Source organism: Microcaecilia unicolor, chromosome 12, assembly GCF_901765095.1.
Source record: "Microcaecilia unicolor chromosome 12, aMicUni1.1, whole genome shotgun sequence".
In the NCBI taxonomy this organism is placed as follows: domain Eukaryota; kingdom Metazoa; phylum Chordata; class Amphibia; order Gymnophiona; family Siphonopidae; genus Microcaecilia; species Microcaecilia unicolor.
This window is the reverse complement of record NC_044042.1, coordinates 77,643,643-77,787,821: the sequence shown is the minus strand read 5'-3', so window position 1 is coordinate 77,787,821 and position 144,179 is coordinate 77,643,643. Positions and strand designations below refer to the sequence as shown.

Here is a 144,179-nt window from a genome sequence, read left to right as displayed (position 1 = left end):
GTGGAGTAAGAACGCTCCCCTTTCTCGGTGGACCCTCTGGATCTCTCCGGAGGGTGGGGAGTCAGGGGTGTCGCAGTCTTGCCGGTCCTGATCGCGGGGTAGGGGGAGAGGAGCCCGAATCTCTGAAATCGGAGGCGTTTGGTGCACGGGAGCTCGGCTCTCTCCCCATCCTTCCATTCTTTCCGGGGAGAGGTGGAGGATCGGAACTAAGAGAGGGAGTTGCTGCGTGTTTGACAGTGGCTGCATCCTGACCCCTCACTTGCCGTCTAATTGCTTTTGTCTGCAGCCCGCAGGCACACGGTGTGGGGGGTAGGGGGGGGGGGTGGAGAATGATGAATCTCCCTCCACATGGCTGTGAGTCCCGAGGAAAACCCGACAGTGCACCAATAAAGTTAGTGCATCCACATTTCTGCCACCCACCACCCTACCTTCGGCTGGTGTAAAATCAAGAAAACTGTATGATAAGCCTAGATGGCAACTCTGTAGGATGCTGAGCCCCTCCACCTCAGGGTGAGCAAGCTCCTTTTTTAATGCTTTTATTGTCGAGAGCTTATCCGCAGGGGCGTAACTAGACCTCAGCGGGAGGGGGGGTCCAGAGCCCAAGGTGAGGGGGCACATTTGGCCTCCCCCCCCCACCAACCCCCGCCTCTCCCCCACCACTTTTGACCCCCCTCACCTCCGCCACTGCCGACCCTCCCCCGCCGCCAGGTACCTTTGCTGGTGGGGGTCCCCAACCCCCGCCAGCTGAAGTCCTCTTCAGTGTCGGTCTCTGGCGCATTCACTGATCTGTTTCTGTGAGTCTTGACTCCTGACATCCTGGCGCTGAAGAAGACTTCGGCTGGCGGGGGTTGGGGACCCCCACCAGCAAAGATATCTGGCGGCGGTGGCGGGAGAGGGTCAAAAGTGGCGGGAGAGGGTCGGCGGCGGGGAGGGGTCGAAAGTAAAGGGGGCCAGGACTAAATCTGTGGGGGCCCATGCCCCCGTGGCCCCACCTAGCTATGTCCCTGTTATAGAGTACTGCAAATGCGAGAAGTAGGCAAACGACCAAACATCTGTGGATACAACACTCAGTCGAAATCAACAGATACTATTAAAGAAATGAACAAACAAACCCGCAGAGGTTCAAGACACCCCCACCCCAATATAGTACACCATACGATATACCACGTACAAGGAAGCCTTCAGAATGAGCGCTCACTAAATTTCGAGTTTTCTCTCCTCTCTATCCCTCCCCCCACAGGAGCAAACCTGGAATTTGGCCAGTTCGGCTACAAATTTGAACTACTAAAAACTGAATAAATATATCAACGCAGAACCGGGACACTTTGTCAGGTGTCAGGATGTCTTATGTTTCAGTTCTGATGTTATGTTATCATCCATTGGCAGTTCTTACACCACTGCCTTCCACATACCTAGGATGGGAATGCCTGTTCCTTTGCAATTATACACAGTAGTCATTTTGGCTACTAAATATAATGTGTAGCTTAAGACCAATTGTACCTCCTGCTTTGTCTCCCAAACCTTGTCTCAAGAAGGGTCCCTTCTTCGTCCATCCCAGTCCACTGTGCAATTTGAACCATACCTGCCTCCACCATAGATGCTCATATGAGCCTCTGCAATAACAGCCCCCCCTTCCCCCCATATGGCAGTCCAATATAAACAATTAACCAAAGCATATTGCATCTAAATTGGCGATCTCTGGCCACGTACGGATATGGAGATATATCAATTCCCACTCTTTGGTATTTTTTGCCTTGCTTAATCACGCCTCGTGCTGTTTTCTGTGCTCCCCTTCTTAATTGCACCCCCTCTTCAAAAGTATAGGATACATCCAAGATAGTTTTTTTGTGCCCTGTTTAAACAAGATAGTCTCAATAGGCAAAGCATCCTTAAGATGATCATGTCAATTCTCCTTCTTCATTAGAAAGTCACATAACTGAAGGTACCGATAGTTGGACATTTTCCTATTTATTAGCTCATGTAACTGAGTGTGAGTAATATATTGCCCTAGAGAAAGCTTAAGGGACCCTTTTACAGCTCGCTCTTCCGGGACTACGGCCGGCCCAATGCAGCCGCTGGCGGTTGTCCCACACCGAACGCGCGCCATTTCTGAGGGGAAAAAGAGATGTGGCAGCCGTGTTAGTCCACTTTTAAAGGTAATCAATAGAAATAGAATAAAATAAAACAAAAAAAAGAAAATAAGGTGATACCTTATTTTATTGGACTAACTTAATACATTTTTTGATTAGCTTTCGAAGTTCTTCGTCAGATCAGAAATCTGGGGGGAAAAGAAAAATCCCAGAAATGGCTTGCGTGGCAATAACCTGTTGGTATTCAGGCATCGCCACGTGCTGCCAGTTACCACCGGATTAGCGCAGGAGCCCCCTTCGCCACCTCAACGGGTGATAAGGGCTCTGTGTGGCCATTTTTTGGGAGGGGCTTTTACCGGCTGCAGAAAAAGAGCACTGGTGCGCAGTAAAAACAGCCCCTGCCTGTAGCGCAGGCACCTTTTTCCTGCAGCTTAGTAAAAGGACCTCTAAATCTCCCAATGGAGGAGTAGCCTAGTGGTTAGTGCAGCAGACTTTGAGCCTGGGGAACTGGGTTCAATGCCCACTGCAGCTCCTTGTGACTCTGGGCAAGTCACCTAACCCTCCATTGCCCCTGGTACAAAATAAGTACCTGTATATAATATGTAAACCGCTTTGAATGTAGTTGCAAAAACCTCAGAAAGGCAGTATATCAAGTCCCATTTCCCTATTTGAGATTCTACATGGAATGTTGCTACTATTGGAGATTCTACATGGAATGTTGCTATTCCACTAGCAACATTCCATGTAGAAGCCTGCCCTTGCAGATCAGCAACGCAGCTGCGCAGGCTTCTGTTTCTGTGAGTCTGACATCCTGCACATACGTGCAGGACGTCAGACTCACAGAAACAGAAGCCTGCGCGGCTGATCTGCAAGGGCAGGCTTCTACATGGAATGTTGCTAGTGGAGGAGTAGCCTAGTGGTTAGTGCAGTGGACTTTTATCCTGGGGAACTGGATTCAATTCCCACTGCAGCTCCTTCGGACTCTGGGTGAGTCACTTAACCCTCCATTGTCCCAGGTACAAATAAGTACCTGTATATAATACGTAAACTGCTTTGAATGTAGTTGGAAAAAGGCGGTATATTAAGTCCCATTCCCTGATTGCTTAGGGGTCATTTTACTAAGCTGCAGTAAAAAGTGACCTTTGCAAACCCTTACATAGGTTTTTCCTGCATCTAACCACAGCCAGGAAATGGTCGATTTCCTAATTTTCTCTACTAATGGCCATGCACTACTGTGGCGAGAGCCATTTACAAGCAGCAAGAGTGTGCTATTAAGAATCCCAGATGGCGTTATCCTGAAGCAGCATAGCGAAATGCTGGCCATCGTTGGTTATAGTTATTGGACCTGATGTGACAAAGTGAAAGATGAAGGTGGCTCTAAACAGGATAACTACAGGAGTAGAACTTTAAAAGATAAGTGTGATTTAAAGTGGGCTTTGAAAAATTGAATTGATTTGGACTGATTGATGAACATTAAAGATGACTGCTAAGAAAGACTTTTATGCCTATGATGAAAGTTTCAGTTCCAAAGGGATTGTATGACCAAGGGATGGACTGAGAGTACTCTGGGCCCCAGGCACTGAGACTACTCTGCCCCCCCCCCCCCCCCCGCCATGCTGCTGCTGCCCCGCCGCTATGGAAGAAAGTGGGATGTTTGACCACAGAAATACAAGACCTGGAGAGATGGATCTTAAAAATATTTGTTTATTGATCAATAAAAGACTCGACACAACCATTGTGTTTCAGCTGTTAGGCCTGCATCAGGAGTCTCACTCAATGGTGTTCCGTATAGTGGGTCTCAGACGTCGGAAATCAGCTGATGCGTGCGTTGGGAGACACTTGATGTGATAATCTATGAAGTGGGTCTTTAAAAAGACCTTTATGAAAGAACTTGCGCGTAAACAAATGAAATGTCCACCTGTGCCATGCTGCCTCCCTCCCACCGTGTTGCCGCTGTCCCCCCTACCTTGAAGGGCCCTGGTGGTCTAGTGGCTGTGGCTTCTTCAGGGGCAGGAAATAAATCCCCTCTTTCCTGCCCACCCGCTGCCCCTACTCTGCCCGGCATGGTGCTGTGTTTACAAAATGGCTGCCGAGACTTCCCACTGTAGTCTCACCTCACGAGACTACCGCGGGAGTCTCAGCAGCCATTTTGGAAACACAGTGGTGCAACCAGGAAGAATAGCGGCAGTAGCCACTAGACCACCAGGGTCCTGCAGGGGCTGTAGTGTGTGGCGGCGGGCAACAGGGCAGAGCCTCTGGGCCCTCTAGAGCCTCTGAGCCCTCAGGCACTGCCTGGTTGCCCAAATGGTCAGTCCGCCCTTGGTATGACCTGGAGCTCATCTGAGGCTTTTTCCTTCCATTTTTATCCATCTGTATATGGTGTTGAATTGTTAATTCTTGTGAATTTCGAGGGAACAATATGCTGTGAGTTTGTTTGATATTTATCCATTCCCTTCACTCCTTATATTGGTGTCATGCACTATTGTTGCCATTAGCACATGGCCATTAAAACGAATTACCACGGAAGTACTTACAGACACATATTTTGTAGGCAGTAAGGGCTAATGCGGTAATCCTGCACCAACTGATCAGCACAGGAACACCTCCTCACCGAACCCAGACACACCCCCTCCAACAAAAATTGTAAAATATCTTTTAGCACATAGCGTAGCACATGCAGATTTGGAACGTACCACAGGACACCTGAGCATATGCCACGGTAAAGCCATCTTAAGCTGCAGTGAGCACACTAATTACTGCAACTTAGTAAAAAGATCGCTAAGCAGAAGCATAGGGGTGCAGAGAGCAGATTGCGTAGGCGCACATGTGCACTACATAGGCATGACGGACTGATGAAAAATAGGAGCTGGTGCCATCAGAAGTCCATTTGAGGGAGCTGTCACCCCACCTAGCTATGCCTCTTCCCCTAAGTGCTCTACAATAAGGAGAAGACATGGGTTGAAAGTTTGGCAGCTGTATGGAGATAATCCCGAAGTCCTCCCCACCGATTCCAGAACCATCTTCCAACACAAGTCTTAACAGAACATGATTCTCCAATTTGCCAGAGTCCTACTTGGTCACCCATTCCCCACTGAGTAGGGAGCCAATTAGCATGATCCAAAGAAGTCCAATGCCTGGTAGTGCGCTTTAACAGTTCATTGGGTCACTACTTCATACTAAAGTTTAAGATTTTGTAGTCTCAACCCAGCTTTTTGCCTTACTTCTAGTCAGCCTTGCCACACCCATTCTACTGTTTCATCCCTTCCAGATGAAGTTGTGAAATAATCAATCCTAATATGTAAAACCTTTCTTGGGAATTGCTATAGGGAGATTAATGAAGAAAAACAGCAAATTAGATAATCCCATCATCAATTAAGGCCACTTGACCAATGGCGTAGCCACAAGTGGGCCTGGATAGGCCGGGACCCACCCAACAGTAGCACACGTTTAGTGGTAGCTGGTGGGATCCCAAGCTCGGCCAGCTGAAGACTTCCTCCTGATAGTAACGAAAATGCTTCTCTCCATGATACCGGCACCTGCGTATGTTCAGTTTTCAGCGCATGCCTGCTGCAGACTGCCAAGGTGGAAAGAAGCGTTTTCCCACCAGCTGAGATATTTTTTGGGTGGTAGTTGGGGGGAGAGAATAATTGGTGCCCACCCAGTTCTTCCTTAGGCCCACCCAAAATCTGTTGTCTGGGTACATCCCTGCACTTGACCCCACCAGATCACTACTACCAGATCCAAGCTCTTTCATCCAAGTGCGAAAAAGCATTTGTGATTAGCTGTAGAATTTTTTGAAGAGGTTTTCATTCCTTTTCTGAATTGGAGATTTGTGATGCTTCTTATGGTTTTTGATATTGAGTTCCACCATTTGGAACCCTAGTAGCTAAATCCTGCTGTGTAGATAGTTTTGTAGATGTTGTTTTTGCAGTTGGGTAGATTTAGGAGTAGGTAGTTTCTGTTTACTGGACTGGCATTTCTTGAGGAAAATTCAAGTCACAGTACAGAGAGGGTCCAAAGTACAGAACAGAGTCCAAAATACAGCAAAAAGCACCAAGAACCTTCAGAAACAGCACACAGTTCTTTATTGATAAAAATCAATTTTCCAATGTGGACCCGACACGGGCTGTGTTACGGTGCAAAGCGCCTGCCTCAGGGGTCGAATACGTTCAAAGACCAAAATTCTTCCCTATGAGATAAGGAGATGATCCGTTTGATTGAGAAATAGTTAATCAATGCTTAGAGATCATAAGGTCCCATTTCTGAAGGCTCTCGGTGCTTTTTGCTATATTGAGGATAGTTCAATCATGTTAATCATATATTCGGGTGCCATTCCAAATAGTATCTTGAAGATTAGGGTGCTCACTTTGAAAAATATTCTTGCTTTGACAGGTAGCCAATGTAGTATTTCAAGCAGTGGGGTGACTCTTTTGTATTTCGATTTCTTGAAAATCAGTCTTGCTGCCATGTTCTGCAGTAATTGTAGAGTGATTTGCAGTGATTGCAGAGGGTTTTCTTTTCACCCTATGTTGCAGTAGTCTAGTTGCAATAGTATAATTGATTGGACCAGTATCCAGAAAGATTGTCTAGTGGAATAGTTTCTTATTCTTCTCAGTTTCCATAGTGTTCTGAAGCATTTTGATGTTACTACTGATATTTGATTGTCCAGTGTTAGATGTTTGTTGAGAATGATTCCTAGTATTTTAAGTTGTGTTTCGATGTGGTATGTTTGTTGGTTGATTGTGAATTTTTGGTAGGATGTGCGGTTGTGTGGGCTAGATAGTACTAGGAATTTGGTTTTGTCTTTGATCAGTTTGAGTTTGAAAGTTGTTGCCCATTCTTCCATGAGGTCCAATCCTTTTTTTTATTTTGTCTTGTACGTTTGTGATATTGTTTTGGAAAGGTATGAAGATGGTGACATCATCTGCAAATATATATATATATATATATATATATATATATATATATATATATATATATATATATATATATATATATTTCCAAAACTCAAAGTCTAAATGTAGATCATTAAAATCTGTAACTTACAATCTACAGGATCTGTAACTTACAATCTACAGGAATATGCAAATTTCAAAATATCAGTATTTCATAATCAATTTATATTTTATAAAACATTTTTTAAAAAATTATTCCTAGGTTTTAAGATTTAATTATTTCCTGATGTATCAAGAGATACCCAGCGTAGACGTAAGCAGTTTCTTTTGCTGAAACCTGGGGTCTTACAAATTGGTGGAACTTTTTTTCTGAGATACTCATGTAAATTTATCATTAGATATAAAGATGTAAAATATGTTTTCTTTGAACCATCTCACTTCTCAGCATTTTTGGCAACTAAGAGAACAACAGGAGCACAAATAGGCTCTTCATGAAGTAAATATCTAGCTCATGTCCCCCCTTCAATCTGTTCAGAACTCTGCTGCCCGTCTTATCTTCCACCTAGACCGATATGCTCATATCCCCCCTCTCCTCAAGTCACTTCACTGGCTTCCAATCAGGTGCCGCATACAGTTCAAGCTTCTCCTACTAACCTACAAATGCACTCGATCTGCAGCCCCTCATTACCTCTCTACTCTCATCTCCCCTTACGCTCCTACCTGTAACCTCTGCTCACAGGACAAATCCCTCCTCTCAATACCCTTCTCCACCACCGCCAACTCCTGGCTCTGCCCTTTCTGCCTCACCTCACCATGTGCTTGGAATAAACTCCCTGAGCCCATACGCCAAGCCCTCTTCCTGCCCATCTTCAAGTCCTTGCTCAAAGCCCACCTCTTCAATGTCGCCTTCAGCACCTAACCATTGTACCTCTATCCAGGAAATCTAGACTACCCCCAATTTGATTGATTGCACTTTTTTGTCCTTTAGATTGTAAGCTCCTTTGAGCAGGGACTGTCCTTCTTTGTTAGATTGTACAGCGCTGCATAACCCTGGTAGCACTTTAGAAATGTTAAATAGTAGTAGTAGTAGTAGGTAAAATATGCCTTTAATTTTTGCCTATTTTCCCCTCTTTACTAAGTCTTGGATCTAATATTGTGGATTTGAGTGTAATTATATGTTTATTTTCTCTTTTTTTTTTTTTTAGAATCTCTTTGTAAAAAATTATGTTACCTTTAGATACACTTTTCTGTAGAAGTGAAATTGCTTGGATTTAATATGTTAAAATTTCATAAATAAAAAAACTTTTGTTAAAAAACATTAAAAAATATCTTTTTATGTGCTCAGAATCAAATGTGGTAGGCACATCAGACTGGATTCTATATGTATGTTGCCTGAAAAACTGGCGCCCAAAACATTTCTACCTAGGCGTATTCTATAACCTGCCTTGCCTACTTCAGGCATGATTTATAGAATACGCCTAGAGCCCTTGTAACACCTATGATCCACTCATTCCACACCCCTGGCCATGCCCCCTTTTTGGCTGTGCACCTGAGAATTTATGCACACCATTTTATAGAATATGCCTAGCAAGTTGTGCGCATAAATTCTCATTAAAGCCAATTAGTGTCAATAATTGCCTGTTAAGTGGCAATTATTTGCGCTGATTGTATTAAACTAAATTGTGCACACAAATACAGAATATGCTGGATTCACGCATGCAATTTCAGTTGCCAGGGGATTGGGCACATTTGATTCTGAGCACATACAAATATTTTTAAAAATTTTCTAAAATACAAAACGATTATGGAATACTGATAATTTGAAATTTGCATATTTGAAAGAATAACATTGGATCAAAAAAGCTGAAAAAGCTAGAAGAATGGTCTAAGGTTTGGCAATTAAAATTCAATGCGAAGAAATGCAAAGTGATGCACTTAGGGAGTAGAAATCCAAGAGAGGCGTATGTGTTAGGCGGTGAGAGTCTGCTAGGTACGGATGGGGAGAGGGATCTTGGGGTGATAGTATCTGAGGATCTGAAGGCGATGAAACAGTGTGACAAGGCGGTGGCCGTAGCTAGAGGGTTACTAGGCTGTATAGAGAGAGGTGTGATCAGCAGAAGAAAAGAGGTGTTGATGCCCCTGTATAAGTCGTTGGTGAGGCCCCACCTGGAGTATTGTGTTCAGTTTTGGAGGCCGTATCTTGCTAAGGATGTAAAAAGAATTGAAGTGGTGCAAAGAAAAGCTACAAGGATGGTATGGGATTTGCGTTACAAGAAGTATGAGGAGAGACTTGCGGACCTGAACATGTATACCCTGGAGGAAAGGAGGAACAGGGGTGATATGATACAGACGTTCAAATATTTGAAAGGTATTAATCCGCAAACGAACCTTTTCCGGAGATGGGAAGGCGGTAGAACGAGAGGGCATGAAATGAGATTGAAGGGGGGCAGACTCAAGAAGAATGTCAAGAAGTATTTTTTCACGGAGAGGGTGGTGGATGCTTGGAATGCCCTCCCGCGGGAGGTGGTGGAGATGAAAACGGTAACGGAATTCAAACATGCGTGGGATAAACATAAAGGAATCCTGTGCAGAAGGAAGGGATCCTCAGGAGCTTAGCCTAGAATGGGTGGCAGAGCTGGTGGTTGGGAGGCGGGGCTAGTGCTGGGCAGACATACGGTCTGTGCCGGGGCTGGTGGTTGGGAGGCGGGACTAGTGCTGGGCAGACTTATACGGTCTGTGCCAGAGCCGGTGGTGGGAGGCAGGGATAGTGCTGGGCAGACTTATACGGTCTGTGCCAGAGCTGGTGGTTGGGAGGCGGGGATAGGGCTGGACAGACTTATACAGTCTGTGCCCTGAAGAGGACAGTACAAAAAAAAAGTAGCACATATGAATTTATCTTCTTGGGCAGACTGGATGGACCGTGCAGGTCTTTTTCTGCCGTCATCTACTATGTTACTATGTTAAGATAGAAAAGTAGGGTAATTCTAAATCTTAATGTAGATTAAAAAGCCTTGCCAACAAATGTGCTATTTCAGAGGCAAGAAGTTTATACTTACAATATCTTACAATATCTGCTTGTTATACTACTATCATGTTTTCTCATTATCATGTAACATAGTAACATAGTAGATGACGGCAGAAAAAGACCTGCACGGTCCATCCAGTCTGCCCAACAAGATAAACTCATATGTGCTACTTTTTGTGTATACCTTACCTTGATTTGTACCTGTCTTTTTCAGGGCACAGACTGTATAAGTCTGCCCAGCACTATCCCCACCTCCCAACCACCAGCCCCGCCTCCCACCACTGGTTCTGGCACAGAGTGTATAAGTCTGCCCAGCACCATCCCCGCCTCCCACCACCGGCTCTGCCACCCAATCTCGGCTAAGCTCCTTAGGATCCATTCCTTCTGATCCATTGGGAGCCAGTGTAGCATCCGACGAAGAGATATAACGCTATCATATCTCGTTTTATTGAATATCAATCTGGCAGCAGTTAAACCAATTAACCTACATGTGTAGTTCTAGAACGTGCCCAGATTTATGTGCAGAATTGTGTGGACCTCCAGGCATGCGATATAGAATCTGGGGGTATGTGCAGGTATTTTATCTGTCCCTAGAGGGCTCACAATCTAACTTTTTGTAGCTGGGACAGTGGAGGGCTAAGGGGCCCTTTTATAAAGGCCTACCAAAAACTGGCCTGTGGCAGTGTGGGCATGTGTTTTTGGCGCATGCCGGACCCTTATTGTACCACGTCTGGAAAAAAGGTATTTTTTTAAACTCAGCTGGAAAATGGACATGCACCTTACTGCCACCTAGTGACTTAGCGGTAAGGTCTCATGCGCTACCTGGGCGGTAAACATGCAGCACATGCCAACTGCCGTTTACCGCTGAGTAGGCGCCCTGCGGTAGAAAATACAAAATATTTGCTACTGCGTGTTTTTGGTGGGTGCCAAATTTGTAATTACTGCCTGAGGCATGAGGTAGCTGGACAGTAATGGCGATTTGGCATGCACTGGACATGCGTAGACTCTCCCGCGCGTTTGTAAAAGGACTCCTAAGTGACTTGCTCAAGGTCATAAACCGCAGTGGAAATTGAACCCAGGTGGCCAGAATCAAAGCCCACTGCACCATCCATTAGGCTACTCCTCTACTCCATTAAAGGGCCCTTTTTCTAAAGTATGGTAAGTTTTGCACTTACCGTGTTTTAGTATCAACCCAAGATTCTTTTGTAACACCAAATGTCTATTTTCTAATATAATTCCACCATTCATGATGGTAAACCACATTGAGCCTGCAAAGAGGTGGGAAAATGTGGCATACTAATGCAATAAATAAATAAATATACTAATCCCCTAGCAGGCCATCGTCACCAGCAGCTTTGTTGTTGAGGAGTTTTTGGATCACATTTCAGACCTCCAACTTGATGATTGGCTCTCTCGTTCTCTAAGCCATGTCCACTGGCGATGGAGCTGTCTGCGTTTCTTATATAGTCTTCAGAACACTTAATTTCAGAGCTATAGAGCTCTGTGTAAAAATTACAGAATTCCCCTGCAATATCTGCATTAGATGTCACATTTTGGCACCCTTTCCCCTCTATCCTCTCCACCCATCTAGCACTCGTTTGCACCTCCCTAATTTCTAGGAATTAATAATCCATTCCTGGGTATCAGGCACCTCCCTAAGGCCAGGGATTAACATCCATCTCAGAGTCTCTAGTACTTAATCCCAGGGATTAATAATCCATCCCATGTCTCAAGCACCTCCCTAATTCCAGACATTAATAGTCCATCTCAGGTACTTCCTTAACCCCAGGGAATATTAATAAACTATCCCAGGGTCTCAGGTACTTTCTTAACTCCAGGAATTAATCATCTATTCTGGTCTCAGAAGAAGCCAAAGGACAGGTGTACACCCTTACACCCTGGCACATAATCACACTCTGGGGAGTAGTCATTATACTCCAGTAAAATACAACCTGGAACTCGCTCCCACTAGAATCATTTTCTGCCAACTTTGTATCACATCCTGCCATCAATGAAAATTAATAAGCAGGAATTCAAACCCAGGGTCCTTGGGGAGACTTCGCCAGAAGCAGGAAGGAAAGAGCCTTGGCCACTGAAGCATGGGGAAGGTGCCGGTAACCTAGCAACAAGCTAGCAGCAGAGAAGCACCTTAGAGACAGGCCGGGCTGAGGAGCAAGAGAAAGCCAACAATTAACATTTAAAGCAAGTCTCTCCTGAGAGGGGTTTAATAGATTTTATTATTCCTACTAAAGCTGTCAAGCACCTTCAAATCCATGCCCATGCTCTGTGGCTGCAGATAAAGGCACCATTCCAGCCACTGGGGCAATGCTCTTAGGATGCCTAAACTCCAAATGGGGTTTGGAGAGGCCATCCTCAAGGGAAAACGAATACACATGCCATCACTATCCCTTCTCCCAGTGAAGGATTGAGGGGTCCTTTTACTAAGGTGCGCCGAAAATGGCCTGCGCTGATGTAGACGCGTGTATTATATGTACACAGGTCCAATCTTCAGCGCACCTACAAAAAAAGCTCTCTTTTTTTGGCCGAAAATGGACGTTTAGCAAAATTAAAATTGGCGCGCATCCATTTTGGGCCTGAGACCTTACCGCCACCCATTGACCTAGTGGTAAGGTCTCATGTGTTAACTGGGCAGTAATGGTCTATGCGTGTACAATGCCGATTACCGCCCGGTTAGCGCCGCATGCCAGAAAATTTCCAGTATGCTTAGTGGACACGCGTAAAAAATGAAATTACCGCCTGGGCCATGTGGTAGCCGGGTGGTAGTTTAAAACTGATGTGCGTAGGACACAAGTAAGTGCTTATGCGGCTTAGTAAAAAAGCCCCTGAATAAATTGTTTGGGTTTTTTGTATGTTTGTTTTGCAGAATAGAGTAAAAACAGTAAGGAACTGTCTCTCCAAAAGCAGGACAGATGGATAGTTTTTTGTTGTTTTTGTACAATGCTGGTAGGTGCTAGAACAAATCATTTCAACAACATATCTTACATACTGAATTATTTGGACAGGGCCAGTATAAAAATGAAGCCCAAGGTCTCAATTTAAACCATTGTCTTACAGTGGCAAATCTTGGTTCATCCCTTCATTTTCCCTCCTAAAGATCTTTTCTACTAATGTCTGTTATCTCTTCTCTGGCTCTAATGCAGCAAACTGATCCTGGTATACTTTCCTTTTATGCCTTGAGGTTTGTTGCCATTCTAGAACCCTTATTTTATCATCCTCATTTTAATATTCCCTTATATCTTGTTTGTCCTGTTTGTCTGTCCTAATTAGATTGTCAAGTTCTGTTGAGCAGGGACTGTCTCTTCATGTTCAAGTGTACAGCACTGCGTACGTCTAGTAGCACTACAGAAATGATAAGTAGTAGTAGGCTTTGGGATTCCGGAATCTTGCTACTCTTTGGGATTCCGGAATCTTGTTACTCTTTGGGATTCTGCACAGAATCTTGATATTGGGATTCCGGAATTTTGCTACTCTTTAGGATTCCACACAGAATCTTCCTACTCTTATTCCTTATTTGTCCTGTTTGTCTGTCCTAATTAGATTGTAAGCTCTGTCGAGCAGGGACTGTCTCTTCATGTTCAAGTGTACAGCGCTGCGTACATCTAGTAGCGCTATAGAAATGATAAGTAGTAGTAGTATAATAAATCAGTCCAGGGACAGCCTAGTTCCTGATCATTTCCTATCCTGTGTGATATTAAGACCATTATTAAACATCCAGTCTAAAAAAGTGGAGCCAGAAGGTTAATTTCCATAATTCAGTTGTCAGGTAACAATAGGAATCGTTAAATAATTTTCCTTTTGTGGTTCTCATTTCTATTTCCATCCTATGAATTAAGGTGTTAAGTCAAAGCAAAAATCAAAGCAATACATCCAAGAAAACTACAAACTGATATTTAAGGATATTCTAATATAGTCTTTCAACTTTTGAGAAGATGGCAGCAGAGGCCCCTGGATAGCTCTTCTGGGGGGGGGGGGGGGGGGGGGGGGGTCAGCAGTTCACTTCTGAATCTCTTGGACTTTTGCTTCTTTGGGAAGAGACAGCAGTCCCTAAAGGAATTTCCAGCCATTGCTCAATGGTGACACCTGGTGGTCATAATCCAGGCTCAAGATGTACAGGGAAAAGCTAGAGAGCATTATTATTATTATTATTATTTTAGGGCTGCATTTTGATTTACATTTGTAATTGCAATTAATCACATGATTAAAGGTATGTCATTTTTCCCCATTGTAGCTCCTTGTGTCTCTGGGCAAGTCACTTAGGGGTCCTTTTACTAAGCTGTGGGGAAAAGGGCCCTGTGGTAGCTGTGGGGGACGTTTTTCCTATGCACCAGGGACCTTTTTACCGCAGCAGCTAAAAAGCCCCCCAAAAATGGCCTTGCCGTAAGATAACTCTTGCTGCATGGCCATGAGGCGGGGAGCACTTACCGCCATCCATTGAGGTGGCAGTAAGGGCTCCCGTGGTAACCTGGCAGCTCACGGTGATGCCCGATTACTGCCAGGTTAGCACCATGCTAGACAAAATAAAATTCCGTGGAGGGCCGGAAAAGGCGCGTTCTCAACGTGGAACTACCACCGGCTTTGCCATGGCAGTAGTACAGTTATATCATGCAGTAAGCATGTGTTGGGCTTACCACTGCTTTGTAAAAGGGCCCCTATACCCTCTAATGGGAAAAATAATAAATAACATCCCTTTAACCGCGCGATTAATCATGATTACAAACTTTCAGCAAAATGCAGTCCTAAAAAAATTTAAGAATAAAGAGAAATGAAAAGATAAGAAATACAAATTACAAAATTACAAATGAAAGAAACTAAAACAGCATGCAGAAGAGCTATAAACAGCCTTACAGTTTTCACAGCCTACTTCAGAAAAGTAAACCTTATTATTATAATTATTATTTTAGGGTCTGATATTCAAAGGATTTATGCTCCTTACTTTGAGATTTGTGCTCATAAATTGACCTCTTTGAAAATTTACTAGGGCTGAGAACATTCATTTTTACCAAAATGTCACTAAACGTTTAACTTTATTAGCATAAAAAGTGGGTGACAGCAGGGGCGGACTTAGGGCAGGAAAAAGAAATTAGGAGCTTAGCACTGATTTTCAGCACAAACTGGGGGATTCTATATTAAGGGGTCCTTTTACTAACATGCAGGAAAAAGGGCCCTGCGGTGGCGGCAGGGTCCATTTCTCCCGCATGCCAGGGCCTTTTTCTGCAGCCGATAAAAGCCCCAAAAAATGGCCACGTGGTAAGATAACTCTTACCACATGGCCACAGGGCCGGCCCTAGGGTTTCTAGCGCCCTCATGCAGTCTATTAGTCGGCGCCCCTACCCATCCAGAGGCGGGATCACTATGGCTCCGCCCCCACCATAGACACACCCTTTTTACCAGCCATGGCATCACTGAAAATATTACACCAGTATAGAAGAAAAATAACTTAGCACACAGACCAGGAATTAGGAGAACAGACAGTCTTGCCAACTCTGAAAAACAACGTGTTATCAAAATTTCAGAATCTAACAAACAGATCCCTATGGGCGTAGCTACGGGTGGGCCTGGGTGGGCCCAGGCCCGCCCACCCAAGCGCACGGACGTCGCACACTGCAGCAGCAGCCTAGCGTACAGCAGAGACGGCAATCGCTCACGGTCTGGCTCAGCTGATCTCTCGAGGAGGTTCCTTCCTGCGTCCAGCCCGATTGGTCCGCCCACCATGCCACCCAAGCAAGCATACTCTCTGACTGCAGCAGCCTGGCCCTGCCCTCCATAAAGCGTACTACTACTACCACGTCGCAGCTGGGCAGGCTCAGCTGATCTCTCCACAGGCGCATTGCGACGCTGTTTTCTATCCATCCTATGCGGACGTGGCTGTGCGCAGCAGGGGGCGTGCTCAGCCTCACACATCGGCTCCATCATCGGTTTGCTCGGGCATAGCTGCACGTGCACGCACGGCACGCAGGGGGTTGACTATTAGTGCGAGCCTCAGCCTGGCCCTGCCCTGAAACGTGGGAATTTGGGAAAGGGAAAGAAGAAGGTTCTACTTCTAGTTGGAATCGAGATAATTCCAATTCCAGAATCAAGTTAGCAGAGCCCAGCAGCAGGTAATAAATTGTAAATGCTTTTTTTTTTTTTACATCATATAATTAACATCATCTTGTAATTTTTTTTTAATTAGGCTAGCTGGGGCCTGGGCACTATTAAAATGTACTGTTGTGGAATTTCTGGGTGGGGTAAGGCGGAAAGCACTTCACTGCCTAGGGCAAAAAATGTATATATTTAATTATTAAAATATACCTTTTTTTTGCCCTGCAGTGAAGAGCCCACCCCCACCCAGAAGCCCACCACCATGACCTGCCAGCATTTTGATTACTCTTTTGTAATCAAAATGATGGCTGTGGTCTGGTGGGCTTCTGGATTGGGGGGGGGGGGGTAGACGTTTCACTGCCAGTGCCGCCCTAGGGCAATGAGGAGCCCATCCCCACCTAAAAATTCCCCAACAATACATTAATAGTGCCAAGCTAGCTTAATTTAAAAAAAAGTTGTCTTTCTCTCATTTTGGTGGGTTTTTGGGTGGGGTAAGGCGGTAAGCACTATATATATATAGTGCCCACCCATATTAGCTCTGGGCCCACCCAAAATGTCAGGTCTGGCTACGCCACTGATTCAGACACTTGGCCTTGCAGTCACACATGTAGAACAGAGATAGCCCCTCTTCAAATTCTTCAAAAATTAACCTGAAATCCTAAGAAGTTAGACTCTGCATGCAGCACAATAGCCTTCCCATCGAGCACAGCTTAGGATCTAGCTAGGACAGACTTAATCAGCATAAACTAACATATTCTACAATCTGAGTTGGACAGACTAACAGGAGTTATTGAAGTGGAAATGAGAGATAGGTGATGGTTAGGAATTGAAAGCAGGCATCTAGCCCTCCTGTCCTGTGAGTTGCTGTGTTGGGGGTGGGGTGGAAAAGAGTGGGTCAGGTGCAGCACTAAACAGCAGTCTCTGACAAAACAAGGGTCCAGGCTCTGCTGTGCTGTCTCTGTCTGAGCCCTCTCTGGGCAGAGGACAGAGGTTAGCTGAGCTCCCACAAGTTATTTCAGAGCCAGATTCAGTTGGAGCAGTGACGTCCTCTGACAAACACAAGGAGAATATTTCTCTGCTTGGGAGGGGGGATGGGACAGGACAGAGAGCTGACAGCTTTGGAGCCAGACTGAGATGAGCAGAAGAGATTAGATACTCAGCAGAGCTTGATTGCTTGCAAAGTGACGCCCTTGAAGGCAGGCACCCTCCTGCAGTGCTTACCCTGCTTACCGGGTTTGACCGGCCCTGCATGGCTATGCGGCACCACCCACTGAGATGGCGGTAAGGGCTCCCGCAGTAACCCAAGGTAACCGGGCAGCGTGTGGTGATGCCTGATTACCATCAGGTTACCACTGCGCTAACCATTTGCACATGTTCAACTTGGAACTACCACTGGCAGCTGCATTGGGCCGGCGGTAGTCCCAGAAGAGTGAGCAGTAAGCCTGCGTTGAGCTTTCCGCCGCTATGTATAAAGGCCCCTAAGGAGGAGATTCTATATATGGTGCCTAAAAAATTGGTGCTGAAATCAGTGCCGAGTCCAGGGGCATAGATAGGTGGGGCCACGGGGGCATGGGCCCCCGCAGATTTTTTCCTGGCCCCCTCCACTTTTGATCCTCCCCCCCCCCCCCCCGCCGACCCTCCCCATCACTTTCAACCCCCCACCGCCGCCACCAGGTACCTTTGCTAGCGGGAGTCCCCAACCCTGCCAGCCTTAGTCTTCTTCAGCGCGTTCACTCACTTCGCTGATCTGTGCTGTGAGTCCTGATGTCCAGCATGCCCTGCACGTTCCTTTAAGTGAAACTGAGCGTGCTCAGTTTCACTTAAAGGAACGTGCAGAATGTCAGGACTCACAGCACAGATCAGTGAAGTGAGCGAATGCACTTGAGACCGGCGCTGAAGAAGACTAAGACTGGCGGGGGTTGGGGACTCACGCCAGCAAAGGTGTCTGGCGGCGGTGGGGGTCGAAAGTGTCAGGGGAGGGTCGTCGGCGGTGGGGGAGTTGAAAGTGACGGGGGAGGTTCGGTGGCTGGGGGAGGTGGGCTAAAATGTGCCCTCTCACCTTGGGCTCTGGACCCCCCTCCCACCGAGGTCTGGCTACGCCCCTGGTACCGACTAGGCGTATTCTATAATCGGCACCTAGATATCTGCACACTTCCATTTACGCCAATGAAAACCTGGTGTAAATCTTAGCACATAGATTTAGGTACACTGGGTCATATTCTATAACTAGGCATCTAAATTTTGGAACACCCATGAAATGCCCATTTCCCCGGCCATAACCACACCCCCTTTTGCCTCCGCACGTTAGAAGTTTGGCGCACATCATAGCAGAATAAGCTTAGCGAGTTGTGTGCCTAAATTCTAATGAGTGCCAATTACGGCACATTATTACTTGTTAAGTGCTGTTATCGGCTCTCATTAGCTTGTTAAGCCAATTAAGTCATGCGCAGTGTTATAGAATCCATGCCGATTTTGGTGCCTAAATCTAAGCACACTATATAGAATCTGGGGGTAAGTGACTGAAATTGTACATGCAAATCAGTGTGCATTGCCAATTTGCATGCATAACTTAATTAATAAGCCAATTAGCACCAACAATCAGCTGCTAACAACCAATTACTGGCAGTAATTGGCCTTAATTGGGATTTACGCGAGGATCGTATTCTATAACACTCTGCATGTAAATCTTATAGCATACAAATTCAAGGGGGCGTGGCCAGGGTCATTTTGGGGATGTTGTGGGACGTTCCCAGAATTTATTTATTTAACACATTTATATCCCACATTTTCCCACTAGTTGCAGGCTCAATGTGGCTTACAGAATACAGTAAAGGTAGGCTCCGGTTCAGTAATACAAAAAACATAGTATAAGCAACGAAGAAATAGAGAGGGGAGGGTAATAAAAGGCTAGTACGGTCCATATTTATCTGTGTCGCAGGAAGTAAAAAGTTAACTTGGATCAGGGGGGTAGGCCTTCTTAAACAAGTTGGTTTTCAGTAGTTTCCTGAAGTTAAGATGGTTACGGATAGATCTCACGGTTTTGGGCAAAGCGTTCCACAGTTGTGTGCTTATGTAAGAAAAACTGGATGCATAAGTACATTTGTATCTGAGTCCATTGCAGTCTGGATAATGCAGATTTAAATAAGTTCAGGATAGGCAGGCACTGTTTCTGGGTGGTAATTTTATGAGATCCAACATGTATCCAGAAACTTCACTGTAAATAATCCTATGGCCAAGAGTACAAACCTTGAAGGCAATACGTATTGTTACAGAATAGATTCAATTGGCACCTGATTTAGGTGTCCGCATTTACATCTGCTTTCAGCAGGCATAATTGCCAGCACCTTATGGGGTCCTTTTACTAAGGTGTGCTGAAAAATGGCCTACGGTAGTGTAGGTGCATGTTTTGGGCGCGCACAGATTCAATTTTCAGCGAGCCTACAAAAAAACGCCTCTTTTTAAAATTTTTGCCGAAAATGGACGTACGGCAAAATAAAAATTGGTGTGCATCCATTTTGGGTCTAAGACCTTACCGTCAGCCATTGACTTAGCAGTAAAGTCTCATGCGTTAACCGGGTGGTAATGACCTACGCATGTCAAATGCCACTTGGCACGCATATTGGACGCACGCCAGAAAAATTTCCTTGTGGTTTAAAGAATACGCCGAGTGCCCGTCCGAGCAACTAAATTTAGTCACGGGCAGTTACGTCAAGTAAAATTTGGAGGAAATGCCGATGCCTAAATTACACGCAGACCAGGTGTATTCTATAACCACGCGCATAGATTTTATAAATGCCCACAACTCGCCTTTTCCATGCCCATGGTCACACCCTATACGACTTAGAATTTACGAGCATCATGTTCTGCACGTAAATTCTAATTAATGCCAATTAGTGCCAATAACTGCTTATTAAGAGGCAATTATCGGTGCTGACTGGCTTGTTAACTAATTAAGTTGCACGCACAAATCCAGAATGTGACTGGATTTGCCTGCACAACTTAAGTCACGCTATATGGAATCTCAGGGTTAGCGCTATTCTATAAAGGCACAGATCCTTTATAGAACAGCACTCAGGAGGATATGGCGCCTAAAACATTAGCGCTGAAATCAATGCGGGCTAAGCACATTTAGGCGCCAATTACAGAATGCGCCAATTTAGGCGCTGATTATAGAATGCACTTAGTTGATATCTCAGCAACTATGTGCATCCATTTACACCAGCGAAAATGTGGTATAAATCCCGGCACATAGATTTACGCGCACTGGGCCATATTCTATAACAACGTGCGTAAATTTAAGAACACCCATGAAATGCCTGTTTTCCTGCCTATAACCACACCCTTTTTTGTATGCGTGTGTTAGACATTCAGCACACTTTCAAGAGAATTTTTGAAAGACAAGGCCGCCCATCTTCTGACACAAATCGGGAGATGGGCGTCCTTCTCTCAGGGTCGCCCAAATCGGCATAATCAAAAGCCGATTTTGGGCGCCCTCAACTGCTTTCCGTCGCGGGGATGACCAAAGTTCACAGGGACGTGTCGGCACCATACCGAAGGCGGGACTGTGGCGTGATTAAGAGATGGGTGTCCTGAGCCGATAATGGAAAAAAGAAAGGCGTCCCTGACGAGCATAAGTACATAAGTATTGCCATACTGGGAAAGACCAAAGGTCCATTGAGCATTTGGCCGACTTTACTTGGTCCATTTTTTTTCACGACCAAGCTTCGAAAAGGTGCCTGAACTGACCAGATGACCACCGGAGGGAATCGAGGATGACCTCCCCTTACTCCCCAAGTGGTCACCAACCCCCTCCCACCCAAAAAAATTTTTTTTAATATTTTTTGCCAGCCTCTATGCCAGCCTCAAATGTCATACCCAGCTCCATCACAGCAGTATGCAGGTCCCTGGAGCAGTTTTTAGTGGGTGCAGTGCACTTCAGGCAGGCGGACCCAGACCCATCCCCCCCACCTGTTACACTTGTGGTGGTAAATGTGAGCCCTTCAAAACCCACCAGAAACCCACTGTACCCACATGTAGGTGCCTCCCTTCATCCCTAAGGGCTATGGTAGTGGTGTACAGTTGTGGGGAGTGGGTTTTGGGGGGCTTAGCACACATGGTAAGGGAGCTATGTACCTGGGAGCAATTTCTGAAGTCTACTGCTGTGCCCTCTAGGGTGCCCGGTTGGTGTCCTGGCATGTCAGGGGGACCAGTGCACTACGAATGCTGGCTCTCCCATGACCAAATTACTTGGATTTGGTTGTTTTTGAGATGGGCGTCCTCAGTTCCCATTATCACCAAAAACTGGGGACGACCATCTCTAAAGTCGACGATCTCAACATTTAGGTCGACCATCTCTAAGGTCGACCTAAATGTTGAGAACTGGGCGTCCCCAACCGTATTATCAAAACGAAAGATGGACGCCCATCTTGCTTCGATAATACGGGTTTTCCTGCCCCTTTGCGGTGCCGTCATCCTTACAGATGGGTGCCCTTAGAGGTGGTCATCCCCGTTCGAAAATGCCCCTCCACAGTACACAATACGCTTAGTGAGTTGTGCATGTAAATTCTAATCAGTGCCAATTAATGCTCATTATTGCTTGTTAAGAGCTGTTATCAATGCCAATTAGCTTGTTAAGCCAATTAAGCTATTCATGTTGTTATAGAATCCACGCCAATATTTGCACAGATCTCTAGGCATGCTATATAGAATCCGGGGGGTGGGGGGGTCAATATTTAAATTTTTCAGTGCCACTTAAAGAATCTAGTCCTAAGCTCACAAATTAGGCTCATAAAATCCAGGCAAACAAATGACCAGCCTTAATTTTTGAGCATAACTTTTAAGCACCTAAATTAAGATTAATTTTCAGCTGACAAATTAGGATAATTTAGGAGCATAAATTCAGGAGTTTGGCATTTTCTCAATATTGAGTCCATAGGGACTCCAGCATTGATTGTCCTGGCTGACCATGGAATGTCACACCTTCCTTACTGGCAAGTTCATAGCACAGTTGCTTCATGGAACAGAAGAAAAAGAAGGAAGCAGTCCAGCACGTCATATCAAAAGTGGAAAACATATTTATTATAACCTAATAAAGAACTTTAATTATAATAGACAGTGATATGTTTTTTCACTGTCAAAATAAAGTGCCCCAATGTGCCCATCCATTCTTAATGCCAGTGCCTTTATTATGTTATTAATAAATAGAGATTCATTTTTTAACCAGAGGGTCTGGCTGTTTTCTTCTCTTACTGTGCAAGCTGAATCCCAGCTGCATTCAGACCAAGAAAATAAGAATACATAAAATTGCTTGAACCTTCAATAAAGTGAGAAACAAGTCTTCCGGGGGCAGCAGTGCCTTTTAAAAACTGTTCCAAAACCAGAGGCAAGGAAGCTTAGGAAATGAACAGGGTGGAGGGGGAGGGGGCACATTTTAGCTGGATCTGCGTTAATAAAAATTACATTTGATGACACTTTAAGAAACTTCAACATAAAATTAATTTTTTCAGGTCAGAGAGAACTGGGAGGCAGAGCCAGGACCACTCGGCTTGCTCTTTGACGTCTCAGATGCAAACCCATCACGTTTGAGGTAACTTTAAGGGGTTTTTCCCCCCTCCTTTGACCCCTTTAGCCTCCTACTTGCTGGAAAATTTCATTTTTGTAGGGTGTGTGTCTGCTTTAAAGGCTGAAGTCTAAGTACATATCAGAAGTGTTGGGCACTGCACCACATCTGGAACAGTGTTCAACATATCTGGAATTAAAACTCCTCAGGATTACTGTTTCAAGCTACTTTTTAAAAAGCTGCAAATCAGCCAGTCCAACATTTATGCCCACTCAGTTGCTGCTGAATGGCAATGGATTTCCAGATTCAGGCTGTATTCTCCATATAAAGAGGAAAGTGGGAATGAGAACCAGGATTTCCAAAGACAGGACCACAGAAGTAGTGAAGTGAAGCAAGGTTTATTGAAAAACAAAATGACTCATGGGCTGATAGTTCTGATGAGTGGCATAAGTACTCTGGACCAAGTGACTCTGAGATGCCCTGTGTGACAGAGACCAGTGAATTACAAGGATGAAAAGCTTGAGTGCTATTGTCGCTAGTCCACCCCCCCCCCCCCCCCCAAATGGGTATTTCCAGAAGATGTAACTTCCCAGAACAGCGATTCTTGTAGTCGCAGCAGCTATTCCGGAGTACACCTACTGGAATAGGGAACAAGTTCAGAATACTAACCTGCTCTCCAAGAGCAGAAGAGGAATTTAAACTAAAATTCAGGATTTTACTGGTTTAAGAAGAACAAACTCAGTTTTCTATTTTTATAACAGTTTTAATATTGTAGCATAAGCATTTAAAATAAACATAAACTTAGTTCACTCTCATAGATAACCAAACTTTGGTTAGTACTCTTTAACCAAAGCTTAGTACCTTCTTATCAATGTAAATTTTTATCTCTTTACAGGAAAAAAAACATCAACTTTTACCAGGTGCACTATCAGATAAGTGTCTCTTTTTCAAACTTTCTTTTAGAAGTTGAAGTGCTACTGTGCATCTAAACAGTGTAAATGTTTTCACCAAGAATTTGATTCTTTGTTTTCTCTTTTCACAGATTCCCGGCAAATCTTCCTTCACCATGAATTTTGGGTAAGTGTATTTTTTTCTCTCTCATGTACCGCTATGTATGTTTCTTTCCTAATATTTTCTTTTAGAGTCACCAGTTACTTAGCTGTGGTAGATCTTCTCTTTTTGCAGAGATGTAGGTTTGCTTGCGTTGGAGCTCATACGTTTATCTGGTTTTGTTCGCTCTTTTCCACAATCTTCCTTCTACACCTCACACTTAATCAAAATAACCGGAGGCAAAACCCTAACCTTCCTATTTTTTCCTTAAGGGGTCTAAGCTAATGGGTACTCTTAACAGTTAAACGTGGCCTCTATCTTAAATAAAATAAAATTAAATAGAAATCCCTTTTTCGTGCCTATACTATGTTTTTCTCTTCCCTAAGCTGAGTCAGAGTGATTTGTCTCATTCAGAATTACAGCACAGCTCCCAACGTTCTACTGACAGGCTCAGCTCCCAACATTCTACGTCACTGCATTCACTATACACACACAACCTTTAAGAATTCTTTTCCCCTTTACAGTATATAATTCCCAAAGAAATTTTTTTAATCCTACTCACCACCATTACATAACCTCCCTCTTACATTAATTAACTTTTAATTTCTCTCTTACTCATGCGTTTCACTCTCAAACTCAAAAATATTAGAAGAAGCACTTTTCTCTGAGTTATCACTTCCTCTAAGGTGTTCCTTTACCACCCTCAGTTATCAAAACTTCCCTTAAACTATTTTTTCTTCCTTTTTCTCCCAAAACCACACCTCTTTCACTCCCAGGCAGCGCAACACTTCCTCTCACACTGGGAATCAAACTCACTCTGCCAAACTGTCAGCATCACCATTTCCTAGGAAACCGGATTTTGGCTTGCGATTCCGTGCCCCACCAGCCAATCACCAGTCCCTTTTAAAATTCTAAATTTCTTTGCTGACCAATGGAATGTTGACCAGCGCTGCTCCATCTCCATTTTAAATACCCTTTTACCCATAGAAATCAATGGGGAAAATAAATAAATTCAAATAAAACCCTAAACACTATACCCAAATTACCCCAAATTTTTCCCAAACATTAAACCCTTCCCTATTTACTGTATCATATTTTTAAATTTCAAAAATAATCAATTTTAAAGGCCGCCCTATCATTTCCTTACCTAAAACCCATTTTAAATTCCCAAATTTAATCAAAATACCCATCAAACATTAAATTAACTCCTTAACCTACCCCATCGAATTAATAATTGTAACCCCTTCCGAACCCCTTTAAATTAGTCCCCCTCAAAATCACCCCCTAAAAATATTTAAATTTAAAAACTAACCCCCCCCCCCCAGAAAAATCCTCAAAAATACCCCGACCCCAAATCTGAAAACAGAATTTAAAAAACTTAAACCCCTGAATTTTTAAAAATAAAAAACGCAATTTTCACAATTTTAAAATAAATTAATAAGAATTTTGGGCCAAACGACCCCTTACCTTAATCCTGATTTTCTTCACACGTGATCCCAACCAACAGATCCGGTCCCGCATGTCTTCAACGGAAAACGGAGCTAAAAACAAAAAACGCCCCGAAAACCGCCATTTTGCTGAAGCTCCGATTAAAAATCAAGGCCCAGGCTTCTAGGCCTCACCGGAGCTCCAACAAAACAGGTTGGTGCGCGCTCCCGATTAGTGCGTGAGGCGCGCGTCTGGCGGGAGTGCGCACCCTCTCGACGTCTTCGCTCCTCTTCCTCTCTTCCTCCCGGCAGGTCACTCACCGGTTCCTCCTGCCCCTCGACGGCGTCTCTTCTTCTTCTGTCCCCGCTTGATCGCGGTGGACGCACCAACCAGCGCTTCCCCTCCAAAACGCCCGAAACCCCGAGAGTCCACCATTCAATCCCCCCCTCCCCCGGCCCAAAAATGAGACCGGAATGGCCCGAGGACTCACCCCGAAGTCCCCGGGCCTCAAGAACTTCTTCACTGCCCTCGCAGCACAACCAGGGCCCCGGACTCGGCTGCCAGCTGATCGGGCCTCGATCCTCCTCGCCGCACCCTGGGGACATGCCAAAACATCCCCGGGTTCCAGAAATCACGACGCTGTCCACCACCGCCCGCATCCTCAGCGGCCCCGAAAATAACAGCGCAGCCATCAGCTGCTTCGTTCCGGTTTCGGCACCCCACACAATCGGCCCCAAACGGCCCAAAACCTCCCCTTGTTGCTAACAACAGCAGCGCTGCTGCTTTCGGCGCTTTCGCCAGTGCCGCTCCTGCAGCACATCTCTCCTCCAAGGTTCCTCAGATCGCTGACCCCAACCAGAATCGGCCCCCCCCCAAGACCCCGGAAGCCTCCTGACCCTACCGGAGCCCCAAAACAACTCCAAAATGGCCCCAAAACCCCAAAACGGACCCCAGGTAAGTATTTATTATCTTTTTCCTTTCTTTACCCTTAACTCTACGTTACATTATCAGCTGGGAGCACATTTACAGCCTGAGCTTCAGAGGTCATTTTCCCTCTTCAGTAGCAATACAAAAGAGTACAGCAAGAGGCAAGCAGAAGATGAACTGAGAGAAGATCAGTAAGAGAAGACCAAGAGCTCCCTTATGATCTGTAGTTGGATGCAGAATTTGGGGGGGAGGGGGGTAAGGGGAGGACAAAACAGTCTCTCATTAAGTCTTAGGAGGAGATGTCTGGGGACAGGAGGAACACCTATAACCTCAGCCTATGCTATCTCACTGACAGATGGGAGAGTGATGCATTGCTGAGTGATACAGGCTCGCAGTGAGGTGTTAACAGTTCTATGAAACTATTTCTGGTCTTTTGTATCGTGTCAGCAGTTCCATCTGTTATTGCAGGTGGATTTCTATTCCTTCTGTTCCAGAGAAACTGAGCCCTGTCTTTCCATACACCAATCATCTTAAGACCAGCTTGTTAAACATTAGTGGGGGGAGGGGGTCCACTTTAAAGCATAAATAAGCATTTGGATACAGATGTAGTTGATGTGGCGGCTCATTTTCAATATGACATCTAAATCCAACTTTGGACGGTTTGCGAAAAACATACAAAAATCCAGTAGCGAACGTGGTCATTTTCAAACCTGAAAAACATTTTTCGAAAATGGCCATTTGCTAGACGTTATTGTTCTCAGTGCGTCTATTTGGATCATTTTTGGGGAAAAAAAAAGTCCAAGTGAAAAACAAACAAAATGAAGTCATTGGGATGTAGGAGGAGCCAGCATTTTTAGTAGACTGGCCACACAGACATCCCAGCAGAGCAGTGGAGCACCCTAGGGGGCACTGCAGTAGACTTCACATAAAAGGTCCCAGGTTTACATCTCACCATTACCCCTTATATTATTATTATTTATTACATTTATACCCCCCGCTTTCCCACTCAAAGCAGGTTCAATGCAGCTTACATAGTAATTGGGATTACAAAGGTGGAGAGAAATAAGTTGAGTATTATCGGAGTAATAAAAGAAATAGGAATGTAGAAATGCAGGGATGAGGGGAGTAGGAGAAGTATGAGCAAGGGTAAGTGAGCAATTGGAGGGTAGATGAGGCGGAAGGGAATGGGCAAGAGTGAAGGGAATAGGAGAGGTGTGAGTAAGGGAAGGTGAGCATTGGGGGAGGGGTTGATGAGGCGAAATGGGATAGAACAGGGGATAAGCAGGGGAAAAAGAGGCAGGAGATGTGGTCTAGGTCGTTGTCATTGTCTCCTGGATCTGTGATGAATAGATGGGTTTGTGGGAATTAATCTGGATCGTTTGGGTAGGCTTGCCTGAACAGATGGGGGTTTAGTGATTTCCAAAAGGGCAGATGGTCACTGAGTGATCGGATTGGTCTGGGGAGGGCATTACAGAGTTGGCTGCCTAAGAAGGAGAAGTTGGATCCATAATAGGTTTTGTACTTGAGTCCTTTGCAATTGGGGTAGTGTAGTTGAGGTAAGTTCATGAGGTTGTAGACATGTTCCTGGTGAGGAGGTTGATCAGGTCGATCATATAGCCTGGAGATTCACCGTTGTATGGTGAGAGCCCTCCAAGACCCATCCAAAACCTAGTGTATCCACATATAGGTGACACTTGCAGGCATAAGGGCTATTGTAGTGGTGTACAGTTGGGTACAATAAGTTTTGGGTGGGTTTTGGAGAGCTCACCATACAATATTATTATTATTATTTGTTACATTTGTATCCCACATTTTCTCCACCTATTTTCAGGCTCAATGTGGCTTACATAGTACCGGAGAGGCGTTCGCAGACTCCAGTGTGAACAAATACAAAGTGATGTTGTGGTAATATAACTTCCGCAAACTACTGAAGACCCATCTCTTTAACAAGGCATACCAAAAAGACCAACAAATATGAACTCCTCTACATACATCCAAACTTTATCACTATCATGTTTACCCAAGATCCTTCTGTAATCCTAAATGCTTATTTCTTATAACCTCCACCATTCATGATGTATTGTAAGCCACACTGAGCCTGCAAAGAGGTGGGAAAATGTGGGATACAAATGCAATAAATAAATAAATAAAGATCATGTGGAACAGTCAGCGCAAGCAGTGGCGTAGGAAGGGGGGGCGGTGGGGCGGTCCGCCCCGGGTGCACACCGCTGGGGGGTGTCGGCGCCTCACTGGTTCCTTGCTCTCTGCCCCGGAACAGGTTACTTCCTGTTCCGGGGCAGAGAGAGCAAGGAACCAGCGAGGCGCCGACACCCCCCCAGCGGCATGCACTCGGCGGATTGGCCCTCCTGCCCGCCCCTCACCGCCTTCCAGGTATATTCTCGCGGGCGGGGGTGTGTTGCGCTACGGAGGGGGGAGGGTGCGTCGCGTTGCACCCAGGGGGGGGGGTGCGCAGCGGCAACCCGCCCCAGGTGTCAGCTGCCCTTGTGACGCCACTGAGCGCAAGAGTTGTGTTATAACCATTACGTGCTTTACTTTTGTTGTGTTGCAGAGATCAGGCATTTAGGTTGGATCGGTGTATATAAGGGGGTAATGGTGAGATGTGTACCTGGGACCTTTCCACCACAAGTGTAACAGTTAGTGGGTTATTATGGGACTGAGTCCCCTTCTCTGCAGTGCACTGTACTGACCACTAGGTGAATCCAGGGATCTGCTTGCTGTTCTAATAGGACTGACCATAACATTTGAAGTTGTCATAGAGCCTAGTATGTACTGTTTCTTTTACATCTTTGGGGTATGGGAGGGGGTCAGTGACCACTGGGGGAGTAAAGGGGTCATGCCTTAATCCCTACAGTAGTCATGTGGTCATTTGGGGTGCCTTTTTGTGACTTTAGTCATTATTAAAACAGTTCTAGGTCAAAACATCTAGGTTTTAGCAGAAAAACATCCAAGCATTAGGAATGACCAAACCACGCCTCCAACAGCCCCCCCCCCCAACACACCCCCTTATGATTTGGACACCGAGCAGATGAACTACATAGAAAAACACTGAAATCTTCTGCTCAGGGTGGTGGACAAAAAAAATGAAAACAAAATTTATTTATTTGTTACATTTGTATCCCACATTTTCCCACCTATTTGTAGGCTCAATGTGGCTTACATAGTACCGGAGAGGCCTTTGCAGGCTCCGGTGTGAACAAATATAGGGTGATGTTGTGATAAGATCAAGTTCATGTGGCACAGCCACATTAGGGAATTGGAGAACGGAAGAGTTGTGTTATGTCCATTACGTGCTTTAGTTTGGTTGTGTTGCAGAGATTAGGCATTTAAGTTGGATCGGTAGGGTATGCCTTTTTAAACAGGTTGGTTTTTAGTGATTAATTGTTAGGAAAGGTATAAGGATTAAATGAAAGAATATCATAATGTCTCTGTATCACTCTATCATGAAATTGTGCCTTGAGTACTGTACACAATTCTGGATGCTGAATCTAAGAGAAGATATAGCAGAATTAGAAAAGGTACAAAGAAGGGCAACCAAAATGATTAAGGGTATGGAACAACTCTCATATGGAGGAAAGGTTAGGGAGAGGTTAAGGCTTTTCAGTTTGGAGAAGAGATGGCTGAGGGGAGCTGGGGCATAGCTACCATTGATTGAGCCTGGCAAAATGCCCAGGGCTACCCAATGGTAGGGGCCATCTGAAATTGCATCCCTCTCCTCTCTTTCCTTCCCTCCTGCACCTGGGTCTGGTGTCTCTCTACCCCCTCCCCCCATGTGCCCGCACGGTCTGGCATCTCTCTACACCCCTCCTGCCAGTCCTCCAAATGCTGTAGTGATTCACAGTAAGGGCAGAGTTGAAAGGTGCTTTCTGTCCGGTGGGGCCTCTGCCATGTCCCGCCCACAGGAAGTTATATCAGAGAAGCAGGATGTGTGCGCAAATTCAAATTGGTGCCAATCGCCACTGTTCCCTCTAAGCTGAGTGGAGTCCTCCAACTGCATTGCTGCCAGTGGGGGGCGGTGTTTTAATATTGTGTTTTCAACCTCTAGGGACAGTCAGGTTCACTGGAGTCCTGCAAAGTTTGCCTGTTCCTCACTATTGTAAATGTGATAGTGAAACAGCACCTCCCTCTGGCAGGACTGTAGCTGGAGGGACTCCCGCTCAGCTTAGAGGGAAGAGTGTTAACGACTAGTGTACATTTCCACAACTACATGTTGCAGTTCTGCGTGCAACTAACAAGATTCTAGAAAATTAGCGGCCCATTTACTAAGCTGTGCTAAAAAGTGCTATGTTTAGCGCATGGGATTTCCACATGCTGAGGCCACTTTATGCACAGTTGTAAAATGGGCACAATTTCTTTTTTTCCATTAATGACCAGGCGCTAATTTCCCAATTAGCATGGGAGCCCTTACCGCCACCTATTTTGTAGGCAGTAGGGGCTCAAGCGCTAATCCTATGCTAATTGGTGAGCATGCGTCAATGCCCCTGTGCCAAACGATTAGCGAAGGGCATGCCTACTCTCCGCCTCCAAACACATTCCCCCTCCCATGCTAAAAAATAAAATCTACTTTTATAAAATATTATTTTTAAAAATTGTTTTATAGCGCTGGAAATGGCATGCGCTGGGGGTGGGAACAACCACCGGGCTGCTGCGGTATCTCAGCGATACTTCCAGTTTAGCCAGCGGTAACCCCACATTGGGCTTGCCACCGCCTAGTTAAAGACCTCCTTTAAGAGCTGTGGGGGGGAGGGGGAACGTCGAATTGGAGCCTGCTTGAATCAGGGGCGTAGCCAGACTTCGGCGGGAGGGGGGTCCAGAGCCCGAGGTGAGGGGGTACATTTTAGCCGCCAACCCCCCCACCATTGCTGACCCCACCCCCGCCATTTCCGACCCTGCCGCCGCCACCACCAACTTTGCCCCCCCCCTGCCGACGACCCCCCTCCCGCCGCCGTCGCCTGCCTTTGCTGGCGGGGGACCCCAACCCCCACCAGCCAAGGTCCTCTTCTTCTCGCAAAAGACTTCCTTCTGTTTCTGACGTCCTGCCAAGGTAGGTGACGGCGGGTTGGCGGCGGGAGGGGAGGTCAAGAGGGTTGTCGGCAGGGGGGTCTAGGGCCCAATCTACGGGGGCCCAGGCCCCCCTGGCCCCACGTAGCTACGCCACTGGCTTGAATACACTGAGAGGCTCTGTTTACTAAGGTCCGCTAGCGTTTTTAGCGCATGCACAAAATTAGCACGCACTGTGTAGGTGAACATAGGAATATTGTGGGCGCCTACACAGTTAGCGTGCGCTAAAAGCACTAACACGCCTCTAGTGCAGCTTAGTAAACAGGGCCCTGAATTTAGAAACTTTGTAGTACTGAAAAGGCCACATAAGGTGGCAGCATTGGACCAGGACAGGAGTTTTCTAAATGTAAGAAGGAGGACTGGAAAGGGAACAGTAAGGGCTCAAGAGAAACAAGAATCCATAAGACTTTACCCTTTCAATTTTTAATCTTATTCTAAGGAACAAGAGCAGTCAGTCCCTCAGAAACATTCTCTTTCAAATTTAAATGCTTGAATTATGTGTTTTGAGGATTATCCCCCTAATTCTATATACGGTGCTCAAAATTGTGCGTGCAAATTTGGGCGCACGCAATTTAATAGAACAAAATTAGCACCAATAATTGGAGTGAGGAGTAGCCTAATGGTTAGTGAGAACCAGGGGAACTGGAGTAATTCCTACGTTGAGGAGGGGAGAAGAAAGTCTACGCAAAACAGAGGAATTCAATAAGTGACTTGTGTCTTGGTGTAAAGAAGAAGGTTTTAGGTACATAGGAGAATGGGGTAATATGTGGAAAAATAACTGGCTGTACTGTAATGATGGGCTACATCTTTCTGTGATGGGAAAAAGGATCCTTGGGGAGAAATTCAGACAGTATGTTTCTAGACATTTAAACTAGAGGGTGGGGGGTGACAAAAGGAAACAGGGGATTTCGGAAAGTCACCCCCAGAATAAACATGATGGCAGAGGGAAAGGTCATGTAAATATTAAAAAACCACCCAAACTCGCTAAGCACATGGAAAGCTATGCGCACAAATGCTTGTAGTCTAAGTAAAAAGGTTCACGACTTGCAATCCCTGATGTTTGAAGAAAACTTGGATATTGTTGCTATTACGGAGACGCGGTTCAACGATTCTCATGAATGGGATGTGACCGTACCGGGATATAATCTTTTTAGGAAGGATAGAGAGGGCCAAAGAGGTGGAGGAGTGGCTCTCTATGTGAGAGAGAATATCAGAGCGGCTGAAATACAGGGAACCTGGGGAAAAGAAGAAGCTTTATGGATCGTCCTAGAAAGAGAAGACAGAACCTATATGCACACGGGGGTTATCTACAGACCTCCTGCACAAATGGAGGAGTTAGAACAGGATCTGATAGAAGATATTTAAAAGATTGATATGAAAGGGGAGGTGCTACTGTTGGGAGACTTCAATTTGTTTGACGTGGATTGGAACATCCCGTCTGCGGAATCGGAAAGAAGTAGGGAGATTGTGGATGCCTGTCAAAGTGCCTTGCTCAGACAAATGGTGACAGAACCCACGAGGGAAGGGTCGATGCTGGATCTAGTGCTCATGAATGGAGGTAGTGTTTCCGATATCCAGGTATGTGCTCACCTATGTAATAGTGATCATCACACGATATGGTTTGATATAAGGGCGGAGTGCGGACACACAAAACTCAAAGTACTGGATTTCAGACGTACTGATTTTATTAAATTGGGGGATTACCTGAAGAAGGAGCTTTTGGCTTGGGAAGGTGTAGGAGAAGTGGAAAAACAGTGGTCCAAGCTAAAGGCTGCTATAAATATGGCAACTGATCTTTTTGTGAGGAAAGTAAACAAAAACAAGAGAAGCAGGAAGCCTATATGGTTCTCCAAGCAAGTAGCTGAAAAAATAAGAGCAAAAGAGGCTTTGTTCAAGAAATACAAAAGAACGCAACGAGAGGATCAAGGAAAAGATTATCGGATTAAACTCAAAGAAGAGAAGAGGGAAATACGGCTAGCGAAAGCGCGAACGGAAGAAAAAATGGCTAAAGATGTAAAGAGAGGTGACAAGGCTTTTTTCAGATATATTGGAGAAAGGAGAAGAGATAGGAATGGAATTGCGAGACTGAAAGGTAATAAGAATGGCTATGTGGAGAGTGATGAAGATAAAGCGAACATGCTAAACAATTATTTCTCTTCGGTGTTCACGGAGGAAAATCCTGGAGAAGGACCGCGGGTAACTGCCGAGGGAATGTCTGGGAATGGAGTGGATACTGCACCATTTACGGAAGAAAGAGTTTATAAACAGCTGGAGAATCTGAAGGTGGACAAAGCTATGGGGCCGGATGGGATACATCCCAGGATACTGAAGGAGCTCAGAGAGGTCCTGGTGGGACCTCTTAAAGATTTATTTAATAGATCTTTAGAGACGGGAGAGGTTCCATGAGATTGGAGATGAGCGGATGTGGTCCCTCTTCACAAAAGTGGAGACAGGGAAGAAGTGGGAAACTACAGACCAGTAAGTCTCACGTCGGTGGTAGGAAAAATAATGGAGTCGCTGCTGAAAGAAAGGATAGTTAACTTTCTAGAAGCCGACGGGTTACAGGACCTGAGGCAACATGGCTTTGCCAAAGGAAAATCCTGCCAAACAAATTTTATTGACTTTTTTGACTGGGTGACCAAAGAACTGGATGAGGGATGTGCACTAGATGTAATCTACTTGGACTTCAGCAAAGCCTTTGATATTGTCCCCCACTGAAGACTTGTGAAAGTAGTGAACTGGATAAGAAACTGGTTGACCAACAGGTGGCAGAGGGTGGTGGTAAATGGAATCCGCTCAGAGGAAAGGAAGGTGAGCAGTGGAGTTCCTCAAGGGTCAGTGCTGGGGCCTAATCTGTTTAATATATTTGTGGGAGATATTGCTGAAGGGTTAGATGGAAAGGTGTGCCTTTTTGCAGATGACATGAAAATAGCCAATAGAGTGGATACCCTGGAGGGAGTAGAAACAATGAGAAGGGATCTCTGAACGCTAAAAGAATGGTCCAGGGTCTGGCAGTTAAAATTTAATACACAGATTTTCTCAAATAAAAACCGTTAACAATATTTTATTTTTATTTTTTTTGAATATGCTTTTAAATCATACTATATATACCAGGGGCGTAGCCAGCCTTCCGTGGGTGAGGGGTCCAGAGCCCGGGGGGAGGGGGCACATTTTAGCCCTCCCCCCGGCGCCGCCCCCCCACCGCCGAAATTGCCGCCCCCCTCCCACCGCGACCCCGCCGCCGCTGCAGCATACCTTTACTTTTGCTGGCGGGGGATCCCACTCCCCGCCAGCCGACGTCTTCTTCTTAGTCGCTTCCCGCTCTTCAATTTGTTTGCTGATGTCCTGCACGTTGTACGTGCAGGACGTCAGACTCAGAGAACAGTCTCTGAGTCTGACGTCCTGCACGTACAATTACGTGCAGGACGTCAGCAAACAAATTGAAGAGCAGGAAGGACTGAGAAGACGTCGGCTGGCGGGGAGTGGGATCCCCCGCCAGCAAAAGTAAAGGTAGGCGGCGGCGGGGGTGGGTTCGCCGGGAGGGGGGTCCTGGGGTGAATCTGCGGGGGCCCCGGCCCCCTCAGGCCCCACGTAGCTACGCCACTGATATATACTAATTTGCTTATTCCACTATATAGTGCATATTAACAGAGTTTATCTAGTGATGGATAAACTCTATTAAATAATACAGTGCTCAGCTGTGCATATTGTGAATCATTCCAATTGATTGAGCAACCAAACTTAATGCCAAGAAGTGTAGAGTGATGCACTTGGGGTGCGGAAACCCAAAAGAGAGATACCGGATAGGAGGGGACTTCTGTGACTGTTCTCTTGTGCTTGACTGCTTAAATATTTTAAATTTAAATGCTTTACTTTTTGTCTATTAGATTGTAAGCTCTTTGAGCAGGGACTGTCTTTCTTCTGTGTTTGTACAGCGCTGCGTACACTTTGTAGCGCTCTAGAAATGTTAAATAGTAGTAGTAGTAGTAGATTAGTAAGCTCGACTCAGGAGAGAGACCTTGGGGTGTTGGTGTCGGAGGATCTGAAGGTGAAGAAACAATGCGACAAGGCGACGGCTGTGGCCAGAAGGATGCTAGGCTGCGTAGAGAGGGGCATAACCAGCAGAAGAAAAGAGGTGTTGATGCCCCTCTACAAGTCGTTGGTGAGGCCCCACTTGGAGTATTGTGTTCAGTTTTGGAGGCCGTATCTTGCTAAAGATGTAAAAAGACTTGAAGCGGTGCAAAGAAAACCTACAAAAATGGTATGGGATTTGCGTTGCAAACCGTACGAGGACAGACTTGCCATGATAGTCAGTGTTTTGGGGTTTTTTTGGCCACCACTGGTATTATACCCAGATATACAATGCCGGGCCATTTCCATGCAATGGCATTGAGTACTGAGTATGCGGCCAGCAATACAGTACTTAACCACCTAAGTGAAACTGGATAAAGATAGGACTGTTTTATGTCCAGTTAAGCGTATAAGTGCCAACTCTGCCCCCGACTGCCCATAAAATAGCTGGCTACGCTTTAGCGACTAGTACTCAGTGTCCTAACCAGGTTAATTGCTGCTGAAAATCGACAGCTAACTCCAGTGGTGTACCAAGGTGGGGGCGGTCCGCCCCGGGTGCACGCCGCTGGGGGGGGGGGGGTGCCGCGTGCCTGTTGGCTCCAAGTCCACTCGTTCCCTCCCTGCTGCTTCCTATTACTTCCAGGTTACTTCCTGTTCCGGGGCAGAGGGAGCAGCAGCCAGGGAACGAGCGGACTCGGAGCCAACAGGCACGCGGCATCCCCCCCCCCCCAGCAGGTAAAAATGCACCCGGGGGAGGTCGCGCTGCACCCGGGAGGGGTGTAATTTCGCCAGGGGGGGGGTTCATGCTGCACCCGGGGGGGGGGGGGTGCATCGGCGATCTGCCCTGGGTCTCAGCCAGCTAGAAACGCCACTGGCTAACCCCACACAAACGATTTAACCTGCCAATAGCCTCTCCTGGCTGGTTAAAAATATCGACCCCTTAGATTGCAAATCCTCTAGGGACAGGGAAATACCTATAGTACCTAAACAAAATTTGTCTTCAGCTACTACTGAAAGGCATGAGCCGAATTAAAAATAGAATCAGACATCAAAGGACCTCAAGCATAGTTTAGGGGCCCTTTTACTAAGCTGCGTAACAGCGCTCACAAAATCAGTACTACCAGCAGGCTAGCGCATGAGCCGGGCGGTAATTCTGAATGTGGTACATGCTGAATCCTGGTGTTTCTATTTTCTACCACGGGCCGCGTACCCGGCGGTAAACCGCAGTTGGTGCACGTTGCATGCTTTCCGTGAGGGTAGCACATCAGACTTTAGTGCTAGGTCTATGGGTGGCGGTGAGGTCTCAGGCTGAAAATAGGCACACACTGGTTTCATTTTTTAGAGCACGTCCATTTTCCGGCCCCTTAAAAAAAGGCCCTTTTCGTAGATGTGGTAAAAAATGGCCCAGCACCCAAAGACGCGCTTGCACTACCGCCAGTGGCGTTCCTAGGGGCGCTGACACCCGGGCCGGATCGCCGATGTGCCCCGCCCCCTGGGTGCAGCGCCCCCCCCCAGAACAGTGCGACCCCCCGGCGAAATAACCCCCGGGTGCAGTGCAAACCCCCCACGCGAAGGAACCCCCCCTGGGTGCACGCCACACGCCTGTCAGCTCTTCGTTTCCATGCTCCCTCTGCCCCGGAACAGGAAGTAACCCGTTCCGGGGCAGAGGGAGCATGAAAACGAAGAGCCGACAGGCGCGCGGCACCCCCCTGCAGCGTGCACCCAGGGCGGACCACCCGCACCGCCCCCCCTTGGTACGCCACTGACTACCGCAGGCCATGTTTTACCAAGGCTTAGTAAAAGGACCCCTAGATGTTTTAAAAATAATGAGTCTTACTGCAGTACTACTACTTATCATTTCTATAGCGCTACAAAGACGTACGCAGCGCTGTACACTTGAACATGAAGAGACAGTCCCTGCTGGACAGAGTTTACAATCTAATTAGGCCAGACAAACAGGACAAATAAGAAGTAAGTGAGGGGTTAAAACAGAGAAGGAGGAGTCCTCTCTAAAGAGTCATAAAATGAATCTTTCCTGATTATTTTAAGAGATTAAAAGCTCAGGGACAGCACTGGAGCTCTGACAGTTGCTGAATCCTACAGTGGATTTCCTGAAGATGTTTTTGCATTAAAGCCTTCACATCTACTTAAAGCCAAGAGAGATTTACAAACTAAAGAATGTTTGATAATATTCTTATTAGTTTTAGAACTAGCAGAAGAGGCTCTAGGAGGAAAACTTTTGATCTGGAAGCCGACAAAGTGAAGCTTTAGGCTCTCTTTCCCTGGAGGTAGCCTGGGACCAGCCCTGCCCATCCGGAGGGAGGGTTTCCTTTCTGGCTGGAGAGGTGGAGAGGGTTGTTGCCCTAGCCGGGTGGAGGGCACGTCCCACCGGTGATTCAAACCTGGCGGAGTCACTTCCTGCAGGGAGGGAGCCCGAGAGGGGTCGATTTGAGCACAAGCACAGTCCCTCCTGGGTCGTGTTGTCAGCGTTAGTGATTCATTTCCTTAAGGACTGAGCAGGACAATCCAGACACCTCTGGGCTCCCTCGGACAGACTGACCCAACCTGGGCTTCTGGAGCACAGCGAGATGGGGAGAACACAGCTCTTCTTTCACCTGACTGGCTTCGTCCTCACCCTGTTCCTGTCCCCTGCTGCAGTCTGGGGTAAGTTACGAAGTGTGGGGCAGGGGCCAGTTAGCAGGCAATGAACGCTGCTCAGTTTCTCCGATCGATTCCAGGGGTCTTTTTTTTGTGCGGATTCTTTTCCTGGAGATCTGGTTAACGCAATCGTCTTCCATTTCTGTACAAAGCGTTTTTCCTTTTGCGTGTGCGAAGGTAATGCACGATTACTTATTCCGTGCACGTTGCTTCTAAAGGTGTCTTGTTGAAGTTCCTTCTGACGTTAAATTTTACGGCAGTTGTTAAGATCCTTCCTAGTCCTACGGGAATGTTTATTTAGTTATTTATTTGGATTTATTTACCGCCTTTTTGAAAGAATTCACTCAAGTATGAATAAATCAAACATAAGCAACAGACAATTACAGCAGTAAAAATATTCAAATAACAATACAAAGTATGGCATAATATACTACTTACAATGTCAACACAATACATAACAGAACATTTTAATAGACAGTGTAGATTAGAGTGTAAGCAAAGATGGAACATACAGATAGGTAAGAGAGTAAGAGGAGTTATTATTATTATTTATTTATTGCATTTGTATCCCACATTATCCCACCTCTTTGCAGGCTCAATGTGGCTTACAATATATCATGGGTAGTGGAAATGATAGGAGAATTGACATTTAGTGTTACAGAAGTGTTTTGAGTTGCATGGAAATCATGATAGTAATATGATATAGGCATTCTTAACGTGGCTAGAAAATAAGGTGACTAATTTAAAGAAAGTTGCACATGAGGTCAGAGAGATGATTACATGTTATCTCAGCAAGGGTAGGAGTTGGTCAAAGGACAGTCTGCAGCCAGAATATGCCGTGTCTGCAGGATGTTTATTATTTTGGCATTTCTATACCTACTCCCTGAATGTAACTCGCCTTGAGCTACAGCTGAAAAAAGCGTGGACCATATCTAAGTAAAAGTTGCTAAAGAAAGAAATAAAATTGACCAACCCAAACCATGGAGCTGTACAATGAACTGTAAAGGGGTGAGGTGAGTCCCTTTCCTGGGGGGGTGGGGGGGGGGGTTATAATCTAGAGCTACCTGAGGCAATGGGAAATGAAGTGACTTGCCCAAGATCAGTGTCAAAGCAGGATTTGAACCCAGTTTTGCCAGTTCCTAGCCCAATAGGTACCAGGCTGACCAGCTCTGCTCTTTTGAGACTTCTTTTCATTTCTTTAAGGAAAAGAAATAACCATGTCTGTGTCTGGAGTTTTCCCGGAAGTCAAGTGTTCTTATAACAGGATCCATCTTCGCAATATCTTTGATGCTTGTTGAGATTTAGAAGGAAAGTTCCCATAGCATGGGGTGAATGGTGAGGGAGGGTGGGGTGGGGATGAAGAGAGATACAGACTCGGAGCTCTGCAGCTGATCACTGCTACCTTTCAGCAAGTCACTTAACCTCCCTGTATTCAAGCTGTGACTATAAGCTCAATAGGACAGGGACATTATAAGCACCAGGTCTTTCAATGCTATCATCTACCTTCCATAGGATTTTCCACTGACAGATGTTTCCCTAAGCGGCTCCTCTTATTCCAGAAGTTGTCGTGAAAGGTATTTCCTCTGTGTTTGAAGTCACACGTGTTTACAGAATGTGTGTGTACATGGCCATTTCTGCCCCTTAAGTGATGCTTTTGTAGATGGTCCCAGTTTTATTTTTTCCATATTCCTGTCACCTTCCCTTCCCCTGTCACTCAACACCTACATTCTCCCTCCCCCACTTCTAAGCCACTCCTACCAACCTCTAACCCATGGTGTGCAACTAGCCCTTCCCCCTTTTGACAATGTTTATTTTTTATTTATGTGCACTGCCCACCCCCCCTTAATGCACCCTGGTGGTCTACTGGCCTCTTCCGTGCAAAAAAGAAGCCCACTCTTTCCTGCTCGCTGCCGCCACATTCTTTAAAATGGCTGCCAAGACGTCAAGCAGTGTCAGCAGGTAGAGCCAGGGCAGCAGACAGAAAAGAGTGGGTTTCTTTCCTGCCCTGAAGAAGCCACTAGACCACCAAGGTGTGCAAGGCCCTGTCTCCCCTGCCTAAGACCAGCCCTGTCTCCCCTGCCTAAGACCAGCCCTGTCTCCCCTGCCTAAGAAAGACCAGCCCTGTCTGTGCTAAATAAGAAAAAATTGAACTAAAAATGATGGGACCAAGCTGCTGCAGTGGCTATTCCAAATGTTTATGAAATGCAGTATTTAAAATTGCCAAAACGCTGGTTAATGATGCTTTCTGTGTATACTTGCCATGGTCTTTGCAGGCACATAAAATTCAATGGTGGGCTACAGTTTGCCCCCTACCAGTTACTACCCCCGTACCCTATCCCACATCCACTTTGTTCTTCTGACTAGATCGATGCATACACACATGCCTCTTCTTCCAGGTCCATGAGGACCTCTGCAAGCCTAGCAAGAGACATCCTCGTCCTTCCAGCACTTACGGGACAATGTGAACCTTGGAATACAGTTAGATTCAACACTTACTCTGATTCTCCAAATATACCGTATTTTTCGGACTATAAGACGCACTTTTTTCCCCCAAAATTTGGGAGGAAAATGGGGGGTGCGTCTTATAGTCCGAAGGTAGATTTGGCTGGCTGGCTGGCTGGCCGCCCGCCCTTCGAGTTTGGGATCGCCCTCCCCCCGGCCCTGTCACCACTTCTCCCTACTCACGTCACGCGATCTTCCCTGGTGGTCTAGTGACGGGGCAGGAAAGAGCCCCCTCTTTCCTGCCCAGCGCGTTGCTCTCCATCCTCCTGTATGCAGCCTGACGGTCTCGGCGAGATTCAAAATGGCCGCTGAGAATTGAAGTCTCGGCGGCCATTTTGAATCTCACCGAGACCGTCAGGCTGCATACAGGAGGATGGAGAGCAGCGTGCTGGGCAGGAAAGAGGGGGCTCTTTCCTGCCCCGACATCACTAGACCACCAGGGAAGATCGCGTGACGTGAGTAGGGAGAAGTGGTGACAGGGCCGGGGGGAGGGCGATCCCGAACTCGGAGGGAGGGATTTGGACAAGACGCACCGGAGCACCTAGGTTTTAGAGGAGGGAAAAAGGAAAAAAAAATTTTCCTATTTCCCTCCTCTAAAACCTAGGTGCATCTTATGGTCCGGTGCGTCTTATAGTCCGAAAAATACGGTAAGCAACTTTCAAGAGCTGCTTCTACTATTTGCGACAGCTACGCTGCCTCTCTCCTTACATTGAGAAGGTAAATCTTATCCCAGTTGTGTGCGTGCCATGATAATATCAAGACACTATACAATGGTCTGACTAAAAAGGGCCTGCACCAGCTCCAGTTGATTCAGAATACAGCAGCAAGACTCATAGAAGGTTGTAAGTGACATGACCACATCACACCATTTTTGCAAAAACTTCATTGGCTACCTGTACAATAGAGGGCTGAATTTCAAACTCTATGTCTGATCTTCAAGGCCCTGAAAGGAAATGTCCCGAGTACCTGAAGACTAGGATGATCCTCCACATACCGCCAAGGACCAGTGGCGTAGCCAAGGGTGGGCCTGGGTGGGCCCAGGCCCACCCACTTTGGGCTCAGGTCCACCCAGTAGCAGCACACCTATGATGTGACTGGCAGGGATCCCCAAGCCCCACCAGCCGAAAACTCCCAAACAACTGTCCCTCCTCCTACAAACCTTGTAAAAAGCAGATCTTCGCCTGCAGTGACAAGCGCCTGATACATACCGCTTGCATCAGCCCCACAGCCTTCTCTCTGATGTATTCCCACAGGATGAGCAGTGTGTATTAGTTGCTGCTTGCTGCCGGTAAAAATCTGCTATTTAAAAGGTATGCGGGGGAGGGGAGATGTATGAGAGACCATATGGCATGCAGGCGAGAGGGAGAGACCAAATCACTTGTGGGACAGGGCGGAGTTCTTCTGCCCACCCATTCTTGGGCCAAGGCCCACCCAAAATTGGGTGTCTGGCTACGCCCCTGCCAAGGACACTAAGGTCCTCTCAAGGACTTTCACTAACCCCACCCTCTCCAAAAGACATTACACAATATGATACCTGCAAGCGAGCCTTCTCCCGAGTAGCCCCCTCACTGGGGAATGCACTGCCTGAAAGGCTCTGCTTAACACAAAGCTATCTCTACTTCAGGAAGCAGGTGAAAGCTTGGCTCTTCAACCAGGCCTTTAACGGAAGAAGTAACTAACTTGTTAGTCTCACTCACACACACAAGGATTGACTCGGGCTGCACATACTGCAGCAGGACATGTTTATCCACTCCTACCCTAGCTGAGATAATATTTAACCACCTCTCTGATCTCATGTGCAACTTTCTTTAAATCAGTCACCTTACTTTCTAACTCCTATTCTTTTACCTGTCACATATTGTGTTGACATTGTAAGTAGTATACTATATTCTATAATAACTTACTCCCAAGGATTATCGTATGTATTGACCAGGACCTCCAATGCTATCATTTATTTATCAAACTGACCTCAACACCTCCACCCCTGGTCTATCACCAACTGGTGAAACAGAACCTTTATACAAAGGATACCAGGGATTCTGTGGGTTGTTTCTTATCATAGGTCTTAATATTCAATTAATATACTGTGTACCCTGCCAAAAAAACTGCTTGGTTTGCATTGGCTGACTTGAATCAACACATACTATTACATCTTTCATCAAAGTATCCTAACTACACTGCTTATAAACGTGATCCATATCCCAATACCCTCATTTTATATTACTTATACCTATCAAAATTCTCCCCTCAGTCCCATGTATAGTGCACTTAACTGAGTTCTTTATTCTTCTCCAGCCGGCTGGTAAACGTACTCCTGTAATTCCAGCCTTGTCTCCTGTTCATGAGCTCATGAGGTATACGGTAATACTTTCTCTGGTATATGTATATACGGATCACTGCATCACTCCGTTCCTTCCTTTCTCTTTGCTTTATATTTCAACTTTATTTTCCGACAAGCACGTCTTGTTTCGCGATATCCATCGCTGCTTCAGGAACTTTTTTACTCTGATACTCTAATTTCCTACTTTCAAATCCGACGTTACGGCGTACAAGATGGCCGCGGTTTTTTCAATGACGCCCTCAGGAATCTCGTCCAATCGCCTTATTCCTTTTATTTAAAGGGGCAGTTAGTAGAACGCCTTCCATTCTACATTCTTATTCAATCCCTTGGGCATGGTTGTTTTAAATTGGTAAATCAATCGTTGTTCCCGCTGCCAAAGTTGTTGTTTAATGTCCCCCCCTCTCTTTCCCTTATACTAGTAGTATACTATGCCATACTCTGTATTGTTGTTTGAATATTTTTACTGCTGTAACTGCCTATTGCTCATGCTTGATCTATTCTTATTGTACACCGCCTTGAATTAATTCCTTCAAAAAGGCGGTAAATAAATCCTAATAAATAAATAAATATATATGTACCCTGGTTGGGGAGACATCTTGTTGGGGAGACTTTATGGACCATCCTCATCTTTCTCTGTTGTGATTTACTATGCAACTACGTAAATGTACAGTATTTTATCCCTGTACACCTGTGGGATGGGTGGGTGGGGGAACATTTTGATTTTGACACTTTTTGCACATGCCAACTTTGAATTGCGTCGTTGGGTGCCCTGGTGAGCAACACAAACAGTGGCGTATTTATTTTAGGTGTGTGGTGTACACACCCCCTATCAGACCCAGCCCCCCACCCGTGCCTTAAAATCATCTCTGCTCCAGTCTTCGCTGGGGCAGCAGCAGTAGCACTCATAGGCTGCTTGCGGCCTGCACCGGGACTTCCTCTCTGAACTGTCCCGCCCTTTCTGACGCAACTTCCTGTGCAGGATGGTTTAGAGCGGTAGCCCAAAGACTGCAGCAGAGATGACTAAGGTACCTTGGGGGGGAGGGGCGAAGGAAACACACCCGTTAAAAATTCCTGGCTATGCCACTGGACAAGCACGTTATTGCTGCAGTGGTGAAGAGCGGAGGAGTGGCCTAGTGGTTAGGGTGGTGGACTTTGGTCCTGAGGAACTGAGTTCAATTCCCACTTCAGGCACAGGCAGCTCCTTGTGACTCTGGGCAAGTCACTTAACCCTCCATTGCCCCACGTAAGCTGCATTGAGCCTGCCATGAGTGGGAAAGTGCGGGGTACAAATGTAATAAAATAGATACTATTGGAGATTCTACATGGAATGTTGCTATTCCACTAGCAACGTTCCATGTAGAAGGCTGCACAGGCTTCTGCTTCTGTGAGTCTGATGTCCTGCACATACGTGCAGGACATCAGACTCACAGAAGCAGAAGCCTGCGCGGCCACATTGGTGATCTGCAAAGGCCGACTTCTACATGGAATGTTGCTAGTGGAATAGCAACATTCCATGTAGAATCTCCAATAGTAGCAACAGTGGAGGAGTGGCCTAGTGGTTAGGGTGGTGGACTTTGGTCCTGAGGAACTGAGTTCAATTCCCACTTCAGGCACAGGCAGCTCCTTGTGACTCTGGGCAAGTCACTTAACCCTCCATTGCCCCATGTAAGCCGCATTGAGCCTGCCATGAGTGGGAAAGCGCGGGGTACAAATGTAACAAAAAAAAAATCTTTGGATGGCTCACTGGCGCTGCCAGCAGTTCTGTTGGAGAGTTACAAGGAGAGAGCCTGGGAGAGGGCAAAAGCTGGGGGAGGAAGGAATTGTTGATGGAGTTTAGGGAAGCTTTTAGTCCACTGACTGATGACCCATCTACTGTTCTGAAAACACTGGAAACTAAACAACCCACAAGACTAGGAAGGAAAACAATGAGCCACAGTGAGCTAGTGATACAGGCTTTCCATTATCAGCTGCTTTCAGACTGTCTTCTCTTCCCCTTCTAACTGGTTGACTGGTGACAAGGAACACCACATTGACCACAGCACATGAATCAGCAATGACTACCAGGTATGGGGTGTGCATGGAAATCATTTTTGGCTTGGTTTTGGATAATTTTGCTATTTTTTTTATTTGATCTTTTTTTGGCCATTTTTGGACTTTTTTCTAAACCAGAACTTTAGTGCACATCCCTACGACCAACGCCTCATGGCGTTGAAGAACGCCATGAGGCACAGGAATAAAGACCAGTATGGAGGGGAAAGAAATTAAGACTGCTGTGAGTTCCCTCCCCACCCCCATCCCAAACCTCTTGCAGGGTTTTTTTTTTTTGTCATAGAGGTAATCACTTCTTAGGTCATAGCAATCGCAATCCAAAGGGATAGGGACCCCCAATCTTGCTATTTTCCAGCAAGAGCCCCCTCTTTTATTTTTAATAGACTCATGATCCAGAATGGCAGATGTTTTGGAAACACAGTCTAGAGGCTGAATTGTGCCAAATCTGAATCAAATTGCAAAAAATAGACCAGTGCTAGAATTGTTATTTTAGTATCCCTCAGCCCAGGTCATGACACCCCAACTTCTCACCCGCTGGTAGGGTTATTGCTCTTAGTGCAAAAATTAGAAACAGAGTGAGCAAACACTTAAGAGGTCTTGGATTTTAGAGCTGATTGCCCACCTTTCCAAATGCAAGCTCGAGTTGAGTTAGAAGCAGGCACAGTAGATATTTCCATGCCTAGGAGGACTTCCAAGTTTGTACCTGATTCAGTGGAGGGTGACTTGCCCATGATCACAAGGAGCATTAGAGAGGCAGGATTTGAACCTGGCTTCCCTGTCCACTGCTCTGAGCATATCACTGACTCTGAGTGTGCTTTAGTCCACTGTCTACCTCCTTGCTTACTGCCCTCGCTCTTCCACTTTTTTCCCATGGCACTCTAATCTCCTTCACTTTAGGTTTTGTAACAAATGTATAAATAAATGAAATCCCACCACGTTCCATTCCTTTTTCAGTCTTTGGATGGCTCTCTCCAGTTCTCTAGTCTTGATTTACCCTCATGGCCATTGTCCACCCACCCCTTTCCCTTCATAATCTTCCTTTTCCCTATTCTCATTTTAAGCAGAAGAAGCTCTGCTGAGTCTAAACTTGCACAACATGTACAAGTAAGAATGTAATTAAGTGCAAAGAGTTTCTCCCTTTAATTATCTTTTTCCTTATTGCTGAATTGATGATGCGCCAGTGTAAAATCTGTCAAAGAGAATTATTATCTTCTGGACTAGCTCCTCCTGCCTGTTTTACAGCTGCTTGATAACACGGGGGATTGGATTCAGCTGCTGCAAATCCAGTGCTAGGGGAGCTGCTGTTCTTCCTAGTCTCCCGTTGCAGAACAGTGCTAGGGGAAGCACAACACTGCACGAGGGGCTGGCTTTCCTTTACTGACATCTCAGGGCACTGTGTTGTGGAAGTTGCTGTCCTTCCAATGCTGACACTGCACAGCAGTGCTGGGGGAGGCACTGAGCTCTTGGAGGTGCTGTCCTTTCTGTACAGTGACACTGCAGGGCAGTGCTGTCCTTCCAGTACTGCTAGGGGAGGTGTTGTGCAGTGCAGGGTATTATCCTTCCTATATTGACACTGCAGGGCAGTGCTAGGGGAGGCTCTGAGCTCTGGGAGGTGCTGTCCTTTCTCTACACTGACACTGCAGGACAGTGCTGTTCTTCCAATTCTGCTAGGGGAGGTGCTATGCCGTGGAGGGTATTATCTTTCCTATATTGACACTGCACAGCAGTGCTGGGGGAGGCACTGAGCTCTTGGAAGTGCTGTCCTTTCTCTATATTGACTCTGCAAGGCAGTTCTGTCCTTCCAGTACTGCTAGGGGAGGTGTTCTGCTGTGGAGGGTATTATTCTTCCTATATTGACACTGTCTGCAGGGCAGTGCTAGGGGAGGCACTGCAGTGTGGGAGGTGCTAGCCTGTCCTTCCTATACTGGCACTGCACTGAGGGGGGGGGGGGGGTAGAGATTTATTTTCCATAAAGCCACTGCACTACAAGAGGCACTTTTCTTCCTCTGCCAGCACTGTAAGACTAGACCAGAGGAGGCAGTGTAGCGTTGATCCTTCAAAGAACCTCATGGACATTCTTGGAAAGTACTAATAATTGAGAACATTCTAAACAGTGGCCTCTGGGTAGGATATTTTTAAATAACAAGAGGGTGTGGCCAACAAGAAAATCATACTCGTTTTAATTCCAACGAGCATATAAATATTCAATAAATATAATTTATTAGGGCAAAAAATACCCCAGAAGACAGGATTATAATCCCTAAAAGAGGCACAGCAGATCAAGGTGCCAGTGCAAGCATGAACTATCACTTTTTAATTGGCCAGCACTGAGCAGGCAGCACCTGACTCAGAGGTGGCAGGAATTTGCTATGTTGAGATTCCAGGCCCTGCAGTCACAGCTCCCGCTTGCCTCACACATAAGATTTCATTGTGTGGCTGGCAGCCAGGTGCTTTGTCTACACAGTTCAGGTAGGAAATGTTCCTGCAAACCTTGTTCTGTTTCTCAGAGCCAGCAAGGCTGGATTTAACCATAGACAACACAGACATGTGTCTAGGATGCCAAAGTCTGAAGGAGCCCCAAAACTGCAGCTTGGGACCCACATTATCATCTCTGGGGAGCCCTCCTCCCCCACCAGTCCTCTTCCCTCTGGATGACATAATCTTAAATCCAGTCCTGAGAGCTAGGGGGGGGGGGGGGGTTAAAGGAATGAAGGAAAGAGGGCGGAATAGTTATCTTCCATCTCCCTCTCCAACCCATTCTCCATTCCTCTGTTCCACTGACTCGCTCACTACGATGTACTCATCTCATCCACCTATTGCGACAGAGACGGAGAGAAGGACAAACTCCGGACCCAGCCATTTCATTACTGAATTCAGCTTATAACATCAAAAACCAACAGTGAAATTTCAACTTTGCAGTCACTGCAGTCTTGGGTGTTGTCTCAGCCCTGCAGTAAACTTTTTATAGATCTTCTGCCAGGGTGAAAGAGAGACCTCCTTTGTCTGTGCCGACTGTAATAACAAGACATTCTGTGTGCCACGGTCCCCAGCTCTCAAGGGGATTTCCTTGTGGGAAAATGTCCTCTGATGATTCAAGCCCTATGTGGCCAGCAATGAAGTGGCACAACCAATATCTGACTTACTGTTATTAAAGTGGGAATAGAGTTTTGCAGAAAGTTGAGGCTGGAGGCAAGACTGTCTTCCTCAGGTTGGACAGTAACTGATATGCAGGGCCGTCAGCCAGGGCCGCCGAGAGTCGGAGCCGGGCCCAGGACAAGGCTGCCCCTGGGCCCCCCCCCCCCCCCCACACCCGAGGTCGCCGGGCCCTCGGAACTAACCTTAAGCCTCCTTTCACTTCACAGCAAGCAGCGGCAGGGCAGACCTCTCCTCCTTCCTTCCGTGCCCCGCCCTTGCGGATGTTACAGGCGAGGGCGGGACATGGAAGGAAGGAGTGGCCTGACCTGCTGCTGCTTGCTGCGAAGTGAAAGGAGGCTTAAGGTTAGTTCTGGGAGTGACAGAGGGCAGGCCAGGCGGCGTCGGGCCCCCCTGGAGGCCCGGGCCCCAGGACTTTTGTCCCCCCTGTCCCCCCCTCTCGGCGGCCCTGCCGCCAGCCTTTGTAATCAGTACTGCTGCTGCTAGGATTTGACATATTAATGTGGCTAAAAAAGTGAAGGACAATTCTATAACTGGGCACATGCAGTTATGTACACATTGTATGTGTGATGCCTTAATTGGTACTGGAAAAAAGAGAGGCGCTAACCAATTGCGAAGTGAATGCAGAGGCCAAAGGGAGCAGTATTAAAAGGCTCAAATAAAGTTTTATTGAGAGTCAGTTAAAATAAAAAGTTGGTTCCAGGTGCATATATCAGGCCTTGTAGGTTGCTGGTTCCCTGTTTTTTGTTTTTTTGCTGTTTTATATGAAGTATGTTTTTGTATTGTGGATTTTTAATGTTTTACAAATATGTATGTTTTTTTTTATATATATTTCTGCTTAGATATAGGCAGTAAATAAATAAATATTCACTTTTTATGTTGTTTTTCTTTGTTTTTATAGTTCTTCTACTTCAGTGGTTAGTGCAGCAGGCTTTGAGCCTGGCAACCTGGGTTCGATTCCCACTGCAGTTCCTTGTGACCTTGGGCAAGTCGCTTAACCCTTCATTGTCCCAGGTACAAAAACTTAGATTGTGAGCCCTCTAGGGACAGAGGAAGTACCTGCATATAATGTGTACAGCGTTGTGTCCATCTAGTAGTGCTATAGAAATGATTAGTAGTAGTATTAATATAACATTCGTTCTGATGCAGGTGCTGTGGATGCAGAAACATGCTGGGCTGTTTTTTACAATTAGTTTTGAAGACTAGATGTATGTGCCTGAAACCACCTTTCTATTTTGATTGATTCTCAATATACTTGAGCCTTTTAAGCTGCCATACTGCTCCCTTTGGTCTCAGCCTTAATTGGTACTTACATGGACAAGTGCACTATGCGCTATGGTGTGAGGGAGCAAGGCGTAACTGCGATAGAGGTGGGCACATGGATGGAGCATGGGCGGGCTCCTGCATGGCACACTTACCCCCTGATTCTGTAAAGGTCACCAAAAATTCCGCACACAAATTTAGGTGTGCCCTCGATTTGTGCTTGCAATTTAATTGAATAACAAGTCAATTAGTGCCAATAGTTAACTTTTTAAAAGGCAATTATTGGGATGTCAGCGTCGTTGTTGATGATACGTTGAAATCCTCTGCTCAATGTGCTGCAGCGGCTAAGAAAGCAAATAGAATGTTAGGTATTATTAGGAAAGGAATGGAAAACAAAAGTGAGGACGTTATAATGCCTTTGTATCGGTACATGGTGCGACCACACCTTGAATATTGTGTTCAATTCTGGTCGCCATATCTCAAAAAAGATATATTGGAATTAGAAAAGGTACAGAGAAGAGCGTCAAAAATGATAAAGGGGATGGGACAACTTCCATGTGAGGAAAGGCTGAAGCGTCTAGGGCTTTTCAGCTTGGAGAAGAGACAGCTGAGGGGAGATATGATAGAGGTCTATAAATTGAGTGGAGTGGAACGGGTAGATGTGAATCGTTTTGTCTACTCTTTCCAAAAATACTAGGACTAGGGGGCATGCGATGAAGCTACAAAGTAGTAAATTTAGTATGAATCAGAGAATTTTTCTTCACTGAACGTGTAATTAAACTCTGGAATTCATTTCCAGAAAATGTGGTAAAGGCGGTTAGCTTAGCGGGGTTTAAAAAGGGTCTGAACAGCTTCCTAAAGGAAAAGTCCATCGACCATTATTAAATTGACTTGGGGAAAATCCACTGCTTGTTTCTGGGATAAGCAGCATAAAATGTAGGGAGTTTTCTGGGATCTTGCCAGGTATTTGTGACCTGGATTGGCCACTGTTGGAAACAGGATGCCGGGCTTGATGGACCTTTGGTCTGTCCCAGTGTGGCAATACTTATGTACTAAAGTTAGGCACGGGATCTGTGCCTAAAGTTTACATGCCGCCTAAAAAGGGGGCCTGGAAAGGGGGTGGTCATGGACATTTTGCAGTGGAACAATTTACACGCAACCATAACACTTAGTGTTATTCTGTAAACTAAGCCAAACTCTAGGTGCAGCTTATAGAATAACGGTTAAGCAGGGTAATTTTGGCACTGATTTTTTTTAGGCGTCATTTATTAAATCTAGCCCTTAATTTACAACAGTCATAGACCTGGCATAATTGAGTTCACCTAAATGTAGGTGCCAAGATGGCATTATAGAACTAGTGAGTAGCATGTAGCCTCGAGACACCTAACATGACACGCCAAGTTATAGACTTGCCCCCTAAGACATTTTCCAGCACATTTGGGGTGAGCCAGGACCAGGTTTAAGTTGATCCACAGCTGATTTTGGGGTTCCTCTTTTCCAGTGTGCTGTACGGCTCCCCACATTGGTGCAGGTTGGGCTGCTATTGGCTAGTGGAGTTGGCAACACTCAGGCACTTGGACTCTTTGGGTCCCCTCTGCCTCCCCCCCCCCACCCCCCAACCCCAAGACGGCACTTCCTGTATTTATCATTTAATGGTTAACTGTGTTTAAATTTTAGTGATTTAAATAGTTATTCCTCAATATTTGGCCCATGGCAGTTAGCAATTTTTTAAATGCTGGTTACCAGAGTTTTGTACCTGAATTTTAAGCACTAGTATCTGGATACCAGCCTGCACTGAATATCCCAGTATAAATTAGCCACCGCTATTTATCTGAGTACTGGTGATATTCAGACCAATAACATAGTAACATAGTAGATGACGGCAGAAAAAGACCTGCACGGTCCATCCAGTCTGGCCAACAAGATAAACTCATATGTGCTACTTTTTGTGTATATCTGACCTTGATTTGTATCTGTCATTTTCAGGGCATAGACTGTAGAAGTCTGCCCAGCACTATCCTCGCCTCCCAACCACCAGCCCCACCTCCCACCACCGGTTCCGCCACCCAATCTCGACTAAGCTTCTGAGGATCCATTCCTTCTGAACAGGATTCCTTTATGTTTATCCCATGCATGTTTGATTTCCGTTACCATTTTCCTCTCCACCACCTCCCGCGGGAGGGCATTCCAAGCATCCACCACTCTCTCTGTGAAAAAATACTTCCTGACATTTTTCTTGAGTCTGCCCACCTTCAATCTCATTTCATGTCCTCTAGTTCTACCGCCTTCCCATCTCTGGAAAAGGTTCGTTTGCGGATTAATACCTTTCAAATATTTGAACGTCTGTATCATATCACCCCTGTTTCTCCTTTCCTTCAGGGTATACATGTTCAGGTCAGCAAGTCTCTCCTCATACATCTTGTAACGCAAATTCTATACAATTCTCGTAGCTTTTCTTTGCACCGCTTCAATTCTTTTTACATCCTTAGCCAGATATGGCCTCCAAAACTGAACACAATACTCCAGGTGGGGCCTCACCAACGACTTGTACCAAATAAGAAACTGGATAAAGTTTCCCAGTTAGCAGACTAAATATCGCCATTAACTGGGTAAATGGCAGCTCTGCCCCTGGACCAGTTCAGTACTACCTGGATAATGCCTAAGGTGGGCAATCCGGATTTTCAGTGGCATTATCCAAATAATGATGCTGAAATCTGGGTATGGACCCAGTAAGTTCGACTTATCCAGGTAGGAAACATTCCAATAGGATGGGTCCCACTTGAGTATTGGCCCCATACCTTTTAAAACTATGGGAGTAATATTCAGCCCTCAATGGTCAGTGTTTTTCTAAGCACTGGCCTCCGCAGGCTTTTTATGTCTGATTATCCAATCGGTGTTGTGCCATACCCAGATACTGATACTCTAGCCCCTGGAACTCTATAATGGACACCAAAATTTGCGCGTGATCCAGAGATGCGTGCAATTTAATTAGTTAATGAGTCAATCGCAATAATTGGGTGCTAACAATCAATTATTGATAATTGGCAGCATTTAGGATTTGCACTATTCTATAACAGTGGGCATCCAAATCCCATAGTGTGCACCCCAAAAGGGGGTGTGGCCATGGGCGGGGCATTGACATTCTGAAAATGCACGCAGTGTTCTAGAATACCAGGAATGCTCGCCCCGATTGGGCGCCAGGTATTACACCTGGTTTCGGTAGGTGTTAAGTCCCGATGCTCAAATTACCTCATCTGGGGTCCCTTTTACTAACCTGTGGCAAAAGGGGGCTTGCGCTGGCATGAGCACATGTTTTTGAAGCGTGCCGAGGCCCCCTTTTACCGCAGGGGGTAAAATGTGCGTCTTTCTTTTTGTAAAGAAATGGCCGTGTGGCATTTCGGGGGGAGCCCTTACCGCCACCCATTGAGCCATTCTAGCTTGCTACACACACTGTAACTTAAACCAGTTCCTTATCTCTTGCTTAAATATACAAAGAACTTGCTTTGAGTTTAGCTAACCATCAAATTATCCCAACTGACTCTGCACCACGCATCTTGTTCCCATCATATATCTGCTCTTGGTCCCTCATCTATATGGTAAGCCACATTGTAGAAAATCTTTAGCATCATATCTATGTTAGTTGAATGTTCTAATGCATGCTTCTTAGGTGTATCATTAGTATTATGTTAACATTGTATTATATCTCTGGTATTTGAATTCCAGTGCTGCTAAATGTATATATTTTTGATACTGTTTCACAGTAGTTCTATTAGGTTTCAATTTACAGTTTTCAAGTTTACCTCATTTATTGTATTTATATTTATTCTTGGTTATTTTACTATTGTTATGCTGTTAACAAAATTGTAAGTTTTATGTTAAACTGTACCTGCTGTTCACCGCCTTGGGTAAATCTCTTCATAAAGGCAGTTAATAAATCCCAATAAATAAATAAATTAAAACAAATTAAAAACTGATATAAGAAGCTAAAATAGAAACCAGGTATGTTGTGGAGAGATTTCTCCTTACCTTTTTTATTTTCTCTCACTCTCATATTTGGAGCTTACATCGATAATATTTTCAATACCCTTTTCTAAGGTTTCCTGTTTTCTAGCTTCATTTACCTGATGGAAAACACTGTATGAGTCTGGATTGATTTTCTTGTGATATTGTGTTGAATATTAATTTAAAAAATCAATGGGCCCTTTTACTAAAGGGGGGTAGGGCTACCGCCGACTTGGCAGGCGACGAATCGGCCCTACTGCTGAGCTTACCCAGGAGCCTGGCGGTAGTTCGGGTCTCCCGTGCAGCATTTCTGGCGCAAGAAAATAGCTTTTCTATTTTCTTGCTGCCCGATTACCACCGGGTTACTGCTGGAGCCCTCACCGCCTCTTAAACAGGAGGCGGTAAGGGCTTCGGCAGTAAATGACTGCATAGCAATTTTTTAATTACCACATGGCCATTAACTGGCCCTTTAAAAAAAAAAAAAAAAGGCTTTTTTACCAGTGGCAGTAACAGCAAACCCATGCACCAAGGCCACCGCAGGCCACCTTTGACTGCCGTTTGGTAAAAGGGCCCCTTATAATTTGGGGGGGAGGGATAAAAGGGAACAAAGCCAACCAATGTGTTAGGGGGAGGGGAAGATTACTGAGACAAAGACGGGACAAATGTCGATGGTGGGATTGGGGGGGCATAGGCTGGGGTGCCTCCCTGAAAAGACAACATGAAACGAGAGATACATCACAGAGCATAGCAGGCCCTATAGATTATGGTTAGGCTCGTTACCTGGAACGTGGGGGGTATACACTCACCCGTAAAGAGAACAAAAATCTTGCAACATTTACAGAGAAATAATATAGATATTGCATTGTTGCAAGAAACACACCTTAGCCAGGAGGAACATGCAAAACTCAGGACATGGTGGGTGGAGGAATGCGTCTCAGCGGGAGCACAAGGGAAAAAAGGAGGGGTAGCGGTATTAATTTGTAAAGGGCTGACAACAGCGGTACGCCCCATGGTGACGGACACAAGAGGCCGTTATGTTCTCGTGGAATTGGAGATTTCGGGACAGAAGCTGTTAATAGGCAACATCTACGCCCCTAACCAATTTGACAAGCACTTTTACAACCAAATACTACAACATTTACTTTCATATCGAGGGGAACATGTGCTGGTAGGGGGGGACTTCAATACGATATGGGATGCCTCGATAGACAGCACCCAGGGCAAAAGAAGTGATTCGGCGGTGTCTAATAAAGGCTTGAAAAGATTAGGACAGACGCTGCACTTAATAGATGTGTGGAGGGTGCTACATCCCACAGAAAGAGATTATACCCACCACGCGAGAGCCCACACATCCCAAGCCAGAATAGATTATATACTAATTACTGAAAACATGCTAGGAAAGGTAAAGGATACGCATATAGGGCCTTATACGATCTCAGATCATGCGTGGGTGTATGGACTGGGATTGGGAGGAACGGAGACACAAAGGGGGCTCATGGCAGTTTCCGCTAGAACTGACCGGTGACGAGAAATTTAAGGCCAAGTTAAAGGAGTGTTGGGAAAATTATGCAGCAATGAACCGGCAACACATAGAGACCCCAATTTTATTTTGGGATGCAGCGAAAGCCGTGCTGCGAGGCAAAATAATTAGTTACCATCACCACCTTAGGTCTGCTAGAAATAGGGAAATCTTAAGACTAAGTAAATTGATATGTAAGGCTCGGCAGGCCTATGGCCAGACACATGCAGAATCACATCGAGCTACTCTTTTGGAAACCCAAGTCACATTAAACACATTGTTGCACCAGCGGGCTTCGAAGTCTCAAGCATATTATAAATTTCACTTACACAGATTCGGGAATAAAGCAGGACGCCTATTAGCAAGATTAGCCAACCCGAGAGGGAGCAAGAGACAGGTCCTACAAGTGAGAGGGGAACAAGGGAAAATGGAACGTACAGCGGAAAAGATATGTGAGGCTTTTGCCAAATTCTATGGTAACCTATATACGACGCCGGAGGACAGGGGGCTATCAGAGTCACTATACTTAGACAATTTAGACCAACGGGACAAAGATAAATTGAACAAACCAATCACGGAGGCCAAAGTAATACTGGGTATAAAACAAGGACAATTGCTTAAAGCACCTGGTTCTGATGGGCTCCATATAGAATTTTATAAGATTCTAGGGGAACACATTGCTCCGACATTAAATATTTCAACAACATAGTTGACAAGGAACAACCCCCGGAAGGCCTATCTTTAGCACATATAGTGGTGCTGCCCAAACCTGGTAGGGACCCACAATGTGTGGAGTCATACCGTCCAATTTCCCTATTGAATGTGGAAGTTAAATTGCTAGCAAAAATCCTGGCCAATCGCATGAAACAGGTCCTGTCGAAACTAATACATGAAGCCCAAACTGGATTTGTGGAAGGCAGGGCAATAGCTAAGAACCTACGGAAAATCATAGGGGCTCTAGCAAGGAGGAAGCATACAGATACACCATCCCTCCTAATAAGTTTTGACGCCGAAAAGGCGTTCGACAAAGTGCACTGGGCATTCCTGTTCGCCGCATTAAATAAATATGGGTTTGATGGCCGCTTTATGTCAGGGATTCAGGCCCTCTATCATAGACCTAAAGTGAAGATATGGGTCAACGGGCTGGAATCGGAGGAGTTTCAGATATATAGAGGAACCCGACAAGGATGCCCGTTATCCCCATTGCTATTTGTCTTATTGCTTGACCCGTTGATCAGAGACATCGAGACTAGTCCGACGATACAGGGTATGCGTATAGGCCAGGCCGAATTCAAAATAGCAGCCTTTGCAGATGATCTCCTAGTAATGCTAACAAAACCTAAGTCATCGTTCCCGGCTCTGATGGAGATCTTGAAAGAATATGGAGACAATGCAGGCCTAAACCTGAATTTGACCAAGTCAGAAGCACTGGCCTCCTCAGAGGAAGTGAAGGCCCTATGGGGTCAGGGTTTCCCTTTAAGCTGGGCAGAAGGATCTTTTAAATACTTGGGGATTCAATTGATCATGGAGTTAGAAAAACTGCATGACTTAAACGTGCATACCCTGTTAGAAGGGACAAGACGTCGACTGGATAGCTGGGAGGGCCTCCCGTTATCATTAACTGGCAGGATAAATTTAATACGCATGGTGATATTCCCAAAGTGGTTGTATCTCCTGCAGACGCTCCCCCTTCGACTGACACGTAAAGAATTAATGAACATCAACAGGGCCTTTAGCAGGTTCTGTTGGGCGAGAAAGAAACCCTAAATAAAGGCCACAGTGATGAAAGGTAGATGGAATAGAGGGGGATTGGAAATGCCAGATCTCGCCTTATACAACCAAGCTTGTCTCCTCAGACATATAGGAGACTGGGTAGGCCACTCAAATGTCTTTACACCATTGAAAATGGAACAGGAATATTTTGCTCCATATGATGTTATCACATTATTGCACTTAGAACAGGGACAAATCCCGGCCCAGTTCAAACGTTGCCATCTGCTGCAATCCATGCGTAAGGCATGGAAGGAGCTGGTTAGGACCTTGGGGAGAATACCAGGAACATCAGAACTCTTAACATTTAGAGGGAATCCGAGTTTTGAGCCCGGACAAACTAACTCAGCCTTCCTTCGATGGGAGGCACAGGGAATCACAAAAGTGGAACATCTGTTAGGAAGGGAAGAGATATCATGAAATTTGAGGACCTGCAAAATAAGATAGGGAATACATGGGGTGACTATTTTGCGTTTGTACAAGCTAAACACTATATTTCTAGCCTTAACCAGCCAGCACTCCGATCGAAAATTGGAGGTCAGATACAAGCCTTCTTCCTGGCGCTGGAAGCAATAGGAATGACAGTATCTTCTATAAGCCAAGCACTGGAGAAAAACGCCCCTATAAAAAACTTGGATTATATTAAACATAAATGGGAACATGAATCGGGAGGGTCATTAGAGAGGTGGGATGTAGGGGCCACGCTGAGGCGCATTCCGATACTCACCATAGACGAAAGGCTTAGGGAGAGTGGATATAGAGTGGTAATGAGGGCATATATGTCGGGAAAGCAATGGGGACATATGAACACCATGAGGAATGTGAAATGTGTCAAATGTGACCACGAAGCCCCCACATTATTTCATGCCTTTTGGGATTGCCTTGGAGTCCGTACTTTTTGGAGACTAATTCAATGTTTTCTGACTGCCACGACACAGACACCGGTAAGGGGGGCATGGGAACACTACGTGCTAGACACGCAACCAGTATTTAATGCATTGGCGAAAGGTCCTAGGCTTTGGTGCCGTAAGGTCTGCCTGATAGCACGTAAGACTATATTGCAAAAATGGGTATCTCCCGATCCACCCGCCTATTGGCACTGGCGAAACCAAATACATGAGATGGCCATACGGGAAGCTAGAGAGGCAAAAGGTAACCCAAAACGGAAAAAAAATTTCATGCAAATATGGGGACTTTATCTACAAGGGCTTAGCCCAAGGGGCAGAAGTCTATTGCTCAACATGTTGTGACATAGTTACCGTTATTTAAATAGAGAGTAAATCTTCTGTCGAACAAAGGTTGGCAAGAGGGAGGGAGGAGGGATTGGTGAGATCTTGTACCATTATAGAAAGGGGACTAATTAATACACATGTTGCCAAATGTATTGTATCATTGAGATTTAAGATCTGGTGGACATGTAGGCAATGCTTAACAGCATTGATGGATCTGCCGTGAGGGGGCCACAAGAACAAGGGCTCCTTCTCGGGATAGTGGATGCCTACCAGCAAAAAGTGGTCCTATGTAGAGACGGACCAAGGGATATGACCAAAATAAGAGTCAGGAGAACTGAGAATTATTGCAAGCATATCATGATGACTCTTTTCAAATAAAAATAAAAATTGCCTAGTCCAACTTGTATTTGGGACATGAGGAAGGGGAAGGGGAGGGGGAGATGGGGGGAGAAAATGGAACAAAATCTTGATGGTAAATGTTAATCACCTTGTATCGATGTATAGTACTTGTATTTTATAATTGATTTTGAAGTTAATTGATTGTAAGTACCAGATTGTTCCATCAATAAAAAAGTTGAAACATAAAAGGGCCCCTTATATTCTGCATGGCACTTCCTTATAAGTTACCTTCAGTTGCATCTCCATGGTCAAAAGATCCATCTTCCAGTAGGTGTGTGATGCAGGGGCATGGGTTCCATTCAGTATTTTAAAGACCAGTTCTAAGAACTACACGTTTCCTTCCCAGGAATTTTATTCAGGCCTGTTGAATGACCCAGTTCCAGGAGGGAGAGATAGGGCTGGACGCAGTAAATTTAGTCACTGGGAAAAATTGGGGCTAAACGCTATTCTACAAAGGACTCTCCGGGCTGAGCGTCCTTTAAAGAATAGCGCTTAGAGCGGATTCCTGAGCCCAAAGTTGGGTGCAAGGACTTACCCCAGCAGAAACCTGGCATAAAATCCTGCCATGCAAACTGAGCGTGTAACCCTGGTATTCTGTAGCACTGCGCTTACATATTTGGAACGCTTCTGACCTGGCCATGCTCCCTTTTAGGTTGCGTGAGAGATTTTCTGCGCCCAGTGTTATAGAACAGCGCCCAGGGAGGTTTAATTGACAGGAGATGGCGGGGAGCATGCTTGGCTCATTATCTGGCCTTAAGCCAGTAAGTGGAGCTTGCCACCGTATTGAGTCACCCAAAACAGTAGCAATAATTGGTTGCCAGCACCAAATTGATTAATATACACGCATCTGGGCTCTGCACCCAAATTCAGGCATCTATCTTTGGGTGACCTATATAGAATCGGGGGGATACTGACCAGACCTAGCTTTCTGAAAATTCCCTCTGATGCACTCTTTTACCCTCAAATTGTACAAGAAAGGTCTACAAATATCACATTGCCCAAGGATGTACAGAAGGCTCTCTCCTGGAAATGGGTCATTTGACAGCACTTGAGATTTGGGCTGCCAGCCCAAGCCAGCCTTTAACCCTGATTGTATTGCCTTTTGCAGGTTCCAGTATCTGTGCTACCCGGGGGGTGAATTCCTGTAAGCAGTGCCTGTCTGTGAGTCCCGTGTGTGCCTGGTGTGCCCAGGAGGTAAGGAGAGAGGTTCAGTCTACACATCTGCTGCCCTGCACCTAGCCTCTCAAGCAAACATCCATGAGCAGCATGTCCTCCTTTCCTTTCCCTCCCATCCATAAGCAGCATGTCCCCTCCAGGGCCTACCTTGCAGCCATGATGGTCTAAAGGCCTCTTCAGGGCAAGAAAGAACCCCACTTTTTCCTGCCTGCTGCTGCTGACCTCCCCGCTGCCATTTCTTGAAAATGGCTTCTGAGACTTCAAGTGAAGTCTTGTGAGGCCGCTGCTTGAAGTCTCAGCAGCCATTTTCAAGAAATGGCAGCGGGGAGGTCAGCAGCAGCGGGCAAGAAAGAGTGAAAGCCAGCCCATTGGTCAACCAGCCAGCCCAGGAAACCGGACAAACAGGCTGGCTGGAAAAAAATGTCCGGACCCCCAACAGTCCCCTGAAAAGGAGGACATGTCTGGTGAAATCTGGACATCTGGTAACCCTATCAAAAGTCTACCTTCCAACCCTTCCCTACCACCTTTATTTCAGGGCTTTTGCGATACCTCCTACAGTTTCAGTTACACAACAACTCCACACAGGGAATTCTATGCCCCTTTTCCATTTGGGATATCAGTCTTCCAAAATATTAAACCCTTTTATCTTCTGGACCTCAGGGGAACCTTTCCCCCTTTCCAGGCTTCTCTGGAGTGGAGGAGTAGTCTAGTGGTTAGTGCAGTGGACTTTGATCCTGGGGAACTGGGTTTGATTCCCACTGCAGCTCCTTGTGACTCTGGACAAGTCACTTCACCTTCTATTGCCCCAGGTACAAATAAGTACCTGCATATATGATGCAAACCACTTTGATTGAGAAGCCTCCTACTCGATCCCCTCTTTCATTCCTTCCTCATCCTTCCTACCCTCCTCTTAATTTCATTCCATTTTCCAGCCCTGCCTTTAACTCTTTTTAACTTTGTAGTTTTCCACATCCCTTGCTTCATATGTCTCATACTGTCCTCCTCCCTCGTTTTCAACTTCCCTTTCCAGTGTTGTCATATTAACTGAACCTCATCCAGATATTGTGATCCAGAATTTGTTTTCCAATGTTCTGCAAAGCTGAAAGCCCCCCCCCCCCCCCCCACCACATCCCCTAACTTTATGGAAACAGGTGTTTGGTAAACCCATGCTGAACAAACATCTAGAAGACGATACACAACAGGATTGGATTTACGTATAAGCTACACCAGGGATTCTCAAACCAGTCCTCAGGACACACCGTGCCATGCCAATCAGGTTTTCAGGATATCAACAATAAATATACATGAAATCTACATACAGTAGAGGTAGTGCATGCAATTTATCTCACAAGAACACAAGAGTAGCCACACTTGGTCAGACCAATGGACCATCCAGTCCAGCATCAGTGGCATACCAAGGGTGGGGCGGTGGGGGCGGTCTGCCCCGATGCATGCTGCAGGAGGGGTGCAGGGAGCAGCCGCGTAGTTGTTGGCTCCACCGGTTCCCTGCTCCCTCTGCTGTTACTACCTGTTCCGGGGCAGAGGGAGCAGGGAAAATGCGGAGCCGACAGCCGCGTGGCTGCTCCTAGCATCCCAGCAGGTAAGAAGAATGCACCCGGGGGGGGGGGGGGGTTTGGAGGTGATGTGCTGGGGGGACGCTGCACCCGGGGAGGTCATGCTGCACCCAGGGGAGGGGGGTGCACAGTGGCAAACCACCCCGGGTGGCAGCCGACCAAAGAACACCACTTCCCAGCATCCTGTTTTCCAAACAGTGGCCAAGCCAGGTCACAAGTATATTCATTGTGGGTATCCCAAAAACCTGACCGGTTAGGTGTATTCTGCGGACTGGGTTAAGCTAGACAAGCATCAACTTAGGATCTCACATTACAAGGAGCCTCACGATTAACTAAAAAACAAATGCATTTGTAAATAATAGGTCTGCATATTTAACGCATTAATAATGTGATTAATGTGTTAACCGCAGATTCTATATAGCGCGTCTGCCATTCTGCACTGAAATCTAAGCATATTCCATAACAATGCGCATAACTTAATTGGCTTAACAAACATTAATAACAACAACTAACAAGCAAGAATAAGTACTAATTAGCAATAATTAGAATTTACGCGCACAGCTTATTAAGCGTATTCTGCAATGAACTGCGCCTAAATTCTAATGCGTGCAGTTAAAAAGGGATGTAGCCGTGTCCATTTAGTTAGCGTTCCTAAATTTACGCGTGTAGTTACAGAATATGGCCCAGTGCGCGCAAATCTATGTGCTGAGATTTATGCCTCGTTTTCGTTGGTGTAAATGGAGACGCATATCTTTAGACACTGGGATATCAGTTGAGCGTATTCTATATACTGCACCTAAATCCAGGTGCCGCTTAGAACACGCTTAGCCAGAAGTGTTTAGCGCACAGGTTTTGTAGGCTCCTTATATAGAATCTGGCCCTAAATGTTTAACTCGCGTTAAAATTTTTAACGCAAGTTAAGATCATCTCTCTCTTCTTACCTCTCCCAGCACTCCAGCAGCCCCCTCTCCTCTGTTGGCTGCCTCTCCCTGCCCTTCACGGCCCTCAACCTTGACCACTGCAGGGAAAGCACACTGTGTCTCGCCCGGCCCCAAGCCTCCCTCTGTAACAGGAAGTTCTATCAGAGGAGGCAGAACTTCCTGTTACAGAGAGAGGCTTTGGGCCGGGTGAGACGCAGCATACTTTCCCTTCAGTGATCAAGGCCGAGGGCCATGAGGAGCTGGGAGAAGGATTGCGCAGAGGAGAGGGGGCTGCCAGAGTGCGGGGAGAGGTAAAAAGAGGTACCTGGAGAAAAAAGGAAGAGAGAGAAACATGCGGACCGTTGGGGGAAGGGAGGGGGAGGCAACGGCGGGATAGAGAGAGAGAGAGAGAGATGTGAGAAGGCAGCAGGAGAAAGAGGAAAAGAGAGAGAGAGATGTGGGGACCGGGGGGGAGGGGGGGGGGTGTTAGTGGGACAGATGCTGGAAATGGGGATGGAAGAATCAAAGAAGGGTGCCCATAGAAGGGAAGGGAGGAAAGAGAGAAGGGAAAAATGGTGATCATGGATGCAGGGAAGGGAGGAGATGGTGCCCATGGTGAAGGAAAGGGAGATGGGAGGGGAGGAGAGATGTAAACTACTATGTGTACGTTCTAAATTTATTTCAACTCTTTTTCATTTGGATCATGCGATTAATCGTGTGCTTAAAAATTTTAATTGATGTACAGCCCTAGTAAATAATGAAAATTACAATATAAAATAATCATAATTATTTTTTATTATTGACAGTTACTGGTTGATAATATATAGAGAGATTTATAGATATATATGTTTATCATCTATTAAAACTAAAATTGACTTCCTACTTAATTGAGGGGGCCTCTTAAATGTTACAGCTTAGGGTCCACAATACGCTTAAATCTGGCCCTGACACAGAGTTAGGGTGAAGACAGGGTGCCTCCAGATGGGGTTGGAAGATGGAAGGAAAAGGTGGATGATAAGTTACAGGAACTAGCCAGGGAAAAGAGTTGGAGTTAGGAATGAGCATCATAGGGTGCAGCACACTGTGGGAACAGCATGATCACAGTTCAGCAGCCCTCCTTTGTCTCTCACTTTCTCTCCTGCTGTGAATTCATCCCAGCTTGCCTTCAGAGCTTCCTAAAAAGGACAATTTTCCCCTGAAAGAGGAAGCTGTGCTCAATGATAGACAGATGTGATAATTAAATTGAGAGAGTGAAGGGGAGGAGGGCTTCCACAAACAGTGGTGGTATCCATGGTAGACAGCTGGCGGCAGCCCAGAACCCCCGCCTGAAATGCACTGCAAACCCTGTTCCTAAACATATGGCCCAGATGTTTCTCCCTGAAGTGAAGAGGTCTCCCTTGGGATCCCCAGCCCTGCCTCCTACCTACACATTTAAAGCCACATTCCCTTTTCCTGCTCTCCTCCCATTGTTCTGTTCAGAGGCAAGAATCCTACACATCTATCTGCCTAAGTACTTTTCTACTCTTTTGGAAAGAGTGTTTTTCTCTTCTTTTTCAAAGTTAAGAATTATCTCAAATTTCTACGGATGGTTGGGGGGTGGGGTGGGATTCACGTGCTTTCAGACTATCCGGGACTGGCTGAGTTACTCCTGGTTTTACTCCAATGCATGCTGGAACTTGTATTTCCTGCATTTCATACATGTCTGTGCATCACATGGATATCTAGGCCAGGATCAATCTGACCTGCAGAAATGGAACTGGCACAAAACATCACCCCCCTCCCCCCCCCTCCCAATATTCAAAAGCTTTTAACCAGCCAGGATCGGCACTTAGAGCCAGATGCACTAAAAAAAAAAACGTTAGAGCCCTTCCCTTACCGATTCCCTTAGCGAATCAGTATGGGAAGGGCATGCATCAAGGAATAGGAATGCAAATGAGCTGCTCGTTGTAGCTCACTTGCATTCTCTATTCCCGACGGTAAACAGTCGGCAGGTAGAGCCCCCGGGAACACGATCTGACTAACCCTGCCCCGCTACATGCCTCCTCTGGATGCTGCAACATAATAATAATAACAGCAACAACAACAACAACAGTGCATCTGCTCCAGTTTCCGGGTCCCCCCATTCAGCAAAAGAGGCCGCCGGGCCACGTCCTTGATTGTTGTTATTTAGGCTTGCAATCCTGACTGCTGGAGGGGGAGGGTAAGGGGGAAAAGACAGGGCCGCCCCAATCTCCCGTTCGGGGGCAAAGAGCAGTCCACATTCCGCATGTCCCTCTCGTGATTGGGGGGGGGGGGTCGGGACACCTGAATTGCCAGTAGGCCGCCTGCAGGAGCTGCTTAGCTTGATCCGCCGCACACCCCGCCGCCAGCACAAACTGGTTGATCGTGCTGCAGTTCCTCCACATTCACCGACATGGCGAAAAGACAGGGGAACGTAACTGACCAGAGAGGCTGCAAGCAACAAACAAGAGGAGCCAAGCGGCGGCCGCCGAACCGATCAACACCGGAGGCGGAGTGGGAGGAGGGGAGGGGGAGCGGGCGGGGGACGGGGGACAGAGAAGGGGGAACCCAAGACACCAGCATGAATAGGAGAAGGAAATGATCCAAATGCACGACGGCTCCGCTTGAAAAAAGACGTCCATTCAATAATAAAAACTTCCTTTTTGGCCGTCTTTCACTCAGCTGAGAGACCCGGAAGCCTCTGAGCCAATCACAACGCGTTTAGCTCAGCTAAACGCTCTGTGATTGGCTCAGAGACTTCCGGGTCTCTCAGCTGAGTGAAGCACGGCCAAAAAAGACATTTTTTATTATTGCGGAGGTGAATGACGGTGAAAACGGATGGCTTTTTTCGATGGGCGGCCTCAACTGCACTGTTGCTTTTATTATTGCGGTGGAGGGCAGAATGACGGCGAAAACTGACGGCTTTTATCGATGGCCGGCCTCAACTGCACTTTTGTTTTTATTATTGCGGCGGGGGGGGCGGAATGACTTTTATAGCGGTTTTTCATCAGTTTTCAATCCCGCGCAGCCCCAACAAGAGGTACAGACCTCTCGTTACAGTTTCCAGCATTAAAGCAATTGGAAAAGCTTAGTGCATCTCATTACAATAGGGTTTCTACACAATTTGCTCATCTGCGTTCCGTTTTTGTTAGCTGCTACCATCGTTGTAAAATGGCTTTTAGTGCATGCCAGGGTTTACTACTTACTCATTAATGGCTCATTATTGGCTCGTTAGGTTTAGAGCATCTGGCTTACAACCGGTTAAATGCCTCATAATCAGCTATCGTGATATTCATCCCCACTTTAGCAGTTATATTTGGCCGCGTAAAAACATGGGATATCTGAATATCGACTTAGCCTCGGTGCATTAAAAAACCCCAAAGGGAATGGGATTGATATACTGCTTTTCTATGGTTACAATCAAAGTGGTTTATATAGTATATACAGGTACTTATTTTGTACCTGGGTCACTGGAGGGTTAAGTGCAGGGCCGGTCCAACCCAGTAAGCGAGGTAAGCATGGCAGGAGGGCGCCACCACGCCATGTTTACCCTACCCGCTTACCTCAGCTCCTGGACCCCGACAGCAGCCCTGCCTTTGGTTTCCTGCTCCGGTACCCGCGCCGCCCAGGGACATTTAAATCTTGTATTTAAATTTACCTCTGACGTCGCAGCAGCTGCGCAGCGTCAGTGAAAGCGCTGCTGCCCGACGTCTCTAGCTTTCCCTTCGCTCGTTCTTTCCCTCTCAGTGTCCCGCCCTCACAAGGAAATGACGTCAGAAGAAGGTGGGACTCTGAGGGAACGAGCAAAGGGAAGGCTGGGAGACGTCGGCAGCAGCGCTTTCACTGATGCTGCGCAGCTGCTGCGACATCGGAGGTAAATTTAAACACAAGATTTAAACCAGAGAAGAGGGCGGGCAGGTAGACATGGGAGCGGGAGGGCAGGGGAGAGAGGAGCATTAATCGATGGACATGGATGGGAGGGCAGGGCCCAGGGAGAGAGGAGAAATTGCTGGACATGGAGGGGAGGGCAGGGGAGAGAGAGGAGAATTGCTGGATATGGATGGATGGAGGGGGCAGCCGGGGAGGGGAGAATTGCTGGATATGGATGAGTGGATGGAGGGCAGGGGAGTTGCTGGACATGGGTGGATGGAGGGGAGGGCAGGGAGAGAATTGTTGGACACGGTTGGAGGGAAGAGAAGATAGGTGTAATATTTTCAATGATGCCATGGCTAGTAAAAGGGGTGTGACTACTGTAGGGGCAGAGCCATAGTGATCCCGCCCCTGGATGGGTAGGGGTGCCGACTAATAGGCTGCAGGAGGGTGCCAGAAACCCTAGGACCTGCCTTGGTTAAGTGACTTGCCCAGAGTCACAAGGAGCTGCAGTGGGAATTGAACCCAGTTCCCTGGCCACTGCGTAACCATTAGGCTACTCCTCCACTCCACTCCTGAGCTACTACTGAAAGGTGTGAGCAAAATCCAAATAAATAAATAATAGTATTAGCCAGTTGTTGAAATCACCGTTGTAATTGATAGCAGCATTCAACTAATTCTTCTACATGGGAGTGAAATCTAGATATTTGTGATGTTGGCCCATGGATTTCTATACAGGATTAGACAGAATTTTAGTGGTTCTGTAACACACATTCCTTAGTTGCTTGTGGTCATTTGTTTTATGTAGTGCTTGGTTAGTTTGCTGTCTGGTATATATATATATATATATATATATATATATAATATTTTTTTTTATGTAAGGATAGGCAGGGTCTAAAATTTAAAATAAATAAAGAGTCTTCAATACTGGAACTAGGCCCATTCTCCTTGTAACTCACCATACAAAGCATACTTGGGGCTGCCAAGAGGGCCTGATCTTCAAGAGGGAGATTTTAAGCTACTCTCCCAGCTCTGCCCTATTTCAGTCATGCCCCCAGATTTACCCACCTCACCTCCTGCCTTTACCCCCTAACAGACCTCAGCCATGGCTCCAAAAAGCTGCTTTCCCTTATGTCAACAGAAGGCCCCTTAAAAAAAAATTGTCATCTCCTGCTGCCACAGGACCAGCTGTGAGATTTTGCAGTTCTTATTGTGAGACTGGTTCCACTGCAGCAGGAGATGAGTAACACACCTCCTGCTGCCCATGGAAGGGGAGGCGCCCCAGCAGGAGTGTAGGAGATGATCCATGAAAGGGCTGAATACAGGAGACTTGGCAGGTCTGCCCACATTCAAATTGTGGTGTCACCTCAGGAACAACTATGTTCTCCATCCACTGCCAAACACTTTGCAAAATAATATAAAACCCTATAAAATACACTCAGAACCTTTAAAATTAATTTTCCATAACAGCACTATCTCCCAGGATTCAAACAGCAACAGCTCTACAACTCTGTGAATTGGGCGCCTTACAGCACCCATTACACTTCCTATTGGTAAACCACAGCAAACAAGACTGTAGAAACCTCAGTCACACACATAGAATATGGGAGACCCTCAGCTCATACAGAAAAAGGGGCATAAGTACATAAGTAATGCCATACTGGGAAAAGACCAAGGGTCCATCGAGCCCAGCATCCTGTCCACGACAGCGGCCAATCCAGGCCAAGGGCACCTGGCAAGCTTCCCAAACGTACAAACATTCTATACATGTTATTCCTGGAATTGTGGATTTTTCCCAAGTCCATTTAGTAGTGGTTTATGGACTTGTCCTTTAGGAAACCGTCTAACCCCCACAAATTAGAAACAAACATGCAGACAAAAAATGAAATAGAAACCCCCCTCCCCTCCCCCCCAACTGAACCATCCTTTAAAAACTGAATGCATTTTTATGCCTGGACATTTTATATCTGTAATCAAGTTGCTGCCAGTCTCCTTTTTCCAGTTTCCTTGTTCCTGTCCTCTAAGTTCTTTTCCAGGGATTTCTTTCCATTCCTTTTGTCTTTGTTACATCTGTCTGATAGTGATCTTCCCTTCACACCTTTCCATTTCTCTCTTCCGTCTCTCCACCCAATTAGATTTTATCCCTCATTCTCCCCTTCCGTTCTTTCCAATCCTCTGTCTTCCACTCTCACCCCCATCCCTAACCATCCAACTGTTCGGTATCTCTCAACTTTCTCAGCTTCTTATTCCCATTGACCATTCCTTAGTCCCTGATTTCCACTCTATATATACTCATTTCCCAAACTCTTATCTATTTTCTTCTTTCACCAGCCTAGCTCCTTGCCTGTCATTCATTTCTTCTGGGCATCCACCCTATTCCTTCTTTCTCTTACCGCTATCAAGCTTCTATTCCCCTTCTTTCAACTCCTCCCCAGTCCCATCTCCACAGTCTCTTATCCCTTACAAAGTCTTCTGTCTCTTTACACTCCCTCTCAACCTCTTACTAGCCCCTCCAGATTCTTCATACCATCTCACCACCCCTGCCTCCACTATTCTCCTCTTCCCCTCAGTCCATCCCTAAGGGTTGATTGACCTTCACACTCACTACTACTACTATTAAACATTTCTATAGTGCTACTAGACTTACGCAGCGCTGTACAAATTAACATGAAAAGACAGTCCCTGCTCAACAGAGCTTACAATCTAAATTGGACAGACGAACAGACAGCTAGGGGTGGGGAAATTGCAGTGGTGGGGGTGATAAGTGAGGGTGTTGAGTAAGAGAGTCATTTTTCTCACTTTTCTCCTTCCCTTCTCTCTTCCTCCACTCTTTTCCCCTTTGTATCTGCTTCCTTTCTCAACTCCTTTTGCATGCACTCCCTCCCCTCTCTACACTATTTTCCCCTTAACAACTGCTCCCTTTCTCCTTTTATTATTATTTGTTACATTTGTATCCCACATTTTCCCACCTTTTGCAGGCTCAATATGGCTTACATATAACCGTTAACGGCGTTAGCCGGTTACAGTTTGAACGAATGCATAGTATGAATGAATACAAAGTGATATTGTGGTATAATGAGGAATATGTATGTTAGGAAACAATTGGGGGGAACTTAGAGAGGGAAAGGGGGAAGAAGAGTCAGGTAATGTCCATTAAGGTCTTTGGTTACATTGTGTCGTATCTGATTGTTATGTTTTTTCTGCTTTTTGCCCTGAGCCTCAGGCAGTCCCTTTTGCCGTAAATTTTAGATGCTATTTCCTCCTCCTCACCCCTTCCTCCACTCTCTTTCTCTTTGCACCCTCTCCCCCAGACACTCTTTCCCCATTTTTGCTTGTTCCCTTTTTTTCTAGACACTTTCTGCTCCTTTGCACCTGTTCTGTTTCCCTCCACGCTTTTTCCCTTCACACTTGCACCCTTCTTCCTTCCAGAAGCTATTCCCCGTTCTCACCCCTCCCTATGGAGACTTTTCTCCCTTCTCACCCTCTTCCCCCCACCCCCCCCCCATCCCAGAGTCCCTTCTCCTCTTTACATACTTTCTTCCTTAAGATATCCTCCCATCTCATCCCCTCCCTATAGAGTCTCTCCTCCCTCTCTTACCCATTTATCCAGATATTTCTTCTTTCTTCTGAAGGTATGCTCAGTGGCGTACCAAGGGGGGGGCGGTGGGGGCGGTCCGCCCCGGGTGCACGCCGCTGGGGGGGGGTGGCGTGGCGTGCGCCTGCTCCTCTGAGTTCGCTAAACTTCGTTTGTTCGCTGCAGCTCCCTCTGCCCCGGAACAGGTTACTTCCTGTTCCGGGGCAGAGGGAGCTGCAGTGAACGAACGAAGTTTAGTGAACTCGGAGGATCAGGCGCGCGCCGCGGCACCCCCCCCCCCCCCAGCGACGTGCACCCGGGGGGGAAGGCGTCATCTAGCGGGGGGGGGGGGACGCGCTGCACCCGGGGGGGCACATTGGTGCTCCGCCCCGGGTGCCATCCAGGCCAGGAACGCCACTGGGTATGCTCCCCTTCTTTCCAAACTCTACTCTCATCTTCTCACGTTCTCTCTTGAGGCTCTTCCCTCCTTTTCACTCCTCCCTCCTAATTATCTTTGCTCTTTATCATGCCCTTCCTCTCTCCAGATGTTATTTCCTCCTTCTCATCCTGGCCTATCCTTTCTAACCTGTTTCACCTTTCCCCACCCTTGCTGTCCTCAGTCACGCACACTGTGTGGGCCCCACGCTCACCTATAGAATTGATCCCTCTTCCTACCATGCACTCCAGAGTGGCAGTTGGAGATGCATTCAATTTGACATCATCTCCTCCTGCCACAGGACCAGTCTCATGAACCAGAACTGTGAGATTTAGCTCCATGACAGCAGACAGCATCAGATGAAACGCATCCCCTTTAGCTTACTGCACAGGAGGTGGAGGGGGTTCAGAACAGCTGATAAGTCACAGGTAGTGCTGCAGTGTGCAAAACAGCCAGCTTTGATGCCCCTTGCTTTGTGATGCCTGGAGCAGTCACCCAATTTTCCACCTTCACTAAAAGAAGCCTACGGGCGTAATTTTAGATGTAGGTGCCTATTAGGTGCTTCAAAGGCAACATTAATTGGCAAGTAGGCGTTGGTGCACTAGGTGATACTCTATAAGGCAGCACTTGTGCCTATCTGCAAGGGGGTGTAAATGTGGGTGGAGCTTGGGCCATGGGTGTGTCTCCCAGTTATGCCATTGACATGTAAGAGGGCGCTCCAATGCCAGCCTTACAGTAGTGTTCTAGAACGGAATCTTGGCATCAAGACGCCATTATAAAAGTGGCACTAAGCACCTGGCATTGGGGCACCTAGACTGAGGTACCAATTTATAGAATTGCCCATCACGTATTTTGACTATGGGAAGGAAAGTTACATTGACCTGCAGTCACTGCCCTGTAGTGACCTGTTCAGGACTGGACAATGGGTTTATTGTACGAGAAGAGATGCTCCCAGGGAAGTTCAGCCACAAAGACAGGGAGGGGGCTTAAATTTAGGGATATGCCGGCCGATGTTCAGCCCGCGGGAGGCAGGCCGGCTAAGTCCCGCGATCGGCACTGATCCCGGGTATTCAATGCTGGGCCGTTTCAGGTGACCGACATTGAATATCCATTTTTTTCAGCCGGTTTAAACTTAACCAGCCAAGTCAATATTTAGCGTTGGCTAGTTACGTTTATAATGGCCAAAGATAGGCCTGCTATATGAGTGGCCTAATTTGACCGCCAAACTTAGCCAGCCATGCGCTGAATATTCACGGCTAGCCAGTTAGCCACCATCTGCTGGATTCTATATATCACGCCTTAATTTCTTTGTGGAAATTGAAGCATATTCTATAACAATGAGTGTAACTTAATTGGTTAACTAGCTAATCAGTGCTGTCAGTTGGATGTTAACAAGCGTAGGCGTACTTTACAGAATACGCATAGGCATAATTTTTTTCCACATGGAATTTTCAGATGCCAAATATAGAACCTAGCTCTATGCGCTGAAGTAATATTCAGTGAAGAGAACTGGCTATCTTGCGTTGAATATTGCTGCCTAGCCGATTAAGTGCTATTTAACCAACCAGATGATGTTTAAAAACAAGACATATAATGTAATTCAATGTTGTTTTTGTTCTGTTTTAGCACTGTAAGCCAGTTAGGACTAGATTCTATATGTTGCGCCAAGATTCCTGTGGAGAAATCGAATCATCATATTCTATAAAGTACGCTTTAATGTAAGTGTACTTTATAGAATACGCTGAGTGCTGGTACACGTGACTAAATGTAGTCATGGTCAATTACACCAACGAAAACCTTGACGCCTAAATTAGGCGCGGAGTGGGTGTGTTCTATAACAACACGCATAGATTTTAGAAATGCCCATGACCCGCCCATTCCATGCATATAACCATGCCCACTTTTCAACTATGTGACTTAGAATTTACGTGCACCATGTTGCAGGATACGCTTAGCAAGTAGTGCGCGTAAAGACTAATTAATGCCATGAACATGAAGGAAAAGAACAAAATGAAACATTTTACCTCCACATTGATGAAATAACTGAGTTACATGGCATCAGCAGCAGATGAATCCAGAGACTTGTGGGTTGTGACCATCTACCAGCAAGTGGAGATAGAGAACGCTGAACTGCACAGGGACAAAGTTTGTCCCCGTCCCATCCCCATGGATTCTCTCCATCCCCACCCCATCTCTGTAGGTTCTGTCTCCAGCCGGTGGTGGGAAGCGGGACTGGTGGTTGGGAGGCAGGGATAGTGCTGGGCAGACTTATACGGTCTGTGCCAGAGCCGGTGGTGGGAGGCGGGGCTGGTGGTTGGGAGGCGGGGATAGTGCTGGGCAGACTTATACGGTCTGTGCCAGAGCCGGTGGTGGGAGGCGGGGCTGGTGGTTGGGAGGCGGGGATAGTGCTGGGCAGACTTATACGGTCTGTGCCCTGAAGAGCACAGGTACAAATCAAAGTAGGGTATACACAAAAGTAGCACACATGAGTTGTCTTGTTGGGCAGACTGGATGGACCGTGCAGGTCTTTTTCTGCCGTCATCTACTATGTTACTATATGTTACTATGTCACGTCTCCGCAGGCTCTGTCTCTGCCCCCACCCCATCCCCATCCTCTCAGGTTCTGTTCTCGTCCCTGCCCCATCCCCATGGGCTCTGTTCTCATCTGCAGATGCTTCGAACACTTATGATTTTATATTTAAAATTTTTAATTAAAAGTATAAGAAGGAATAAAATACTGTGAAACTGTTGTTTATTACCCACAAATAGAAAACAATAATAACAATAAGCAACTACAATAACCCCTATATATATAATAACTGCCCCAATTTGACTACCCCTACTTGACTGACTGTACATTTGTCCTTTAGATTGTAAGCTCTTTAATCAGGGACTGTCCTTCTATGTTAAATTGTACAGCACTGCGTAACCCTAGTAGCGCTTTATAAATGTCAAATAGTAGTAGTAATAGTAGTACCACCACCCTGTACCCTTCCATCCCCAACAATAGCTGACTTCTACTAACCCAAGTCATCCTAATCCACCCTGTTAAAATGTTCAGGGGTACAAAATATAACCCGTTCTGTATGCCATAACGGGGGAGAAATATTCCTTATGAAGCACTATTATGATTTTTTAATCTACTACTACTACTACTACTATTTAACATTTCTAGAGCGCTACAAAGTGTACGCAGCGCTGTACAAACACAGAAGAAAGACAGTCCCTGCTCAAAGAGCTTACAATCTAATAGACAAAAAGTAAAGCATTTAAATTTAAAATATTTAAGCAGTCAAGCACAAGAGAACAGTCACAGAAGGACAGAAGATGTTGAAGGGTGGTCAGTGTGATTAGGTGTAACTCTGGTTGGAGTAGTGGGAGAAGGTGATAGAAGAATAGAAATGGGTGAGGTAAAGTAATGAGTGGGTTGATAGGGAGGTTATATAAGACATGTCACTCTAGGGGTGGGTGGGTAGAGGGGTAGGGTGGGTGGAAGCAGGAGAAGGTATTCTCTGCAGCCTATCTGTGAGATGGAAAATGCTCTCTGAAGCTGCTGCTATAAGTTGTTAGTTTTCTCTCCCTGAAAGAGATCCAAGCCACACCCAATCTGTGGTTGAATAAGTCATCAACAATCTCAGGATTCAGTCTAGCTCTCCTGTCTTCCTCAGTCCTTCCTGCAATAGAAGATGTCTTCTTAGAAGATGTGCTGGTAGCAGAAATGTACAGGATCCCCCATGCAAATTTTGCTAGTTGTGGCCAGCATGTTTGCTTGTTTTTCCCAAAAATCATTGTCTGCATCACTCAAACATAAACAACATTCCAGTTCATTAACAGGCTTCAAAATAGAAAATGACACGGGGACAAAGTTTGTCCCCATCCTCATGGGCTCTGTTCCCATCCCCTCCCTTTCCCTGTGGGCTCTGTTCCCGTCCCCGCAGTTATCACGGGTCCCCATGTCATTCTGTACTGCACTGTATTATAGGATGAAATCCTCTTTGGTCAGTCAGTACTCTCTATCTCCAGCAGGCGGAAATCAGTGAGGTGTCGTATATGGAACAAAACCTGGAAATATGTAATGTTGGCCTATGTAGAAGTATTTAGCAACACTGACATGGTCCCGTTGAGTTTCAGTTAGCTGGGCACACACCATACAGACCACTGCCAACTCCAACAACAGGAATTCCTGGAGGATGTGTGTGAAAGGTGGATTTGATTATACATTGTACATGGTTCCAAAAAGAAAAAAAAGGGTGTATTACTCTTATTGAGAAATATGCTTCTATTCATCTTGTATTTCCAGGATTAAACCAGTGTATTCCTTGTTATATTTGGTTGAAGAGCCATACCCAATACAGTAAAATAAAATTTAAAACAAGCAGGAAATCCTGGGAGCCCAGTGTATATTTAAACATCATAGGGATGGGCCAAAAATCATGACCTTGCAATTGAGGACCCTGTTTACTAAGCTGCACTAACGGCGTGCTAGCGTTTTTAGCATTAAATGCTAGAATCGCCCATATGTTCCTATGGGCGATTCTAGCATTTAATGCGCACTGAAAACACTAACGCACCTTAGTAAACAGGACCCTGAGTTATTACCAGTCCCATATCTTTACGGGTGATCTTATCTTTTATTTTATTTATCAGACTTGATATTTTGCCCTTAGAGATAGGGACTCATCAAAGAGGTTAACAATAAAATGGTTGGAAACTAAAAGGCTCATTAACTCTAGTTAAACTTAGACAGCGGTAATTTAACAAAGTCAACACGGAAACAGAAAAGACAGGAGAGCCATTTCATAACCTTCTTTGTTAAAACCCAATATTTAAACCCCAGGGAAAATGCTAGAGTAAAAAAAAATGAGTTTTTAACTCTTTCATAAAAGATTCAAGTCTCGGTTCTAGTTGTATATGAGCAGGGAGAGAATTCCATAATTCAGGAGCCATGTTAAAAAAGAAAAAAAAAAAAGCAGATTCGTGAGTGGAGTTTTCTTGCCCTTGACTCCCCCAGTGGTCACTAACCCCCTCCCACCACAAAAAAATGATGTTTCACAACTTTTTATTTTCACCCTCAAATGTCATACCCACCTCCCTGGCAGCAGTATGCAGGTCCCTGGAGCAGTTGTTAGGGGGTGCAGTGGACTTCAGGCAGGTGGACCCAGGCCCATCCCCCCCTACCTGTTACAATTGTGCTGCTTAATGCTTAGTCGTCCAACCCCCCCAAACCCACTGTACCCACATGTAGGTGCCCCCCTTCACCCCTTAGGGCTATAGTAATGGTGTAGACTTGTGGGCAGTGGGTTTTGAGGGGGATTTGGGGGGCTCAACACACAAGGGAAGGGTGCTATGCACCTGGGAGCTCTTTTACCTTTTTTTTTTTGTTTTTGTAAAAGTGCCCCCTAGGGTGCCCGGTTGGTGTCCTGGCATGTGAGGGGGACCAGTGCACTATGAATCCTGGCCCCTCCCACAAACAAATGCCTTGGATTTATTCGGTTTTGAGCTGGGCGCTTTCATTTTCCATTATCGCTGAAAAACAAAAACGCCCAGCGCACAAATTGTCGAATAAAACATGGACGTCTATTTTTTTCGAAAATACGGTTCGGTCCACCCCTTCACGGACCCGTTCTCGGAGATAAACGCCCATGGAGATAGACGTTTTCGTTCAATTATGCCCCTCCACGTATTCTAATGTCAATAGGTAAAGAGTTCCATGATTTAACTCCAAGTACAGGGAATAGAGAGCGAAAGATCTTCTGATATCGGATTGCCTTATGAAACGGTGTCGCTAGCATCATTTGTTCTTTCAGTCTGTTGGACTGGGCCAAACAGTGAAGCAGCTTTAGTTAGTAATACAGGTGTAGAACCCTGTAAGATTTGAAAAACTAAACAGGCAAATTTGAACTTGATTCGTTCTGGAGTCCATATCTTGCAAAGGATGTAAAAAGACTTGAAGCGGTCCAGAGGAAGGTAAGAAAATGATATGGGACCTACACCAAAAGACATACGAGAAGAGACTGGCAGACATGAATATGTATACCCTAGAGGAACAGAGGGACAGGGGCGATATGATACAGACGTTTAAATACTTGAAAGGCATTAATATAGAAACAAATATGTTCCACAGAAGGGAAAACAGTAAAACTAGAGGACATGAATTGAGGTTGCGGGTTGATAGACTTAGTAAAGTCAGGAAATTCTTTTTCATGGAGAAGATGGTTGATGCCTGGAATGCCCTCCTGAGGGAGTTGATGGAGAAAAAGCGTGACGGAATTCAAAAAGGCATGGTATGAACACAGAGGATCTCTAATTAGAAAATGAATGGTATGGTTGTATGTGTGTTTGGATCTTGAATGGCACTTAGATGGCAACTCTACATGAATAATCGGATCTCCCAATTAGAAACAGATCAATGTCTTCACGAACTTACCTCAATTTACACCTTCCCAGCTGCAAAGGAATTAAATATAAAACCTCTTATGCATCCAGCTTCTCCTTCTTAGGCAGCCAGCTTTGAAACGCTCTACCAAGATCCATCCGAAAACTGAATGACTATCTACCATTTAGAAAAATATTGAAAACTCACCTCTTTAAACAAGCTTACCCAAACGTCCCGAATTAACCTTATAAGCGCGCCCTCATGACCTTGTTTTGTCGTTGTTTATATCTTCACCATCTTCTTCCTTACACCTTACCCCTCCCTTTCCCTTTTACTTATCCTATCATTGTACACCTTTCCATGGTCATATTACATATTATAAAGTCCTTTATCCTATGGTTACTATAGTTTGTAATATTCTTCTTGCTAGACTTGTACTTTGTTTATTATGTAAGCCGCATTGAACCTGCTATGTGTGGCAAAGCGCGGGGTACAAATGTAATAAATATACGTCTGTGAAGATTCCGGGTTTCATGTATGGCAAACCGATTTAAGATGTGCTGGAGAGGGCTTTGACGGAAACTCAAGACAAGGCTGGGCAGACTTTTACGGTATGTGTCCCACAAATGACAAGATAGATTTGGATAGGCTAGAGTGGGCTTCAACGGCATTTTCAGTAGTTGGAACCTAAGGACAGAAATGCCAAAGAGAGACGATCAAGATTTTTTATCATGTTCAAGACAATGTGGAGTGGAGGAGTGGCCTAGTGGTTAGGGTGGTGGACTTTGGTCCTGGGGAACTGAGGAACTGAGTTTGGTTCCCACTTCAGGCACAGGCAGCTCCTTGTGACTCTGGGCAAGTCACTTAACCCTCCATTGCCCCATGTAAGCCGCATTGAGCCTGTCATGAGTGGGAAAGTGCGGGGTACAAATATAACAAAAAAATGTTAAACAATAAAGAGAACATTTACAAGGCATTCAATATAGCGCTCAATAAATTGAATCCCTACACCCTCCCCACCCCTCCACCATAGCCGGTGCTGGACATGATGGGGCCCAGGGCAGACGCTAGGGAGTGGGGTCCAAAAGCTTGTTTTCAGATTGTCCCTCTTTCAGCTTTAGGCAGGTGTTGGGCCCCCGGTGACATGGGGGCACAGGGCAATTGCCTTGTTTGCCCACCCCTAACACTGGCCCTGCCCGTCACTCCACATTGAAAATTTTCAGGGCAAAATTTAATTGACTGGGGATTCTGGTCTCTTTCCCATGAGGGAGAAATTTCTGAGCCATTTTAAATCCAGTTTTCTTTTGATAAATAAATATACTGTAGGATTAAGTAACGCACTTCCGTCTGTACAGCCACTGGGATTGTTAAAGACTCCAGTTTTTCTTTCTGAATATATTAACCTCAATAGGACCACTGCACCTAAAACAAGGCAGTCATATCATTCCCAAAGCCACAAAATGGATTGAAAATCCCTGAGATTAGGGAGTTGTCTGAGACCCTCAGATGACTCGGTAATCCCTGGAATTAGGGGGGGTTTCTGGTCCCTGAGGCATGTTAGTAATCCCTGGGGTTGAGTGTCAGAGGCCCTCAGATGGATCGATAATCCCTGGAATTAGGGGAGTTTCTGCGATCATGGAATAATCTCTGATGTTATCATACCTGGGGAGACTATTAAACCCTGCAATGTAGTATCAGTTTGTTTTTTTTACAGATAACTGATGCCACTGAGTGTGTTTTGGATTTAGATATATTTTTTATATTCTTGTGCATGAGGCGATGAACTTAGTAGGTTTGTCAAAGAAATCAAACAAAATGGAAACTGTCATAGATGTTAAGGGGGGGATGGACAAGATTTCCATGGGCCCAGTGATTTATGTATTCTGCGGCTTGCATGAACATTTCAGTGGATGGGAATTGTAAATGTTTTGACTTGTTTTGGCTGTGTCTCTCTTCCATTCCTTTTTTGGTGATCGGTTTCCCTTTTCATGCCTAAGGGTCAGCCTTCATTTGCATTTGAAAAGAGGGAGGGAAGGGAAAGTGGGATATAGGAAAGGGCAGGCTTGCCTGTGTTGGAAAGCGGTTAGCACATTTCTGTTTCATATAAACATTTCTGGAATGTCTTGCAGTAGACTGCATTTTTTGGCCGGTCAAATGGTCAGAAAGATTGGGGGGAGGGATGAGGTTAGAGAAGGAGTGAATAGTGTGAGAGGCAGAGGAGAAATGTCAGGAGGAAATAGGGAATTGCCATGTCTTTTTTTTTCCTTATTTAGATAGATCTAGATTAAAATCCTGTTGGCAGGAATCTTGGACAAATTCTGACAGCAAAGCATAGCCAAATATTATGTCTGCTTAAATAAAAAATGAGTTACATAAAATTCAATATTATATATATAACACATAACTGTTATACAGCATATTACAAACCAAGCATTAAAGTACAAATGTTTTCTTGCATTCCGCACTGGGCAAGTCACTTAACCCTCCATTGCCCCAGGTACAAATAAGTACCTGTATATAATATGTAAGCCGCATTGAGCCTGCCATGAGTGGGAAAGTGCGGGGTACAAATGTAACAAAAATTTTTTTTTGGATGTATAGATTATAGATCTTTCAAATAAATAATAAATGCATAAAAATCTTTTTTAAAAGTACTATAAAAACTACGGGCCTTGTTTACTAAGCTGCACTAGCATTTTTAGCGTGCTAAATTAAAAACGCTAGCGCACCTTAGTAAACAGGGCCCCTATCAGTATAAAAATAGCAGAAGCAGTAAACATAAAAAGGCAAAGTATTCATGGAATACTTTAAAAAACCCAGAGTATTCATCCAAGAGACTTGAATGTCTAAGGCCGTAGTGAAAAGCCTGAATTTCTTTTTGAGTCTCAGGACAGACAGAAGAGAGCATTCTAGACAAAAGGTACAAAATAAAGTACCTGAGATTCTGTTGCTACTGTTGGAGATTCTACATGGAATGTTGCTATTCCACTAGCAACATTCCATGTAGAAGCCTGCCCTTGCAGATCAGCAACGCGGCTGCGCAGGCTTCTGTTTCTGTGAGTCTGGCGCATGTGCAGGACGTCAGACTCACAGAAACAGAAGCCTGCGCGGCCGCATTGCTAATCTGCAAGGGCAGGCTTCTACATGGAATGCTGCTAGTGGAGGAGTAGCCTAGTGGTTGGTGCAGTGGACTTTGATCCTGGGGGAACTGAGTTCAATTCCCACTGCAGCTCCTTGTGACTCTGGGCAAGTCACTTAACCCTCCACTGTCCCAGGTACAAATAAGTACCTGTATATATTATGTAAACTGCTTTGAATGTAGTTGCAAAAACCTCAGAAAGGCGGTATATCAAGTTCCATTTCCCCTTTCCCTTTACTAAAGAGCATTAGCGCATGCAAACAGGCTAAACACATTAAAGCATTTTACAATATTTTGCCTGTTTTGTGCACGCTAACCTGAGCATTTCTGATTGTTCAAAATTATTTTTCATAGGAGGCATGTCATAGGCAAAGGGTGGGTGTTCCTGCATTATCCAGCTGGCATGTTACAATTAGCGCGTGGGAACACTTAGGGTGTTTTTTTTTTACTAAAGCTTAGCTCGAGTTTTCTGCAGCAGGGCCCATAGGAATAAAATGGGCCCTGCTGCAGATAACTTGAGCTAAGCTTTAGTAAAAGGCCCCCTCACTGCCTCTGATAAGTGTTCTTGTGTTAATTTTTTGCAAAGTAAAAATAAAGAAAAAGCCCCAGAAAAGTGCTGCAGGAAAGTCCCCTGTTAAAACACATTAGACCAAATACTCAGACCATGGGAGGTAGCCTGCGTAAGTGCTACAACCGACGCTGACCTGTTTCCGGCAACTGGCAGTGAATATCCAGGGGTTTTTTTGGCAGGCTTAAACTTAACCGGATATTCAGCGCTGGTTGGTTAAGTTTTTAGCAGCCAAAGATAGGACTGCTATTTATGTGGTCCGATTTGGCTGCTAAACTTAGCCAGCCAGCGCTTGAATTTTCGGGGTAGCCAAAAGTACAAAGACTAGGGGACACTCAAGGAAGTTACATTGAAATACTTTTAAAACAAATAAGAGGAAATATTTTTCCTTCCAAGAATAAACTCTGGAACTCATTGCCGGAAGATGTGGTAACAGTGGTTAGCATAACTGGGTTTAAAAAAGGTTTGGACAAGTTCTGGAGGAAAAGCCCATAGTCTGCTATTGAGATGGGCATGGGGAAGCCACTGCTTGCCCTGGGATTGGTAGCATGGAATTGATGCTACTAATTGGGTTTCTGCCAGATACTTGTGACCTGGATTGGCCACTGCTGGAAACAGGATACTGGGCTAGATGGACCATTGGTCTGACCCAGTATGGCTGTTCTTTTGTTCTTGGCTGTTAATATTCAACGGAAATAACCAAGTTTCCAAGTTTATTAAAAGTTTGATATTTTTATTTATTGGGATTTATTAACTGCCTTTATGAAGAAAATCACCCAAGGTGAGGTACAGCAGGTACAGCTTAACATAAAACATAAAATTATGTCTTACCTGATAATTTTCTTTCCTTTAGCCAGACCAGACCAATGAGGGACATTCAGGGTGGTTTACAATGTGCAAGTAAAATAGGATAAAACTAATAAACATACTCAATAAAACACAGAAAATAATCAAAACATAGCTGTAAACATATTAGGCCAATACATAGTATGAAATGAGTAGAGAGATGGAAATCAGCAGAAAAGGAACCCAGTGTGGTTATTTTTATTTTCTTGCCTTAGATATTCCTCAATTGTCACCTATACCCTCCTCCTCCATTCCCTGACTACATCTCTGAAGGGAATTCACAAGGACATAAACATTCCCATACTGGGGCAGACCAGAGGTCCATCAATCCCAGTATGTTGTTTCTAATAATGACCAATCCCGGTCACAAGTACCTGGCAAGGCCCTGAAAGACTAAAACAGATTTTATGCTGCTTATCCTAGAAATAAAAAGAAGAGTAAGCAGAGTACTAAGGGAGAATCATATGGTGGAGTTTATAGGCAAAGTCTCATAAACTAGCAGCAATTATCGTTGAATTTCTTTTACGCTGCTTTGTTATAATCATAGACTTTTACCCGCCCTCCTACCATTGACTGAGCTACCCAGCACGCTTATCTTCAACTATTTTTCACCTTTTTTTCTTTTTTTCTTATTTATTATTATACAGCATGCCATTTAGCTCTTATGTTGTGTTGATAGCAGTTGGCTTAAAGAGTGTATAACTTATCTGTATGCCTGTAAATCAGCACTCCCCAACAGGAGCCTGTTTCGCCCTCCTGGCTTTCTCAAGGGGAATTCTCCGCGCTGTTTCAGGCTCTCAGATTGTTCTCGTCTGCCATCTAACAGGAGCCTGTTTCGCCCTCCTGGCTTTCTCAAGGGGAATTCTCCGCGCTGTTTCAGGCTCTCAGATTGTTCTTGTCTGCCATCTGATTCTCCCTTAGCACTCTGCTTACTCTTCTTTTTGTTGGTAGTTGTGATTTTGAGCAGAGTTAGCTGCGTTGTTTGGCAGTATCCTAGAAATAAGCAGTGGATTTTCCCAAGTCCATCTTAATAATAGCTTATGTAATCTCAATGAATAAGGGTAGACAGTGGGGCTCACCAGGGGTCTGTGCTGGGACCTATGACTTTTTAACCAATTTATAAACGATCTAGAGATGGGAATAATTAGTGAGGTAATTAAATTTGCTGATAACCAAAGATATTCAAAGTAACTGCCAGAGTTATGTGCAGTGTAAATGCTGATTGGGGAAGGGGGGGCAAAAATAAGAAGATGAGACTGGGAAGAACGAAGTAGACAGTCCACTAGATGTTGTAGACTACCCCTGTTTATACATCTAAATGTATACATGAAAACCTACAGCCTAATTCTGAAATGAATGGGGACCATTTGACACTTCTGAATAAGCAGAAGTGTCACATGGTCATACCTCTTAGCTCCAAAGACTAACTTGACTGCTGGAGTTGGTATCTAGTAACTAGTAGGCCTTAATGGTCTCTAATTGTTCTCATACCCAACACTAACGTTATCGGCTTCTGTCTCACCTAGAATGTAAACCGCACTAAACCCTAGAAAGGGGTTATTAGCTGTGTACAAGAACTGGTTTGATTTAATGTAAACATTACAATAATCAAGTTAACCTGATATCAAAGAGAGAACATACCCTGTTGATTTGTTCCCTAAAAAACTTCGGTCTTTAAACATGGGAAAGATTAAACCAGTAGTTTGTTGTGACAAATTGGTCATATTCAATTTTACAATCAAGCTTTATCTGTTTTTTTTTATTATTTGTAGCATTTGTATCCCACATTTTCCCACCTATTTGCAGGCTCAATGTGGCTTACATAGTACCGTAATGGCGTTCGCCAGTTCCGGTATGAACAAATACAAGGTGTTATTATGGTAGAATAGGGTTATGAATGTTAGGTATATAGGGGATTTAAGGAGGAAGCGGGAAGTTGGGATATGTTGTAGACAAACTTATATCAACATTTTTAGGCAAATATTCAGCCTGGAAGTTCAGGGAAGAATTTAAAGGGAACAACCATCCTGCTGATCCATAATGCCTCTGACTTGTGGGGAAGGTTCAGTTTTTGAAGCCAAAATGAAACAGCCTCCAGACATAGACTAAAATTATTTATTTCTGTTGAGTCCACCCAAAAGACAGCTAACTGTTAAGCTGTGAATCAGAATCGCCAGGGGACCATATATAAATTAAAAAGGATTTGTGTTAGAACTGACGCCTACAGGACTCCAAAAAGTAACGTTTTTTTCCAACCTGATAAGTATGATAAAAAATGAACGGCTTAAACCATTTTAACACTGTACCATTCAAGCCTGGTTCTTGAACATAGCAGATAAGCCACAAATGTTAACAATTTAGGTCTTTGGAGAACTGCATCTTTTAAGCTGGTATATCACAGTGGACAACCTATGCTCAGCATGTTTATTTCCTCTCAGTACTTGAAGGAATAAGGAGCTTCAGTAACTGATATTCCGGATCAGTATTTCTGAAACTGGTCGTGAGGTGCTCACTAGCCATTTGAGTTTCTGGGATTTCCATAATAAATCTGCATGACAGAGATTTGCATGACGTAATCCTTGAGCTCTTCAAAGAGAGGGAGCCTGATGGCTTCCCCTTTTTCACTACGGCTAATTCATTGATGGTCTAAGGTCCCTTCCTAGGAGCCTATGATTTGAAAAGTCTGCTCCTCCTGTCCAGGAACTGAACCTGCAAATCTCAGTACTGCAATACTTTGTAAATCCTTTTCCATTCCCCCATCCATTGCTATATCTGCTATTCCTCCCATTCATCTTCTCACTGTCCATCTTCCTGCCTCCACTAATAGGATTCCCAAAGTGGAAGGTTTCTTGGGGCAAGTCCCCATTTCAAAGGAACACACAACAGACATAAGGACTTTGGGACTATATTGTTGGAACTGTGTTGTCTGGCCAAGGGATGCAGGGTTAAGAATTTTTTCGAAGTGCTTTTTGCCAGTTATTTCCCTTCTGGGAGTGAGTCAGGTTAGATGCAGAATCCTCTGATGGAAACATAAGTGGAATGGAACCTGATTGTTTCAAAAGAGACTAAACCCTTGTGTGTTCCCTAATATTATCACAGATGCACAGAGAAGCATAGCAGATTTTGTCATTCATAGTGCCAAAAGCTTTTGCAGAATGTCTCCACCATTGACCAACCCTGATCAACTGTTAATCCATTGTATTACTTCTTCTGATTAGGTTCTTTTTTGTGTCCTTCCTGGCAGGATTTGGAGAGAGGGGCACCTCGCTGTGATGTTCTGAGCAAGCTGATTGAGAATGGATGTGGACAGGAGAACCTTGAGTCACCAGTCAGTAGCGTTAACATCCTGGAGGACAAGTCTCTCAGTGACAAAGGCTCGGAAGGATACATCACCCAGATGAGTCCCCAGAGAATTGAACTCCACCTGCGGCCAGGTAGGGACCAAAGTTTACATCCATAATTTGGCATGTTGGTGGTAGTAGTCTCGTCCTGATTTCATAAGGAACCAAATACACTAGAACTAAAGAAAATCAAGACTAGAGGTGGATGTAACCATACTGATGTCATTCCTTCCACCTGCTTCATCTTGTCTAGCCAGTCTAATTCATGTTAATGTGGCATGGAATCTTTGATCCATGAATATGCTGTTGATTGATGTAATTAGAGGAGCAAGTGTGGGGAAAAAGATGAGCAAGTACTTTGTGTTTCTACAGTGAAGCTACTCAGTGGTCCTGACCTGCCCCTATCACATTCATGCCTTGACTTTTCTACATCTGATCAGCCCCAGCAACCAAAACTAAATTTGTTGTCTTCCCATTCAGATGATGCCAAAACCTTCTCCATCCAAGTGCGCCAAGTAGAAGACTACCCTGTGGACATCTACTATCTGATGGACCTTTCACATTCCATGAAGGATGACTTACAAAAGATCCAAACTCTAGGCACCAACCTAACCGAGAGGATGCGAAAAGTGACCAGCAACCTACACATTGGCTTTGGGGCCTTTGTAGACAAGCCCATGTCCCCCTATATGTATATCTCTCCCAAGGAGGCTATTGAAAACCCTTGCTTGAAGTAAGTCACTGCTACTGTCAAAGAAACTTATAGAGCATGGTTCTTCATTCAAAAAGTGGAGTACCAAAGTACAGTGGTAAAGCTAGATCAATTTTGGACAGGCAGAACACACAAGGAGCCTGATGTTCAGACCGCAGGAGTTAGCCGGGCTGCCTCCTGTGGTCAGTGCTAAGCCCAGATATTCAATGCTGGGCCATTTCCAGGGACCGGCATTGAATATCTGGGTGTTTTTTGGTCATTTAAATTTAACCAGCCAAGCCAATATTCAGCGATGGTTAGTTAAGTTTAAACTGGACAAAGATATACCAGCGATTTTGGCATCCTAATTTGTCCACAAAACATAGCCGGCGATGCGCTGAATATTGGCAGATACCTAGTTATATCGCATGATATAATCGGTTATCTGCTAAGCACTGACCGGCAATATTCAGCGGAAGATAACCAGCATCTCCCACTGAATATTGCTGGATGGCCAGTTAAGTACCATTTAACCAGCCAGGAGCTGTTCCTGGATGGTTAAATGGTTTTAAATATCGGGCGGAAGGTGTCATTTTACCAACTGAGGGACTGAGGTGTTTAGGCAGGGTTTCTCAGTGCTGGCTGTGTATTAGATAGTCTGAAAAAGGTCAAAAGTTGGAGCTTTGGAACAGGCTGTTTAACAAATGATATAAATCTGTCCTCTACATTAGCCAAAAACCTCCTATCACTGGGAACCTGTTCATAGTGAGCTTTCCAGATGATGCTGAGGAAGTAATTCTTTGTTCTTTCTAGTTATTTATTGATGTGACTTGACTTCATAACAACGTAAGTGAAACCTTCACAAGGTGTGGTATACAAATATCAATAAAAATATATACAAACCAGTAAACAGAACCACACTTACGTTAAAATACACACATAAAACAAACATTAACAAAATATGATAAAATAAAATAAAACCCACTTCAGAACTAACTTTTGTCTATAAACTAATCACTATCAAACAACCATAGCCTCTTTGAAATATTGGACGCCATTACTCAAATATGCAAATATTTTTACCAGCTTGCAGAAATGCAAGAAATCACATCCCAAACGGATAAACAATGGAAGGGAGTTCCATAGTGTTGAGCCCAAAAAGCAAAGGCTGTTTGAAGGGGACACTGTATTGAACCTTATGAGAGCTCAAAACCCGAAAGACCAAGTATAGAATTAAAAAAATTATCCTATCTCCACCAGGCACGTAGCCAGATAGCTAATTTGGGTGAGCCTGAGCCCAAGGTGGGTGGGCATGGAATTCACCCTCCCTGGCCCCCCTCCGGTTGGCTGCTCTCTCCACTCCTTCCTGCCCACAAACCCCAAATATTAAATACTTGAGCTGGTGGGGATCCCAAACCCTACCAGCTGAAGATTTCCTCCTCTTCGAGCAGCCAGCACTCTTCCAAATGGCAGCCGGCATCACTTGCCTCACACTGATGCTGCTGTCCAGGCTGTGCATGCTCAGTGCTTTTGCATGTGGGAAAACTGAGCATGTGCAGAAGGGCTGATCTCAGCGTCAGCTCAAGGCAAGTGCTGCTGGCTGACATTTGGATGAGCGCTGGCTGCTCAAGGAGACAAAATCTTCAGCTGGCAAGGTTTGAGGATCCCCACCAGCCACAGCAAGAGTGTCAAAATTTGGGGTGGGCCCGAGTCCAAAGTGGGTGGGCCCAGGGCCAGCCCACCTGTGGCTACGCCACTGCTCTCCACTGATACCAGTGGAGTGAATGAAGAACCAGAGTGATATGATCCTGAAGCTTCTTTGTTGTTGCAGTAGTCCAGATGGTTCATAATGGGTGCATGACTTAAGGTTGTCATGCATTCATGCCAAACAATGGCCAGACCCTCCTTAACAGATACAAGCTTGTCAAAAGAGCACCTGACATTAGAAATCTGCTTGTCAGACATCAATTCTGAGTCTAACAAAACCCATAAACTTCAGGCCCAGTATGAATATTTAAAAGGGTGCCTGCTAAGGGGGGGAGGGGGTTACCTGCTAAGGGGGAGTTCCTGCTAAGGGGGGAGAGTGTGTTTCCCAATGCCTTATCTTTCCAAATAAATCAGACACGTTCTGATTTCATGGAGTTTATTTAAGTCTGTTCCTTTTAAACCAAAGCTGCAGTTTTTCTCAGCAACATTTAACATTCACCATATTGACTCCTTCCCAAGGTGCAAAAAGATTTGGATACCATCGGCAAAGATATGACACCTAACGTCAAACTTTCCAAAGAAGAAAGCCACTGAACACAAAACCACATTAAACAATATAAGGGGGAAGAAGAAACTCTTGATAGGGTGCAGTTGTCTTGTGATCTGAATTTGAAATAAGGTGTCAAAATGACATCATTTTGGGCTTTTTTGGAAGCCATTGGAAAATAAAAAGCCTGTTTTTGTTTTTTGTTTTCTTATGCCTCAACAAGTACTGAAGATTCTGACTTCCAGGGGGAATGTGGATGCCTGGAATTTTTCTTAGCCTTCCATACTAAAATTAAAAAAAATTAAATTGCTACCCATAAAGTCAGCTCCTTTTCAAAGCAGAAGCCAGTATGTCATTGATGATACACTGAAACCCTCTACTCAGTGTGCAGCAGGGGCGTATCTGCGTGGGGCCTCAGGGGCCTGGGCCCCCGCAGATTTTGCCCTGGACCCCCCTACCGCCATCAACCCTCCCCCGCTGCCGTTCTTACTTTTGCTGGCGGGGGACCCCAACCCCCGCCAGCCGAGGTCTGCTTCCACCTGCCGCTGCCTTCAAAACTTCTTCTTCAGCCGGCGGGGGACCCCAAACCCCCGCCAGCCGCCCCGCGCTGTTTAAAATTCATCTTCGGCCTCCGTGGCCGTGCTGCTGGGATAGGCGGCGCTGTTGAAATCCACTTCGGAGTCTGACGTCGCAGCACGTACAACGTACAACGACGTCAGACTCCGAAGTGGATTTCAACAGCGCCGCCTATCCCAGCAGCACGGCCACGGAGGCCGAAGATGAATTTTAAACAGCGCGGGGCGGCTGGCGGGGGTTTGGGGTCCCCCGCCGGCTGAAGAAGAAGGTTTGAAGGCAGCGGCAGGTGGAAGCAGACCTCGGCTGGCGGGGGTTGGGGTCCCCCGCCAGCAAAAGTAAGAACGGCAGCGGGGGAGGGTTGGCGGCGGGAGGGGGGTGGAGAGACTAAGTCATTGGTGGCGGTGGGGGCTCGGCGGTGGGGGCGGCGGCGGCGGGGGGGGCGCTAAAATGTGCCCCCTCTCTCTGGCTCTGGCCCCCCCTACCGCCGGAGTCCAGATACGCCCCTGGTGTGCAGTGGTGGCTAAGAAAGCAAATAGAACATTAGGTATTATTAGCAAAGGAATGGAAAACAAAAATGGTGCAACCACACCTCGAATACTGTGTGCAATTCTGGTCACTGCATCTCAAAAAAGATATAGTGGAATTAGAAAAGGTACAGAGAAGGGCCCCAAAAATGATAAAGGGGATGGGACAACTTCTTTATGAGGAAGGGCTAAAGTGGCTAGGGCTTTTCAGCTTAGAGAAAAGATGGCTGAAGGGAGATATGATAGAGGTCTATAAAATAATGAGTGGAATGGACCGGGTGGACCTGAATCACTTGTTTACTTCTTCCAAAAATACCAGGACTAGGAAGCATGCAATGAAGCTACAAAGTAATAAATTTAAAACAAATCGGAGAAAATATTTCTTCACTCAACGTGCAATTAAACACTGGAATTTGTTGCCAGAGAATGTGGTAAAAGCAGTTAGCTTAGCGGGGTTTAAAAAAGATTTGGATAACTTCTTAAAAGAAAAGTCCGTAAGCCATTATTAAGATTGACTTGGGGGAAAATCCACTGCTTATTTCTAGGATAAGCAGCATAAAATGTATTGAACTGTTCTGGGATCTTGCCAGCCACTGTTGGAAATAGGATGCTATACTTGATGAACCCTTGGTCTGTCCCAGTATGGCAACGCTTATGTTTTTATGTAACTGAGCAACAGGCGAGAGGCAGTGGCGTTCCTAGGGGCGCTGACACACGGGGCAGATCGCCGATGCACCCCCCCCCCCGTGCAGCGCAACCCCGCCCCGGCGAAAGAACACCCCCCTACCCCAGCGAAAGAACCCCCTCACCCCCGGGTGCAGGCTGCAGGGGGGGGTGCCGCGCGCCGGTCAGCGTCGTTCGTTTCCATGCTCCTCTGCCCCGGCACAGGTTACTTCCTGTTCCGGGGCAGAGGGAGCATGGAAACGAACGACGCTGACCGGCGCAGCACCCCCCCCCCCCCAGCAGCGTGCACCCGGGGCAGACTGCCCCCATCGCCCCCTCCCTTGGTACGCCACTGGCGAGAGGGCAGCTGATCATACGCAGGCAGCTAGTCTGAGTCTAGAACCTGGAGGTTCATGTTTTATACATTGCAGGTTGAACACAGACTTACCACTGCCTGCATCTCTTCTAGGATACAGTCCACCTGCTTGCCGATGTTTGGCTACAAACATGTCCTGGCACTGACTGACGAAGTCAAACGTTTCAATGAGGAAGTACAGAAGCAGAGCGTGTCTCGCAACCGCGATGCACCTGAGGGGGGCTTTGATGCCATCTTACAGGCTACCGTCTGTGACGTAAGCGTTTATTACAAGACAGTGGCCACATAACATTGAGTTGTTTCATGAAAGAGTTGCCAACTGTGTCTGTCAGGTCTTTCTCTATTACTTGTATACACTTGGTTGCAATGTTCCTACCTTAAAGAGCTTATAATGTAAGTTTGAGCAGAGAGAGTTGAAGTCACTGGTTTATTGAGTGATGGACCTTTCAGGGACCACTGGCATCTTTGACTATAGCGATTGTAACTTTCCTATTATGAAATACCTTACAAGAAGTCACCTAACCACAGGCATAAATTCCACTCAAACAGCTCCTGCAGCTGTGCAGGCTCAAAGGTTTGTAGCACTGAGCCAACCTTTGCTTTGCGGTATTCCCACCCTTCCCCCTGCAGCAGGGGCGTAGCCAGACAACAGATTTTGGGTGGGCCTAGGCAAGAAGTGGGTGGACACCAAGTGTTCTACCCCCCCCCCCCCCCCCCCCCCCCCCCCCCCACCACCACCACCACCACCAAAAAATATCTCAGTTGACGGGAAAATGCTTCTTTACACCTTGGCAGTCTGCAGCAGGCATGCGCTGAAAATTGAGCATGTGCAGATGCCGGTATCATGGAGAGTAGCATTTTAGTTACCATCAGGGGGAAGTCTTCAGCTGGCGGAGCTTGGGATCCCCACCAGCTACTGTTAAATGTGTGCTACTGTTGAGTGGGCCTGGGCCACCTGTGGCTACGCCACTGCCCTGCAGTCAATTTTTGCTTTGTGGGTCCCCTCTCCCTCCTCCTCCCTCCCTGTGGTCAGCTTTATTTTTGTGCACCCTCCCCCTGCCTGTCTGCATCAGCCCTTTAAACTGTGGAATGAGCATGTTGTTTTGCTTTCATGACTATGTGTTTTACCTTGCACAGGGGTTTAAACATGAGATCAGGAAGTACCTGTTCTTGTGTTTAAAACTGTGGTGGTACCGGTGGCCATGCAGGGGAGAGAGCACAGCAGTGAGAGTCAGACACACTCTTCACTAATGTAAAGGATGAGCCAATGAGGCAGGCTTTTGGCACCCTGAGCCATGCCTGATATGCCTCATGCTCCACCCTACAGTGCAGGGGGGCCAAAGAGAGCTCACAGCTGATGCCAGATTGTCTGATGACGATCCATCGTTCTGGGTGCCCTTTCTAAATTTGTCACTTTGGGTGCCTTAATTTGAACCGAGGTCACTGATCCTGGTTCCAAATAAACTCTTTGGAATGTAGCAAGGGGAGTCATTTCGTTGAATTAAGGTATATAATTTAGCTTTTCTCTCGTTCGGTACATGTGAGCTGTGAAACTCAGTTTAATATTCACCTCTAGTCTGAGAAAGTCTAGCGTTTGGGCCAGACAGCCGAAGTGCTTTCCCCACAGGTATTAAACTTGGCAAGCCTCCTTATTGTCTCCGGTACCCTTCTTTCTCAACCCCTGTTGGGTTTTAAAATTTGTGTGGGTGAGCCCAGTCTTTGCATTTCCCTACAGGACAAGATAGGTTGGAGGAATGAAGCCTCTCGCCTACTAGTGTTCACCACAGATGCCAAGACCCACATTGCTCTGGATGGAAGACTGGCAGGAATTGTGCGGCCCAATGACGGGCAGTGCCACATTGGGCCAAATAACCATTACTCTGCCACCACCATCTTGGTAAGTGCTACAGTGGACATCTGTTCTAGGCCTGGGAAGAGCTTAGCTTGTCTTTGTCAGTCAAGTACAGGAAATTATGAATTAGACCCAAAAATGAGGAATGATGCTCCCCTATGAAAATGCAAAGAATGAAATGTGTGTGTCCTCTTTATGTCAGGGCTTCCTCTTAACGGAAGAGGTTTGTGCCTTTCATGGAAACCATATCCCAGAAGGGTTTGTATGCTAGGAGAGGGCACAAGGCCCATTGGAAGATGGGAAATCATGCGGAAGGGAATAGCAAACAAAAAAGTAAAAATGAAAGAAAGAGATCATTTAAAAGGAGATAAAGTGATGGCCAAGATTGGGCTTTGATAGACTTCTAGTACAGTATTAGCATATGCTGGGACAGAGTTATAGCAGAAGGTACAACTTGCTAGAAAGACAATGAACTCTTCGCTCTAAATAATGCCATCAAACCAGGAATAGTTTTTGGCAATCTCTCAACCTGATATACATATCTCTGAATTTTGACTCTATATCCTGGTCATATTTGTGTATATTTTTATGTATAATATTCATGTAGTGATGTTCATATTGGCCTTTTTCAGGATTATCCATCGTTGGGTCTGATGACTGAGAAACTTTCTGAAAAAAACATCAATCTGATTTTTGCTGTGACAAGTTCTGTTAAGGATCTATACACGGTACACACTGTCTCTTTCTTTGGTTGGGGGTGATAGACTAAATATTTGCTTTTCAGATGCCTGAGCTGTTGGGGCCAAGCTACCATGTTCTCAAATCAAATCAAAAGCCTCTACCACTGAGATAGAAGAGCACCTCCTCCACCTTCCCAGCTGAGCTAATAAGAGAACCCTGTCACCTCAAAACCTTGGCTTCTCATTTTTCTGCCTCCTTTACTCCAGCCCTTTAGGAGGGTGAAGGAAACTATTTCTGCATTTCCAGAAATAACCAAAGCCACCAGATAAGGTTTTCATGGTTCCTTAACAAAGACTAAAAGGGAAACCACAGACTGTCTCTCTCCCCTTCTATAATATTTATCTGTGATGGGCAGCTGTGGCCCAGGATCAAACAAATGGTAGGTTCCAGTGGGGGAGGAGAGAAACAGCACAAGCAGATCTCATATAGGCTGTGGTCTTACTTGGAATATTTGCCTTTCTGGAGCTTGACATCAGCTCAATGAAACAGTATTGCAGGAGTTTAGACTTTCCGGAGGTATTTCTATAACTGGTAAATAGTCACTTGGAAGGCACCTGATAGGAGTCTATTTGGTCCTTTATAGAATACTAGCGTATGTGCTTGTCCATTGTTGACACGCACTTGGCTTTGTGCCGGTTTGACCAGTGTTCATCGCGTTTCAGTATGATGTGGTATTTTGGATTCTCTAGTCAGTTTATATGTTTTTATCATAAGTGGCTGACATTTTTCATTTGATGCCAGAAGAAGGCACGTTAGTGCCTAAACACAGGACTGTGTAGAGTCTTTGGAAATGAATTGTTGTACACCTTTGTACTTTTGGAATTGTTTTCTTAATAAACCTGCTGCTTGGATAGACACTTGGTCTACCCCCTATCTCTTTTTTTTCTTTGTACACTGTATGTTTTATGATCAGGGAATGCTTATAATTTAGGTAGGAGCAGCTACACCAGTCCAGGTGTGTCTGTTGTGTACGGAGCTAGTTTTAGGGTGTCTGAACCGGCATAAAATAAAAAAAAGTCTTTCAGTCGCACAAGTTGTAAATAATGAGCAAAATGCTTTGGATACTGAGAGAAATATAGGAAATGTCTGCCCTGTCAGGGAGCTTGGAAGAGGAACTGTGCACCCAGATTTGAAAACTGGTGAAAAATTCAGCAGCGTGTCCATTGCAGATGGCTGAAGTTTGAGAGACCCTCCCTCAAATGAAGCTCTATAAAGTCAGGAATCCAGGCACGGGAGGGGTGGAAGGATTGCAGGTTTGGGGTCAAAGCTGTGACCGGCGAGAGTTCATCGTCCTGTAGACCACAGCTAGTGCTCTGGCCCCCTATGCTGCATTCTTTTTATGTGACTTGAACCCTTTTGCAAGGTGGCATACATCCTTAGCGTCGTCCCATCTCCCTGGCCATGCGCACAAGAGCTTTGCTTACCAAACAGTTCTTGTGCGCATGCCCCAAGCACAATCCTCCCCCTTAACTTCCTAATGCTCAACGATAACAGCGCACAGATGATTTACATACTATTAGCGCTGAGCATTAGGAAGTTTTTTTCAGCGCTGTTCTGTACAGTGCCAGAGTTTTGAGCATTGGGCTGACAGAATAGTAGGGATAAGTGAAATGTTTTTTTTTAGTATTAGGTTGTAGTAGTGTTCATTAGGCTGACAGCCTAAATAAGCCAGAAATCTTTCACTGAAGCATAAAACAGTCCTGTAGAATCCCTCACCCCTGTCACTGACCTCAGTTTAGATAGAGGGAGTAGGCATTTTAGTTTGACAAAGCTGAACGGGACACTGATCTGGGAGTCAAAATGACTCCTAAATTCCATACTTCAGTCTGAGGTGGTAAACAAATGTCCCCAGGTTGCAATGAAAGCAGGGCTTTTCTTGAGGGAGTACTTGGAGGTACTGAGTACCGGCACCTTTTCCATTGTCTGCTAAAACTGGCCCGTGGAACCCAAGTTTTAATTAAAGATCTCAGGCTCTACACACCAATTCTGCCTTGTCATAGATTCTGTGACTGGTTTCAGGGGTCCTGGCTATTATGGGGTGGGTCTCTCAGTGATCACCCCACTCCTGAAGGGTGGCCTAGCATTTGAGTACCGGCACCTTTTTTGCTAGAGAAAACACACTGAATGAAAGTTATGTATATGGTGAAAGCCTTCAGCTATATCATAGAACCTCAGTTTTCCTGATATTTCATACACAGTAACATAGTACATGAAGGCAGATAGCAATCAGTATGGTCCATCTATACTGCCCAGTAAGGGGGCTAGAGTTTTACTACTGCTCCATTCAGGTTACATCCCTCTTCACCCCTGTTTGGGAATTTACCATTTCAACACTTCCTGACAGATTGCAGAGTATTTATTTTTCACTGGCAGAACATCATTAATATAAACTCTATGCATGACTCTAGGGAAGACAAGCTCTTGCAATTGATTTCAGATATATGTTAAAAGGTGGAGCCCTGGGGAATAATCTCTATCACCTCATCCGCAGGCAGTCATTAAAGAGCCAGACTGGGGGCTAGATGCACTAAACCTTAACGACCCTCTAACAACCCTTTAACGAAGGAAATTCCTAACCGTTGCATGTATTAAAGGCCTTTTTCCTACAAAGCAAGCAGTTAACGAAAACGGAATGCAAACGAGAAACTACCATTGAAATGTAGACAATTCGGAATGCACTAACCATACCGATGATTGCAACGAATCATTTACCATCAGAAAATTTACGTGCGCTCAGACCTGTCGTTAAGGCCTGAGCTATCATCTCCCCGCTGCCCCCTGCACCATAAAAATCCAAGCCGGCATGTTTAAAAAGAAAAGTGAGATACAAACACAAACACATGGCTCTCCGCTTCCCCCTGCATCATTACAAAACAAAACATACTGCTTCTCCCTGCAGCTTAAAAATCCTGTCTCTCCCCTTCTCCCACAGCTTTGAAAATTAACACTCTCTGCTATCACCTGAAGCCAATTTTCCCAGTACTGTAAACAAGCTGCAAAGAGGTCTTTTGTTACAAAAGGGGATTTATGAGGGTCGTTCTTTTTAGAGTTATCTTCAACTGCACTCTTCTGCTAGATCAGAGAGCTAAAAGGCTTGCAGGTCGCGATCCCCTCCTCGCACGCCCCAGTCTGACGTAAGCAACCTATGTAAGTTTAATACGTTTGTGGCATGCTCAGAGCAGCCAGCATAACGCTTGGCTGCTCTGCGCATGCTTAAGGGGCTTACTGGGCTTACTGGGATTACGAACGTATGATACATTGTACTTTTCAATACCGCACCGAACATTTCTGAGCTGTTATTTTTGTGCATTCTTCATTGTTTCAAATTTGTTAAGCACTTTTACGATTTAGATTTTTTTAACATTTGGTTGATGCATCTAGCCCTGAGTCAGACCCAAATCAGTTGAGCCCAGCATCCTGTCCCCAACAGTGTCCAGACTTGGTCACAGGGACCTATCAGATTCCAAACAGTATATAACACATCTCATTTCTAAGCATAATTAATGGCTTTCCCAAATCTGCCTGGCCAATAACTTATCGTGGACTCCTCCTCCAGGAATGTGATCAAACCTCTTGACTCCTTCATCATTCCTTCTGACGATGTATTCCACAGCTTCTTTGTGTACTTATGAAAAATGTGTTTTTTTTTTTTGTTTTTATTACATTGGTATCCCGCGCTTTCCCACTCATGGCAGGCTCAATGCGGCTTACATATTATATACAGATTTTCAGTCTGTTCCTCCTCTTATTCTTTTCCCAGATGTACAGCGAGTTGATCCCAGGTACCACTGTAGGGACTCTATCTGAAGATTCCAGCAACGTCATTCAGCTTATAGTGGACTCTTATGAGGTAACTCATATCTTGCACCAGCTGCCACAGCCTCTAGCGCTCTTATACAATAATCCCTGTGCATTAAGCAAGAGCAGCTCCAGGGATTTCTGCAGAGGAGGCTGTGGTTATAACCTAAGAGTGTTGTCTCCCGGTTGGATGTCCTTTCTTATTGGACCAAAGAGCTTCAGATTCACTGGGTGGTGCACCTGGGCTGTTCCTGGCTATTCAGCCATCTTCGTTCAACCCTAATTAAACAATACCAAATTTCAACTCCCATGATGCACTGGGACTAATGCGGTCATGCTAGGAAGAGACTGTACTTGTCTTATCAACCCCCATTGCAAATCTTGCCAGACATCACCTCCCACCCCTAGTCCTTCGGTTTCCCCTTTTACATGTACCATGAACTTAAGTAACTATTTGAGTGCCAAGTGCATCCACATTTCTACCCTGAATGGACAATTCCCTAAAGGCGCCAAGATGCAACATGCGAAGCACTAATTCTATAAACGCATCTGGGTGTCCAGATTCCATTCTAGAATTTTAGCCAATAGCAGGTGTAAATGCAGCACTTTATTCTAGAAGTTCTGCACGCCCATGCACTTCCTCTTGTGAAAGTCCCCTTGTGTTAGTGCTGTAGCGAGTTGCTCACTCAAATTATAGAATGCCACTAATATGGTCTGTAATAGTCACATGCTTAAGTGCTAGTATTCTAGAACTGATGCGCACATTTGCCCCCAGATTCTATATGTGGCACCCAAAATTGGGCACTGATCCAAGATGTGCACCCAACTCAATTGGCTAACGAGCCAATTAGTGCCAATATTGAATTTGTGTGGTCATCTTGCTGCACGTTATTCTATAATTGGAGAAGTGGAGGAATGGCCTAGTGGTTAGAGCACCAGTCTTGCAATCCAGAGGTGGCCGGTTCAAATCCCACTGCTGCTCCTTGTGATCTTGGGCCAGTCACTTAACCCTCCATTGCTTCAAACTTAAATTGTGAGGTCTCCAGTGACAGGGAAATACCTAGTGTACCTTGAGCTACTACTGAAAAACATCTAAATAAATATAACAATGTGCACCCAAATCACATAGCACACAACCCAAAAGGGGGCATGGCCATTGGAGGTGCATGGAGAGGTCAGGAGCATTCCTAAAATTTGCCCACATTGTTATAGAATACCAGGGATGTAGGCCCAAGTTCAGCAGGTGTGAGTCATGGCACACAAATTTGGAGAAGGGGGGGGGTGGCAAAATCAGCATACAATGCTATTCTATAATAGGTGCTCTTTGAGTGCCCATTACAGAATAGCATTGAGCGCCATTCACTGACTCCAGCCCTTGGTGGCTAACTTTAGGCAGTCTGTTGTAGAATAAGAGTGAGTGACCATCTGGCTCCCTGGGGAATTTGTTTCCATCCTCCGTACAAATGGCTGAACTCTCTCCTATCAGCCATCACCTCTTCACCCATCTTTTCGTCCACCTTCCTCTCCTTGCAGAAAATCCGCTCCAAGGTGGAGCTGGAGGTGCGTGATCTGCCTGAGGAGCTGTCGCTGTCTTTTAATGCCACATGTGTAAACGGCGAGGTCATTCCAGGGCTCAAGTCCTGCTCTGGGCTCAAGATCGGAGACACGGTATGTGAGAGGGCCTGGGAGTGCTGTGTGGGTGAGGAGCCCCTGGTAATATTGATTGGAGGGAAGGGGAACTTCTCAGGGAGGAGGGATGCATACAAGAAGATGGAGGTTAAATACCAGTTTATAAAGGGGGACGAGCGAAGTGGCTAAGGAGCCCACATTTGTCTCTAGGGAAGCTCCTTTTTTGTGGAATAATCTTCTACATTATATTCATGCAGATTTACAGGGGTGTAGCCAGACCTCAGCAGGAGGGGGGGTCGAAGGCCCGAGGTGAGGGGGCACATTTTAGCCCGCCTCCACCAGCCGCCGCCCCTCCCCCGCCACTTTCGAACCCCTCCACCGCCGCTGCCAGGTACCTTTGCTGGCAGGGGTCCCCAACCCCCACCAGCCAAAGTCCTCTTTAGCGCCGATCTGTTTCTGTGAGTCTTGACATAGGAATGTGCAGGATGTGCATGCAGGACATCAGGAGTCAGGACTCATAAAAACAGATCAGCGAACGTGCCGGAGATCGACGCTGAAGAAGACTTCGGCTGGCAGGGGTTGAGGACCCCAGCCAGCAAAGGTACCTGGTGGCAGCGGGGGAGGGATAGCGAAAGGAGAGGGGCTTGAAAATGGTGGGGGAGGGTCGGCAGGGGGGGGGGGTTAAATCTGTGGGGGCCCATGCCCCTGTGGCCCCAGTTAGCTGAAGCAAATTTTAATAAATTCAAGGTCTTGCTAAAATCTTTAATTTTTAAACAGGTTTTTGGTGTTGATTTGGAAGATAATAGTAGGGTGTATACTAGTTGTTCTGCAGGCCACGAGATTTGCAAAAGATAATGTGACTATTTTGTTATGACTGATTCTTGGTGTGAGTGTCTTTAGACTTTCCTATTATAGTAATGGAGTTTTTATATTTTTTTAATATGTTTTATGTTAATTTTGTTTTACTTTTTATGTATGAATTGTAAACCACTTTGTTCAGCAGCAGTTAAGTGGTATATTAAGTTTTAATAAGCATAAACATAAGATGCACAGAGAGGGAGACAGGAAAAAAGACGGAGGCACTCACACCATTTCCTTTCCTTAGGTGAGTTTTAGCATAGAGGCCAAAGTTCGTGGCTGCCCTGCGGAGAAGTCAAAAACCTTCACTATTAAACCTGTGGGCTTCAAGGACACCCTGACTGTCACTGTCAAGTTCAACTGTGACTGTGGGTGCCAGGAATCCGCCGTGGCCAACAGTGACAAGTGCAATGAAGGCAACGGGACCTTCGAATGTGGCATCTGTCGCTGTTACCCAGGTCGGCTGGGTCCCCACTGTGAGTGCTCGGAAGAGGAGTACAGCCCATCACAGCAAGACCAGTGCAGCCCTCGAGAGGGCATACCTATCTGCAGCCAGCGGGGCGAGTGCATCTGCGGCCAGTGTGTCTGCCACAACAGTGACTTTGGCAAGGTGTGGGGCAAATTCTGCGAGTGTGACGACTTCTCCTGCCCCAGGTTTAAGGGAGAGATGTGCTCGGGTGAGTACAGGCCTGAGGAGGTGGAGAGGGGAGGGGTCCTTAGCAGTTGGCACCTAAGAAAACTTGGAACAGGGCACCCATGCCTCTTCAAAAGGCTAGCTGGGAGCAATAATTTTGACACAACCCTGTGACCCAAAGAGCTTCCAAGTTACCCAGTTGCAGGAGTGAGATTTTAGGCTAGTCCTGGATTTCTGCCTTGTCCTGGTGCATTATGGGGTCTGCAGCAATGACTTCAATAGGTAGAATCAGGAGTTCAAATCCCACACTGTCTTGGGATATAAGTTTAAAAACAGGGCTGGCCAAAAAGTCTTCCTATTGGAACTGGGTAATTTGGCAGCTCTGGAACCAGTTGCGTGTTTTCAGGATGAGCTGATGCTAGATGCAAGCAGGGACTTTGCAATCTGGTTTAGATAAGCAGAACTATGAGTGACACCAAGACTGGGTCTGCCTGACCAGCAAGAATGGAGCCAGGCGGTGCAGTGTAGTGGTAAGGTGCATGCATGGCCGTGCCTAGGGTCTGTGGCGCCCCCCCTGTAGACCAGTTGGCACGCGCGCGCCCCCGCCTGGCTCCAAGGCGCATGGAAGAGCCGGGCGGTGCCAAAGAGCCGAGCGCTGCTCCCCCAAGCTGCCATCTGGGGTGCGATAGAGGAAATGGCTGGGTTTGGCCTGCAGAGGAGGCTCTGAGCATACTTCTCATTCAGCCTGAGCCTCCTCCGCTCCATCCCCGATTCCCCGGCGCTTTAAATTTACCTCTCTCCGCCTCCGACGTCTGCGCAGCGTCAGTGAAAGCGCTGCCTGTCTGACGTCTCTCCACCAGCCTTCCCGTCGCTCGTTTGTTCCCTCTGTGTCCCGCCGTTTTCTGACATCATTTCCTTGAGGGCGGGACACGGAGAGAACGAACGAGGGAAGGCTGGTGGAGAGACGTCAGACAGGCAGCGCTTTCACTGACGCTGCACAGACGTTGGAGGCGGAGCGAGGTAAATTTAAAGCACTGGGGAATCGGGGATGGAGCGGAGGAGTAAGGTTTTGTTTTGTTTTTAAGTACAACTCAATGGCGCGGCGCCCTTGAAGGCAGGCACCCCCCTGCGGCGCTTACCGTGTTGGCACGGCCCTGGGTGCATGCCTGTACATCCAGTTAAAACAGGCTTGCTAGGTCCAGTCCTCGAGGGCCAGGTTTTCAGGATATCCCTAATGAATATGCATGAGAGAAATTTGCATGCTCACTAGTTCCACTGTGTGCAGATCTCTTTCATGCTTATTCATTAGGAATATCCTGAAAACCAGGCCTGTTTGTGGCCCTTGAGGACTGAATTGGAACAAACCTGGGTTAAAGAATGGTAACCCCTAATTGTGCCAGTTAAATAGACTCAGCATTAGGAACAATAACCCCAGCACCTCCTCCACCACCACAGTCTGTCAAAAGGGAGAGGTGAGGAGCAAAAGAAGGAACCAACATTGAAATGATCAATTCAGCATCCTTAAAATTTGAAGGAAAAAAAGGGGGGCAGAGGCTAAATGTCTACAGTGCTCTAGCCTTCCCTATCCTCTGGGATACCAGGAGCTGTCCTGACTCACCTTATATCCCTCTCCCTGCTACTGGTGGTAACTTAAAGGTTCCCTGGCTCCAATGCTCCAATTCTGTAGTCTGAGTCCCTGTGTCAGCGGTTCTCAAACCTTTCCTGGGGAAACCCCAGCCAGTCAGGTTTTCAGGATATCCACAACAAATATGCATGAGATAGATTTACATACCAAGGAGGCTGTGTATGCAAATTGATCTCATGAATATTCATTGTGGATATCCTGAAAACCTGACTGGCTGGGGTTCCCCCGGACAGGTTTGGAAATCTGTACTCGATGTCATGGGCCAGGGATAAGCAGAGGAATCCTGGATCGTCTGACATGAATTTCACTATGCCCCTATTATGTCCTTACCTTTACCCCTGTTATCTCTTAATCTCCCCCTTTTCTCCCTGCTGTAGTCCTGTTTCTGTGTGACTGAGTCTCTGTCCTATTGAAATTTTGGAACTCCTTTCCTATTCTGTGTTTTAGCCTGTGCACTGCCTAGCTCTGCTCCATCAGTTTGAGTGATATAGTAAGTTTCTAATAAACTATGGTGAGGCCACCTGTTAGGGGGTGGGGCTTGACCTCACTATAGCATGGAGGTGAGGCTGAGCAGGTTATACATCCATTATATACCTGGAATAGGCCAGCGCAGTCCTCTGCAGGTTGGCATCAGAAGGTTTAGCACAATGGCTTTCTGGAGATTGCACAGTGAATTGGTGGCAGCAGTGGGATCAGAAGCTTTAACTCCATTTGCTCACCACATGCAAGACTTTAACCAACCATATTTATACACCGTATGCTGAATAAGAGGAAGGCAATAAGGAAGATTACATGTATAAAGTGCAGCACAAGAATCTGTTAGAGTGATAAGTCCCTACTTCCAAGGGCTTACAACGTTAAAGTGCCCTGGAATGCGGACTGACCACTGTTCTATACATTTTCAGAAAATGTGTAAAACAACCTTCCCACCCCACCTTTCCCGGTTAATACTATGTTTTTCACACTGTAAAACTCCAGAACTACCTTTTAATGATGGGACCCCCCCTGCCCCCCACTTCTCTGTCCCTTACTGCCTCTGATACACCCTCAGCCCTCTCTGTTGTCTGTTGTGACTCCTCCTCTCTCCCTTTTCCCTATAACTTGCTGTCTTTTTCAGTTTCTCTTTGTGTAACTTGCTGACTCTGGGGGAGATGCTCAAAACAGACCGGGCTTGCAATGTTTCATTTACACTGGTTTTAGCCAGTCTAAATGAAATGTTATTGGGCGCTTAATGCAGGAAGGCTTTTGACGCTGCATTTGCCGTGCACAGAAGCAGCGACTGAAAGTCCTATGCAAAAGCTCGCTAGTATTAAAATGAGGCCATTAGTGATTCTTTCCAATGCTCAGAGAAACGCACACAAAAACCCTCTGCCCTAACGACTACCACCGACAGCTCAGAGCAGGCATTAGAGTGAGGGATAGGGCCACTCACCAGAAGCTCTGAATGAAAGATTGAAGAGAGCCAAAAAATACAGCTTTCCCTTTCCCTTCAAACGTGTGCATAGACACCAGTTTGCAATCCGATTTAGTTAACATTATAACACAAATAAAACTGATGGGAGAACGTTTTTTTTTCCCCCTATGTTACACCGAAGATTCACTTCAACTTGTATTTGTAAATGCAAAGAATGCACTTTGCAGACACGCCAAAGACTTCCAGAGTTAAACAACTCTGTGGTTGCTGTTGTTGGGCCACTTGCATTCTTGTGAGTGTAGGATGAGAAACTGTCTGGGAGCTCGAGACCACAACTGTACCCTCTACTGGGCATGCTCACAAGAACTGCGCCAGGCACGTCCCTCCCCCTTTAACGTCCAATGCTCAACACTAACAGCATGCCTATAATTTGGTAATTTAGATTCACTGTTCCAGCTGGTGTTTTCTGGCGCTGTTTCCTACAGTACCTGAGTTCTGTGCATCTTTTTCTCTATGTCTCTGCTCATTCCTGTTTTCTCAAGGCATTAGATTCCTTGGAGGGAGGGAGAGACAGTTAAGCAAAAGAAAACACAAATACTTCAGTTGTAAAAATATGGCCCCCAGGGCTTGGAAGGTTGCCAGGCTACTGCATTACAGCACTACAGAGAAGGGAAGCTTCTACAGCTCTCCTTTCCACCACAAACTCCTTCTCTTCTCTTCTCCTCTGCCTTCTCCCAACACTCTCCTCCCCAACCCTGCCTCTCCCCTCCCTCAGCCTCCCCTTCCCATCTAGTCCACCATGCAGCTTTCCTTTCCTAGTTTCTTCTCTATACTACTCATTCCTTCTCACCTTCCCATCACTTATTCCATGTTTTAATTCTCCCCCAGTGTCTCCCTCCCTCTATCCTCCCCTCCCCACCCTTCCCTCCCAATGCCTCCACACTGCTCTCTTTTCTCTTTCTGTCTTCATCCCATCCCTCACTGCCTTCCACCTACCTTCTGTCTTCTCTCTCACCCTCTGCCCCCCCCCCCCCCCCTCAGTAAACCCAGAAATGTTCTTGGAGATGTGTTAATCCTTTGGCATTCATAGTGGGATTCTCCACTGACTTCCAAAGTGGTAAAGGTTCTGAAGGGACTGTAGTCAAGAAAGGAATGGAAAGGAAAAATAAGAAGATACATTATGGGTTTTGAGATAAGAGAAAGTGAGCTGCCAAGCAGGAGTATGTAAGTATGGCTTGTTGTTCATAGACACAGGCAATACAGTGCAGGTACCTCCCCGGGGCAGGGTGTTCAGGAATTTCTTGAAAATGATGTGCCAGGTTTCTCAGCTTTCTTTGGAGAGGGAGGGAGGACCTTTCCAGAAATGAACGTAAATAAGCTTTCTCTGATGGCCAGTGTCCTTCAGCTCCATGTGACAGCTGTGATCTTCTGAATGGCTAAAAGGAAGAGTTTCCTGTCCTAATATGAATAGTTTCACCCAGTTTGATTCCAGTCTTATTTCTGCAGCTTCTCCAGTCAATGCTCTAGGACACTTCCTAGGGAACCTGAGAGATGCCTAGGCCCATTCCAGTCTCCACCGCTGATATAGCCTGAGCCTACTGGCAGTCTGTTCTCTATAGGGCCATCCACACCCAAACCTTCCCCCCCCCCCCCCCCCAGTCTCCTCGCCCACACTACTTCAGGTCATTTATCCTACCATCCTGCTAACCAGTACAGTTGAATCCCAGATGCCCACCCACCCCCCCCCCCACCCCCAAAATACATGCTGTTTCAAAACCACTCTGCAGCATGTGCACCTTTCATTGCCATTTCTTTTTTTTTTGGGGGGGGGGGGGGAAGAGAAGGGTTGATAACCACATATTTAAAAGCAGGAAGAGAAACTCTAAATATTGCAAACTGCTAAATTCTATCCCCATGTTTCAGAGGGAGGTAAAACTTAAGAGATAATCTGGCTATGAAATCTTTTAAGTTTCAACATGCACCACCCCCCACCCCCCTAAAAAAAAAAAAAAGCCTAATGAAAAGATATAGTCATGTCACTTAATTCCTTCCCTGCTTTTTACTCTCGGTGGATAATGCTGAAAATAAAACTCAAACCGTATCCCAAAAACCCAGTAACTTATCAAAGCTTAGCAGACATCCAACGGTGACTCATGCCCACTGACAAAACCAAATCGGATTATGGTTTAGAAGAAACACTGAAGTTGGGGCTAAGACAAATTTCTTTATCAGCATATTGTGAAACTGAGAGGTTTTGGGCTGTTCTTAGTGAACATGAAACTGCTGCATTACACTAAGGAGAGGATTTTGAATCTTGGTGTTTATAGACCCTGACATGCAGAGAGAGAGAGAGGGGGGGGGGGGGGGGAGCCTAGCCATTGCACAACAGTGACACCTACTGGCTGGATTGGGGTCCAGAAGCTGGACTAGGTTTAGAGCAGGAGTTCTCAACCCAGTCTTTGGGACACACCCAGCCAGTCAGGTTTTCAGGACATTCACAATGAATATGCATGAGATATGTTTGCATACTATGGAAGCAGTGCATGTAACTTTATCTCAAGTTTATTCATTGTGAATATCTTGAAAACCAGATTGGCTTGGTGTGTTCCGAGGGCTGGGTTGAGAACCCCTGGTTTAGAGAGTTATAAATTAACTAATTCCCAAGGGGGCTAGGAATCAAGGCTTAGGGTGCTACAGTTCTATTTGAGGTTGGTTCTAATCAAGCTGGAAGCCCAAAAGTGCAGGGGTGAAATGAATCTGAGCAAAGATCTGGAGCCAACAGGGCAGTAAAAGAAAAAGGAGGTGAATCAAACACCCACTGTCACCCTTTCCATCAGCTGGAGATCTGTTGATTAAGCAGAAACCGAAATGCATTATTAGGTGGGTTATCTGAAGCAAAAGATACTGGAAAGAGGTGGTGCCTGTGCGTGCCAAAAGGCTCATAAAATGTTTGATAAATAAAATTCACAAGTGATTTATAACAGGTATTGTCTCAGCCCCACTGAATGCAGGTTCATGCATGCAAGGACTAGCCACCAAAGTAGGATTACCATATTGCTCCAGAAAAAGGAGGACAGATTGAGCCAGTCTGGGTCAGGGGCGTAGCCAGACCTCACGGTGGGAGGGGGCCAGAGCCTGAGGTTGGGGGCACATTTTGAGTGCTGCCCCCCCCCCCCCCCACCGCCTTGCCTCGCCTCCTTGCCGCCTCCACCACAAAAACAAATACCTTCGCTGGGGGGGTTCCCAACCCCCGCCAGCCAAAGCCTTCTTCAGCGCTGGTCTCTGGCGCAGCCATATTCACTGCCCTGCAAAAGGAGCATCAGCATGCACAGGAGGAGCAAGAAGAAAGAAGAGCAGGGCAGTGAACGCGGCTGCACCGGAGACCAGCACAGAAGAAAGCTTCGGCTGGGGGGGGGTGGGAGTTGGGGACCCCCGCCAGCCAAACCAGGGGCCCGAATGAAATTTGCAGGGGCCGAGGCTCCCGTGGTCCCCCCCGTAGCTACGCCCCTGGTCTGGGTTTTACTTCCATTGCTTTCAATGGAAGCAAAACCTGGACTGGATCAATGTGTCCTCCTTTTTCTGGAGTCCAAACAAAAAAAACAGCACCACGGGCCTTTAAAAATGGAACACAGTTCTTTAATGAATGAGCCTTGACAAAAAGACCCGACACGGGCCGTGTTTCGGTGACTAGCACCTGCGTCAGGGGTCACAGTGATGACGTGGAAAACTTGGGGAATAACTCAAATATATTCCTCTACAATATATTATTCCCCCACGTCTCATGTAGTAAAAGCTACAAAGCACCAATGCACTTTCACTTTCTGTATCAAAATGGATGAAAAGACATCACATCTCCTTTTTCTGGAGCCATATGGTAACCCTACACCAAAGCTCTGAACACCCCCTTTCCCTCTCTAAGAAATCCTTCTCTCTACGCCCCCATTGATAGTGTATTTATATTCTCTCCCAGGCCATGGACAGTGCAACTGTGGGGACTGTAACTGTGAATCTGATTGGACAGGAGATTACTGTAACTGCACTACTCGGACAGATGCCTGCCTGGCCAGCAGTGGTCTGCTCTGCAGCGGCTACGGGCAGTGCATTTGTGGCAAGTGTGATTGTACACAGCCTGGGTCCTATGGGACCACCTGTGAGAAGTGCCCCACCTGCCCAGATGCTTGTACCATTAAGAGGTAAGTAGCGAACCCCAGGGATATAGGTCTAATAGAGTCACTGGAGTCGGGGACAACCAGAGGTGTCCCTAGCTGGAATCAGTGCTCTGTGCATCATGCCCTTTAGTGCCCCCAACCTGCTCACTGTGCTGCGGCCACCACTAGGAAAACGATGGACAAGGAGTAAGTTTTGTGCCCCTGTCTCCCTTACGGCCTGTGTGGATACGCCACTTGCACATCCCTCAGGACAACTCCATGTTACGGGGACAAGTGGAGCCCAAGGCCGGCTCAAGGGACTGTAGCTCCCTGAGTCAACTTTTGGTTCAAAGCTCTGGACCAACTTCTGGATTGGCACCCCCCCCCCCCCCCCCCCACTCTCAGGCCACACTTCTCTCCCAGCAGGCCACACTTCTCTTCCAGTCTACCTTTCAAGGTGGTTTTCCCCTCCTGAGAACCAGCAGTGCTTCACCTAATGCCACCTGCACCAGCCTTGGTATCTTCCCTCTGCCGCATAGGAAGTTACATCAAAGGGGGCAGAGCATGGGAGAGGGAAGATGCCAAAGCTGGTGTGAGTAGCATTAGATGAAACATTGCTGGTACTTGGAAGAGGAACACCACCTTTAAAGCAGAGGCATAGCTGGACTTCGATTTGGGAGGGGTATGAGCTCAAAGTGAGGGGGGCACATTTTGCCCCATTTCCCTGGCACTGTCGACCTCCACCGTAACCCCACATACCTAGGCTGGCGGGGGTCCCCAAGCCCCGCCAGCAGATTAAGCAGAAGCTTTCCAGTGGCGATATTTGCCGCTGCGCTGCCTACCCTGCTTTCCCCCTCCCCCATGCACATGCTCATTTTTAGTGAAATCGAGCACGTGTGAGCTTCACACATGCTTGATTTCACTAAAAATGAGCATTCGTGCCGGGGGGAGGGGGGGAAGCAGGGCAGGCAGTGTGGTAGCAAATATTGATGCAGGAAAGCTTCTGCTGGCGGGGCTTGGGGACTCCCACCAGCCAAACCAGCAGACCTTGGGTGGAGGGGGTCCCCAAATCCAATTGGAGGCCCAGGACCCCAAGTTCCCCCATAGCTGTGCCACTGCTTTAAATGTAGACTGGAGGAGGGAGGCCTGGGGGGGGGGGGGGGGGGGGTTGCCAGACTCGGGGACAGAAAGAAATATGCTGGAGGTGTGGGACACACGGCCATTAGCCGGAGAAGCAGGTTTTGGCCACTGCAGGGAAGCAGGTGAGGCAGGCCTGGCCACCTGAGCCAGTGCCTCACCTGATCTGTTCCTTGAGCCGGCCCTGTTGGAGCCACTCCTTATTTGTCTCTTCTCACATTAAGTGGAACGCTCTGGTTCACAATTTTTGCTCTGGGGCAGTGCCGTAGCGAGGGCTAATGGCACCCGGGGCGGGTCGCCACTGCGCACCCCCCACCCCCAGGTGCAGCACGGCGCGACCCCCCCTCTGCAGCGCACCCCTCCTCCGGAGCAAACCCCCCCCCCAGACCGCATTCTTACCTGCGGGAGGGCCGATCCGCCCCGAGTGCACGTCACTTGGAGCTGCGTTGGCCCCGCTGGTTCCCTGCTCTCTCTGCCCCGGAACAGGAAGTAACCTGTTTCGGGGCAGAGGGAGCAGGGAACCAGCGGGGCCGGCACCCCCCCGAGCACATGCACCCGGGGCGGACCGCCCCCCTCCCCTTCCTACGCCACTGCTCTGGGGTAAGAGCTTTGATCTCTGTCTCCCTGTTGGGTCTCAGATTTTCTGTCAGTTTGTTCCATTATGAGAACGTGAGGAGAAATCGCCCCCCCCCCCCTTGCTCCAAAGTTGCTCTCTGAAACTCCATGATCATTAATGTTTCCACTCCCCTCTGTCTGCTCCCTGCTGACCACTGTATGTCTGTCCTCCACCCTGCAGGGAGTGTGTGGAATGCAAGAAGTTTGAAAGGGGTCCCTGGTTCGAGGATAACTCCTGCAAGAGGATCTGTCGTGATGAGATTGAGTCGGTGAAGGAACTGGGTGAGTGCAGAGGAAGTACACCAGATGTGGCTGCATTTACAGTGGGTGTAAAGTTTTGGGTGCTCTCTGATTGCTAATGATTATTGTTAGTGAGCAAAAGGTAGACTTGCCAGGAGGCTCCAGATTCGCCTGAGGGTTGATGTAGTAGGGTTCTAGTCTTTGCTTTTCTGAAGGAATCCAGTTTGGAAATCAGAACTGCAAGTCCCTGCATGCAGTGGAGTAAAACCTGGACAGGATCAACCTTGTTGGTTGAATCGGGATCCAGTTGGCAACCCTAGCAGAAGGGGTAATAATAAAGGGCCCAATATTCAGATGGTGGCAATCAGCATTTTGTTGACTGGCACCGGCATTAAACCACAAAATTCAGTGCTGGTCATGTCCAGGCACCGGCATTGAATTTCCGGGTTTTCTGAGCCAGCTTATAGCTGGTTAAGCGTAATATTCTTTATACGATAAATCAAATAGATAGGACAAAAATTTGATCTGCAGGGACCTTAAAACATGCCCCAAATTATTCCCAGCACCATACACAACTCACATATCTTTAACTACTTTGCAAAACATATCATTTTGATAATATGGAGCTTCAGATATAACAACACAGGTAGTGCAGAATCAACTTAGCTTAAGCAGCCGAGTGTGAGTCGTCATTGACCCAAAATAATTTTTCAAGAATTTTGTTGTTTGAATAACATTGCAGTAGCTTTATTTTTTCCTTCAATGTTATTCAAACAAAAAATCCTTGAAAAATTAAGTTGTCCCTGAGGAGAAAAGTATGACTATCCATCAAGATAAAGCCAGGACTGGATCAGCTGGGGGAGAGGGATTAGAGCCTGCTGATGACACTAGCAGTATGTGACATCCAAGCACTGACTATCTCTCCCTACCCTGCCAGTGGATAATGGGAAGAACGCCGTGAACTGTACGTACAAGGATGAGAATGACTGTGTGGTGAGATTCCAATACCATGAGGATGCCAGCGGCAAATCGATCCTGTATGTCATCAGCGAAGCAGGTAAGTAGCCCCAGGCTTGTTATTTTTGATAGGGATCCAAATAATCGCAAGGACTTCAGTCCATCAGGGTTGTACACCAGGGGTTCATTCAGTTTTACCATAGGTTTTTGGGGGCTGGGCCACTTCAAGGCTTTTCTCACATTCTGTGTGTCTGGGAAAACATTGATGGAATCGGCCTTTTATTTATCCAATAATTCATCTTAAAAAAGGAAAAACTGTATCCAATATTTAGTCTTTAACTTTTCATTAACACACTAAAGATCATGAAGCAAAAAAAAAAAATTGTCCATATACCGAACATAGGGTTGTCTGTGGACAGAGTGGGTTGAATTAGCAGAAGCGTGAGATACAGGAAGAGCATTGATCAGGGATTAAGTACTCAAGCCAGCCTTGTGGTCATTCAGTTTCATTTGTGCAATGATGATGCCAAAGAGATTCTCCAGGACATCCACTTAATCTCATAAACTGATGTCAGCAACAGATTTCAAGGTCTCTCACAAATGCCCTGATCTCCTAAATGTACTGACCCTGGTTATTTGAATTGAACTGGTACTTTCCATTATGAGCCTGCATGACAGAGGTCATGCAGACTCAAGAAGAATGTCAGGAAGTATTTTTTCACGGAGAGGGTGGTGGATACTTGGAATGCCCTCCCGCGGGAAGTGGTGGAGATGAAAACAGTAATGGAATTCAAACATGTGTGGGATAAACATAAAGGAATCCTGTGCAGAAGGAAGGGATCCTCAGGACCTTAGCCTAGAATGGGTGGCAGAGCTGGTGGTTGGGAGGCGGGGCTAGTGCTGGGCAGACTTATACGGTCTGTGCCGGGGCTGGTGGTTGGGCGGCGGGGATACTGCTGGGCAGACTTATACGGTCTGTGCCAGAGCCGGTGGTGGGAGGCAGGGATAGTGCTGGGCAGACTTATACGGTCTATGCCAGAGCTGGTGGTGGGAGGCGGGGTTGGGGGTTGGGAGGCGGGGATAGGGCTGGGCAGACTTATACGGTCTGTGCCAGAGCCAGTGGTGGGAGGCAGGGTTAGTGCTGGGCAGATTTATATGGTCTGTGCCAGAGCTGGTGGTGGGAGGCGGGGATAGTGCTGGGCAGACTTATACGGTCTGTGCACTGAAGAGGACAGTACAAATAAAAAAGTAGCACATATGAATTTATCTTCTTGGGCAGACTGGAAGGACCGTGCAGGTCTTTTTCTGCCGTCATCTACTAGGTTTACTATGTAATATCTTACATATGACACTCTCAAGAATTGCTTTCTCATCATCTGATCACTTTCTGGCTACTGGTGACTTTGAAACTAGGTAGTAGTGGGAAATTGTTCACCCTACTGTGGCTTGTGGTGGCCCCTGGCATGAGCTTGTGGTTACCCTTCAAACTCTTCCTATTCCTCCCTGCAGCCTCCATGGTTAGGAGTATAAGCCATCCACCTCCAGGCTTGGCAGTTTCAGGGATTTACAACACTGATTAGCTGTATCTGGGGATCTTCTTGTTTTGATCAGGGGATTTGAGCTGGAAAGGCCTGAGGTTATGATGAGAATGCAGTCTGGCATTTGAAGGATATCTTTCAGCATTATCTCTTGCCTATACTAGGGATGGTACCAGGAGGGCTTGTTTTGTTTCACAGGACACATTAAATCTTGTGATTGCAGCAAGGGCTGTGGACTAATACCTTACTGTAGGGGCTCTCAACCTAGTCCTTGGACACATCCAGCCAGACAGGTTTTCAGGACATCCACAATAAATATGCATGAGATAGATTTGCATGCACTTCCTCCATTTTATGCAAATCTGTCTCGTGCATATTCATTGTGGGTATTCTGAAAACTTGCCTGAATGGGTGAGTCCCAAAAGCTGGTTTGAGAACCCCCTGCTCTAATGAATTGTTCAACTCCCATTCAGTGTAAGGAGCAGGGCCAACCTAACCAGTAGCAGACTAGGCAGTCCCTTAGGGTAGCAGCTTCTGGGGGGCAGCAAAGCAGTTGCAGACATAGCAAAACAGTAGGTTCCCACAGCTACACAAACTCAAAGAATCATTAGCATATACTTTTTCCTGCAGGAAAAAAGGACAGTTTTCAAATAGTCCACTTACCTTTACCTTCGTAAACAGCTTTCAAAATTATTACATAAGAATAGCCATAGTGGGTCAGACCAGTGGTCCAACTAGCCCAGTATTCTGCTTCCAGCAGTGGCCAATCCAGGTCACAAGTACCTGGCAGAATCCCAAATAGTACAACATTCCATGCTACCAATCCCAGGGACAGCAGTGGCTTCCCCATGTCTAACTTAATAGCAGACTATGGACTTTTCCTTCAAGACCTTGATGAAGCCTTTTTTTTTATATATACTCAGTTACTCTAACCACTGTTACCACATCCTCCGGCAATGAGTTCCAGAGTGAAAAAATGCTTCTTCCTATTTGCTTTAAAAGTATTTCCATGTAACTTCATTAAGTATCCTCTAGTCTTTGTACTTTTTGAAAGAGTAAAAAATCAATTCACTTCTACTTATTCTACACCACTCATCCGTCTCTTTTCCAAGCTGCAGGGCCCTAACCTCTTTAGCCAAGTATGCATTTTTATAGGAAAGGGGATGCAAAGGGTCTTCAAATTAAGAGGCAGATGCAGCAACCAAACGTAAAAAAATCAAAATCGTTAAAGTCCCTAACGATTTTTAAAAAACGAAGAATGCACCAAAAAAAAAAAGTCACACATGCTCAGATCGGTATTCAAACGTACAATGTATCAAAGAATCACAATACACATCGGTAATCGGCCCCTAAATCATGCGCAGAGCAGCCAAGCGTTTTGCTGGCTGCTCTGCGCATGCTGCAAACGTAAAAACAAACAAAAAAAAAGCCACAACACATACACGTGGCTACCCGGTCAGCAAAATCCAAAAACAAAGGATCAGGAGGGGGCAAGGGCGCTCATCAGGAGCGTCCTGTATGGACGGCCTTGCCCCCCCCCCCCCCCCCCCCCGAAAAAGCAAATGCTAGCTGCCCCGGTCCCCCTCCCTTCCGGTTCCTGTAGAGCTAACTCCGCCTCCCGTCATTCTTTCGCCCCCGCGCCCCGCCCCCCCTCCCCCCCCTGAGGTCGACTACGCCGCTCCCCCCCTCCACCGAGACCCCCCTCCCTATTAACGACCCGAGCAGCGCCTCTCACCTCTTTCAGAAGCGCTGCACGGGCAGGAAGATCTATTGTGTTGGTTGTAGAGTCTCCATGACGTCTCTTCTTCCCTGGCCCAGGCCCCGCCTCCTTCTGACGTAGGTTACTTACGTCAGAAGGAGGCGGGGCCTAGGCCAGGGAAGAAGAGACGTCATGGAGACTCTACAACCAACACAATAGATCTTCCTGCCCGTGCAGCGCTTCAGAAAGAGGTGAGAGGCGCTGCTCGGGTCGTTAATAGGGAGGGGGGTCTCGGTGGAGGGGGGGAGCGGCGTAGTCGACCTCAGGGGGGGCAGCGGGGGCGGGGCACGGGGCAGAAGAATGACGGGAGGCGGAGTTAGCTCTGCAGAACACAGGAACAGGAAGGGAGGGGGACCGGGGCAGCTAGCATTTTGCTTTTTCGGGGGGGGGGGGGGCAAGGCCGTCCATACAGGACGCTCCTGATGAGCGCCCTTGCCCCCTCCCGATCCTTTTTTATTTTTTTTATTTGATGTGTTTGCTGACGTCCTTTGGACCAATCACAGCGCTTTAGCTCTGCTAATGTGCTGGGATTGGCTCAAAGTTTGTTTATTTTTTCACTTAATGATTTTTCCTGGCACAGAGCTGTCCTAACGAGAGGTCCAGACCTCTCGTTAGATTTCCTGCCTTTTTCCTGCGTAAAGGCAATCGGAAAAGGTTAGTGCATGTCGTTTCAATGGGGTTTTCACACTAATTGCTCATCTCCATTCCGTTTTCGTTAGCTGCTGGCTTCCTCGGTAAAAGCCCTTTGATGCATGCAACGGATCAAATTTTCCTCGTTGGAGGGTCATTAAAGGCTCATTTAGCTTTAGTGCATCTGCCTCTAACTGAGAAGGGGATGCAAGAGTGACGGTCCTCCTAGGCTGCCTAAACCATGCACCGGCCCTGATATTATGTGTGATTTTAGGATGGAATGACAACTTTGATAAGAATGGACTTTATGCTTACATTTTGCTTTTGATTGTAAGAGGGTACCAACTGCACCTTCTCCCTGCCCCCCTCCCACTCCTAGTGCATATGAGGTAGCCCCAGAAGCCAGACATGAGAGAAGTGGTGAGACAGCCCCAGAGCTGTAATTAAAGCAGCAGGCTGCAATCAGATGAAAGGGAGACACACACAGGTGAGCCCACAGGGGGGAAACCTACAACCAAAGCTGTGATTTCACTATGCTCCGAAACACAGGGAAAGGGGATAGGACTAGATATACTGCCTTTCTGTGGTTTTTGCAACTACATTCAAAGCAGTTTACATAGTATATGCAGGTACTTATTTGTGCCTGGGGCAATGGAGGGAGGAGTGGGAAGGAGGGCAGTGCTGGCCCAGGGCAGCTGAGATCAGCACCCACCCACCCACCCACCATCAAGATCATCCGCTTTGGCAGTGCTCATCTGCAAAAGATTACCTCTCTCATCCCATGCTTATCCCCTGATTACACCCTTCCAACACCATCCCCACCCCACACTGTCCCATCTCTATAATATTTAATAGTACCATTGCGTCAGTCAGGTATCCAAACTGGGAAAGGGGAGGAGGGCCAAGGCTCAAGAGTCATGTATTTGATATACCACCTTCTGTAGTACAATCAAAGTGGTTGACATGTTATATACAGGTATGTTCTCTGTCCCTAGTGGGCTCACAATCTTAAGTGTTTGTACCTGGGACAATGGATGGTTAAGTGACTTGCCCAGGGTCACAAGGAGCTGAAGATGAATATCTTCCCAAAGCATCCTTTCACGGGGGCTAGTACCTGAGGTTTGACTTCCTTAGTTATTCATATTTTAAGTGTGTCTGTCTGAGAGAGAGAGAAATGTATTGGTCTTAATAAGACAGCATGATTCAGAAGGCTTTGGATGTTCAAGCAGGAAAGTAAGGTTAGGATAGCGTCTCCCTGTGGTCTGCAGTCTTCATTTGGACAACTCAGACATCCAGTACTCTTTCCTTAACTCCCTCCCTCACCATAACTGAATGATCAGCACGTGTCCTGCAGCTGAGACTATGAAAACTGTAGTAAGGGGAAAAGGTTCTTTCCCACGCTCCAGAAATGGATTTTTCATGATCTGTTCACGATTACTGTCTGTCCAACAAGTTCCCTAAGGGGTAGAGAAAAGAGCCGACTGGGGGGGGGGGGGGGGGGGGGGGGGGGGGTGGGGGGGAGCAGGGGGAGGGAGAGAGTTGAGTGGAGAAGGGAGGAAATGAGGTGGAACCTCCAGCAGTGAAGTCTCAGAACTATGAATAAGGATTTGTATTCAGTGTTGAGGATATTGCTACACAGTTAGTAAGTTACTTACTTGGATTAGAACAGAGATCTTCACTATTATTCTAACAAATTCATTTTGACAAAGAATTTTCAGTGTGATAGCCTGGATTATGAAAGGACAAAGCAGCTGCTACCCTGGGCAAATGGGGGGCAAGATGGAGAGTACTACCCCAATGATACTGTTGACCTTTCTGCTCAGGTCCTCTAACGGATAGTTGTAGCTAAAACAAAGTCTACTGTCCACATTCATTCTCTCTCTCTCCCCCCTCCCCCCCACACTAAACCCTAATATTAACTCTCTCATCTCCCCAATATACATGTTCCCCAACCCCATCCCAGTTAGTCTCAACTGCCACCATCCTGTCTCTGCCCCTTGCCCCTCAAAGCCAGCTCCCCCCAATTTGTTAATCTGTGCTCACTTTTTTGGGAGATGTCTCAGGACAAACCTTTTTTGTTTTTTAACCATAATGTGAGGCTGTCAGAGAGTTTCAGCCCCATGGTACCCGAACTCCTGTGCTGCTCTCACAGTCTCAAGATAATAGCATGGAATCAGGGCACTGCAGGGCTCAAATTTGCTGGGGTTTTTTTTGTCATCACTGTGATCGTATATATATTTTTTTTTATTGTGAACTATACAATGAAAATCAAATTATTAAACAGAGCCACATATTCCAGAACTAAATCACCAGTTTTTCTGGTGGTGGTGCTGATACCGAACCTCAAGGTGAGGGGAGGGTATGTAATTGGTAAAGAGAGTCTGGCAGCCACACTTAGAGCTCCCACTGGTTCCCAAGCCTTATAATAAGCTCTGGCTTAGGCTACTAGAAAGGTATGACTATTCTACAAATCGGTAGACTGCTTGGTTCACTATGGAATAAGTTATAATATAACAGGGGGAAAAGGTCTCATTTATCACAGGGATATGCCACCCTGAGGTGGTCTAGATATCATTGAATCCCATATGTGATTGAAATAATTATAGACCAAAAAAAAAAACCCTCCTTCCTCAATCTTTTTTTGCTTTTCTTTTTTTCTTTTGTAAACAAAACTGGAATGACAATTCAGCATAAAAGAATGCAGTCACACTTATCTCTATGCTCAGTCAGTCCCAACGGGTACCAGTTTCGCTACCTGCTTTTTCAAGGGACCTGAACTGAAACAAATCTGCAAAAAGAAAATAAATGTCATTCCCTCGAAACAATGGTGAACTAATTTATACCGCTCAGGATCTTGGCGTAGCTGGCTCCTTACTGTCATGTCGCATTTCTCTGCCAGTATTACTAAGCAAACATGGCTGCGGCGTTTTATATTTCTTAACGGAAATTGGGAAATCACTTCCAGGTCATTTACATAAAACAACCCCATTGGATACTAGTGTTCAAGCCGCGGGGTTCCACCGTACGTAAGTGGTATATCCAAAACAATTCCCGTTGTAGCAGCCATCATCTAGGCTACTAGAAAAGCAGAAGTCTGACCAATCCAACTTAAGAACATAAGAACTAGCCATTCTGGGTCAGACCAATGGTCCTTCTAGCCCAGTATCCTGCTTCCAGAGTTGGCCAATTCAGGTCACAAGTACCTGACAGAATCCCAAATTCAGACTATGATCCCAGGGGCAAGCAGTGGCTTTCACAATGTCTATCTCAATAGCAGACTATGAATTTTTCCTCCAGGAACTTGTCCAAACCTTTTTTTTTAATCTAGACACACTAACCACTGATACCACATCCTCTGGCAGTGAGTTCCAGAGTTTAACTACTCGTTGAGTGAAAAAATATTTCCTCCTGTTCATTTTAAAAGTATTTCCATGTAATTTCACTGAGTGTCCCCTAGTCTTTGTACTTTTTGAAAGAGTAAAAAAATAGTTTTACATTTACTCATTCTACACCACTCAGGATTTTACAGACCTCAGTGATATATCCCCCACCCCCCCTCAGCTGTCTTTTTTTCCAAGCTGAAGAGCCCTAACTTCTTTAGCCTTTCCTCATATGAGAGGAGTTCCATCCCCTTTATCATTTTGATCGCTCTTCATTGAACCTTTTCTAATTCTGCTATATCTTTTTTGAGATACTGCGACCAAAATTGAATGCAATTCTCAAGGTGAGTTCGCACCATGAAGCGATACAGAAGCATTTTAATATTATTGGTCTTATTTTCCATCCATTTCCTAATAATTCCTAGCATCCTATTTGCTTTTTTGGCTGCTGCTGCTGCGCACTGGACAGAACATTTCAGCTTATTGTCTACAGTGACACCTTGGGTGCTGACTCCTAAGGTGGACCCCTAGCATGAGGTAACTATGAGTTGGATTATTTTTCCAAATATGCATCACTTTGCATTTGTCCACATTAAATTTCATCTTCCATTTGGATGCCTGGTCTTCCAGTTTCCTAAGGTCTTCCTGCAACTTGTCACCATCTGCATGCATTCTAACAACTCTGAATAGTTTTGTGTCATTTGCAAATTTAATCATCTCACTTCTCGTTCCCGTTTCCAGTTTCTGGCTGCTAGCTCTTTCTACCCCATCCCCATTCCCCACATGCATCTATGACCAATTTTACAGCACAATGAAAAGAATATTTCTTTTCCAACTCCAAAATTGGGCCATCACTTATCTGCTGGTTCAGTTCTTTTCCCAATATCATGCAAAAGGATGCATTTCCTTACTGTGCCCAGATAGGGGATATGCCCCCCACCCGCTATGCCACAAGTAGCCAGGCTCAGAGATGAGCAGCACACTTTCCAGGGCAGCCTCATACTGGTGTCCAAGTTATCCCATCATGAGTGAAGATGATTGAGGTCCCAATGATCAGTTTCCCTGCTCTGTTCCGAAGCGCCAGAACAGTGCGGAGAAACAACACCCCGATGATCAAAACTTTATGCGCATTATTAGTTTTGATCATTGGGCTACGTCTCTGGGAGGACTGTGCCTGGGCATGTGCCCAAGACACAATCCTCACGCAGAATTTGTTTGACAGGTCTGGTCTGTCAAAAAAAAGCCCAGACCTAGTGCTAGTGCTGGACGGACTTATATGGTCTGTGTCCTGAAAAAGACAGATACAAATCAAGGTAAGCTATACACAAAAAGTAGCACATATGAGTTATCTTGTTGGGCAGACTGGATGGACCGTGCAGGTCTTTTTCTGCCGTCATCTACTATGTTACTATGTTACCTGTCAAACATACAGATGCTGACTAGAGGTTCGGTGGACTTCCAGACCCCCCACCCCCCCTCCCATGAATAGAGGCCCTTCTCCGGTAGTCTAGTGGCCCCGAACTGCCCCCCCCCCCCCGTATCTTGAGATGACAGAGGAGAGAGTAGCCCTCCTCCTTCCAGCACCACCTCCAAAATGGCGGCACCCTGCCCTTCCCAGTGCATCCTTAGCCATTGAGGAGGGGGGGGGGGTGTGGGTGTCTACTGAACCCCCAGGACTGATGGTGGCAGCCCGGGCTGACAGTGACAGCCTGGGCTGCCTATCATGGGCAGGGGGGGAGGGAGAGAGCTTTAACCCTAACGCCAGCTCCAAACTAGCATAGGGCTAAGGTGCTATTCCGCCCATACGATCAGAACGCAGTGCTCTGATCATATAGGCAGAATACCGAAAAACTCATTTAAATATAATTTAGATGAGCTGTATGGTATTCCCTGGCGTTCTCGCACCAGACCCCTCTGATCATCCCGTGCTTCTATATGCAGGTGCTAAGTCTGCAATTACCTTTGATCATTGGAGCTCTTGTCTTTATTTAGAAATGATTTGAAACTGGTTTCACAGCACTGGAAAAAGACTTTATAACTTTCTATAGTAAATAAACTTTGGATGTACCAGGGGCGAAGCTAGGGCCACGGGGGCATGGGCCCCCACAGATTTAGCCCTGGCCCTGAAGAGGACTTCTGCTGGCGGGGGTTGGGGACCCCCACCGGCAAAGGTATCTGGTGGCGGGGGAGGGGTGGCGGAGGTGGGAGGGGTCAAAAGTGGCGGGGGGGGGGGGTTGGTGGAGCCAGGGGGGGGGGGGGGTTAATGTGCCCCCTCACCTTTGGCTCTGGACCCCCCTCCCGCCGAGGTCTGGCTACGCCCCTGGGATGTACATGTAGAGATGTCTAGTATTAAAACTAGCTGTTGTCTCCTCTCTTGGCAGAGTGCCCGGAGGGACCGGATATCTTAGTGGTTCTTTTGTCAGTAATGGGAGCCATTCTCCTTATCGGCCTAGCTGCCCTTCTGATCTGGAAGCTCCTCATCACCATCCACGACCGGCGGGAATTTGCCAAATTTGAGGAGGAGAGAGCAAAAGCCAAGTGGGATACAGTAAGTCATATGTCAGCACAGACCTGAGTGGGGCAGAGGTTGGGGGGGGGGGGGGCACCTGAGGGAAAGCAACACCATACCTCATGCAGCAGGGCATACGGGTTATCTCTAAGTGTCTGTTTAGAAAAGTTAGTTTGTCAACAGAAGGTAATTCATACTAAGGATAATATTCCTAGGAAACTCTAAGACAAGTTTTACTTTATGAGAACAGAATTCAGGGGGTCTCTGTGTCTTTCTTACTGTAAGACTTCAGAGTCATGTCTGTCGATTTATTAGACAAACAATGGGAAATGTTTTTGTTTTCATTCCTGGCTCTCGCGTTGTAAACATGCCTTAAAAGCTGAGGCTGAATGTTTTACCTCCTTGGGGCATCACTGGGTTTTCCATACTAAATTTTCTGGTAGTGTGATGGGCTGGCTTTCTTGATCAGGATCTGAGCTATGAGCGGAGGATGGTCCTTTTTCACTGAAACTGAGAAGTACAATGCAGGGAGAGATGGAGGAGGGAATACACACTTCTACCATAGCACCAGGGACACTATTGTATGTGCTTGTCATTCTAGCAGGGTGTCAGGCACACTCAGCTGTGGTGTGTACTGTGTCATGGTCTCCAGAAAATATTCCTTATACTTTCCAACAATACTCTAAAACCCAAATCAGTTCCCAGGAACCATGGCTTAGAAAACTGGGTATGAGCTGTATCAGGTGAAGTTCTCACTCTTCAGGGTTTTACCACCAAGGGCCTGTGCCTCAAGATTGCTCATGTGGTTATGGGGACACCTGGTGGTAGCTTTGTGGATTACATCAACTACTCCACCTCTTGCTGTTCCTCTAGTTGATTTCATTTCTAAAAACAAATTACGAGCTCCTGAAGTTGTTAGTGTCCATAAAGTGCTCACATGTCCAGAGTATTGTGTGTGTGTGGGGGGGGGGGGGGGGGGGGGGGGAATAAACAATATGACCTTCCTTGTGTACTTAGAAATAAGATGGGTTCCCTTTAACTTACGTGAGCAAAATTCCAGCACATGAATGGAGGGGAGACAAAATTTCATCTGTCTTACACCCTTGATATGCCAGGTCATCTGATTAATTGCTAGTACAGCCCCTGCAAGTCACTTTCTGCTTCCTACCCATCAGTGATTAATGTGGAAGTCATCATCCTTCTGTCTGAATTAGGATTCTTTCACTATTTCCACCTATCACGTGTTCCACCAGAAGTGAAGGAAGGATACAACTTTATTTCTAACCTCTTGCTATATATTTTTGCTATTTTTGACTATATATATATATAATATGTGTGTGTTTCTATGTGATTTGTCTCCATAGGCTAACAACCCCCTGTACAAAGGAGCCACCTCCACATTTACAAACATCACATACCGTGGCAAAGCAGAATGAGACCCTCCAGTGTACTACCAGCCCCGTGGAGGAGTGTGTCCAATCCTGTTTCCTTCCCCTGATGTACCTGCATCATTTCAAACACCACACCTTGCCAGTGAGAACCTGCTGACATTTCTCTGCTTCCGACAGTAGTCTGAGAACAGCTGGCAAGATGGAAGCATTTTCTTTGAGAGCTGGAGCAGGAAGATGCCCTCCTCTGGCACTCACAGTATCTCAGGGTCTGAATCGACTGTGAGCAGCTATGACTCCCACTAACCAAAGAGACAACCAGGGGACCAGAGAGCTCTGCACAGTAATAAAATAAATTCACAAACAGCCTGCAGGTGGTGAAGACAGGACAAGTTTGGGGAGGGGGGGATTCTATGTTCCACGAAAAGAAGCTGGAAACAGATTATCATCGCACACAGGGATGAATCATGGAGTAATTATCTCAGCTGATGGAAAGATCCTGACTAAGGAATTGGGCTGTTCCAGTAACCTTGCTTTTACCACTCTGGCCATTATATATCAGAACATGAGAAGTGTGCATACATCTGTGTGTGTATGCGTGTGTGTTGATTCCCATTGGGTCATTGGAAAGAGCTCATATGCATACTATGTCTGATTGTGCTGGGGGTAGGTCTGTCAGCACTACAGTAAAGACTATTCTTTGATTTCCAATTTGTTAAGTACTGTAACTGCAGGTGACAGAAACTTCCCAAACCACTCCAGAAACCTCTTTTATTTCCTTTTCAAAACTCAAGAGAGGGGTTTGCAGGGAAGGAAGGAGTAGCACCACCAGCATTAATCATAAGCAGAAAGGAGGCAGGGTAACCTCCTTATGTGAAGCTTTGATCCCTTCCCACCCTTCCCCTCCTCTATTCCCTCTCCAAAATAAATGTATCAAAGGCAGCAATAAGTGCCTTCTAAAAATGATAAAGCCAATACCGGATTATTGCTAGCAATAGCTGGACTAGCATTAGCATGAGAAAATATACTTTGATTTGATTACAGTAAATGATTTACTGTCCAAAATTTTAAATTGTCGCATGTGCTTCCTGTCTGCTGGCACATTTTTGCCCATTTGCCACACAAAGGAGCAATAAGGCCTAGCCAGGCCCTGGATGTGCTGAGAGTTGAACGCTGGGTCCTTGATGCTGAAGATTGTCTTACTGCCATTGCGAGACAGCTCACTTGAAAGAAAGAAAGAAGAAAAAAAAAGACCCCTAAACTAGGGATGTGCATTTGTAAGCAAACATTTGGGGCCCTATTTACTAAGCTGCGCTAGAGGCATATTAGCATTTTTAGCGTGTACTAAGCAGTGCAAGCTAACTGTGTAGATGCTCATAATATTCCTACGGGCGTCTACATGGTTAGCACGTTCTAATTTTTAGCACGTTCTAAAAACGTTAGCGCACCTTCATAAATGGGGCCCTTGGTTTGTCAGCAATGCCTTAAAAATTATTAGTGCATGTCAAATATGTTTACTGTATATTAAGCTATAAATTAGCACACATAAAGTCAATTTGCGCATATTCAAAAAGTGACTAAATTTTCAAATGAATAAAAAAATAATGTCCGAGAGCTGGAGAAAAATCCAAAGGTGACCTAAAAATGAATAAAAAACATTAACGCCCTATTTCTATGTATGGCGCTTAAAATTGCATGCACAAATATGGGCACATACCCAATTGATATGCGCAATTTAATGAGCCAATTAGCACTGATAATTGAGTGCCAATAATCTGTTATCAGCACTAATGGGCCAGGATCCATGTGTAAATTTTACTTGCAGATCCAAAAAGGGGCGTGGCCATGGGAGGGGCATGGGCAGATCACGGCATCCCTAGAATTTCTGCGGTTATATAGAATAAGGTAGATCTGCATGTAATTTAGGCGAGAGAATTTGCACCACGTTTTAGTTGGTGTAAATCCTCGCGGCCAAAATTGAGTGCAGATCCTGGCACCAAACCAGAGTTTCCAAGTCAGTCCTAGAGTATCCCCTTGCCAGTTTGGTTTTCAAAATTTCCTCAATGAATATGCATGAGATTGATTGCATACACTGCCTTCATTGTATGCAAATCTCTTTTGTACATATTCACTGTGGAGATCCTGAAAACCTGACTGGCGGGGGGAGGGGGGATTCTGCTATAAATGGTGCCATTTCTAGAATAGTGCTTAGTGCTAAGCAGGGGCGTAGCTACGAGGGCCACGGGGCCTGGGCCCCCACAAATATCGTCTGGACACCTGGTTTGGCTGGCAGGGGTCCCCAACCCACGCCAGCCGAAGCCTTCTTCAGCGTCAGTCTCCGGCACAGCTGCGTTCGATGCCTGCCCCCTACTCTTGTTGCTGCTCCTGTGCACGCTGACGCTAAGCGGTCTACGGCGCATCCGTATTCGCTGCCTGCCCCCTACTCTTCTTTCTTCTTGCTCCTCCTGTGCACGCTGACAGGAGGAACAAGAAGAAAGGAGCAGGGGGCAGACCGCGAACGCGGCTGCGCCGGAGACCAGCGCTGAAGAAGGCTTCGGCTGGTGGGGGTTGGGGACTCCCGCCAGCAAAGGTATTTTTTTGTGAGGGGAAGTGGCGAGGAGGTGAGGCAAGGTGTGGGGGGGCAGCGGGGTGGCACTCAAAATGTGCCCCCAACCTCGGCTCTGGCCCCCTCCCACTATGAGGTCTGGCTATGCCCTTGGTGCTCATTTTTAGTGGTGCCCAAATTTTAGAACTCAATTCTGTAAATGGTGCCATTTGCACATCCCTAACCCAATCCAACATAGATCATAAATGGTCTGGGGGTTTTTTTTTCAGTGATTAGGAGCATGGATCAACAGTAAGATAAAACACAATGATACGAGTTGAACTGCCCAGTAATGGCATTCTCTTAACAATAATTGTTTTTTAATGCAACAATGAACAGGATTTGCTGAAGGGGGTAGGGGGGAATACTCACCGACTACGTGTGTATTTTATTAAGGAGGTGGCAGGGATCTGTATCACAAGCTGTAAAGATCTGTATATATTTGATCAGAGTTGCTTTGGTCTTTAAGAATGGAAGAAATGATGGAAACTTTTTTTGACTGTCAAACATTTGTGTTTCATGGAGCCGCTGCCCTGCCTTCCGATGTGTTTGTAAATAGCTCAGCCCTTGCTGTGTTTGTGGTTGTACAAATAAATCAGATTTTGAAGGGACTTCTAATACATTGAGCATTGGCTGAGCCTGTTCATTGGTATCTGATGCTCCAGCCTCCTGCACAAGTAACACCATAGGAACGCTGGTGCCTGGTTCAGTATTCTGCATCATTGCTTCTTCGGTGTGAGCCAGGAGGACTCCGGTGATGAGTCACTTTTCAATTGTGTGTGTGTGGGTCTCTACTTTGATAATTTAATGAATTCTACTAATGCACTTTGGTACTGCCCCACAGCTCTCTTGGCAATTCTAATACTGCCCACAGTTCTGCCAATGCACCTCATTCCTAGTATCCCTATGCTATTCCTCAAGCCGCTCTACTAATGTACCTAAGTCCTGTCCTGCTCTTCTAGGATTGAGGTCCTATTCACAGACATAGCTTTGTTAACGCATCTCAATCCTGCCCTGCAGCACCCCTGTTATTCCAGTACTGAGACCTCACCCCTCACTGGTAAACAGAGCAATAAGAAAATAAAGGAAATAAAAATCCTTTATAAATAAATTCACAAACAGCCTGAAGGGAACAATATTACAAAGTTTGAATGCCAAAAACGAAGATAACAAAGTCATGTAACTTTGATACTATACACACTGGCACATAAAAGTTTCAGAATTTTATAGTAACGCAATAAACAGTTTCCCCCTCCCCTCTCCTCCTCCCCTTGCAGGTGCTCTTAAATGTATGGCTTGGAAGAAGTATTGACCTTATCTGAAAGCTTTCAAATGAGTGTGACACACTCTTAATGAGTAAGACTTGGTATTGCTGCTGGCCCCTTCCCTAACTCCCTCTCCCACTAGTCTACATTTTCCCAGACCTGGACCAAAGCTGCACAGCCTTTGGACACAGGCCTGCACTCGAGCACTCCCTGTGGCCCTAATACTCAGTAGCATACCAAGGGTGGGGTAGTGGGGGTGGTCTGCCCCGGGTGCAGGCAGCAACGGGGTGCACGGAGCAGTCACTCATCTTTCGGCTCCACCAGTTCTCTGCCCCCTCTGACGTTATTTCCTGTTCCGGGGCAGGGGACCAACGAAGCCCACAGCAACGTGACTGCTCCGTGCAGCCCCAGGTAGTGAGGATGGTGCGCCTTGAAGGAGGGGGAGGTGGGTGATGCACTTCAAGGAGAGGGGGCATGGCACCGGGAGGGCGTAGCGCTAGGGAGGGCATAGTGGCAACCTGCCCCGGGTGGCATCCAACCTAGGTATACTCAAAACCTAATTCCAGCACTAAAGGCAATTAGCACCAGCAAAGGTGTATCTACTATTCAGCAAGCCTGGCAAAATGCCATGGCTGCCCAATGCTAGGGGGTCACCTGAAATTGGACCCTGATGTGCACATGTGGGTCCAGCTTCGCTTCAGCTTCCCCTGCCTGCCACCGGTCTGCCACATGTTGCTGCAGTCACAGCAGAGGCAGCACTGAAAGCTGCCTCTTTGGATGGTGGTGCCTCTCCTCTGCCGCGTCCCACTCACAGGATGTTTTGAGCGTTGGGGCTACAGGCAATACTAGAGTGCAGGCCTGTGTCCAAAAGCTGTGCAACTTCAGCCCAGGTCTGGGAAAAGGTAGAGTGGTGGAGGGAGGGGGGGCTTAGGAAATGGGGTGGCAGAGATGACAAGTGTCACTCATTAAGAGTATACCACACTCATTTGAAAGTTTTCTCACTCTCACACTCTGAGCTCTATTTCTCACTCATCAGCACTTCAGTACCAGTGCACTGATCTTGATCACGGTTTTCATGAAAAGGAAGCCTTGGAAACCAAGTGGTCACCAGTAAGAATTATTATTAGCATTTGTATCCCACATTTTCCCACCAATTTGCAGGCTCAATGTGGCTTACATTTGCCGTAATGGCGATTGCCATTTCCGGGTCACAGAATACAATAGTCGCTGCATTAAGGTGCATGCATACGTGGTAGAGAGGAATACATTGTGGTAGTGCATATTAATTTCTATGTGATAAATAGGAATGTAACATACATTAGGTCATCGACTGTAGAGAAATTATTCAACAGGGTTAAAGTGAAACTATATTCAGCATAATGGTTAAAGTGAAAGAGGTCAGTCAGTCAAGTGATAAGAGTTCGGTTTTTCTAGTTCATGTGTAGTCTTTATTATTATGTATTGAGGATGAATATTATTGGTAAGAATAAATCTGAGCCCACCTTCCTATCTACTGCTTCCTATTGTCCTATCCCGTTTACCTTTTTCTGCAAGTACATGTACTCTGAAACCGATGTACATACTAACTATTGAATGGAACAATTTTCAGCTCATCAAATTTACCTCCACTTTGTATTCTTTCAGATGCTCCAAAAGAAAAGCCAATAGCGTTTAATGCTGCCTTGATTTGTTTTCAAAGCAATACTACACTTAAATCATTCTAGATTTATACCCTGGATGTACTGTCTGAAAAATCTCACTCCTCCTGGCCATGGTAAATCTAACTTTGGGATGGTTCACCCTTGGCATCCCTGGCACAGGAAATTCAGAGATTGGGAGGGGAAGAAGGGATGCTGGCTGGGGGGGGGGGGGGGGGGGGTTGGCTAAGAAGGGGATGCTAGACTTTGGACAGAAGGTACAGGCTCCATCTCAAAAGCAGAGAGGAACGCTCGGCTGAGGTTCGGGCTTCAGATATCCGTGAGTCAGCCCCGCCTGCAGAGGGCAGTGGTGCTCATATCGGCCTTTCTCACGCCTCAGCTCTGTGTTTTCCTTCGGCGAAAGTCGAAGACCGGTGCAGTGCCAGACGCAGCCGTTGCCACAGTAACCAGTCGTTTTTCGCCCGCCCCCTCCTGGTCTTTCTTCTGTCTCCTTGCAGCAGCTCAATAAAGTTGCTCTTATTATGGAAGGACATGCGTGCGCGTGCGTGGCACCGTGACAGTTTCCGCCTTCCTTTAACATCATGGCGGCGCCCAGCAGTAGCTTCGGGAAGAGACTGCAATTTGGGTCGCGGTTTTTGACTGACCCGGGCCGAGTATTCCAGCACAACGCCTGGTAAGAAAAGGGGCGCCCCATGTGTGGAGTAGGCGATAGGGCCTTTCCGCCTATGGAAGGTGGGAGAGAGGGTCTCCTGGCTTGGGGATGATATCGTAGTTCATTGGATAGTGACGGGTGGCAAGAGAACAGTGAAGAAACCAAGGGAAGATGAGAAAGGAGTCTGGATAATTCAGTCACCGGCGTATAAGGAGGGAATCTTCGTGGGCCGGTGAGCATTTGAGGGTGAATGATTGCTTAGGCCGGATGTGGACAAAAATGGTGCTGCTTGGAGAGGAGGCTTGCGAGCCCCCCCCCCCCCCCCCCGCACTTGTTTTTTTCCTGATGCCAGCTCTGAAGCCCTGCAGATCTTGCGAGGTGGTGGCATTGACCAGGAAACTGAAATCTGAGTGAGACCATCAAACAGCAAGGGTGATAGTTATGTATCACATGATATTTGAAAAGGTAAATGGTAGTTATTTACATCACTGGTATTTTATGGTTTGTTTGATGTGCCGCTCCTCATAATGGAAAAATAGAGTGGTTATACAACATAAAATCAAATTAAATAGGAATGAAAATAACTCCATTTACTTATAGAACAGAGAAGATAGCAGAGGAGCAAGGGGACAAGGGAAAGGGGGACATAGTGGGAGAAGGGAGAGGAAGATAGACACTGGTACAGTAATAACATATCATAGCTGTAATTAGTGCCGTAGTGGCTCGCCAAAGGTCTGCTTAAATAGGTAAGTTTTGAGGCAGCACAAAATTTGGAGGGAGAGGGTTCAATGCGAAGCGATGGGGTGGAAGTGAGTTCCATAATAGAGGGCAGCACAGTAGAAGGATAATTCCAATTTATCCATTTTCATGTGGTGGAATATTGATTTTTTTTTAATATTTATTGTTTTCATACATAGTAAACAAGTATAAACTTGTAAAGAAAAATCCACTATTACAATTAAATCTAAAGATATTATTCATAACACAAATTAAGTATTATAGCTTCATTTAAAGTCCACAACAGGAGTCCAAGATTCCTAAATAGGAGAAAACAGGTAATAAACTTTATAAATCAAATTTTGAGATACAGACGAGTTTCTATTTGACTTTACTTAACTAGAAGCTCTCTTAGATGTTAAAGATGACAATTGTCAGGATCAAAATAAACATATTTCACAGCTTGATAGGAGATTAAACATTTACAAGGATATTTAAGGTAAATATTGTTTTATTATTTAATAAGTATGAAGATTTTTCATTAAAAATTCTTCCTGCTAGTTGTAAACGTAAATACAAGTGGGGTAAATTAAATTAATATTTATCTGTTTCTTTATCTATTAATGATTCCTTGTAATTGATGCTAAAACATTCTGCTCAGATGTTTTGTTCTGTTCATTGTGTTTCATATTTGAAGCATATCATACCTATGCTAGTTCATTGATGTTTACAATTTGGCTTACCTTATTGTACTGTTTTTGTACAAAAATTCAATAAAAATGATTTGAAAAGAAGGCACAATTGCAGGTGGGTTCAAGTTTTGTATGAGTTTTAATTCTAACAAAACTTACTGTAGGCTTTTCGAAGGATGTTATTGATATAATTCCTATATTTATAAGTTGAGTGCAACTGTCTTGTGAATTGTTCTGATGGGCAACCAATATTGATACCTGCCTCTGCACAGTAAAAAGTGGCCTTACCAGTCTTGATCTAGTAAGCCATGTGAAATTTAAGAATGAATGAATTAATAACCAGAAAGGACAGAGTTCATTATAATGAATAGAAGATTTGCAACTTATTATGATACCAAATGTTTATTAACAAGAATTTGATACGGTTTTATTTTCACACTTGAGCTGGAAGCTCGTTGATTTGCTTTTACTTTGACATTCTAAAGGTAAGGGCATATTTTATAATTTTTATTTTTCTCCCTCTTTTAGGGATAATGTGGAATGGTCTGATGAGCAGGAAGCAGTTGCCCAGCAGAAAGTTAGGGAAAACAGTGAGCAACTGGTCCCTCTAGAGAAACAAGGTATTGAAATTCTGGAGAAAAGGAGCATAAGATTCTCTTTGGGCTTATATTGCCTAATGGTGGTGTCTGTTCAGTAAAGTGGCATGTGTGTGGCATGTGGACTGGCTGATGAAGCCAAAAATTCATCTCTTACAAATTGTCTGTTGGGGTACTGGGGAAATAGCAAAAATACTGCTGTATCCTCCTTGGCACCCTCCCCCCAACTAATATATCGAGAGCGTCTCATTTCTGCATAAGAATGAGGAAAAGCTGGATGCTGCTAGAAAGATCTTATTGACTGAAGGAAGCTTCTGCTCTACAAAGCAGAAAAGTACCAAGATACCACTTCACCTAGACCTAAAATTCATGGTCTGTTGGTTCTACCAAACCTGGATGCAGGTGCTACTGCAGTTGGGATCAAGCCAGACTAACTTCTGGGCTGCAGAAGGAATAAGCCATTTGGGAAGTGGGGGTGGAGAAAGAGATAGGGGGAGGGGAGAACAGAAAATGGTTAAATAGAGCAAAGTTTAGATTTAGAACACACAGAAATACTTTAAAGAATGTTTTCCACTTGCTCTTAAATTTTACCTGGAGCCTGGGTTTTTTTTTTGTTTGTTTTTTAACATACTTTCTACTGCTGGTCTACATTTATGACATCTGTGGATGCTTTAAATGGCTTCTGTTCACTGCTACTCCGTTGCTAATGTCTAAAACAAAGTTGAAATGCCATGGTCTTTGGGGTTTTGTTCTCTAGGTTTGGAATTTGTCTGAGCTGCTTTCATTTTGGTCTTTTGTTTAGCTGAGCTCTTTTTCTCCACACTTTTTGTAAAGATAAATTCATTGTTGCTATACTCTCTTTTACAGTGGAATATGAGACCAAAGCCAGCAAATACTGGAATGATTTCTATATGATCCATGAAAATGGCTTTTTTAAGGACAGGCACTGGCTTTTCACTGAATTTCCAGAACTGGCACCAAACTGGCCACAGAGACAGTCACAGAAACTGGTGTCACCAGGCGTGGTCTTGCAGAACAGCAGCAATGAAGGTTCCATTGATCCTAATCAGGAGAATAGGGAAGACTGGCCCTGTTTGGCAGAGACCGAAATACCAGAGCAAATGTTGAATACAGACCAGAATCCTCTTCATAAGCTTCACGCTGAAGGTTTTCATTTGCATTTGGAACCAGCAAGAAAACTTGATGACATGAAAATCACTAATGACTTCCCAGGGTCCTCGGCTTCATTTTGTATATTAGAGGTGCCTTACTTTATGCTTTGTTATGAATTTAGGCTGCAGTATTTCAAATCCCCGTTTCAGTCAGCCCCAACAAAGAGGAGACTTAAATCTCCAGTACTGACCCCACCCCCACCCAGAACAAAACATTGTTGAATTTATAATTTGGAACAAGAGAAATGATTACCCTCCGTTTTTTATATTAAGATTTTTCACTCCAGCTGTCCACACTGTATTCTTGCTTTGAGAGTCAGTGATACCTACATAAAGTGTGTGTGTGTGTGTGGGGGGGGGGGGGGGGGGGGGGGCTGCTGCTGCGATTGTAGTCTGTACAGTAGCACCCTGAGTCACTTGAATGTAGTGAGAGAAACTCTCAAAAGGAGCACTTACAAGTAAAATAAAAGTCTTGTCTTGATGGTAGTATATGCTAGTTGGATTATCTGACTCTATTGTAATTATTACTAGTGCGTACATGGCACTCTGATAATGAAGTGCTGCTGACTACATTGCTGGACTGTGTCTGGAAATTTTGTCTGATTTTTTTTTTTTGTTGTTGTTTTAAAGTTGGAATCTGTTCCTCCCCACCCCACCTTGCAATGCCATCTGAGTATCATACATGGCAGCTCTTTGCTAGATTGTTCTAGGGTTATTTTTTTCCCCTTTTTTGGATGGCCCAATTGATTTTAAGCAATTGTGGGAGTTCAAGAACCTAGGAGTTAAATGTGGAGGTATGATTATTATATTTATCTTTTAACAGGTTGGCTGTGGAGTTGGAAATACTGTCTTTCCAGTTTTACAGACAAACAAGTAAGTCTTAGTTTGATCCAAACAAAAGGTCTACCGCGAAAATAGCCTTTGATGTATCAGATTTTGTGCTCTAACCTTGATTGAGTCATCTAATAGGCAGTTTGAGTTTTCTAAAGAGCAAACAAACAAATTACAGATGGTAAGGGAGCTAGCTAAGCTTTCTGTGCACTCCAACAGTGATGAGACAAGAAGGGCCTGATTTTTGCCCATAAACACAGAATGAGAGAAAAGCTTTAATGAATCACTAGAGAAGCTTTCCTTGCCTGGTCTCTGGAAAAGACTTAATGTGGTCTGAAAACATTCTTTCTTGGGCTTGTTTTTTGTTGGACCGAGAAAAGATCAAAAGGTATAGTTTTATCCAGAACAAATAAAACATTAGACTTCTGCACACTGTCATTGCAATAGTATTTTTTTTTATTACTGTTATATAGGATAGGTCTAATGGTGCAGGCTGCACAAGGGTGTTTCCAGTTCAGTTGGAAAAGCTGAGAAACAAGTTCCTCTCCTGTTTTAAACTCTGGAAAGATTTTGTCTTTCTTTCTCCCTCTTTTCAGTGATCCATCTCTCTTTGTATACTGCTGTGATTTCTCCAGCACTGCTGTGGAACTCCTCAAGGTGAGTGGCATGTGTGTGTGGTAGCATAACCCATCAAACTAGGATGAGATGGAATAATTTCAAGCTTTGGTTTATCACTCATTTTTAGAGTCCTGGCCTTCCCCTGCTCAAGAGCACAGCAGCATCTGTTTGAGAATTCAAGCTTTAAAGACATGCCAGTCTAATATTTCAAAAACATCTGACTGCACTGCCCCAATACTTACAATGTGTTTCTATTTAGATTGTTTTCCAGTATTATGAAACCTAATCCTGTATCCCAAAATATTTTGTCATGTGACCAGTTTGAGATTCTTTTCAAAATTACATAAAATTGACTTAATTTTTGTTGTTTTTATTTTGTTTTTAATTTTTTTTGGAACCTAAAACAATCCAAGAAAAGTCCCCTTTGCTTCCCATCCCAACCCTATCCCCCTCTCCCCCCACTACACACAGCAGAGTCATTATTTTAATTTTTATTATATAAACTTTGAGTGTAACCAATGCTTCCAGTGAAATTAACTTAAAACATTTTTGAGTTTTCAACCCCACCTCCTTTCTTATTACAAGACAGACACTAAACCCTACCAACTCCCAAGCCCTCCTAAATAACAGCTAATAGAATGCACAGGGAATAATCAAATCACAAAGTGTTCAGAATTAAGCTTCTACCCCTCTGTGGCAAAGGCTGCAAGTATGGAGGCAATATCTTTAAAAAGTGAGTCTTGTGTTTAAGGGACCCATGGGCCTCTCGTTCCTCCCAACCTAGCAGCTGGTGTATTGTTTTTGTCACACCCAGTATGCAGGAGGGTCCACAGAAGTCCATGACTGAAGAATGCATTTCCTTGCTAAAAGACATATTTAATGAAGTAGTGTGGTATCCTCCTTAGTGTGCATTCTAAAGGAGCTGGGTTTATCTAGGACCAATTGTTTCGGCGACCCCTCTATCTTATACTCCAGAATAAGGGCCCCTTTCTTTCCGAGCACTCTACCAAAACCCTCATCCACACCCTTGTCACCTCTCGTTTAGACTACTGCAACCTGCTTCTTGCTGGCCTCCCACTTAGTCACCTCTCCCCTCTCCAGTCGGTTCAAAACTCTGCTGCCTGTCTCATCTTCCGCCAGGGTCGCTTTACTCATACTACCCCTCTCCTCAAGACTCTTCACTGGCTCCCTATCCGTTTTCGCATCCTGTTCAAACTTCTTCTACTAACCTATAAATGTACTCACTCTGCTGCTCCCCAGTATCTCTCCACACTCGTCCTTCCCTACACCCCTTCCCGTGCACTCCGCTCCATGGATAAATCCTTCTTATCTGTTCCCTTCTCCACTACTGCCAACTCCAGACTTCACGCCTTCTGTCTCGCTGCATCCTACACCTGGAATAAACTTCCTGAGCCCCTACATCTTGCCCCATACTTGGCCACCTTTAAATCTAGACTGAAAGCCCACCTCTTTAACATTGCTTTTGACTTGTAACCACTCGCCTCCACCTACCCTCCTCTCTTCCTTCCCGTTCACATTAATTGATTTGATTTGCTTACTTTATTTATTTTTTGTCTATTAGATTGTAAGCTCTTTGAGCAGGGACTGTCTTTCTTCTATGTTTGTGCAGCGCTGCGTACGCCTTGTAGCGCTATAGGAATGCTAAATAGTAGTAGTAGTAGCACAAGCCCAGAAAGAATAATAGAAGGTCATCGGCTTGATGACATCGGCAAATGTCATCGGCTTGATGACATTTGCCACATAGCGCCGATGGTACCCTATGAGCCTTAAACAGTTGTACCTGAGTATAATATGCCTGATGTAGAACTCAAAAGTAGCATTCTCTATAACCCGCATGGGCAATTGACGTCCAGTGAAATTTAAAAATAATCAGAAAGCATATGATTGAAGGTCCATCTGCTGCTAGGTTCAGCAAATTATGGGCCCTGCTGCAGATACCTCGAGCTAAGCTTTAGTAAACGGGGGTATGATTCATGGGGTTTTTTCCCAATATTTTATGTCTGTTCAAGAAATCCCATACAAGTGTGTCCCTGCTTGAAAAGGTTTACAGTCTGTGTGCAATAAAGTACTGCGTCCAAGGTTGCAAAGAGCATTTGTGACAGAAGCAAGGTTTTAGCCTTGAGTTTTGAGGTTCTTAGCCCACTACTGTAACCTCAGGCCCCACCTCTTTAACCACTAGGAGTAACCTAGTGGTTAGTGCAGCGGACCTTGATCCTGGTGAAATGGGTTTGATTCCCACTGCAGCTCCTTGTCACTCTGGGCAAGTCACTTAACCCTCCGTTGCCCCTGGGACAAAATAAGTACCTGAATATATGTAAACCGCTTTGAATGTAGTTGCAAAAACCACAGAAAGACAGTATATCAAGTCCCATTTCCCTTTAACTGAAAACTCAGTCCTGCTCTACATTACCACTAAAGTTTACAAATATAATCAAAACACAATTCAAACACACACAGTAAGTGTTTAGAAAGTGGAATTTTAAATGGTGCTACCCTTAGCATGGGACACAAGTCTCTCCGTCTTCTTTTGGTATTACCTCATAACTTTCCACTACTAATTCGTTGATATGAGTCTCACTGAGCACCTTGGAGAGCTTGTAGTACCAGAGCCTAGAAAAATCTCCCTTTGGCTCCCAGCTCAGGGTGAATAATACTAGAAGCTCTGAAGAGTTGCAGGCAGTTTTGTGACCTGGCTCTTAGTAATAGCACTCTATGTGTAGGAGTTGACTAAGTTTGCTGTCATTCTGTCTAGGGGGAAAAAAGTGATTACTTATGTCCCAATGGAAATTCTTGAGTGGTTATTTCTTTGTATTCTTTTTTTTTTTTTCCAGGGCCATCCAGCATATGATCCTTCCCGCTGCTTTGCCTTTGTTCATGACATAGCAGAGGAGCGGCTTGATTATCCAGTGCCAGAACATAGTCTGGATGTCGTCATTCTTATCTTTGTCTTGTCAGCAATTCTCCCAGACAAGTAAGCTCTCATCTGTTGCTTCGTACTATGCTGCAGCTGCTGTGGTTTAACAAGATCGAGCCAGTAAATTATCACAGTGGGAATAGTGTATACGTGTGTATGGAAAGGGATACTTTTTCTTTTTTTATACACAGGAGTTCTATAGTGAACTACAGAAATGAAATAACACAGGTGTAAGATTTCTGCCTCTTCTGCACTGCATCACAGCAGAGAAACAAAAGCCCATGTCTGTTAGACTGCCCAGTACCAGCATTCCCTAGACTTTATACTGTAGAAGATCCAGCTGGAATTAGGTTGCAAATTGCCTGCCTAACCCTTGAGGGGTTAGCCTGCCTCAAGGTTGCTACAGTGCCAATAATTGTTCTTTGTCATTTATCCTCTTTCTCCAGGATGCAGAGTGCTATTAATAGACTGAGCCGGCTGCTGAAACCTGGAGGGCTGATTCTCTTAAGAGATTATGGACGGTTTGACATGGCCCAGCTGCGGTTCAAAAAAGGTGTATTTTCTCTTCGTGCTAATTCCATCCCACCTTTAATGATCGGGTATCTAACAGTCTGGCACTTAGCTGTTAAATGTTTCTGTCTGATTCCTATGATGCAGGTGTTCTTCATTATTTCTCTGTGGGTGATGTCCCAGCAATCAGATTCTGGTTTTCTATGGAACCTACACTGGTGATATTAGTCCCTTTTCCCCTACAGGTCGCTGTCTGTCTGAGAACTTCTACGTGAGAGGAGATGGGACCAGAGTATACTTTTTCACACAAGGTACCAAACTGAGAAGTTATTGCCTAAAAGCTATTTGTCTTTCCAGGTCATGCTGATTTTCCAGAGAACCAAATTCAAATGTAATAGTTTGAGGGAGTCCAAGATTTTACTGTGATTTTTATTATGCACACACAGCAAAATGGCGCATGATGGGGGAGGGAAACCTGCCCCATCCAGTGTACCCAGTTGTTCGTATTTGTCCTGTTTAAGGTAGAGTCCAGTATTTATTGTCATCTTCATTTCTTCTCTGAAATCTTGGATACATAATCCCATGTGCAGCCCTTGCTGGTGGCTCTACAGCTACACCAATCTTTCTTGAATTGGTAAGGTCCCTTAACTGCAGCTTTTCAGGAGTGGCACACAGTGCTCTGTAGCGGGAGACTCCCTGCTGAAAAGGGATCTGCAATGCAATTATTCCTGTGCTTTAAGGGTTAAAACCCTATATTTCCAAAAGAATAATTTCAGAAATAAAAAGTCCAATTTCACCTCCTCCCTCTGCCAACCAAAGAAAGTGAACCAAAACAGATCCTGCAGAGAGATCTGTTTAGCTCTACCCTTCACCCTTTTTGCAAAAGACAACCTGCGTTAGTTAGCTAGCAGTAGATTTGCATCAGGTTGTTTTAAATCTGACTTTAGGAAAAAAAAAGAAAAGTAGGCAATCTGAGAGCAATTCTGTATGACGCTCTTTTTTCACATAGATGAGTTACATGGACTTTTCACTTCTGCTGGGCTGCAGAAGGTGCAGAACATAGTTGATCGCCGTCTACAAGTGAACCGTGGAAAACAGCTCACCATGTACCGTGTATGGATCCAGTGCAAATATCGCAAACCTTGCCTGTTGGACAAGAACTGAACTAGGCCACCTCCACAAAGAAAAAGGGTACAGGAGCATTAGGCTTGGAAATTAAAGTGAAAGCAGCTGAGGCCCAAGGCAACTTTGCAGTCCTCCACCATCAAATAGCAGTCACCACAGCCAGTAATTCTTAGATGGGCATTGATGCTTAACTGGAGGCATTAAAAGATATGTATGATAACAAGTGCGTCCAACAGTAATTTTCATAACCTCTAGCTCCTAAAAACATTGTAAATGGCTCCCCGGGCTTCTAGGAGGAGCCATATTTCAGTGTCACAAATTATCTTGTAGGGAATTGGCTCATGAGGGAGAGAGTGTGTGAGTTATGATCACCTGTGTCACAACGTAGCCAACATGTTTAATCTGGATTAAGAGGGTGTGCAGGCATTTGTTGCAATCCCAGGCATTTTGAGTAGTTGGAACAATTTTTTATATCCTTTAGTAGTTCTGCCAAATAACATCTGCTCATTTCTGGATGTATGTTTGGCTTCAGGTCCTTGGCACTCCATTAAAAAAGCAATTGAGCATACCCAGAAATGTGAACTGCATTTCTATTCCATTTGAAATTGTATTAATTTATAATGATTCAGGGATATGAAATGCAAAATACTGCATTTCTAATATATCAAAAATGTAAAATTAATTTTAAATACTTCTACATTTGTAATTTGTATTTTAGTTGCAATTTTAAAAATAGCTTTGACAATCTAAAACTGTAAACTGTTTTAATACCTCTGCTATCCTTTCCACTTTTATTGTTGGTGAAATTTAAAACAAAATGTTGAAAGCCGGTCTCATAGTTGCTGTGGACTACACAACTAAATCATGTTTCCAGCACATAAATACACACGACGTAGACTTGTATGTACTACATTGCATGCAAATAAATTTCATTTTATGTTCATGTACTAAAAACCTGACTGGCTGGATGTGTCCCTACCCCCCAGGATTGGATTGAAAACTGTTCAGCTAAGGAGTGTTTTTAGGATTTAACTCTTGGAATGTAATGTTAAAATCCTTTCCCTGGAAAACTGCCATCAATCACTATGAAAGATTTTTCTGAACCTATTTTTATGTTTAAATTCAGATGCAATTGTGCCTTCATTCTTGTTGGTCAGGGGGTGAGAATTTCAGAACTGCCACTGCTTATCAGACTGGTACTATTCTCACCAGTGCTCACATTTATGTTAATTGTGGCATCTTTTGACTGTGACCGACTGGTGGCTGTTTCATTGTGTGGGATGATCCTCCCTTAACCTCTGCCCACGAATACTTTCTTGTGCATTTTAAATGTATTACTGCTAATTCATACTGTATTTTGAAGTTGATTTTAAACTTGGTTGATGAAGTTTTAAAAGATGACTATTAAAGCTTGACTCTAATGTTCCTCTAGGCCAAGGGGTTCACAACCAACTCCTCGGGGCACACCCACTTAGTTGGGTTTTCAGGATATCCGCAAACTCTGTGTATGCAGCTCTATCTTGGGCATGTTCACTCTGGATATCCTGAAAACCTGACTGGCAAGCTCTGTAATGTAAAAACATGTCTTAATGCCATCACAGATTTTTTGCTGGTGAGTCGGCAAAAGCATTACTCCAGTTGCCACTGGAAATTATTCCCCTCCCTCCCCCCTGCTAGTGTTGGTAGTAATTAATGCCATGTTAGGGATGCTTTTAATCTTAAGAATGGTCCTATTATGGACTGTATTTTTCTGGCTAGGAGCTTGTTCTTAGTCTCTATGAGATTCACCCCTGTTCATACAAACTTGTGGATAAGTCAATCACAAACCTCAGCTTAGGTTTAAGGGTGCTGTAGTGCGAGGGGGGCGAAAGAATAATGGATTGATGCTGTGAATGAAAACATTTGTACCATTTCAGAAATGGGAGCTGATTTGGGGTTTTTAGGTAGTGGTGGAAAGTGCAAATATTTTCATGTACACCTTAATCCTACTGCAAATTAAATCTAATAAGTATTATAAAAATAGTACACTGTATAAGTGTCTAATACAGCTCTTTCATTTAGCACACATGCTAGTATGGTTGAAGCCTATCTATTTAAAGTCATTGGCAAGTTGTATGACCATGTTCCCGTAATCCTATATGTAATAAAACATAGTTTAAAAAAATTGGTTTTAATTCCTGTGCCTGATGAGTAGGATTTCTGGTGGTTCTATCTGAATGAAAAATTGGATAGGGGAATAGGGGACTGAAACTTCCTCCAAGACTGTAGGCTTTTCAAAAAGGATGTGCTAAATGACATACCCTCCCCTCTGGCCTGTGCTGTTCCTATGGTGTGTGTGGAATGGCCTGTGCTTCAGTCAATTCAAACTATAGTTATAAGAGTGAGACTGTTTGTTCAACTATCTTGTATTGAAAGAACTACACTTTGGAATTAAATGGAGGCATATTAATGATAACCTAAAGAACAATTCCTGAGACCTGGCTATTGTCATGCAAGTGAATACTTTTCTCAGACGGAAAGGGAAATGGGACTTGATAGCCTTTCTGAGGGTTAAGTGACTTGCCCAGAGTCACAAGGAGCTGCAGTGGGAATCAAACTCAGTTCCCCAAGATCAAAGTCTACTGCACTAACCACTAGGCTACTCCTCCAGGGGATCGTCCTGCGACATCTTAAAAGCTGTTTTGGTCTTTGAAAATAAATGACTAGAGGGATGCCCAAATCTGCATATGATAGGAACAATACTTGTAAAATAGCCAAGATGGTGACACTCTCAACACAGCATCTTTTGCTTCAGCTTTTCGCATGAAGTTTTAGTGAGATCTCAAACAAAGTAAAGACTGTTTTGAACAAATGATATTTGGTATTTTAATATAAAATTTTAAAATAAATATAAGTACGTCAGAGTCCGCAAGTGCTGGTTATAAGAATTGTAATACTGTGTCAGACCAAAGGTCCATCAAGCACCATATTGTCTTTCACTAGTGAGCAAGCCAGGTCGTATGTTCCAGGCATGGTCCAATAATGAGGGGGAAATGAATAGCTAATTAACAGCCCTATGCATGAAAGTGTTATAATTGATCTCCCAGTTTTTTAAAACTATTTAGTACTAATTGCATTTTGTCAATGTAGTGTTTATATTAATAATGTTAGAATCTTAGCCTACCTTTGTGTACAGTGCTCCAAATCAAGTTTACGCTGGACTGTAGCTACTGGTACTCCCTCCCCCCTTTGCCACCTTCCAGTGGAGGAGTGGCCTAGTGGTTAGGGTGGTGGACTTTGGTCCTGGGGAACTGAGTTCGATTCCCGGCACAGGCAGCTCCTTGTGACTCTGGGCAAGTCACTTAACCCTCCATTGCCTGCCGCATTGAGCCTGCCATGAGTGGGAAAAAGTGCGGGGTACAAATGTAATAAAAAAATGATGGTATGGGAGCAGTTTTTGTGTCTTTGCATCATCTGTGGCTACACTGCTCATGTAACTCTTGAAATGGCTCTGGGTCTAATAACAGTGCAGGTAGAGTCTATAAACAGTAGTAGCAACATGATTGAATGGCAGATGTGTAAATAAATTTGTAACCAGGGGTTGCTTGTTATATAATAGTAACATAGTAGATGATGGCAGAGAAAGACCTGCACAGTCCATCCAGTCTGCCCATATGTGCTACTTTGTGTATTACCTTACCTTGATTTGTATCTGCCATTTCAGGGCACAGACCATAGAAGTCTGCCCTGCCTCCCACCACTGGCTCTTATAATGAATACATAAAACAAGGTCTTCCAACTGCAATAGAAATGGTCATGTGACCGTGACAGCTTATATCAAAACAGATCTGTTATATTCCTCCTTGAGACTCTCATTCCCACCTACCATTCAGGCCAAGTACTACAGTGCCCTGCAACAGAAAGCTGGCAGGTGATGCCTTAGCTTCTGTTTCCTTTATGCTGACTAATATATAAAGCCAATCCCTTTAGTATAATCTAAGAGACTGATGACATTTTTTTTATTTGTGAAGAAGGGCAAGTTCAGAATCAGCTGCACGTGCAGCTACGTGAATTATCTGTGGACTTAGCTGCAATCAATGGCTTACAACGAGCATGCCTTTACATTTATTTATTTGGATTTTATTCATGCCTTTTCAGTAGTAGCTCAAGGTGAGTTACATTCAGGTACATTGGAGGGCTCATACTCAGTTTGTAGCTGAGGCAATGGAGGGTTAAGTGACTTAACCAAGGAGCAGCAACAGGATTTGAACCAGCCACCTCTGGCTGTCAAGACTGGTGCTCTAAGCACTAGACCACTCCTCACAACTTCCCTCCTTTTTAAAATGGTATAACCAATAAATGGTGTCTATAAAATGAAAATTCAATCTTTAACAATCATAATAATGTCCAAAACCACTTGAAATTGTTAAAACGGCTACCAAAAGTAGTACAGAATATAAATTCATATCAGCCCTATCAGAAAACAGAATCCTTCCTCAGAGATACAATCATTTTTCAAATTTCTCTACTTCTGAAATTTAACAAAAGCGACATTATATGCATGCTGCTCGGTTTTGTGGTATCTCAAGCTTGGCCTCACTTGCTGCTTTCAGAAGTAGAGCTTTCCTTACAATCCTGGTCCTAGGGACTACCTCTGTGCTTCTTTTGGTAGTAGTGGTTTAACAATGCCAAGTGGTTTTAGACATTATTAAGATACTATATTGACACATTATTTTGGGTGGTTAAAGACTGAATTGTCAGTTATAGATACCATTTATTGGTTATACCACTTTAAAAAGGAGGGACATTGTGAAGGAGTGCTCATGGTGAACCCGTTGATTGCAAGAAAACTCCCTCAGCTATAGCTCTGACACTGAACTTTCCCTTCTTCACAAATAAAAAATTGTATCAGTCTCTTAGATTATAGTAAAGGGATTGGTTTATTCATGTCTCCTTGTGGGGTTGTATTATTTGAATATTCTACTCCGACAGCAAGGTATCCCACAACCACAGCAGACTTGGGTTGAGAATCAATGGCTTGAACTCAGACTGTTACTGAGCAGGCTGCACTTCTACCTGGGCCTGTTGCTTTGGCCACAAACGTGTAGTCTTCCTTCTGAGTCTGCCCATTTGTGGCACTCCCATTTTTTTTTTTTATATAAGGAATTTATTTAAAATCTTTTATCCTACTTTGATAATATTATCTAAAGGCATTACAGATTATTCATTCATACTGATAGAGCTAGAGCCAGACCATGCATTCTGACTCTCACAAAGCCAAACATTCCCTACTCTAATACATCCCATACTGAGGCTAACTTAAAAAAAAATAAAAAAAATCAATGCAAGTCATTTGGGTCTTAGAGAGACGTGCACCATGCAAATTGTATAAGGGTCATGTGAGCCAAACAAAAAGTGATACATATTTTTTTGTAAACAAAAAGGTGGGAATATGAGCCAGGCTATCCAATAATTGGACCTGAAGTTTAAAAAAGAAAACTGCTCACAGGAAATGAACAGGGCCTTAGCACAGAGGTCTACTCCCTCCACACTACCAACTGAGACTGAGGAGGTCTAGCACACTCTGAGCTAGATCTTTGCTTTCAGGGACAAACAGGGCACAGAACATTAGCACTAAGGATGTTTGACCCAAGAAGGTTAGATTGAGTACAGGAGACTGTACAAGGCGATCTAACCCATTATTTGGGTTGAAGCCAGTAGGTGTAGCTTGCTGGCAGTAGGCGGAGTCACAAGTAAACCTAAAACAATAGCGAACACAAAGATTATTAGAAATAATGGACTCCCTACATGTAGTCCATCTGTAAAAGGTCAAAAGTTGTTCCAGTTGAATTGGCAGTGCCCTAAAAAAGGTGGAGGCAAAAAGATTTTTTTTCTTATTTGACAGCATCCCATATAAAGATATAAATATCATGAAATCAAAACTGAAGATCACTAAAACAGCTTCAAAATTATTGTAGCTGGTAGAAACAGCACTAATAAAGGCTGTATTTTGTGCTCATTTTTCTACACTGTTCTATACAATACAGTAATACATGGCTAACTTTCAGTGAGGATATCCTATTTACTGATGGGTTCATCTTAACTGTTATAATAATCTGCCTTGGGAAGCTTGGTATTATAAAGATTGGAGGTAAAATTAAACTCTCCTTTCATTGGGGTGCATGGAATCGCATCTTCACCTCATCTCTTTTCTACAAATGAATTATTCTGTTTTGAGCATGTTTCAGGGACAAGTGATTTTAAGGCAAAATAATAAAACTAAAAATATTTTCTTTCATGCAGATCTCTCATTTGTTTAAACATAACTAAATGGGCTATAAGCCCCTAATGCAGTCCATTGGTTCTCATATTTTGTCCTTGTGATGACTTATACTGTGCCAAAACTGGAAATACAGTGAGACCAGAATAATAGAATTCAGTAACATCCAAAATATATTAATTAGCATTTTAATTGTGCTCATATTTGGGTAATAACTGAGAAAATGCTGTTGAAAACTGCCTTGAAGAAATAAATATATATCACAGAACTGGAAAATGTTGGCACATTTAGACTGACTCTGGACTTCTGCATTAAGGTAGCTCTGCCCTCATTATTTAATATCTCTCTTTTAAAACAATAGTAATAAACAATATTACATGCATTTTTATAATATACCACTGCATTCCATAAAACAAAAGGAGCAAGTTCCCACAAACCATCAAAAAATGTAAGTGCTCATGTTTCAACCTAATTCAGGTTTAATGTGGGATATAACTGCCATAAATAATAGAAACTGAAAACTCGATCTGCTCTAAGTCTCTGCATTATAGCCTGGTGCGCTATAGCTGTTAGCAGGCACCTAATTCTGTATGACAGTTCTTCTTAAGAATCGCATCCAGCTATTTCACCAGTCGCTTGAGCGTAGCAGTAAAGATCAGCAGCATGGAGTGCTCATATAGTGGGCTTTTATAGAAGGTGGGGATATAGGTACGGGGCTATCAGAGACAAGGCCCTTTGCCCTTGCACTGTATTGTTTTGATTTGCATTGAAGAGTTTGCTGCAGATTCTTTATGTATTGCAAAATGTTCACTTCTATGTTCACTTTGTAAAATTAATAAACAGATTTAAATATAAATAGAAACTGAAAGTTGTACATCTAATTCTCAAAACATGTCTGTTTAGTAGCCCTTTACCAGGAGAAAAAAAAAATCTCTGCATGAATATAAGACATGCTAGGGTGTCCCTATAACCAGCCCCTCCAAATGATAAACTGATTATGATTTATAAGAAATTACTACTCTACCTATGAAAAGTTATTCCATTATTATACTTCCTCTGTGTACGTCCGTATACTGCACAAGCTGGCATGTTTGAAAATATAAGAGATTAAATTAAAATACTAGCAACAATAAAGAATAACAAGGATGCAGCAGCTCATAGGTTTGTTTGCTTTGAGTGTATGCAGATCAACGGTTGCGCAGGGAAGGGGAAAAAAGACTAACCTGACTTCAACTTTTTGATGTCATGCTGTCTCTTGTTCTCAATCAAACTTCATTGGTTTAACCAATGACACTGCAGGTAACATTTCTCTTTTGGGGAATGTAGCTAAAAGACAACAGACCTATTACAGTTATAATGCAGATGTCAGACACCACCTGCTGACCAAACAAGTGAAATACACTGAAGGGGAAAAAAGTGTCATAGGGCAGCAATATAAGTCACAAAGAATGAAGTCCCCTTTTCTGCCACAGCAGTGTGGTCCAGCTCCTATGTATTTCCAGCTCCATATGAAGCAGGACTGGGATCCTGGTACCATCAGCCTTCAATCCACTGAATAACCCTTATATTTATACTCCTCTCTCTGAAGCTTCTTACATGTACAGCAAAAACCTGACTAGGATGCCCTCTCCAACAGAGTAGAAGCTAGGTTCAAGAACTGAGCCCACAGATACAGGGTAGTATGGCACTCAGCCACTACAGTAGCAAGCTGGCCCATATAATCACATACTATTTATTTTATTTTGAAACTGTAATTTCTTTATATAGCACCTGCTAGCCCAAAAGCTATGGTATTGTATTGTAACATTTATACCCCGTGATTTCCACTTATTAGCAGGTTCAATGTGGCTTACAAATATAACAGGTTTACAAGATAACACAAAATGGATAAAACAGCTTAATATAGTATATAAAGAGGTGGACAATAAAAAGTGGGTAAGATGGTAACAGTGTACATTCAGGTACAATAGGTAATATTCTGTTCATGGAGGGCTCACAATCTGATGTTTGTACCTGAGGCAATGGAGGCTTATGTGACTTGACCAAACAGACATTTTTCCAGTTGAGATTTTCTTTCTATGGGACTGTGGCTCTTTATTTTAATCTAGCTTTCTTAAAGGGCCACTAATATAATAAGCATATAAATGCAACTTTTAGTTCTACAAAATTCTTGTAATTGAAGTGGTTAGTGTAGTGGACTTTGATCCTGGTGAACTGGGTTTGAGTCCCACTGCAGCTCCTTGTGATTCTGGGCAAGTCATTTAACCCTCTATTGCCCCAGGTACAAAATAAGTACCTGTATTAAAAACTGCTTTGATTGTAACCACAGAAAGGCAGTATTATCAAGTCCCATCCCCTTTTCCTTTAAACTACAATAGTTTTCTTGGCTACATAACCCCCCCCCCCCCCCCCCAGATTGCTATCCCAGCAAGAAATTAGCCTTGGATCCCACCCTAAAAACCCATATCCCCAGCAGGATAAAACTGGAATTTGCAAGATTTTGAGATCAAAGAATGGAGAAAATATTCCAATCAAACCAAATCATAAAAAGAAATAAATAAAATCACATGAAGGAAACACCTTATGGTGTTCATAGAGTTAACTAGTAAATCCAAATAAAAAATAATAAAATAAGGCAATCGGGATGAAGGATG

General features: G+C 45.2%; 2 protein-coding genes across 5 annotated transcripts; both read left to right on the top strand.

Annotated features, from left to right (window-relative positions):
- Positions 1-37,334: 37,334 nt before the first annotated feature.
- On the top strand, positions 37,335-121,169 carry ITGB3 (integrin subunit beta 3). Of its 2 annotated transcripts, none has more exons than XM_030220962.1 (15): positions 37,335-37,890; positions 59,223-59,308; positions 83,838-84,027; positions 84,415-84,667; positions 89,112-89,274; positions 90,754-90,915; positions 91,503-91,598; positions 95,372-95,461; positions 96,943-97,077; positions 98,144-98,573; positions 105,560-105,782; positions 107,671-107,771; positions 108,667-108,786; positions 118,375-118,541; positions 119,867-121,169. In XM_030220962.1, the coding sequence occupies exons 1-15, from the start codon at positions 37,815-37,817 to the stop codon at positions 119,936-119,938; spliced, it is 2,364 nt and encodes a 787-aa protein (XP_030076822.1). In that variant the 5' UTR covers positions 37,335-37,814; the 3' UTR covers positions 119,939-121,169. The 2 variants fall into 2 exon arrangements, with proteins under 2 accessions (XP_030076822.1, XP_030076823.1); XM_030220963.1 differs by lacking the exon at positions 37,335-37,890 and adding an exon at positions 47,705-47,710.
- Positions 121,170-125,969: 4,800 nt separating this feature from the next.
- METTL2A (methyltransferase like 2A) lies at positions 125,970-137,436 on the top strand. Of its 3 annotated transcripts, none has more exons than XM_030220518.1 (9): positions 125,970-126,091; positions 128,008-128,099; positions 128,943-129,337; positions 130,071-130,120; positions 130,714-130,735; positions 133,549-133,688; positions 134,078-134,184; positions 134,387-134,452; positions 135,151-137,436. In XM_030220518.1, the coding sequence occupies exons 1-9, from the start codon at positions 126,000-126,002 to the stop codon at positions 135,303-135,305; spliced, it is 1,119 nt and encodes a 372-aa protein (XP_030076378.1). In that variant the 5' UTR covers positions 125,970-125,999; the 3' UTR covers positions 135,306-137,436. The 3 variants fall into 3 exon arrangements, with proteins under 3 accessions (XP_030076378.1, XP_030076377.1, XP_030076379.1); XM_030220517.1 differs by having other exon boundaries at positions 130,675-130,735; XM_030220519.1 differs by lacking the exon at positions 125,970-126,091 and adding an exon at positions 126,108-126,302 and having other exon boundaries at positions 130,675-130,735.
- Positions 137,437-144,179: the final 6,743 nt, after the last annotated feature.

What these genes read in the sequence shown, in the direction of transcription:
- ITGB3 (XM_030220962.1), top strand. Translation starts at nt 37,815, where the DNA reads ATGGGGAGAACACAGCTCTTCTTTCACCTGACTGGCTTCGTCCTCACC. An exon ending in TGAGTCGGTGAAGGAACTGG is followed by an intron (nt 107,772 to 108,666) that starts GTGAGTGCAGAG and finishes CTACCCTGCCAG; the next exon opens with TGGATAATGGGAAGAACGCC. An exon ending in CAAAAGCCAAGTGGGATACA is followed by an intron (nt 118,542 to 119,866) that starts GTAAGTCATATG and finishes TTGTCTCCATAG; the next exon opens with GCTAACAACCCCCTGTACAA.
- METTL2A (XM_030220517.1), top strand. Translation starts at nt 126,000, where the DNA reads ATGGCGGCGCCCAGCAGTAGCTTCGGGAAGAGACTGCAATTTGGGTCG. An exon ending in GTATTCCAGCACAACGCCTG is followed by an intron (nt 126,092 to 128,007) that starts GTAAGAAAAGGG and finishes TCCCTCTTTTAG; the next exon opens with GGATAATGTGGAATGGTCTG. An exon ending in TCAGCAATTCTCCCAGACAA is followed by an intron (nt 133,689 to 134,077) that starts GTAAGCTCTCAT and finishes CTCTTTCTCCAG; the next exon opens with GATGCAGAGTGCTATTAATA.